General features: G+C 44.6%; 1 protein-coding gene and 2 non-coding genes across 3 annotated transcripts; all 3 read right to left on the reverse strand.

Moving 5' to 3' along the window:
- Positions 1 to 19,395: 19,395 nt before the first annotated feature.
- LOC119161912 (sodium-coupled monocarboxylate transporter 2) lies at positions 19,396 to 100,500 on the reverse strand. The gene is made up of 15 exons (XM_037414413.2): positions 99,845 to 100,500; positions 70,579 to 70,644; positions 70,440 to 70,491; positions 70,278 to 70,345; positions 68,028 to 68,185; positions 67,800 to 67,940; positions 48,016 to 48,145; positions 43,854 to 43,942; positions 35,256 to 35,365; positions 33,572 to 33,639; positions 30,803 to 30,889; positions 29,948 to 30,129; positions 28,933 to 29,051; positions 22,726 to 22,817; positions 19,396 to 21,336 (listed from the first exon to the last, which is right to left on the reverse strand). The coding sequence occupies exons 1-15, from the start codon at positions 100,175 to 100,177 to the stop codon at positions 21,232 to 21,234; spliced, it is 1,800 nt and encodes a 599-aa protein (XP_037270310.2). The 5' UTR covers positions 100,178 to 100,500; the 3' UTR covers positions 19,396 to 21,231.
- On the reverse strand, positions 23,593 to 23,665 carry TRNAT-CGU (transfer RNA threonine (anticodon CGU)). The gene has a single exon. It is a non-coding gene; the product is annotated as a tRNA-Thr (tRNA).
- Positions 24,052 to 24,124, reverse strand: TRNAT-CGU (transfer RNA threonine (anticodon CGU)). The gene has a single exon. It is a non-coding gene; the product is annotated as a tRNA-Thr (tRNA).
- Positions 100,501 to 144,179: the final 43,679 nt, after the last annotated feature.

Consider the following 144,179-nt stretch of genomic DNA (forward strand, 5'->3'; position numbering starts at 1 on the left):
TGCTCGATTAAATACCCTCCGCGCGAGATTCCAGAAAGTTCTCGTCATTTTGTCGGCGCAATACGCAGCGAAGGCTGGGGAGAGGGCGAGACGGCTCGAAGGCCGTCCGCGATGGATGACTCAACCCGGCCTCACCACGCCCCTTTCCATCTAGAAAGTTCGAGTGCTTGCTCGGCCGCCGTTGTGGGGTGAGGAGGTTCGTCGGCGAATCTACGCTTCCGAGGGAGAGAGTCGCGCCCGGGGAGTCTGGATGTTTGTTTTTTTTTTATCGTTGACCTCGCGGCACCACTCCGGCGTTTCGTCGCGAGGAGTTGGCGGCGCGCTCTTTTTGAGCGCTCGTTCTGTGACACCGCCCCCCACTTTAAGAATATTATCTCATAATATTCAAAACCACACAAACGAGCGTGAACAGTCACCACACACTCTCACAGACTGTAACACAATCCGTCACTCATGACACTTCACATTCACAATTGATCACTCAATACAACTGTACCTTGTAATTTAATCTCACAACACATGAAATATAACCACAGGTACGTGACTACAACACTTCATCACATATTGCAAACCATACAAATATACAAAGTTCTGTCTTTACAACAATTATACAATACTATACATCACATCACCGTAACAAACATTTTGACTCGCTCGACATACAGTTGTGACACAGGACAACAACCACATTAACTTAACATATAGCACTGTCAAACACCTTCCGGTTCAACCTCAACTCTTATCCTGTGCATTTCGAACGGCGCTTGCACCCTTTCTTGCGGTTCTCGCTCGATCTCTTTTTATTGTTTTTGCTCGTTTTGTTCCGGCGAGCCCGGAACAAAACGCCCGGAACCACGACTACACGGCGGAATCACGGCGAGCGCGGAACCACGAGTACCCGGCTAGCCCGGAACCACGACTACACGGCGGAATCCCTACGCGCTCTGGCGCTAACTTCCATCTTCTCCTTCGAAGTTTCTCTTCCAGGAAACCTCACGTCTTCTCCTGCTTTGTCCCTACGGACAAAAACTTCGCCGACTACACGGCGGGATACCCTACGCGCTCTGGCACTAACTTCCGTCTTCTCCTGATCTCTCACCTCGGCTGCTCGATTAAATACCCTCCGCGCGAGATTCCAGAAAGTTCTCGTCATTTTGTCGGCGCAATACGCAGCGACGGCTGGGGAGAGGGCGAGACCGCTCGAAGGCCGTCCGCGATGGATGACTCAAGCCGGTCTCAGCACGCCCCTTTCCATCTAGAAAGTTCGAGTGCTTGCTCGGCCGCCGTTGTGGGGTGAGGAGGTTCGACGGCGAATCTACGCTTCCGAGGGAGAGAGTCGCGCCCGGGGAGTCTGGATGTTTGTTTTCTTTTTTTATCGTTGACCTCGCGGCACCACTCCGGCGTTTCGTCGCGAGGAGTTGGCGGCGCGCTCTTTTTGAGCGCTCGTTCTGTGACACCGCCCCCCACTTTAAGAAAATTATCTCATAATATTCAAAACCACACAAACGAGCGCGAATAGTCACCACACACTCTCACAGACTGTAACACAATCCGTCACTCATGACACTTCACATTCACAATTGATCACTCAATACAACTGTACCTTGTAATTCAATCTCACAACACATGAAATATAACCACAGGTACGTGACTACAGCACTTCTTCACATATTCCAAACCATACAAATGTACAAAGTTCTGTCTTTACAACAATTATACAATACTATACATCACATCACCGTAACAAACATTTTGACTCGCTCGACATACAGTTGTGACACAGGACAACAACCACATTAACTTAACATATAGCACTGTCAAACACATTCCGGTTCAACCTCAACACTTATCCTCTGCATTTCGAACGGCGCTTGCACCCTTTCTTGCGGTGCTCGCTCGATCTTTTCTTATTGTTTTTGCTCGTTTTGTTCCGGCGAGCCCCTTCGAACGACGGTATCTGAGGCGGCGTCTCAGCCATCATTGTCACTTCCGACACTGCTAACGGGTCATGACGCTCAACCGATCCTGCCCGGTTATTCACCCGCTTGTTCACGTCCCGACATTTCGCCTGGCTGGCCAACTCCGTCTCCTTTACACTGTCGGTCGGTTGAGGTCGTGCCGACGTAAGTCCAGTTGCTCGGCCCGTGAACTCATTCAACACGATCATCTTCTCATTCGCTGTCTCTTGCGCCGTGGCTTCACCTTGGGCTCTAGTGAAATCCATCACGGGCTGCTCATCCACTGTATCTCGCGGTCGCTGGGTTGGCGAGGGCTCTATCTTAGGGTCTTCTCCCAAACATTCCGGATCATTCAGTCCTCGCGCCCCGTCGATGTTTCCGATGACAAGGTCGTACAGGGGGGTCGTCATGCATAAAACAGTAACCTTCCCGCTGAAGTACGGGGTTTCAACCTCAATTTATGCTTCGGGAAGCATCCGAACTGTACGGTCAATTAGGCAAACCGGTTTAGTTTTGCCTGTTAACTCCCTTTCCCGTACCCAATTTCTCCGCACGATAACAGTGGAGCTGCCGGTATCTCTTAACACCGTAATCTTTTTGTCCGCAACTTTTCCAGGCAGCGTTGGCATTCCCTTCAAAACACCGGTTGGCTGTTTTGTCATTACAGCACCCACAATAGGGATTTTCTCCCCATTTTTCAACTCTACAAATCCGTCAGTGATGGCATCATCATCAGATTTCGGTGCTGCTAGCACACAGGACACCTGGTGAGTTTGACTCGCTCCGTTACGACATGCGTCTGCCTTGTGCCCAGTCTGACCACATTTGAAACATTTTACAACCGTGGGGCTCGTGAAGTTAGTTCGGCAGTTTTTAGCACGGTGACCCACTCGGTTACACAGAAAACATCGCGGAATGCTCTCCGGTGCACGCTTCTTTTTTTCGGGAGCCGATTTCTTGGAATCTTCCGGACACTCCTTCTTCACCCTGGCCAAATTAGTTCCACCTTGCGCTTCCAAGAATTGATCAGCCAATTCGAGCACGCCTTCAAGTGAGTCAGCCTTCCTCTCTATCAAGTACAGCGACAGGCTTGGGTGGCAACTAGTAAGAAATTGTTCTCTAATTAGGAGCTCTCTAAGCTCATCGTACTCCTGCGCTGTCCCTGAAAGTTCAATCCATCTGTCGAAATAATGGCAAAGTCGGGCGGCATACTGCGTAGCCGTCTCACCATCAGCTGGCTTTCCTGTCCGAAATATGACCCGGAATCCTTCTACAGTAAACCTAAATCGCTTCAGTAAAGCAGTTTTCACCTTTGCATAGTTGGCTGCATCAGTCGGCGTCAGCCTACCATACACACTGAGCGCTTCACCACTCAAGCAAGTACTCAAAGCAGTTGCCCATTGATGTTCCGGCCAATTCTGGCTCCTCGCAATCGTCTCAAATCGGTGAAGGTACGCATCAAGGTCGTCCTTCCTTTCATCAAACGCTACGAGCAGCTTGCTTGGGTTCAAGCGGAAGCCATGGTCCTCTCGTTCGCTGCTTTCAACTCTATGTTGGACCGGAGTTTCACTTCGCTGTTGCAAACGGAGCCGCTCGAGTTCTATCTCGTGCTGTCGCTGCCGTTCTCTTTCCTCTCTTTCTTCTTTCGCCCTCTCAGCTGCCAGTCTTTCTTTCTCCAACTCCAACTTCAATTGCTGCTCTCTTTCTTCTCTGAGCTGTCGCTCCTTTGCCTCTCTTTCTTCTCTCGCCCTTTCGGCTGCCAACTTCTCTCTCTCCAGCTCCAACTTCAATTGCTGCTCTCTTTCTTCTTTCGCTCTCTCAGCTGCCAACCTCTCTCGTTCCAACGCAGCTGCTTTTTCTTCCTTGGCTCTTTCAGCTGCCAACCTCTCTCTCTCCACCGCCTCTTTTTCCTTCTGGCTTACCCACTTCCGTGGTTCGGCGCCAGAAAGACCCATCTTCTCACCAAGAGCGACTAACTTTTCGAGATCCATTGTGTCTCGCAAATAAAACCTTGCCGCGTGCAAAAAGTATCTGCCTAAATCAGTCTATCGCAACACTCTCCTGCACTCGTTAACGAGAACACTGAGCAACACACAAAATCGTTCCGATAGCACTATCAACAACTCGAGGCTCTTTCTCACTACTTTGGACACACTGTGCACCAAAAGGTCCTGTCGCGGACGCCAGATTAATTGTCACACAGGTCCCGTTAATTAGGGAGGCGATCGCCGGGCTAATTCTTAGGCCCGAGGTATCGGCCCCCCCTAACCGCACCACGAAAGCGTGGACAATTTAGAAGTGGTCCTATTTGGCGCGCCAGCGGACGCCGGCTGTGGCCCAAAGAACAAGTCAGAGCCGAGAGTTGATAAACAAACGAAATTATATTCTCAATAATTGCAGATCAAAACAACACAAGAGTATGCACACTCCACACTAGTTGAGTACAATATGTCACCAAACAAACAACGTACTACACAGTACAATCAGCCACACTCGAAACAACGGACACAGACAACAATACGCACTACAATGCAGTCGCATGCATTGAACAACCAAGACACTTAAAGACTAAAGAGATAGGAACCCTATTCAGTCCAAAGTTCTTGGAACAAAAGTCTGGATGATACTCTTCCGAGAATCACTCACTCAAAGTCCAGTGTTGTTGTTGTTCCGCTTCCCTCGAAGTTTCTCTTCCAGGTAACCTTGCCGAAGTTTCTCTTCCAGGAAACCTCGCGTCTTCAATTGGCCACTCTCCAAGCTTCAAACTTCTTCGCCGGAAACACGTCGGCTTCACACACGCAGCTGTTGCCACGGGTCTTCGCTCGAGACCGGTAAACACACACTCTTGCCTGTAGGTCGAGTCGTCACCCCTCAGGTGGAAATCATCTTCTTCTCCTGCTTTGTCTCCACGGACAAAACCTTCGCCGACTACACGGCGGAATCCCTACGCGCTCTGGCGCTAACTTCCGTCTTCTCCTTCGAAGTTTCTCTTCCAGGAAACCTCACGTCTTCTCCTGCTTTGTCCCTACGGTCAAAACCTTCGCCGACTACACGGCGGGATACACTACGCGCTCTGGCGCTAACTTTCGTCTTCTCCTGATCTCTCACCTCGGCTGCTCGATTAAATACCCTTCGCGCGAGATTCCAGAAAGTTCTCGTCATTTCGTCGGCGCGATACGCAGCGAAGGCTGGGGAGAGGGCGAGACGGCTCGAAGGCCGTCCGCGATGGATGACTCAACCCGGCCTCACCACGCCCCTTACCAACTAGAAAGTTCGAGTGCTTGCTCGGCCGCAGTTGTGAGGTGAGGAGGTCCGTCGGCGAATCTACGCTTCCGAGGGAGAGAGTCGCACCCAGGGAGTCTGGATGTTTGTTTTCTTTTTTTTATCGTTGACCTCGCGGCGCCACTCCGGCGTTTCGTCGCGAGGAGTTGGCGGCGCGCTCTTCTTTAGCGCTCGTTCTGTGACACAGTCCAAATGGAATTAGAGCTGCCACGATAAAACTATTATTTAAATTATCGCAAGCTGTCCTCCTGAACACTGTAAATTATTTGTTAAGACATGCCTGGATTCCATACGGTTGGAAATTAGCAAAAATAATTCCGAAACAAAAAAAAAACAAGGTGTAGGCAATACATAGAAAACATACGACCAATTTCCCTTACTTCTAATATGGTAAATCTTCTTAACAGGTTGATTCATGAGAAAATGACAAGCTGAATGACAGAAAAGAAGTTATTAAACCCTAATCGAATAGGTTTCCGAGAACACTGTTCGATGTGGTGTGCTCACGCTGATTTAGAAAACCACATTCAACTTGCTCTCAAAAGAAAGCAACATGCTGCTTTAGTGACCTTGGACATAGCCAAAGCATATGACAGTGTGAAACTTTCAGTGATATTGGAGACACTTCTAAGCCAGAATTTCCCAAAGTACATTATTGCGTCGCTGGGAGAGTTTTTGAGGACAAGAGAATTTTATTGCTTTAGGCATGGCTGCGCTTCGTCAAAATTTAAACAAACTCGCGGAGTTCCCCAAGGTGTTGTCTTGTTTCCAATATTATTGAACATCCTAATGAGTTTGTGACGAGCGATAGCAGACGACGCTCGGTGCGTGTCTCGCTCATTGGCGGGAGGAAAACTAAGTAGATTGGCGCCGAGATCATGGGCGCTCGAGGAACGTCATAAGAGCCATGAGATGAGAAGAAGAAGAAGAAGAAGAAGAAGAAGAAGAAGAAGAAGAAGAAGAAGAAGAAGAAGAAGAAGAAGAAGAAGAAGAAGAAGAAGAGGAAGAAGAAGAAGGGGTCCGGCAGTCCTTTCCTGATTCTGAAAGAGTGTGGACGTCCTTCTTAGGCCACCTAGGAACCCAGTATATTCGATGACCACAACGGCGCGTCACAATTGGTGCCGAACGTCGAGGTTAACTTAGAAAAAGTTTACATCTTCTATGTGGGGACGTCGCTCCCTAGGCGCTCCTTTGGCTCAACCACTGACGCTTGGACAGTGTCGGCTCCGTGATCCCAAGATGGCGACGGCCCCGTGTTCTGTCGACGTGTTCAAGCAGCTGGATGACACGCCCGGGTGAAAGCCTACCGGTCAGCCGTGTCCGAAGCCGATGTTCTAAGGACCCAGGTGGGTCAGCTCCGGAGCGAACTGGAAGAACTGAAACTGATTATTCTTAAGGACCACGCCGCCGCCAAAGAAGACGTTGCATCAAAACCGAGTCTTGACTCGCAGATGAAGGCAGGTCACAACCTTTTGTGTAACTTACTTGCTCCACTAGTAGAGCGGATCGAGCGTCTTGAGTTAAAAACGCATGAAAATTCTGATGCTGAATCAAGCACGAGGGCAGAAGAGAGCAGTGCGTCGACGAATCTCAAACGCGGCTCGAGAAAACAACAAAGACATGCCAGAAGCGATACTCTCGTGTCCATGTCTAACAGTGAAGACGCTCGCGACCGATCTTCGAGTTTAGCGGCAAGCTTCTTACGGCATCTCGGTAAAGATCTAAACGTCTGGTTTCACCAAGCTGACTATTGATTTAGAACCTTCAGCGTTCCCGATGAGGTCGCCATACCATTCATTATTTCAAGGCTTCCAACTAAAGACTTTACATGAATGGGTCACCGAACGAAGGTGGCTAGTATCAGTTCTTGGGCTGACATAAAAGCAGCGTTCCGCCGAGGTTATAACATGTACTGCGATGAAACATCTAAGGAGTGAATGTTCGGCGCAACGCAACGCGCAGGCGCGTCATGTACAGACTTCGCATACCGAAAGCTCGACCTGATGGAGCAGTGCATTTATCCTGTACTGCAACGGGAAATGTGCCAAAGTTATCATGGCTACTCTGTTAACCAAGCAAAGCAGCACTTTTTTGATAAAGCATTCAAGCGGCTAGACGATATGATATGCTGTTTTCTGTGTTTTAACCAGATAAGGGATTCGGTGGAAAGCATTCGAATTTTGGCTGCGGAAGAACGCGGAACGCCATCCACAACGCCGTCCGCCGTATGCTGTGTTATAGTAAAGCGTTCGCCTCGGATACCTATGCGCCATGGTCCATGCGGGGACAGCAGAAAGTCTAGTGATTCCTCGGATGATGAAGTAGCTCAGAGAAAGGTGAAAGGGGATAGGAAAGCGAAGCCATAACCATTGTGGCAATCGACTTATTCCTCAACGCGTGTTTTTGAAAGGCCGCAAAAAATGCCTTGAGAGTTCCTAAACTGTGCTTGAACTGCTCCAGAAGTGGCCATTTTGTCGTGCAGTGTCGTCTACCACAAACTGCAGAATTTTGAAGTGGCAGGAAGATTTCGAATCTTCCAGCGTACATCAGCGGGGAAACGAACAGCTGGTGACGCCGATGCCCGCGACCAGTCGCCAGTAATTGAGCAGGTGTCATGTGTCTCCGAAGCGGGTACTTTTTCTGTTCCTGTCGCCATCAACGGACCAATATTTAAAGACATCTTGGACTCTGGAGCGGTCAAAAGCTTGATTACGGCACCAATATATGACAAACTCTAATCAAGCATAAGGACTTCATGTCTACGTTTTTAGGAACAAGCGGCCATCAGCTACAAAATTTAGGTCAAGTCAGTGCTGTTGCGACAGTGAATGACCAAACAATGCAGCATGACTTTGTTGTTGTTCCCCTGTTACCTCTCGAAGGAATACTGCTAGGGGATGACTTCTTGTGGTCTTCAAGAGCCGTCATCGACTGGGGCTCGGAGAGCTTCGCGGTATCGGTCCTCCAAAGGCTACGCAAGGTCTACTTGGTTAGGGAGCAACCACTTCCAGCTTTATCGCGGAAGTTAGTCCCTGTGGCCTGAGATCCCATGTCGCAAGACGAAAATAATGTAATGGTCATCACCGGGACAAAGCTCATGTACGACCGCTAATCAGTCATAGTGGAGCCCATGGTAACAGCTGCATCGGAAAATACAACGAATTTTTTTTTCACGAACTGCTCTTCTCAAGCCGTCTTGCTTCCATATCAGATGACGATTGGCCTCATTGAAGAAGCAAGCGGGATTGAGGACAATGAACTTTCTGGAGAATACTGCCTACAGATCCTCCGAATTTCATGCCTTCCTTCTCCTGAGGACCTCGATGCGCCACCAGCTCATACAGTCGTCGATCCACAGCACCGTTCAATCGTAATAAGAGACGTCAGCTTTAGCATTGGAACAACGTTATCTTCCAATGAGCTCCAGGTCGTGAAGGATTTGTTGGTGCAACGTTTGGTTTTCTTTGCTTTTTTAAGTACAGATGTAGGCTCCTGCACAGTTGAATGACATTGCATTCCAACTGGAAACGCAAAGACAATATCACAACGCCCTCGCAGATTGTCACCAGCACAGCGTGATCTTGTCAAGAGTATAGTCAAGGACCTCATTGATGCCAATATAGCTTGACCTACTCTGAGTCCTTGGGCGTCACCTCTTGTCCCTGTAGCAAAGAAAGACGGGACGACGCGCATGTGCGTTGATTATCGACGTCTGATTATCGAAGAATTGAAGATACGCTGCAGGCCCTCACCGGAAGCAAGTACTTTTCTGTAATGGACTTGGTGTCTGCATTTTATCAGATTGCCATGCATCCAGATGATATACAGAAGACTGCCTTCGTTACGCCAAGGGGTCTTTACAAATTCCTCCGGATGCCATTTGGCCTTAAAGGTGCCCTATTCACATGTCAGCGAGCCGTGGATACGATCATTAACAGTATTGAATACGAAAATGCCCTTGTGTATATGGATGACTGCGTAGTTTTTAGCCGGACGTTCGAAGAACTTGTTTCACACCTTCAAAACCTATTTCATCATCATCATCACCATCATCATAATCATCATCATGACTACGTCCACTGCAGGAGAAAGGCCTCTCCCATGTTTCGCCAGTTAACCCGGTCCTGTGCTTGCTGCTGCCAATTTATACTCGCAAACTTCTTAATCTCATCTGCCCATATAACCTTCTGTCTCCCCCTAACCCGCTTGCCTTCTCTTGGAATCCAGTTAGTTACCCTTAACGACCAGCGGTTATCCGGTCTACGCGCTACATGCCCAGCCCATGTCCATTTCTTCTTCTTGATTTCAGCTATGACATCCTTAACTCCCATTTGTTCTCTAATCCACTCTGCTCTCTTCTTGTCTCTTAAGGTTACACCAACCAATTTTCTTTACATTGCTCGCTGCGTCGTCCTCAATTTAAGCTGAACCCTCTTTGTAAGTCTCCAGGTTTCTGCTCCGTAGCTAAGTACCGGCCAGACACAGCTGTTGTATACCTTCCTCTTGAGGGATAGTGGCAATCTACCTGTCATAATTTGAGAGTGCTTGCCAAATGTGCTCCACCCCATTCTTATTTTTCTAGTTTCTTCAATCTCGTGGTTCGGCTCCGCGGTTATTACCTGCCCTAAGTAAACATAGTCTTTTACAACTTTAAGTGCACTATTACCTATCTCGAAGCGCTGCTTTTTTCCGAGGTTGTTGTACATTACTTTCGTTTTCTGCAGATTCATTTTAAGGCCCATCTTTCTGCTCTCCTTGTCTAACTCCGTAATCATGAGTTGCAATTTGTGCCCCAAGTTACTCAGAACTTATTTACAAGGTTCAAAATAGCAGCCTTGAAGTTCAAGCCACAGATGCGTTTCTTTTTTTTTGTACTGCCATCAATTACCTTGGGCACGTTGTCTCAAAAGACGGTGTATCTCCTGACTCATCGAAACTGGCAGCGATTCGGGTTTTCCAGCCTCCTAAAAATGTACAGGAACTACAATCATTCATCGGGCTCACATCGTACTTCAGGAAGTTTATCGTGAATTACAGCGTTATCGCAGCACCTCTTCGATCACTCCTAAAAGAAAACGCAACTTTTTCTTGGAAAGAAGATCAACAAGTGGCATTTGAGACATTAAAGCGCGCGTTGTGCCAGCCGCCTGTTCTTAAGATATTTTCTGAAAAACCAGAATTTGGTGTCCAAGTACACACAGATGCATCTCGAATCAGATTGGGAGGTATATTGCTGCGATAAGATAAAGAGAGACGATATTGTCCAGTGCTATACTTTAGTCGATCTCTCAAAGCCGCAGAGTTAAATTATTTTTTGATAGAACTGGAAACTCTTGCAGTAAAGTTGGCATTAGAAGAGCTACGGCCTTACCTGATTGGTCGAAAATTTCTAGCTGTCAGTGACCACCATGCACTGTGTTAGGTATTGCGCTACATGGAAGGAGACCAACGCCTTCTTTGTTGGTCACTGATTCTGGAGAAATTTAACTTTAATGTTATCCATTATTCAGGGATGCCGCACAGCGCACCCGATATTCTTTCCAGCAATCCCCCTCATTGTTGATGATGCTTAAGCAATTCTTGCAGTATCTAATCTATCACTGCGATTCTGTTACAATATGGGTGGGGAGCTGCGTCAGAATGTATTTCGCGCTAAAGTACTGGATATGCTTTGGAGGGCGCTTGGCACAAAAAAACAACAAAAACGGGTGCAAAAGAAGTTTTTAACGCATAACGACATGTTTTACAAAAGAGGCCAAGGCCCAGTCAAGAGTCGATTTCTCCTGTGCCTTCCTACACAACGACAAGCTGAGGCGCTCCGCGAAATGCATGAAGGACAATACGGTGGCCACATGGGCATCAGGCAAACATTCGATGCCCTTAGGTCCAAGTATTAATGGCCGAAGCTCTATGCAGTTGTCAGATGGTACGTGCGTCACTGTGAGCTTTGTCAGAGGATGAATATGTCGACATTGGTGTCTTACGGTCTATTACAGCCAATAGAAGTACACAGCACATTTCCCACAGTTGGGAAGAACATAATAGGGTCATTAAAAACTTCATGATGTTACAATTACATCATTGTAGCCATTGATTACCTCACAAAGTTCGTGGAGGCGAAACCACTCCGGAACATAGAGGCCGCAACCGTCGAGAAGCTTGTCGAACGACGGATCTTCTTGAAGCAGAAATGCCCAGCCACAAATATTATAGACCGCGGTACTCAAATGATGGCGCGCTCTACTAGCATACTTCAAACATCGGGACATCAGGCGTGCTGCCACTACCGCATATGACCCCGCAGCAAACGGCTTACGTAAAAAAGCCAATAAAAATCAAACAGATGATTGCCATGACTACCGCCGGGGGAGAAAAATGGGCCGATGTCCTCCCTTATATTGTATTCTGTTACAACACCGGGTACCAAGCCACGGTTCGCCAAACTCCCTCCTTCTTCGTCTACGGTAGGGATCAGGCGCTACCACTAGAAGTTGTGTACAGCCGCCGAGAGCTTGAAGAGCTCAAAGAAGAATCAAACTATTTCACGGTAGTGCGTGAATGACTGCAAAAGCCAGGAAGCTCACAGCGTGGCACATCCAACTGGCTCAAGAAAAACAGAAGCGGCACTTTGACAAGCACCACAAGGACGTCGTGTTTGAAAGAGGACAACTGGTGCTGCTCAAGGCTCCAACGTCCGGAGTGAAATTAACTACATCGTACACCGGTACTCAGAAGATAGTGAACAAACTGTCTCTCGCGAACTACGAGATTGAACTCGCGGAAACATAGGAAGTGACATTGTGCACGTGTAAAAAGTAGGACCATATCTGAGCCCTATTTCTAACAAGGAGCAACCCAATGCTTTGGAACGAGGTGCACATGGATGTCGTGCAGTGTAAATAGTTGTTGGTGCTTGTATATAGTTTTGTGTGCCTGAAAGTGAATAGACAATGTTTTGTTGACTTTTGTAAATAGTTACAAAGAGAACTGCCTAAGTTAGATTAGTTGTGTATCCTTTTCTTCTGTTTTAGTTATTTGTGTTTGAAGCCGGGACGACTAGTTTCCGAACCCGGCCATGTGACGAGCGATAGCAGACGACGCTCGGTGCGTGTTTCGCGCATTTGCTCGAAGACAACAAAGTAGATCGGTGCCATTTTTATTATAAATACTTAGCGACTGCCAGTTTAACCTGGTATTTAAAATTGTTGGTCGTTTCGTTAGGTTAAAACTTAAGTTTTCAAAATTATTTTCGTCAGGTTATTGCGGCAGTCCTGAATACTGGCTCAAAGCATAGTACTTGAAGTCAAATTGAATAATTCACGTATATTTGTCATTTCATTTTTGTTTCTACTTTTAAATTTCATAGCTTATCTAAAATAACATTTACCAAATTCTACGTGTCATTTTTGGCCGATCCTCCAAAGTGGGTACGTACCTTGTATCTAGGATAGCTAAGCAAAAGCAAAGCTGTGCTTGCGGGCGCTCGAGGAACATCGAATAATAATAAAAAAGGGTCTGGCGGTCCCTTCTTGATCCTGAAAGAGTTTTGACGACCTTCTGAGGCCGCCTCGGAACCGAGTATACCCGACGGCCACCATGGCACGTCACAGAGTTCAATCCCACATAGCCAGGATGTGCATGTATACGTGTATGCTGATGACATTGCCTTCTTTGCAGCAGACATTGACATTAATTACTTATATAAAAAACTGCAGAGGTATATAAATTTGCTGGAGGGGTGGCTAGAGACAATATGCATGCAACTAAATGTAAACAAAAGTGCAATGTTGATAATTTCTGTTAACAGCTCATTTCTCAATTAATATTAATTTTAAAGAAGAGATTTTTTTTACCAGTTGAGTCACTTAAATATTGCGGAATGATTTGTAATGGTAAATAAACTGGACTGCTCATATAGAGAGCACGTAAGGCACAAAGTGCCTTAGGCATGATTTGCAGATTGACCAGCAGAAGCAATGGTTTACGCAGGGACACTCTGGCTAAAATTTACAAAATGTATATGCGTCCCAAACTAGAATTTGGATGTGTGTTGTTCTCAGGTGGCCCTGCTTATAAACTTAAACCTTTATCGTTTTGAAGCGTTAAGCCCTGCGACTATGCCTAGGGCTCCCTAAGTTTGTTTTTGTTGCGAACAATCTTTGTATCAGGAGGCGCGCTTACCAACTTTGCCTTGTCGATTACGTATCCTGAGGGTTCAGGCTTATTTAAAATTTTATAGCTATTTGTTAAGACGATCAGAATATGTATTCATCAATGAACCAGATTCATTTTTCTTGTTCATCGGCCGCGTTTTCATACACCACTATTTAGTTTTGTTCAGAACGAACTCGACAGAATTATATAATAAGATGAGATTCTCCCCTATAAGTCTAAATTTCAATCATACAGTTTCCTAAATAGCCACTTGCGAGATTACCTTGCACAGTTAGAAACAAATAATGTAATAGCCACTGATGCTTCAGTTATAGACGAAACGGCAGGAGTAAGTATTTGCTCTGTACATTTGACTGGTCGTTTTCAGTAACACTACCAGACTTCACACTAATTTTTGAAGCTGAACGTTTGGCAATTGTTCTAGCACTACAAAAACTAATTTTGAACACCGACACTGGCATAATAATTCCAGACTCCCTGTCGGTATGTATGTCACTGACAGGTTCTTATTAATGAGATGCCTTAAGGAGATTCCTTACGTTAACTCCTCCACAGCTTAAGCTCTTAAAATTATGACGGGTACCTAGAAATTGCGGGTTAGAATTGAATGAAATGGCGGACTGGGGATCTCGAGTGACTATAAATGGCGCAATACTTTCTGTCTTTCCGGTTCTGGCCAGTATAACGGCGATAAGATATCGAAAACTTTCACTCAGGGCTGATGCCATAGAATCAGTAACACCATGCACTGAATTTAGACATTTGAAATATTGATTGAAAACCGACTGGTATTATACTAAACATCTCGAGGTGGTTCTAACAAGCTTACGATGTCGTGTGCCCTTTTTAAATCTATTTTCAGACAGGGCTGGTCTGGGAATATCTCCCCTATGCAGCTTTTGTACAGGGAATCAATAGAGCATTATTTTTATCATGTCGCTGTCATAGGTTATTAGGAAAACGTCTCCTTGTCACCCCATTCGATAACATTGGGTTGCTCTTCACCATTGAGAAAATACTCTCCATTGGTGGTTCGGTTCTCGGCTACAGGCACAGGAACGCCGTTGATGCCGTTTGCAGTTACGTTCATTAAACAAAGCAAATGCTCCTCTATATTCTTATATGTATAGGTGTTAATATAGTATTATTAAGCAAATTCCAAACATCAATTTCAAATGTGTTCGAAATAACTGCAATTTAAATTCAAGATTTATATATTTTGTCTGGTTGAAATGGCAAAAAGTAATTATTGCACTTGTTCAGTATTTAAATGTGCTTTATCCTCTTTCTGTTAGGATTACGTATCATTTGAAAGGCCTCAAATATCATACCCTCTATTCTTGGTCAATCCCCCTGAGTGGGCTAGCGCCATAGTGGTGGCATCATCATCATCATCTTCACGTTGCAAGTGAACGTCCACTGAGGCTCCCGCCGCTAATTAGTGGCCGTTATCTTGAACGACAGTGTACGCCATGGAGATCGAAAATATGGAACCGCAGCGATGTTCAGATGAAGACGACCTGCCTACGGCTGCCAAACAGGCGAAGATGATCCAGGACAACGAGGGCCACCAGATATCAACTGAGCCTAAAAAACACCACCGTAAGCACTTGAACGAGGTCCAACTTTTCATGGGGAGTTCAGGTGAAAATACCACGGGGGCCAATACGGGATACCCTTCTCACGCGAAGCCACAAAGAGAGCCAGAGTCTTCTGATGCTCCACCAGGGCAGCCAACTCTGAACAACACGTCTACTCCTGAAGACTCTGTATGCTCGCAGGAGAAGTACGCCGCCGAGAACTTTCAACTTGCCGGCTATTGTGACAACACCTTCTACGTCCCGGAAAAGGCGCCAGGGATGAGCGAATTATGGCACACCTAAACAACTGGCAGCGCGGACTCTCGCCGTTACTGAGGAAGTAGAATTTGCCATCCGCTTCTCCAACCCATCGGGTTCTGGTCGCATCATGCAATCCAATAAACTGCAAGAGTTTGTTACCAGCAGACATGCAGGCCGAGTTCTCTTTGTCTGTCACTTTCTCAAGTCTTAATTTTTCTACGCATCGTCCTTTGATTGCGTCATCATCGTACCTAGAAATATGTTTCCATACTCGTGACGTTAGCGCTTATTCATCTTGCACACGCTGATTGAAATCGCTCATAGAGAGAGCTAGTTTTTGTGATAAGCTGAAAAAAAATTGCTCTGGAATAATGTTAATCCTGGTTGAACATATGTTCATGGAGGAATTATCGAAACAGATATATTTGACGAACTGATAACAATCTAAGCAGAGCGTAGCCAATGTCTGCTCTCCCACTTCTCATCAAAACAAAGTTAGTTTTCTGTTGGGGTAGACAGCACCGGTACTTTCATGGCAACAGCAATTTTACGGATAATATAGGTGCATTTTCTTCTGAAATCCGAACACATTACAGACAGAGAATATTTCTTAATTTGCCGCATGTTATAGGTACGAGGGAAGGTACGTGAGGTCAGTCGGCGGTCATGGCTCAAGCTGAGAAGAATTGTCCCACCCGCCATCTATCGCGCGAAAGCCCCATGGAGGGTCCCGAACGGGGGAGAGCAGAGGCTTTGGCTATGGGGATCAGCAGGTGGGACGTCTCTTTGTACACTTTTTGTTCTCACCGCTCAACTTACGGTGAAGCAATAGACAGTGCGAAGACCGTGCTCGCGGGAGCGGCCACGTTCTCTAACGCCAGTGTTTTGTTGATTTACGCTAGGTTGGATGGTAAAGGACTCAGCTGCTAGCCTTACTTCGCATAACATTTCATTTTTTGTCTAAAGAGGCACTGTATAGAGGGAACGCTATCGCATCTGTTCATTTGCAACATTTGAGTTTGAATAATTCGTCTTGGCTTGCCGATTTATTGTTCCTCAGGATGCCGAATACACGCAAAATTGGCGTCAAATGTATTTTCTCGGATATATACCTGTTTTTCTCTACATGCACGCACAAAAAACCATTTAGGTCCTTCTACTATATTGCCGCGCGTATGTGCCAGGGGCGAGAACAAGGAAGCAGCGCGAACTCTTTCGTTCCGGACAAGGACAAAGAAGACGTGGTTGTCTTGTTACACAATGTAATAGAGCCTCTAAATAGTCAGTTACACGAATACTTGACTGATAATTCTATAAACAACATTATTGCAACTGATGCATCTGTAATAAACGAAAAGGCTGGAGTAGGCATATTCTGTAGTTTTCTCAACTGGTATTTTTCAGTTCGATTACCAGACTATACTCCTATATTCATGGCTGAATTATTTGCTGTAGTTCTAGCACTTCGCAAATTTTCTGCAAGCGAATGAGAAGCAGTCAAATGTACTGATTCTCTCGTGGTATGTAATGCACTTTCTGCAGCAAAAAATCAACATTATTAAGTATGATTAGTAGCTTACTACCAGCAAACTTGAGAAAATTTCCACTCGGTATGGGTACCTGGCCACTGTAGGATTTATCTAAATGAGATGGCAGACTTGTTAGTCAAAGAATTTTTAAGCGGACCACTCTTTCCTATTTTTTTATGATTTTGCTCATGTAACAGTATTCAGACATAGAATGCCTGTTTTCACAAGTAAATACGCAAATTATCATTAAATAAATTCAGAGACGTCGTACATCTAAGATTTAGGTGAGATAAACCGTGGTGCGTATCTAGGCAGTTAGAAATTACAATCACGAGATTACGCTGCCGAATTCACCTCCTGAATTATTACTTACATAGAGCTGCACCCACAGCATCTTCATTAAGTTTATTTTGTAAGAAAATAGAAAGAAGAGATCATTTTTTATTATGTTTCCCGATTTTTATATATAAAAAAAGATACTTTATCGACCCAACTGAAAAGCTAGATTTAGAAATAAATATGGCAGTATTTTGATCTTTTGAAGGAATTACGTTAGGTTTTAGCCACAGGGAGGTTTGCTTTGCTGTGTGCGCGTACAGAATGGGAAGAAAAGGATTGCCTTGTTGGTATATTGATACTAATATTTTTTTTGTCTCCTGACCGCTAGCTCGTGTAGGATTTTGATGAAACATTTATGATTTGTTTTGTGTTTTAATGAAACTCCATTGGACACTTTAAAATACATAATCAACTAACCCAAAGGTTCTGCCGCCCGGAATTCGGCCGATCTTCCTGCTGTGAGCGAGTGCCACTAAATGCAAGAGAAACATCATTATCATCATCATCTTTGTCAGTTCTCCGCTTAATCGTCGATCCCGCGTCGTCACACTGGTGGAGGTGTGGAGTAAGCTTCATGCTTTCACTCCTTCGCGGAGTCGACCATCGAGCCTGGAATAAACCCTGCGCGTGGAAACACCGGTACACCGTTTCAGTCGTCGTCTACTAGGCCTGGTACCTGAGCTTAATCTCCTACCGGAAGGTTCCAGCAATCGTTCTCAATGACCATGACCACCGCAGCTCCATCGCACCACTTGACATTGCAGAATCCTGTGATTCTCGGCTGCTTCCATGGTGAAGCCTATGAAGATACGCAAAACTGGCTGGACCAGTTCGAACGATCTGCCAAGTACAACCAGTAGGCCGCCCCAAAAGAGAAGCTTTCGAGTGCCGACTTCTGTCTAAAGGACAACGTCCAGACGTGGTACATAAACCGAGAACGAAGATTGGCTATGTGGGAAGATTTCCGCACGCATCTGCTCAACACATTCACTAGTGTTGCCAGAAAGGAGAATGCGCAATGTCTCCTCGAAGCTTGCATACAAAAAGCAAACGAGATCATTGCTGTGTTCACTGAGGACATGACCTGTCTTTTCCACCTGGCAGATCTCGATATGCCAGAAGACAGGAAGTTACGGCATCTTATGGGAGGAGTGGAGGAGTGACAGTTTGCTGGGCTGGTGAGAAATCCACCGACAACAATGGTCGACTCTACAAAAGAGGTGACTGCTATTGTAAGAGCCCTACAGCAACAATACCGCCAGCATGAAAACATTGTTAAATCCGTCGGCGAACACCTCCGTTATGGCTACGGCATGCCTCTGCAAAAACGACAAGCCTATACGTGAAGTGATCCGACAGATTACGCGAGAGGAGCTTTGTCAGGTGGGTTTCATTTCACCACTAGAACTGAAACCGGCGTTGTCTTTTGTTGCTGATTTTGTCCGAGAAGATGTGCGTCAAGCTCTTTTTTCATTGGGCTATGGAGACGTGCAACGGCACCATACTTATGCTGATGCTGTCCGATGTCCCGTCGTCGCTCCTCTGACGACGACGTCTCCAGTGACTCGTAAACCACCTACCCTTCATACGCAGCCAATTCCATCACCGCCCACCTCATCGCCTCCACCTGTACCCGAACAGCGCACCGTGGTTCAAGGGAGAACTCCTGCGTCAAAAAACTGATTTGTGGTGCACCGCTAACCACTGATTGGTGTGCTTTACAATGTGACGAAGCAGGGCACGTCTACCGAATCTGCCGCAATCTCGACGCCCAACATTCAAAATTTCCTCCTCAGCTGGATTACGCTATGTACGACAGTCGGCGAACATACAACGATGACACTTCGTATGACGATCGGTGTGCATACAACGAAGCTCTTCCGAATCGTTCACCGCAAGACCCAACCACACGTCGTTCACGGTCTCCATTTCCGGCGCTTTGTAGTTTACCGAATCGTTGCAGTTTTGCCGACGTCACTAGGAGCCGGTTCCCTGGCCCACGACGGGGAAACTAAACGCAGTGACCTTCGGGGGGTGGGGTTGCCAATCATCGAAATTACCCACAGCTCCCGTTACAGACGAACGACCAAGCGCAGACGCCGAAGTCGATGATTACAACGACGATCGTGACGACCGTGACGACCGCAGCGTCTGTACTGTTTGACTAGACAATTGTCCACTTTAATAGCAGATAAAGCAGAAGGAAACGGCAGCCGCGTCATTTTCAATATTGGTCTTAAACTAAGAAAAGAAAGAAAAGCCAGGAGCACATTGTAGTGATTATGAAAATTTGCTCATATTCTTTATTAACATCGCCCACCGACAAAACATGCCAAAAGTGGTTTTCTTCAGCAACCATTGCTCCGAACATGCAGACCATTTTGCCCTTGCTCCAGGTACAAGTCGCTTATGCCGGACCAGTCGTGACAGCACCCCCCCTCCCCCCCCCCAAAAAAAACAACACGATAGGCTTTCAATTAGGCTGTTTCTTAAGTGGGATATATACAGTGTAGTGTCGGCGTACAAGAACTAAATATATGCGTAGCTTTGCATATTTACTGCTATTCTGACATGTGTTGCGCTTTCATTTGGTTCGTTTTTTTGTATACATTTATTTAGTCATTTCTCATTGGTGAGTACCACACGTTCGACATCAGTGATATATATGAAATGTTTCAAGCTATTTTTGAAAGTACGAAGTTTCGATTGGTTCTGTTGCTCTGTATAGTGACACTCATATACGATGTCCTGCTTAGTGTTGATTTACATAGTACTTTTTCGTTTTCTGGACAAAATGAGCTAGGTATTGTGAAAGGTATGGTATGCACTATTCACATTGATATTCAAAGCTAGCAAAACGCACTTAAAATTATTTTGAAGGCACGCCATGCCTGTAGTTGAATGACCTGCTTTTGGAATAACCTACCACGTAACCTGAAATGATTATTTAAATTTCGTCTATCTCGACGTCGTTCTGTCACGCTTCTAACACGTGTCTATAGAACGATGTGTTGCTGTCGGCCAATACTGTGCCCAAGCGTCTGTGTGAGCACTAAAACTTTGCGAAGTTGCTGCAAACTGCACAGTGGCGCTGCTCACAATGTGTCTGCATTGTTATTCATTTCTGAAATCAATAAAGCGTGATTGAAGTACGTGACTTTCGAACGAAGTGTGTGCAAATGGGGTTGTTGCATCTGGTGCTGGAATCACGTTTCGGATTGACCCCTACATCAGGAACTGCGAGTCTGTAGCTTCACACCTATAACGATCACAACTGAAGACGTCACAACAGCTATGACGCACATCATGAAGATGAAAATAGGTGAAAATATGGGGAATTGTATTGCACTACAATTATTCGCTGTTGGTGTATAACCGTAGGAAATAGAGAATAAAATATTGATTTTAACAACAACTTTGGCGGCATATGATGCTGGCGAAACAGAAGCAATACACGTAAAAAAACATTTCAAAGAAAAATGCCGTGTTACATTGGGCTGGTTCATTTCTTTAAAGCTTTGGGAAAAGAACACAACTGTAAATAAGTTTTGCACGAATACGAAGACTCAAAACAACAACAGCTTCGTAGGGCCTTCTTTTTTCATTTGATTTTTCAGCGATGGATTACCTTACTGTACAGTAGGAATAGTGACTGTGTTGATACCCCCACTCTCGCATATTTTTTGAACGAGACCGAATATTGCGCACCTCGACACTTTGGAAGCATTGCCGCTATTTTGTGGCCAAACGCTGCAAACGTTGTGCTTAGGATGAAATTCTTTGTTGAGTACATTGGTACATGAGTCGCTCCGGTGTGACCAAGAATGAAAAAGGTATGTTCATTGTATTGTGTACGAACATAATTATCAGCACTCGTACTGCATGAGCGGCCCAACTGCGCCGCGATGAAGCATGTCGCTGCCGATTGTGCGTTACTCTGTGGCTCATACACGGCATTTAGCGAATAACTCTTCGCTGTAAACAAAGCGGCCTAAGCAAGGAGTAACTCGAGGACACGATTGGAAGTGTGCAGTCCTGCGCTGTTCTCCCAGCATGCTCGGTGCACGACAAAAAATACTCTTTCCGGCGAACCACGGGATGAAGCGATCATACATTGCTCTCGTTTGAGTCGAAGGACTCGTCCCGTCTGAATTCGTGGCGGAGGATGTCTTTCTCGTCTTCATCTTCCTTGAATTCGGCTGGAATATTGTCCTGCAAAAAGGCGAAAGAAAGCGAGAGGTCCTTAAACTTTCCGTGCGGGTCGTACAAATCACGGATCTCGTGAGCTCCGGCCACTATATGACTCATCGCAAATCGCCCCTCCTCTTCTTTCTCCTACATTCACGCGAACAAAGCGGTACTTGTCTCTGTATCAAATTAAAGTGTACAAAATGCATTAAATTCAAGTTACAGCGCTAGATGATTCCTTTTTAAAGGAAAGTGTAAATATAGCTAATAAATTTTCATAAAACTGACGCAGTGTGCTCCAGACAATATATAATCAAATCATTCCAACAGACAATTAGGTCTAGCTGTCTGCTGTAATCACTCGGTTGTGTCTAATTCAAATGAAATGCGCCACTCATAGATATTTGTTTCATTAGTTCTGACATTTTTTAAAATTTCGCGTGGTTTCGAGATATTGTTTCGAAGACTCCTGTGTACTGTTATTTTTAAACAAAAAGTACAGTATATCCCCGTACAAACAAGGACAGCTCGGCTTATTATTATTTGTCAGCATCGTGAAGCTCAGCTTATTAATATTTGTCAGCAATCATATGGTGGCCCCAGGACCCCGATACCATTAGAGGAGACGCCCTAATTGGGGGCTCTGGATATTTCGACTACTTGGGCTTGTTTAACGCACGTCTAAAATTAGGCACACTGGTATTTTTCCATTTATTTCCATCAAAATGAGGCAGCCGTGGAGCCCTTGTAGAGTCTCTTCTTTTTAGGGCTCTAGTCTTCTTCCAGTCACATCGCTTGACTTACAAACTCGCTTAGCAGCTCGTCCTTCTATCACGTTAGTAAGCGTAAGAGTTGTGCATGTCTTAACAAAATTGACTTCCTTTTTTTATTTAACAAGGTTGCCCATATATTAGCGCAGTTACTAGATGAACGTTACAAAGTATTTGTTTGCATTGATTCCTGCGTATGACCCAGATTGTTGATGACTGATATGTGGGTTTTAACGCCCCAAAACTGGGACATGATTATTACAGATGTCGTACTGGAGGGCTCCGGAAATTTCGACCTTCCTGGGTTTTTTAACGTGCGCCGAAATCTGAACAAACGAGCCTACAACGTTTTGCTTTTATCGGAAATGCAGCCGCCGCAGCCCGGATTCAATCCTGCGACCTGTTTGTTAGCAGTCGAGTACCTTAGCCACTAGACCACCGCAGTGGGGTTACCCAGAATTTTACCAACTGCATGCATCATGTCTTTTTTGGTTTTCTCGTTTATTTCAGCAAGCGTGGCACATTTATTAGTGAGCGAGCTTCTTGTCAAGGTATGTTTTCGAGAGAAAACAAAAACATTTCCAGCATGGTGAAATGCTTCGTGCGCCACTTCTGTGGAGCAACCATAAGATGTGGCACTTACCTCCGCTTTTGGTAGCAGTCTTAATTTCCTCCATAACCGCAACGCAACTTTGCTTGTGAGTGAAAAGTTCTCGGCACACGTCCTCTTCTCTCCTTCAGTAGAATCAAGGTGGCAGAAAATTATTATAATGACATTTATTGAATGATATGTGGGGTTTAATGTCCCAAAACCACCATATGATTGTGAGAGACACCATAGTGGAGGGCTCAGGAAATTTCGACCACCTGGGGTTCTTTAACGTGCACCCAAATCTGAGCACACGGGCCTACAACATTTCCGCCTCCATCGGAAATGCAGCCGCCGCAGCCGGGAATCGAACCCGCGACCTGCGGGTCAGCAGCCGAGTACCTTAGCCACTACACTACCGCGGCGGGGCTATAATGACATTTATCTTAAGAGCAATTACAGAACTCCAGTTTGTGGCGTCAGTTCTAGCACTGAATTGGTACAAATCACAGAGATAACTTGAGGAACATGAATTAATTAAATAAAAACATGTTTGAAAGTAGCCGCATTAGTGAACGCTGAAAATGTCGGGGATGTTCATAGGAGAAAACAAATGAGTTCGCCAACAGTTATTACCAAGGCCGCAGGTCCTGAGCTTGCGTTCTCATTCGGGTGCTAAATAATTACTTTTACTCCGATTAACAGGTATCCTAAATTGCACGCTCTTGAATATCATAGAATGAATATATATATATATATGAAATAAGGGAAAGAAGTGTATACCTAAGGGCTCGTTTTTCGTGTTTTTAACACAATAATAATGAGATATAACAGACAGTAATGCCAAGGAATGTACAGGGGAAGTTATTAACATTAATGGAATGTAAATAAGAAGAAAGAAAAGTGGATGAAAAAATTACCAACTGTAAGCAGGAATCGAACCTACGACCTTCGAATTACGCGTTCGATGCTCTAACCACTGAGCTATTACAGCGGCACTCCCTCCATCCACTTTTTTGGGTTTATCTGTGAATTTTTTAGAAGTAGGAGCGACAGTCAGCGCCATCTATAAGCCAAACAACGAGTGTGAAAACACTCTTATGCGCATGTTTGGCGTCACGTAGCACGTGAACTTTATTATGAGCGGGCAGCTGATTAATTGTCCCTCTTATACAACCTAAACACACCAAGTCTGCCAGTACGAGACCCTCGTTCAATGAAATAAGGGAAAGAAGTGTATACCTAAGGGCTCGTTTTTCGTGTTTTTAACACAATAATAATGAGATATAACAGACAGTAATGCCAAGGAATGTACAGGGGAAGTTATTAACATTAATGGAATGTAAATAAGAAGAAAGAAAAGTGGATGAAAAAATTACCAACTGTAAGCAGGAATCGAACCTACGACCTTCGAATTACGCGTTCGATGCTCTAACCACTGAGCTATTACAGCGGCACTCCCTCCATCCACTTTTTTGGGTTTATCTGTGAATTTTTTAGAAGTAGGAGCGACAGTCAGCGCCATCTATAAGCCAAACAACGAGTGTGAAAACACTCTTATGCGCATGTTTGGCGTCACGTAGCACGTGAACTTTATTATGAGCGGGCAGCTGATTAATTGTCCCTCTTATACAACCTAAACACACCAAGTCTGCCAGTACGAGACCCTCGTTCAATAAAATAAGGGAAAGAAGTGTATACCTAAGGGCTCGTTTTTCGTGTTTTTAACACAATAATAATGAGATATAACAGACAGTAATGCCAAGGAATGTACAGGGGAAGTTATTAACATTAATGGAATGTAAATAAGAAGAAAGAAAAGTGGATGAAAAAATTACCAACTGTAAGCAGGAATCGAACCTACGACCTTCGAATTATATGAAGGTGGGTAAGATTGTTCCGGTCCCTAAAAAGGGCCCTCCATCCCAGCCTAGCAGCTATCGTCCCATCTCGCTCACTAGCATTTGCTCTAAACTAATGGAACATGTGATCTACTCTAACACCATCAAGTTCTTAAACCGCCACAACTTCTTTCATCATAGTCAACATGGGTTTCGCTCAGGATTATCCTGCGACACACAACTTGCTTCATTCTACAATGACATCAGTTCTAGCGTTGACCTAAATATACCCACCGATGCCCTCTTTTTAGACTTTGAAAAAGCATTTGACAAAGTTCCGCATCAACGGCTACTCCTCAAGCTTTCTTGCTTAAACATTAATACATCGACGTTCAACTGGATTCGTAGTTTTCTGACTAATCGGCAACAATTTGTGTACGCTAACAACCATTCATCTAACCATCTTCTCGTAATCTCTGGTGTCCCACAGGGCACAGTACTCGGACCCCTACTTTTCTTAATTTATATAAATGACCTCCCAGCAAACATTTCATCAAATATTCGCCTGTTTGCAGATGATTGCGTCGTGTACCGTCCAATAAAAAAACCCTACCGATATTGCTATACCTCAAAACGACCTTAACCTTATTGAATCCTGCTGTAGCGACTGGCTAATGTCTTTAAACGTAAATAAGACATCGCTAATATCATTTCACCGTAGGCAACATTATCAGCAAGCGACTTACACCATTTCGGGCTCTACAATCTTAACAGCAGCATCCTATAAATATCTCGGCGTAACATTCTCAAGCAACCTCACCTGGTCCACTCACGTTAACAACATAGCATCCTCCGCTAATCGTGCGCTGGGTTCACTTCGTAGGAATTTAAAACTTGCTCCCTCATCAGGGAAGTTGTTGGCTTACACCCCATTTGTTTGCCCTAAATTGGAGTACGCATGCTCGGTTTGGGACCCTCATCAATCTAATTTATCTAACTTTCTCGAATCTGTACAAAATCGCGCAGCCCGGTTCATCTACTCCGTGTACTCTTATCATTCCAGCGTTTCCGAGCTTAAAACTCGTGGCCACCTCAACAACCTTGAATCACGTGGTCATATATCTCGGCTCTGTCTTTTTCACAAATTTTATCACGCTCCTTTCAACGTTCCAGCCATCTTGCCTGCTCATCGACTATCCAGCCGTACAAACCATCCCCAAGCCGTTTATCCACCGCCAGCCCAAACTACTGCCCACCTTCGCTCTTTTTTTGTTGCAACCGCCCGGGACTGGAACAGCTTGCCTGCCTTCGCCATGCACCACTCCGACCCACATGTATTCAAGACCGTGATTGAATCATTAATATGTTGCTAATTATGCCCATCCCTCATGTAATACCCCGACTGGGGCCTTTGAGGTATACTAAATAAATAAATAAATAAATAAAAATGAATGCAAAACAATGCTACACCCATAACGTGAACTAAGTGTCTCGAGCGGGAAGCGTGTGTCTCTGACACATCTGAACATCGATCGCTTTCACTCAGCCGATCTGCTCTGATGATGTCGACCGTACACAGTCGTCGGTGCTCCCGCTGCCACGTTCGCACGGTTGAGCGCTGCCTGTTCTAAATTGCCGCTTTTCGGTGGCTATGGGTGTACAATCGGCAACTTTCTCCTGTAGGTTCCAAGTGTCTCGAGCGGACATGCGCATGTTCTTCCTTCCTTTCGCGCATGATTTTTCACCTGTCTTTATATCAAGGAATCTTGTCGCTCACTTTAGAAATCAATGAAGGGGGCTCCAATACATGTCTGATAATGAACAGTGTGCTTTCAACTACAGGCCCTTTTCACGAACAAGCATTCTGTCTAATCTCGTGGAACATGTGTTGTACTCGCATATATCTGAATGTTAAGGATTCAAATATTTTTTTCAGTAGGTCAACATAGGTACGTTATAGTACGTTATAGGCGTACGTTATAGGCGTACGTTATTTTGTGAACCAGTTACTTCTATTCACTTCATTTGAACGCTGTTTTCGATACACTGCATTTTTTGGTGACGCGAAGGCCCTTGGGTAGGTTAATCACGTCTTATTTATGGTTATACTCGCCTCGCTCAAATTCGATATTATACAACTTGATTGGCTCCAATATTGTCTAATTAACCACTGTCACTACACCAAAATAATGTTCATAACTCGCCTCAAGTTACCGTATTTACAGAAATACTACAGAGGTAAGGTTTAAATTAAGTTTGGTTTCTAATATATATCAATGGTTTGCATACCTTATATGCGCCTGTATGCCGATGACTGTACTTTAGAGAAAAATACGGAACGATGACAAATAAACCACTTGAAAGACGCACCTAAATAATGTTTAATGCTGGTTTGATGATGGGCTCATGAATTCTAATCTTGAAAAATGTAAACTAATGGAGATTTCTCACACATACGAAAGCTCTTCAACGTCCAAACAGGGTTAATTCGAACTCGAGCATTGTCGCCATATTGGTACTTCCGCGTTACTATTTCCACCAATTTAACATAAAGTACTCGTATTAGCATTATCTGTAACAATGCTAACAAAAATGTTGTAGGCCCTTGTACTCAGATTTGGGTGCACGTTAAAGAATCCCAGGTGGTCAAAATTTCCGGAGCCCTCCACTACGGCGTCTCTCATAATCAAATGGTGGTTTTGGGACGTTAAACCCCAGAAATCAAAACAGTGCTCACAATGTCGGGTGTTTAATTTGTAAGTTTTATTAAAGCCACACTCCCACATCGAATATTTCCGTAAATAAACTCTTGCTTGTTGTTAATAACATTAACACTGCCGCCTTGTTCGTTCTGAGTACGCCGCTGCAACCCGCAATGCTCATCTAGCAGTTGCAGTTAGATCTTCTAAAACAGTTCAAATTACCACCACGTGCTTCATTTTCTTAATGAATATCATGCATCAGCTATAACAGAAAACACATTCAAGGAAAGACGCTCTGGCATAACTATTGATATTATTGCTTCGTAAGTTTTGCCGCCTTAGAATCACTTATTAAGCAATCAGCTGGACTTATGGCAACACCGTACATACCGTTCTTTATCTTTTCTGCATTTGCGTTTTCTTTCTTCCTTTTCAATTATGTGTTGGAAAGACATCAATATTCTGCCTCGGTCTTTTTGGTAAGGTCTTTCACAATTCATTTCTACGTACCGAACGTACCACACCACCAACTCATTAATCTCGAATTGATCATAAACACAAGATTAAACACTTTTCTCCAACACTAACGCTTTCTTTTATTCGCCTATATCGCACAGATGTAACCACTGAAACCACCTATATCCAGCGAAATTGTTTTAATTTTCGCATTTTTTCATTATTTTCTAGGTGCTCGCACCGGGAGTCCATCAAGGCATTGTTGAATTATTTACTCGGCCATGACCAATTAGGTTGACAATACTATTAGTGTGCTTTAGCTTCTTGTTTTTTCTATCCGCTAGTCTTTCCATCTTTCATTACCATTTTTCAAGTATAGGGTAGCAAACAAGGTGTTTCAGTGCCCGTCAAACTCGCTGTAGTTCCCACATTTGTGACCTCTCTCTCAATTTCTCTTTCTCAATCGGCCCATCTTGATTATTGGGATTGCAATGTTGCCTCGTAGAAATGTTACAGCGTTCACGGACGCGGAGAGAAGAAGGAAACACAATACACAGTGCTGACAGCGCGTCACCATTACGCATTTCCGGCTTTTGTCATCGCTGTCATGTTCTGTATATAGTACCCGACTGTATGAAGTACCCCTTGAAGAGCTCAGTTATGTATCAGGATCTCCTCTAGCATGATGGGCCAATAAAGATCTATGATGGTCTCTGTGACCACTGTTCCTCGACACCGCAGGGGAAATAACTGAACAGCTGGCCTTTGTGTTGCAGGCAAATCTGCGGCCTCTAGCCAACAGCTTCAACAAACCGACCAAGTAGTTAAAAGCACGTTCAAGCCCTGTTCTCGGCTTGGGAAAACTTGAAGTCACTTGGTAGGACGCCTACCCTGTAGAAAATTTGTGGAATGGGAACCCCAGGTTTAAACATAGGGTCACATGTCGTTTCTTTTTTGAGAGACCCTTCGACACACTAATGATTGCGAAGTAATTTGTCTTTCTTACAACATAATAATGAGAGTATATTTCGTAACAGCTGGAAAAAATATTTTTATAGCTGGCATGGCTTAGCTCTATTGTTTTTACTAGTACACAATAAGACTGGTACCAGAGTCACTCAATTCTTTTGAGGACTATGACAGTACTAATATGTTCCATTTTTTTGGTAATGCTCTGTGCAATGACGTCTTACAGAGGAAAAAATTAAGAAGCGCCATTCCACTGGTTCCAGTAGGCGGGTAAGTTTTTATATCCTACTAACCTGTTAATAAGCTGACTGCAACGCCGAGAGTGATAGTAAGAAAGGTGGTAAATATTAAGCTCCAGTAGGCTGAAATTTGGTAGAAGCCAAGCAGACTGTTTTCTTGGTGATCCAAAACCCTGAAACAATAAACAAACGACCTCCTAATTAGAGTTTGTAATTATTTGTACTCATACAATAACATCATTTTCATATAGGAGAAAGGAAAATAGGAAAAAAAGAATGGCAGGGAGGTTAACCAGTCGATAGGCAGCTGGTTTGCTACCCTGCGCACGGGAGGGGGATGAGGGAGATGAAAGATAGAAGGGAGAGAAAGAAGAGAGATAAACACAGCACATTAAGGAGCACACGTTCGCACACTCTATTATACTCTATGCAAGAATAACGTAGTTTGTTTCTTTATTGCGGTTTATAATAAAGGCCTGGATATAAGCATACTGAAGCATGGGTAGACGAATATAAGTACATTGTTGGTTGTGGTAGGCCTAAGTGTGCAGCGTCAAAAAACTTCTGCAGTTTGGAAACTGTCTCCATGAAGAGGAGGTTCCTACTTACTAGTTAGTTACGCTGATTACTGCAGTAGTACTTGAGCATATTTCTCTTAGATGATGTTTGAGAAGGAACATGTCAATTCTGGAATCGATGTGATTCGTTTATTAAGAGCGTTGAGTGCTTCGTAGAGCAGCTGCACCACGATTCATTCATTCATTCATTCATTCATTCATTCATTCATTCATTCATTCATTCATTCATTCATTCATTCATTCATTCATTCATTCATTCATTCATTTATTCCTGAAAGTTCTCATGAACCTAGGTCTTGATAACTGTGCACTTTTGTTACTGAAAGAGCAGAAAAACAAAACAAAAGCCTAAATAGCATTTTAAATTTACTAAGGCAGCAAATAGGTCGAAGATGACCGTTGAGTCTTGGCATATTTTTTAATCAGTAGGGATGAAACATGTAGCATGTAGACAGCACAAAGTAGACAATGAAATAATTAGCTCTTTTCACCTTTCTACCGACGATACTTCATCATCAATAAAGGTTGAATTGTAGGTAATGGGAAAAGTGGTGTTGACTGGACAATAGTCGACAGTGACACCCATCCTGGGGGAGTGAATGTCGAGGGCGATCTTTCCAAACATCAGCCACAGCTGCAGAGAGCCAGCCACCAAAGTACCAATAGCAGCGCCCTGCAAAGCGCACACAAGTGAGTATCGTGGTCGGTGAGTCTGGCGGGTCTACTGTAGAAGCCTGGGAATAACTCGTAAGAGCCTCAAATAGAACTTACTAGAGGTGTCAAGTCACAACAAATCTTACTCAACTTATCAATATCTCAGTATCCATAGAGACAATATAGTGATTGTATGACTCATGCCGAGATCTAACTTAGATACGTGCATATATAGAAGCTTTCTCATAAAAAAAGGAAAATAAGTCTAGTAAAAACGAGTTCGATTTGGTTTAGCTTTATTTTTGTGAACCTTATGCATTACATTTAATTTTAAGCCTCAAGAGAACAGTCCGCGCACATGCTGGAAATCACGACGCACGCAACAACCTATACAGTAATCATTCGATATAGGCGCTGTGACTTTGACACTCTTACGTTAATAGGTGTCACGAAAACAAAACAGCAAAAAAAAAAAAACTTTCAATTTATGCTTTTTGTTTTATTGACACAGTTTTATGCCATTTATTGAACATGGAACATTTGCGTTTCAACCATCGTCGATGCTCTGACACCCTTCGCTGATACCTTTCTGGATATCTTTCGCCTGCTTATTAACATGCTTTTTTATTGCTGATCGCACTAAGCAACAAGACCAAGAACAGCAACAGAGTAAGCATACTGAAAATATGTACCTTTGCATTGGCCCACGGAAAAACGAGACCTAAAATGAAGAGTCCAACGAATGGTGCAGTTCCACCACTGTGCAGCACCAAAATAAGCTTGAAGAAAAAAAAGTAGATAAAAGATGTCATTAAAATTTATTACGACACTAGAGGCTGTGAGTGTCATATTGTTAATAGTAGCTTCCTATATGATTTATAATGATTTAACGTTAAGACATTATCCGAGAAGTGTATAAGACATTTGAAAACGTTCGTGCTAAAGAGTGGCTATCATACTCAATGATAATTGATGATCTAAAGCATGTTTCTTAAGCTGCAGGTATTCATTTCATCATATTCTTCGTGCGTCAGGTGACCAAAATTTAAATGTTGGGTCATTCAACGGTCGAAACCGTAGTCCGCGCACAAGGGGCGAACTTTCGGAGTAAAGACGTCTGATTAGTTGCGCATTCGTCTTATAACTTAATAAACGGCCACCCAGTCTCCGCTTTGCCAGATGTCGTGGTAGTTTACGCTTTACGCTTGTTTATATATAGCTCACATCAAAATGGACGCTGTTTGGAGTGTTCGTTGTACGTGCATAAAAATGCGAACAGGCTTTAGCACAACTGCAACAAAAATAAAAAAAGGAATAAACAGGCTTGCAAGTTCTACGTATGGGGGCACAACGTCTGTGTAGCAATGAACACTAGGCGTCCTTAAAAATACAGAATTCGCAAGCATTCTTCTGTGAATTCACTAAGCCATAATTTGAAAAGTGTTCAGCAGGCAGTCAAGTGATGCATCGAAGCAACAAAAACCTATATGATGCGATATACAAGGTGTTTCAAGAAATGTGTCCAATATTAACGGGATAGTGTTAGAGAGCTCGTGTCGCAGAAATTCCGCCGTTGGCGTCAGCACCATTGGTTATGAGCAAAAAATAATCCGTGAGCAAAAATTGAGAAAGAAGCAAATTAAATAAAGAATAGAATTTTCGGTCTTATTGAAGGTCAAACCAGGGCTGTTCGCGTGGCAAGCAGGTGTCCTACCACAAAGCTACGATGTTACTTGCATCTGATTCCGGAGAAAACATTACATAAATGTCATGTAGTGGAATGAGTCTCCTTAACGCATTTTGTTCGACAGGTGTCACGACGAAAACGAGCCCATTCGGCGGTTTGTAGGCGCATTTGGGAGGCCCTGTAACTACATCAAAAAAGGCCGGGATAGTGCAGCCATCGCCGCTAAGAACAGACAGGAACTTTCAAACGGCTCTAAAAATGGACAACTGAGCCCATCTAGCGAAAAACATATCGTGCCTTGACTGAGGTGTTGATAAATCAAACATCAAACGCTAGCTAATGTGCGGCCATCTGTGAGGAATTGTGAGACTCTTTATGGCCTCCCAGATGGTGAGCACGCGGCGTTATCTTGGAGGCCATGCGACTCTTGCTTCAGATAAAAAAAACCTGTAGGTACCATTCGCGCGTGCGTGTGCGTGCGTGTCTGTGTGCCATCTGTGAGACATTGTGGAAAACGTGTCTTGACTACAGCAGAGCGCCGTTCTAGTAGAGGGAAGTGGACTCACTGCACAGTCACTGCATTACTATAGATGCGTCGCGCTTGCACGCGCACGTGTTAGTGAGCGTGTGCGTGTGTGTGGCATGTGCGTGTGTGTGTGTGTGTGTGTGCGTGTGCGTGTAAGAAAACATACTAAGTATGCACTTAGCAGTTGAAGGGCGCAGAGCCGGATTTCGCTATCGCGTTCAACTCTTGAAGGCGAAGTTTAAGGGTCCCCCAATGTTTCTTTAAAAATGAGCAAAGGTCGCTATTTTTTCTTGCTCTTCACGGTTACTTTGTCTGCAGCGACAGAAATCCTACGATGGTTGAAGACATGACTTAGAACAGTAATTACAACACAATTTAATTAATTTTTTAGTTAGGGAGTTTAGGCAGTTAAGTCAATTAAAGAAAGTGAAGACATTCATGTGAAGAGCCAGTTGCCTGTTTGAGATTTCGGAAAAATGGCTTCCAGTAATTACAGTGACATATTGAACTTCTCCTAAATTCTGCGGTGAAACCGAAAGCAAAGTACCGATGAGCGCAACAAGCAGACGACCACAATGACGTCGCTGTTCAAAACAGTATTTACAGGGATACAATTCTTTCCCTTTTGTTAACGATGTGCGTCAAGCGTGCTATAATGGCAAACGCAGCACACACACGCATACTACGAAGTCGTTTGATTGTTCATATTACAGCGCTTCCTCATTTCGGACTTCTCAGACAAATAGGGCAGTTGCGGTCTTTCGCGTTTCGGTTTCAGTTTCACGGCAGAATTTAGAAGAAACTTATTAATTCGCAGTTATCACTAGATGCCACTTTTTTCGAAATCTCAAAGCGACAATGGATTCTTCGCATGAAGGACTTCAATTTTCTTATTGGACCTAACTGCCTCGCTCCACTAACAAAAACGTTAATTAGTATAACTCTGCAATTACTGTTGCCAATGATGTTTTAAACCCTCTTAAAATGCCTTCCGTTACAGCAAAAGCAACACTGAAGACAGCAAGTAAATAGCGCCTTGTGCTGATTTTAAAGACTATTGGACGCATGTCATGAAACAACCTGTATATGCGAAGTTCACCATCATCAGTCACCACTATACACTGGCGTTTTCTTGCCATCTAGTTAAATGATCTAGTCGGGCGTATGTGAGATGTTGACGTGTATGAACAGGTGGATATACAACGCTTCAAATAAAAAAGAAAGCACGCTAGTTTTAAACTTGCTTACCCGAACTGCTGAACCTAGGTGGGGCACTGCTACCGCACAAGCAGTGAGAACACATCCGAAGAACAGGGCTGGAAAGAAAGAGAGATGGACGGAGTGAACACAGATCGGTACGCTGCCACACGAGCAAGCCACGCACGCTCGACTACCTGGTGCTTGAAAGGTAATAGCGACGGAGCATTACCAACCGGTCAGACGTGAGAACAGGACACTACTGCACGCTAGAATGTGCACAGGGACGTTCACTTAATAAGACGAAAGCCTTAGATGCTTAATCAAATGCGATAATTGATGGACGACCAGCGGGTGGCATGAGGAACGCAAAAAGTCATCATCGCGTGATGATGTTGCGATATGACGTATTCATCACGTCACCAATGACAGATTTTGTGACGTGTATAAGGACGTCATGTTGACGTCAAGTTACGTATTCCCATGATGACATGGTGGAAAACCACATTAGGTGCAGAAAGATTTGCAGGGTGGTGGCGCATGAACAATACACCTGTTCAGAAGAAAAAAAAAGAAGGCTTTCACCTTCTATTCGTCTTAGGTGTGTGTGCAAAAGGGACCTTAGAAATTATTTCGAAGAGAACTTATTTGTAGGTTAAAGTAATGTCTACTTCCCGCTGCTACTGAAAGAGGTCACGCAATAGATAATGGCTGGCGACCAGCGAACGACTGACGGTAACTGATGCTCACACAGGCAAGTTCAACCTGCCCCTCACCACAACTCAGGTCTCGCAGCTGATGCCGCTCGTGCCTGCGCGCATTACCAAACAGTAAAGCTGAGCAATGCTCCCGAATTGGGTCACAGAAAGAGCGTATTATTCATAATTCAACTTCATCACCACCTCACTACCGCAGTCATATAAAGTGAGCGTCAGCGTGCATACTGTAATGGCCCTTGCCCTCAACATCTTGCTGATACGTTCAGTGTATGTTTAAAAACGATGTTTCACGAGGAAAATCTGGACCAGTGAACAAACGAACTAATGTAGTCTCTCTTCGACCAGATACTACACTGTCAGAGATGGATTTGTGACTACGTTGGACCAATTACTTCAAGGACACCCTGGTCGTATGACCGTTACAAGTCATCGGTATGAGTTAGCATGTAGTTATAATTTACCCCCTAAATTTGAACCCGCTATAGTTTCCTGATCTTTATAACAGGACTGCCTGAGCTTTAGAGCCTAAAAAAGTGAATATGCATGAGGTGTGGTATTTCTTAATAAATAGTTACATTTAGCACCATGCATTAGGGAAAAAAGTGTATTGCTATAATTTTCAACGCGTGGTAGTTTATTTAGTGCGTTTATCGTTATTGTGTTTATCACTTACGTTATGTCGGCCTAGGTTTACTTTTGCGTGCACTTGGCGGTCTGTGTCACTGAATGTACCATAGGGCAATATTGAATATTAGATATATAAGGGAGTGCTGAGCGATAGTAGAGGGTTCAAGTTTCCCTAACGTTCGTCATTCCAGCAGCTGTGATGCTTGCTGCTTGCGACAGTATGCACGATACCCTTCTTTCTGAAGACAGTTTCAGTCACACATAAAAGTTGCTTGTAGTACTTGTTGACAACATTGTGTACGTCACCACCGGCTTAATAAGAACACAAAAATACCACGCGCTATGAACGTGTTAATTTGACCTGGTCCGTAACGGCTGCAGTTACTTACCGCTCTTCTTTGTAAAGGCTGCTGCTTGCTGTGACGAGAACTTTCTGTACTGTGAAATAACGTCTACATAAAACACGGCAGCTTGGGAATTGATGATGGATGACACAGTGCTGCAGGAAATAAAGAACACATAATGAACAAAGTCAGGCCTACGCTGCTTACTTCAGCTCTACGATTGTTACAGGTTTGCAAAGTTAATATTCTATTCCTTACTGAATGATGCTTTGAAGATTGATTTTTATATAAAATCACACGAATACGAACACACGAAGCATGTGTGTTCGGCCCAAAGGAACGTTACCCGTTTCTTGCGTGCACCTGTGTAGTTTAGTCAGTGGTCGTGAGGATTACCATACTTAACGGTCATTTAACACTGCTCAGCAACAAATCAGTCCACATGTGGCAGAATTAACTGTATAGCTAAGATTCGAGAGTATCGCCTAATTTAAGATACTTGTGTACCGGTGCTGGCGGAACTAGATAAATACACAGCGAGAGTTGGCAACATAGGTTTGTGGAGGAGTTGGTTCATTAGTATTCAGAAGATAAAACCAGCGAAAAAGCATATGGTCAGACAGCGAAGAACAACCCCACAGCGATTGTCCTGTGTGGTTGATATTCTTCGTGTTTCACTGGTTTCATCTTCCGATTACCGATATAGACGGGGATATCGCGTATGTAGTAGTAGTTTTACATTCAGTAAAGTGCCGTTCATTAAAGCGAAATGTAGAGTGCCTCTTGATTGACTCTGATTTCAACTAGCCAAAGAGCTCTAATAACCGGCCTCACTTGATTGTGGCCGAATTGGCCAATTATTTTTTTTCCCATTTCGTAGTGAAAACTGTAAACGCTAAAGAATACCAGTCTAATTCACGAATGGAAGCTCCAATACGACGCTTACCCTACCTCGTTTTGTGAAATGGCTTGAAGTACGCAAACACAGTGTGGGAATTTACAGCTTGCGCGGTGAAAGTGCCTAAATTTATTTGAAGGCATTGTAAATATTCGGCGCAAAAGTTAGGTGTCTATTGAAGAACATTGTGCTATAAACCTGTTTCCTTCTCTTTTTTTTCTGGCGTATTATTACCTACAGTGTGAGAAACAATAATATCGTGTTGAATGCTTAGTTAAAACTGTGTTTAAGTAAACATGTCCTTTGTTTTACCCTTTCAATTGTGAGAAATAAAAAAAATATTGGCGTCATAACTTGACAATCCTCTTCGAAAAGCAACCAATAAGTATTATCTGTTTAAATCATGCCTTGTTCATTTATACCATAGAAGTTTCATACCCACGAATAATATTTTTATAACAGGATGAAACACAGCCTCCAACCAATTGTGTTGGACTGAGTTTCCAACTGCGGAGCAGTTCTTGTTGGTGGCTTGGAATGGGTTGGTGGTACTAGTCACGACTTACAGCACTCCCCACTGAAGCCACTACACTCGCTTCTCCTACTTCATTTATTCAGCTAAGATAATTGGGGAAGAGAATGCTTCTTTGTATGCCAACAGGTTAACTGCTTCATCGTTGTCAGCTACGCATAGCTGTTTCTAAGTCAAGTCAGCACATACTTATAGTTGATATTATTCAGCTAGCCTTAGTCGTTGATTTATTCTCCTAACGTTAAACAGACGGGCATGTACATGTAGATTTAAAGTTTATTCCACAAAGATGTCAGTTTACAGAAAAGTGCGTACAGAAAAGTGCGTACTCACAAGGAGCCCCAAAGTTAGAAACTAGAGACAGAGAGAGAGAAAGATTCAGCATTTAGAAGTGCCAAAATATCGCAATATTCGTTACTTCAACAATGATACTTTCAGGTTTGCGTCCAAAAACCACGGCGCGATTATGAGGAATACCTGTTACGTTTAGCCCGGCAATTCGTCTCAGTAGACGCCATTGTGCGTGAGCTGGTGTGCTAGAATGCTTTCAATCCCATCGGCGCCCCAGAAGCAAAAAGCACGACGCTGTCCTGCAGGAGGGCCAGGTAGTTTGCTGTGGCTGGGTTACGAGGAACTCGACGGAACGATCGCGAAGAACCCTTTCGTTCAACGGAGTCGAACATCGTGAGACGGCGTCACTGTTGCAGTTCTCATGAAGCCAACTTCTCCAGACAGCCATTGTCAACTAAGCGAGGTCATGACAAAGAACCAACAGTACAGAAGTGTGGAAAGGCGTCGCAGTCGCAGTTGTCAGGGAGCGAGCACCTGGCCTGCCGACTCCGAGAAACTTCTGGGAACACTGCAGCAGAACGCAGACATGGACCGCTGCTGATGTTCGCATCAGCGGCCATCTTCCCCCCAGAGGAGCTCGACTTTCCTTCTCCACCGGACTCTACCTCCTCGCCTTGCGATGTATTGAATGCATGGGCCGGGTGAGCCATTGTGTGGTGCGTTCGTGCTAACCATTGGACGTTTTCACCCACGTTCTTCTCACCAGTGGCCCCATTTCTGCACTCTTTCTGGTGGGTAGACCACTGCGACTTCACGTCAGATGATTCGCAACAGTGGTCACCGCCTTCTTCGGACCTCCTTATAGGGAGACAACGGGCTATAAAAGCCGAAGACTTTTTGCACGTTAGCGGAATCTGAGCTGAATCTGAACTGAATCTCCGCTGAAACTCTGTACTGTTTCATCTTTCTCGTCATGTAAATAAACCTTCGTTCTATCTCCAAGAGCGCGTCTCCTCACTGGCGAGCATCGGCTTTGTGGACAACGGCGGGAAGCCAGCTACCGTAAAGATGCCCGCCATAGCTGTCATCGACCTCGAGCCCTTACATGCCATAGTTGAGTGCTCCTGAAATTTCGACCCCTGGTGTTCTTCAAAAACTCAAAAACGAATAGTGTTCTACTTTTCAGTGACTCGTAACACGCAGTCACTCTTTTTTGTGTCCTTGATTGGATGGAGGACATTAACTTCAGAATTTAAAACATACTATACAAGTCTGTGTTCGTGTTTATTGTTTGACAGTGTCACCAGATTTCGTTGCTATATTTGCGTGCATCTGTTCACGTATCTGATGTTCCGCACTGCCGTGAATATCGAACAGCAATAACACACTGTATGCAGAAAACTTAAAACTCTCCAATGCCAGATGTCAGTGATGTGGTCTTGGAAGGGTGTATAGAAAAATACAGCAAGAGGCAAGAGCGAAGGGAATTTAACCAATCGACACTTCACCGTGCCAAACTCTTCAACGCATTCATATTAATTGATGGATATGTGGAGTTTAACGTTCCGAAACCATTCATATGATTATGAGAGACGCCGTAGTGAAGGGCTCCGGAAATTTCGACCACCTGGGGTTCTTCAACGTGCACCCAAATCTGGGCACACGGGCCTACAACATTTCCACCTCCCTTGGAAATGCAGCCGCTGCAGCCGGAATTCGATCCCGCAACCTGCGGGTCAGCAGCCGAGTACCCTAGCTACTAGACGACCGCGGCGGGGCAACGCTTTTGTTCAACGGAGTCGAACAGCGTGAGACGGCGTCACTGTTGCAGTTCTCATGAAGTCAACCTCTCCAGACAGCCATTGTCGCCTACGCGAGGTCGTGACAAAGAACAAACTGTTCGAAAACGTAAGAAGGCGTCGCAGTCGCAATTCTCCGGGAGCGAGCACCTGGCCTGCCCACTTCTACAAACTCTTGGAAACACTGTAGCAGAACGCAGCCATGGACCGCTGCTGATGTTCTTGTCAGCGGCCATATTCTCGCCGGAAGAGCTTGACTTTCCCTCTCCACCGGACTCTACCTAATGAAGATATATGTGCGCATTCAAGGACCCAAAACGGTCGCAATTAATCCTGATACCGCATACTACAGCGTGCCTAAAAATGATATCTTGTTTTACACACGAAAGCCTAGCAATTATCAATGTTGAACATTATTTTAAGCCGACACCGACAAGCGCAAAACTGAAACTGTGTGTTATGTGAACTAGATGACGATTAAAAATCGAAGACATTTAATACTTCTTAGCAAGGCATGAATTGCGATGTTACTATAGCCACGGCTGCCACTGAAAAAGAACCTTAATGCATCGGTTGACAATAAAAGGCTAAGCTTCGAGTAGTCCGCTGCTTTTTTCGTGACAAGGGCCCTCTATTTAGCACAAGTTAAGTTAAACAGAGAGAGAGAGAAAGAGAAGTAACTTTATTGCGTTAAAAATAAAGAAGGGGTTTAGGAGCTACATGGGTGGGGCCCCATGTCGAAGGCTCCACTGGCTAGCGCCACCTGCCGGACGTGGTCCAGGAGTGCTAGTTGCACCCTCAGGTCCGAGCTAGCGAGGAGTGCCTCCCATTGCTCCAAAAAATTTTTCATTCTATACATACGCTCTAAGTGATTGAGTTCATTTGGCCGTTTAGCACAACTCCACGAGATATGGTAAAGGGTCGGTGACGAGTCGTGACGCCATGGACAATCGCGCCCATACAAAGTTGGATGAATTTTGTGCAGTCGTAATAAATTTGGATAAACTCCCGTTTGAATTTTACAGAAGTCTATGACGTCTTCCCCTTTAAGAGATTTGTGGGGGGTGCCATATTTCTGCCACGTGGATCGCTGGTGAGCAAGAAGCTCTCGTGGAGCCACCCGAGTCGGGCCGATTTCCTCCTCCTCGCGAAATCCGTCATTGCTGGGTGGTGGTAACAGCGAGAAAGGCTGCTTCTCCGCTCGGTTCGTGAGCGCTCGAGCTAGAGAGTCCGCCCTCTCGTTACCCTCTAGGCCTGCATGTCCCGGGCACCAGACCATCCTATAAGTGTTGCTCAATTCGCCGCCTAAAAATTTGCAAATGTTTAATGGGAGGCGGCCTTTCGTGAAGAGCCAGCACGCCTCATGCGAATCTAAGAGTATGGTGATGTACGTCTGGCCGTCGTTGCACTCTCGACTTTTCTTCGCCAATGCGATGGCGAAACACTCGGCCTTGGTGATCGATGTAGTGTACAGTGATGCTCTGGACGCTATGCTTCTCGTGTCGCTGCTTACCACTGTGATGACGCAGCGCTTCCAGTTATACCTGGAAGCGTCAACGTATAGCACGTTCTCATTGCCTCTGAATAATTTTCTGATCCATTTTACACGCTCCTCTCACCTTTCGTGATGCCGCTCCTTGGTCATGTTCCTGAGGATAGGGGCGATCGAAATATGTCGTCGGACTGGGTCTGGTACGTCTGTCAGCTCCTCGTCCAAGTTTTGGGGTTGCGGTGGTATATCCGCCTTCATCAGTATCTCTCGTCCCGACTTCGTCTAGCTGAGGTGGTTGTGCTGAGAGATCAATGTTGCTGCTTTCAGTTCAGCGTACGCGTTATGCAGGCTGATCTCTAGAAGCCTCTGTGTCGGAGTGCTTATCGGTAAGCATAATGCTGCCTTGTAAGCCGCTCTGATGACAGGATCTACTTGTTCTTCCTCGCTCTTGTTCAGCGTGTGGAAAGGCAAGCTGTAAGTCCATTTGCTTAATACGAGCGCCTGTACTAAACGGACAGTATCACTTTCTTTCATGCCTTTTTTGTGGAAGGTGATCCTCTGAATCATCCTAGCCACTTGTTTAGTTGCCGATTTAAGAAAACCGATAGTGTGATTTGCCCTACCATTGCTTTGAACCCAGAAACCCAGGATCCGGGCGACAGTGACTTCTTTAATTTTCTGCTTTTCGATTTCAATTTCTATTCTTCCATTACTTTTGTAGGGTTTGCTGTGTATTCTGATCACCTCCAATTTTTCGGGTGCGCAGCTGAGACCACTGGTTCTGGCAAACTTTTCGACAGCCAGTGCCGGCTCTTGCAGAGTCTGCTCTTTGCTGGCCAGGGACCCCCGTGTGGCCCACAGAGTAATGCCGTCTGCGTAGAGGGTATAACCTAGCTGTGGTACACAATATAAGACAAGAGCGAGTAAACGCATGGCGATATTAAGCAACAGAAGAGATATTATGGCTCCTTGAGGCGTTCCCTTGTTTGGCATTCGGAATGGCTCAAACCTGACGCTTGAGATACCAATTGTCGCCTCCCGATCAGTGAGAAAATCTTTTATATAGATATATATCTTTTCCCCGCAACCACTTATATTTAGCTCTGACATTATAGCTTCATGAGATATATTGACAAAAGCTCCCTTTAAGTCTAGAGCAAGCAGCAAATGCTCTCCACCTTTGGGAACGCCTTTGAGGACCTCTTCTTGTATCAGAAGGAAAGCGTCCTGTATTGAGAGACCACTGCGGAAGCCAAGCACGGTGGCCGGAAAGAGCCCCCTGTCCTCTATGAAATTCTGAAGTCTGGTGTGAACGACCCGTTCAAAAAGCTTCCCCATGCATGACGTAAGTGATATAGGTGTGAGCGCCTGCAGGGGGGGATTTTTTCCGGGTTTCGGAAAGGTTATACTTTTGGCGGTTTTCCCTTCTGCAGGGACCTTCCCTTTGAGCCAACAATGTTCATTGAATTGTTTTGTCAGACATTCGATGGCTTTGTCGCAAAGTTTCTTATCATCGCATTCGTAATTTGGTCTTCACCGGGGTCTGTGTTCCTATTGGGTGCCTGGGTTGCCGCAAGGACAAGTTAAACAGAGGCATCTCCGCATCGAGTATTCACCGCGAGACTATCTTTTATAACAGTTCAGAGGCGGAGGTGAAAGTGCCCCCGCACAAATCTCGTGGACAAGGCAGCTTGCGTCGATACGTAACTGTTTACAAATAAATAGAGTAACTCCGTACCGTATCATAAACTTCACGCGATGGCATAAGATGGAGCTCGGTGGTGGTGGTCAGCTGGATGGATGTATGAGAAACTTTGTTGATCTTGAGGTGCAAGACTTCACACTGTTGGGCCGATGGACCCTCATCTGCAGCACGCACGGTGGAAGCAGGGCGAGGAGAGCCCGCGCGCATTGCACATGCGCGGGGCGAGCGTCAACATCCAAAAAATCACAGGGGGCGGAAAAGTGGCGGGGAAGTCAGAAGGGGTGCGCGACGAGCCCGTGGGCTTTTTGGTGGCAGGCGAGCGATGGGATGCGGCGTCAGTCACGCTAGGTGCGAAGGGTGTTTTCTCCGTGCGTGCTACAGAGGCGAAGCCTCACCGGTTTTGGGGGCGTCTGCTATAAGGTGAGTCTATGGCCCGTATTCTACGGCGTGGTACGTGTGAATTTACTTTCCTGTTGTTATGTTGCGCGCTGGGTTTACTGACGTTGTTTCACTGCGTATGTTCCATTGACCGCCAGTCTGCGGGGATTGTTTGTTCCGGGTTTTCGCTTTTCCTGTGTGCGCTAGTGTTGTGTTGTACCAACCGGGAAGGCTTGTTGCGTTATTTTTGAGTCGTAAACTAAAGGTGGCTCTTGTTATCAGCATGGCTGGCTCGTGTCCTGCGGATTTCGGCTGATAGACCCCCCTGAGCGGAGGTAGGGCCTTCAACACTCAGCGGGCCAGATAAAAAATTACATATATGGTATGCTGATTAATACGCTTGTCTTATTTCCGGCAAAACGCCGTTTAAATTTGACTGGATGGCCCTGGTTTCCACTGGTGATCGTCTTCACTATCGTACAAATATAGCAGACACGCGCCATTCGGTTTATCAACCACCCCGACACTACTAGACAGGATAGCAGAACTTTGCTCTCCTGACCGCTTGGATGAAACGCCGCTTCCTCTCTTATTTATATTATTAAGAAGGAAAAATGCAGGCGGATACGTCCTCCTCCATTTCTACATATTGTTGCACTTTTTTACACGGCAGTAGCGCCAGCCCCCTTTGGTTTTGTTACGGTGACGCGCGCCCGCAGCGCCTCCACCAGCCGCCACTCTCGTCTGTGAGAGCAGCTGAGATGTGCGCGCTTTGGTTGCCAGGGCGGCCGTAGAAACTCCAGCGCTGGTTCCATATACCCGCTTTATTCACTCTGATTTACTGGTCCTGCTCTACGCTATCTACAGACGCCGACAACATCTGCCGCAAGTGTACCCCGTCCTCGGACTCCGGTGACCGTTCTTCCATCTTTCCTGTCTCTCCTATCCCCTCAGTTTGTTGTTGCTTCTTCTTCCTCTTTCCTATACCTTTACTTCTACCCTTTTGTCCCTCCTTACCCCCATCCCTTGTGAGCTCTGTTGCGGTGTCGCTCACTGAAGCAGACAATAACGGGGCTCACTTTTCTCTTCCTTTCTCTTAAGAACCACTCCATTCACACTTGAAGGAGTGGAAACTAGAGGAGGAGGCCAGAGCATGCGCAGCGAGATGAGGCGCGAGGATGCAGGAGAAGCGCAAGCAGGTGGTAGGAGAGAAGTGGAGAGAGTAACGCGCAGCTGTTGAAAGGAGGGAAAGAGGAGAGTCGCGCATGCGTAGTGTGAGTGGGGATGCCGAGGCCGAGCCGACGCCGCCGGCCATAGACCCGAGCAAGAGATGATCCGCATCTAAAAACATTTCACGTGTTCATGTAACATAGTCAAAAGATGTCGTTGGCACCCTCACTTCTGCTATCCACGTGTGCGGTTCTCTATATTATTTTGTCCATGGCAATACATCATGGACAATCTAGTATGTTAGCGTGTGAATATTCGTCGAGTTACTAGTCAATAGAATTAAAATATCAAACGTTAGCTTGGCAGATGCGGCAGTACCTTGTGGCAGCGCTGACTACACCTGTGAGGAAAAGTCCCGAGAATCCCGGAAATTCGCCCAGATTTTCCTTCACGTAGAATGGCAGCATCTGGTTACAGGGAGAAAGAATGATGATCGAAACATGCACAACAAACGACATTAAAACATCTTTCAAGTGGGTGACACCAGTAAAAATACTATTCACGGTTCCACCAGGTTTGCCTGCGAACTCTTCGTAATATCATGAAACATGCGATTGAACTGAATAAAAGATGAAGCATCATTCGTCATTTTCCACGAAACAAAACAAAACCTAACTGAAGTACATGAAGTTTACGAACGAATTAGTTCATTGCCCTATAATGTATACGACAAATGATAAAACGACACTGCATCAATGTAGTAGTAGGTTTTTATAAGAACAATAGAAGGTTCCTTGAGTCAGAAGGACTTACTTATGATGCAAATGTCCTTCGTATTAGACATTTTTGTCTTACACAATAGTGTTGTTCGCACATGGGCCCATTGTTGGAATAACAGCTCACTTTTTAATATACCGGTTGCCCTAGCTTGCTCTAGCCTGAGGTTAAAAATATGCCATTGCCGCTATGAAAACGCAACCAAACACATGTTAACGGCTATTTCGTGTTGTAAGTGACACCATATTTTCATCTTTTTTCAAAGGCACCATATACGGTAATTTTATGAAATTGGAAATTCGGTTTTTGGCACGTTTGCAATGACAAGGCCTTTCTTCATAATATCCAGTGCCCCAAACATTTTAGCTCGCTTTGATTGAGCCAGAAAGACAAGGTTTTCACTCAGAAGAAGCCAGGCCCCTTTTTGTGAGACCATGTACAACGTAAGCTTTCTGTCTGACGTAATTTTGTTAATTCAAAACTGGTAGTTTACCCGAGCTAAGCATGTTTTAAAAGAAGCATTCAGGCTACTTAAAATCACATGGCGCGGTTTTTCTAACACGCCTGGCATTGACCAAGTCCACTTACCTTGTGTGTGTGAGAGACGCACATGAAGACGTGGTTCTGTGCATTAATTTTTAGATTGTAAAAGATACTCTCGCGGTGACCAATGAAATAAACTGTTCAGAAAGTGCAGTATATATTAGAAATTGATAAGCTTTGGTTACTAGCATAAACGAGATCGGGAAAACTCGTGCTAGCACTTTAGCAAATAAGCTTTGTCCTCATTACGTGTCTTCGTAAGGACAAAATGTTACCTGTAATCGCAATGGCTATGCTTTGATCGATGTGGAGCATCTCCAAACCGCGATTAGAAGTAGCAGAGTCAGTGCAGATTGCAGAGGAACGAGATACATTAGAGAACACAATAGATTGTATTCTGTGGGAGGGAAACCTTCAGAACTGCCACCTTAGAAACTCTTCTTTTAGGAAGGCCTGTATGGCCCAAGTAGGCGTTGTCAACGCTGTTCGGCTAATCCCAGAAGCGCAACACTGTTATATGGCTAGGTCAGATCTACCACCATCGACAGTATTGGGTCATCAGAGAGACAGAACTCTTGACAAACCAGCCAGGGAGCCAAGAAAAGAAGTAACGAAGAGAAAAGCAGATTCGTGTGATGACGATAAGGCTGCTTGCTAATAATGGGATTGCTAAGTGCACCTGATTTTTGAAGAAAACGTGAAATACACTTGTTTTTCCTCTTTTGGTTCTGGTATCTCAAAATGAATTTTCGTTAGATTTGCCATATTATAAAAGCAAGTTGAATGAACAGGAAACGGACATTTCACCGGAATAAACCAAACATCAGTACGAAGCTACTGAACTAGAATGATGCACATGTGAAAAAAAGTTTCATTATTTTTACTGCTTTTTATAATATCACTCAATAAAATGACTTGCTTTGCTAGCAATTTGTGAATATTTCAATACTAGAAATAGTTATGTATGTAGTTCTTTTACAAGAGAAGACGCGGATGATTGAAATGAAACCAACCCGAAGGCGTTAAGTAGAGTAGTTCTAGAGATTATGGGTCTTAAAGGAATCTTAAAGTACATGGTAAGTATAGGGTCAGCCCAGTACCCCTAAATGCCCAATGAATCATTTGAACTGACTAAATTCTTAAACCATGGGTCTGGGCGAAAACTTTCACCCATTTTCAGATTGGTTTGCTGAGGTTCCGATTAGAAACGTTCTCTCTTTGCATTGAATAAGTATTAGTGTTTTTATGCTTACAACGCATGCCCGCGAAACACACAAGATATGACGTGAGATGCACGATTGCGCGCCTACGTGTGCACTAACTGAAGTGCCTCATACCGTTCTACGTGCGAATCACGTCTGACCTATTGTGCTACCTCAACACAGACAGCAAGGATAGTGGTGGCTGTGCAATGACGCACGCTTTGCTAGCGACGACCCATGCGGTAACCACTGCGACCTATTATCGCTAACATTGAACCGGCGTGAAGGAAATGTATGGCTTATTACCGGAAGGATAGGAAAGATTAGAATCCCCGCGTACACAAGTGGGCCAATGGCAATATTAGGGTGACTTGTTTAGAGGCGAGGCGCCTTATAGGGCCGCATGTCTGACCGTCGTCATAAAAGCTTTCCTCGCCATGGCCCCTAGTCGAAGTGCAGATAAAAAACATATTGCTAAACAAATGAAAGGCTGCAACGCTGCAAAAACACTGACATCTAACTACACATCCAGCAGTGCATATGGCAGAGCAAAAGGCAACAAAATAAAATAAAAGGCTCTTAACCAGAACCAAAAAGGAGGCCACAAAACTATAAAAACGACAAAACAGTAACACTTACGAGACGTGAAGAAATCACAACTGCTGTAGTCAACAAAAACGTTATGGAAACACCGTTAACTAGAACGAACTAAAGGCCACAACGCTGTAAAAAACACTGACATTAAAACCATCAAACAAAGCATATGATAGATCCGAAATATAACAAGAACAAAATAAACAGCTAATAACCAGAGCGAAATAGAAGGCAACAATTCTTGTTACAATATACACTGCTTCGCCCCATTATCAGCATTCACTTCGTGGACTCGCAGCAATTTGTTGGTGTATTTTCCGCCAGAAATGCACTGATGTTTGATAGATATTAGGTTCAAGTTTCGTGCATGATTGTATTCGGCTCATGCTTATTGTTAGTGGACTCGTAGTGAGGGTTTGGCGAGTATGTGCGTTACATTCGTTTATTTTTGTTCACGCACTACAAAAACACAAGAACCCCTAGCAATATACCGTATTGCTGTCAACCGCGTGGTGGTTATTGCCAGAAAGGCGGAAGGAAGAGTGATTCATCGCTAGAATTTTTTAGCAGATGTTTGTGTGTATTGTGTCAGCTGGCATGATCTCTGATAGAAGTTCTGCCTATTAACCAGCAAGATCGTAGTTCACTAAATAGTAGGGCATTAAAAATATTTATATATATGTGCTTGATGTCTATATGTGATATATTGCTATATATTTGTGCCCCGCCACGGTGGTCTAGTGGCTAAGCACTCGGCTGCTGACCCGCAGGTCGCGGGATGGAATCCCGGCTGCGGCCGCTGCATTTTCGATGGAGGCGGAAATGCTGTAGGCCCGTGTGCTCAGATTTGGGTGGTCGTTAAATAACCCCAGTTGGTCGAAATTTCCGGAGCCCTCCACTACGGCGTCTCTCATAATCATATGGTGGTTTTGGGACGCTAAGTATACTATTGTACCTTTTGAGAACTCATGTGCAAAACTCCTTTTTCATGGGCTGACTGCACAGGGTTATGCATCTCGTGTCACGTTACCAATACATTTAGAAACAACTTTTTCTATCGATTTCATGAATTTTGCTTTTTTTGTACTCTAACTTCTTAATTAGGTGACGAGGAGAAGCCGGCAAACACACCAGCATCTTGTTTTCTACTATGTCAAAAGAAATGTCAACATTCAGTTTAAATGGAACCTGAAGGACGAAGAACAAGCGATATCTAACGTGTTAACGTGCCACAATTATTTCATCCATAATTGAAGCTTGAAAACAGTATTGATTGATTGATTTGTGGGGTTTAACGTCCCAAAACCACCATTTGATTATGAGAGACGCCGTAGTGGAGGGCTCCGGAAATTTTGACCACCTGGGGTTCTTTAACGTGCCTTGAAAACAGTATAAGTTGTCATTGTTTGACCATATATATTCACCTGGTCAAGCTTGGTTATGGCACCAGAGAGAAGTGGGTCGCAATCTCTGTACCAGTAGACAAGGGCTACAGCCATGCCGGCCATGATGAAGTTGTACAAGGCGTTCAACGTGACGCCTATGTAGGTGATGCTGTATCAGTGATAGACAAAAAAAAAGGCATAAAACCAAGCGGTTAGAAGAGCATCTCGAGCATATCGCATATTGCATAAGATATCGAAAACTCGCCCAAGGTACATGGCAGTTCTGATGGGCTTAACGTAAAATTCAATATATCAAGATTAGACACTTAGTTTTACTGAAAAGAAACAAATACAACGAGTGATTTACCAAAAATTTTGGTCACAATTTAGAAGTTCATCGTTGCTTTTAGCTTGATCTACAGAAAAATATTAATACAATGCCAAAGCACATATTGTAACCCTGAGATCCTCCTCCCCCCATCTCTATAGGTTCTGAGAGATGCAGAAAATAGCGCCCTTTTTATCTCCTCCCTTTTCGTTAACGAATCTCTCTCCGTCAAACAGGAAAGTGACTAAGACACGAACCTACTCCTCCATGCTTCGCACCACTACGCGTCAGACGTTAAGCTACCGCAGCGAGTGCCATTGCATAGTAGAACATTTATTTACATTTTCTTTATATTGCAATATTTATTTACATTGCTATACCTGTGCAAAGAACGCACTAACCAACTATGCCCAACATTAAGTCAGTGCTTGTCAAAAGCAATCAATGGGCGACACATTACCAATTGCTGAAAATTAAATGAGTATTATAAATACATTAGGCTCAAACGAACTGCAGTTTTTGCCACAATTTATAGCTCATATTTTACCCTGAAGGTAATTTGAATAAATAGCTTAAAGTTCTTACTTTGCATAACTATAGTTTCTTTTTCTAGATTTTATCTTGGTAGTTTTTTTATGCTCACTTGAGTGTGACCGCAAAAATAGTTGGACAAATCTTGTTTTACTGCCATGAAATTATTTGCATTGAAATTACGTGTTATTTAAATTTACGTTATAAAGCACAAGTTCAAAAAAGAAACAAATTTTGTGGCAGCTCTCTTACCACAAAATTTCTGTAAAGCTTTGCTTTGTGTTGATGTGGGAGGTATTTGTCTTTAAATAGGCTTCTTTTGTTTTGCATTGCTGAAGTTTTTCGCGTGGACAAAATTCTAAGTTTTCAATGAATAAAAGGTACACTTTTCATTCATCATCGTTATGATGTATCACTCCCATTTTTTTTAACTGTAGAAAAGTTCGTGGTAAACACCCTATAGTAGGTGGCTTGGTACTTCAGCGCACCAGCTCACATCACACGCTCACAGTAGAACGGCCGCTAGAAAATTGAACTTGGGCCTGAGGACAATAAAGGTCATTTTTCATACTCTGCATCTGTCTTATTTTTGAGGGCTTCAGCCGGACGCTTGGCTCTGAGCTTACATTTGACGCCTGTAACCTATAGGGATGACTGGTAGTGGGGATGACTGGTAGTGGGGATGACTGGTGACGTGGATGACTGGTAGTGGGGACATCAAGGTTTTCTTGTAGCAGGCCTGTCATTTTGTTCGCTAGTCTTCCTTATTTTTATCGTTAGCGCTTGTGGTGCGTTTGAAGGTCTTGTTTGCAGCCTCGTCTAGCGTGATTACGCTTGTTTTTCATGGACACTACCTAGACTCGCCAAGCAGCCTCGAGGACTGAAGCGCGAAACAGACGGTGCGATTTTCGGTGCGATGCGGCGTGCGGTGCGACGATGCGGCAGCCGGGGTGGTCACGTTTTGTGACGTTTCATGACGTGTTATCGCACGGCACTACCGCGTAGCCGGTGCGGCGAGCATCAAACCGGCAGATACTAGGTTAGTTCTATTCACCTGCACTGCCTGAAGTGGTTCACGTAGTGCAAGGCAAATCGAACGGACCTATTTTCGTCGCCGCATCGCACCGCTGCATGGCCACAGCCAATCATAGCGCGAGTAGACGAGTGGCAACACACCACTGGTGGCGCCATCTCTCCGTCGTCACTCCCATCATCCGTGGTCCAGGCCAGTTCAGGCGAGTTGATGGAGTGGCGCGAGCTTGGATTTGTTGACATCGCCGCTGCGGTGGTGTGACAAACGTCGAGTACATTTCCCTTGTGCCATAAAATTATTCCGGATTGAATAAAGTGATGTTTCAAGTGTGCCATTCCTGAAAGACAACGCCCGTTTTGAAACTGATAGCGAAATCGGAGAACGTGAGCAGCGATGCAAGGACATTTCGCAGGTATACCGGCGTCTCTGTGAGCCGGCTCGCTTCGCTTCCACTTCTGCTCTTCACGTCGATGACATCTAGAAAGTAATAGTGTTCGCTAACGCATTGCATACGAGTGTAAAGCTTAAGGTTGTGAAAAACAAGCGCTCGATGATGAGCTCGCCTGTGAATGGCGTAGGCGAAGGCCGGCACCCGCCATGCTAGGCCTACTTGTCGGAGTCGTGAATAATCAGCTGTTACCGCTGTTGCGACGTGCTTGTCATCCACGAAGGTGTTTTATTTATTATTTTTTTATGGAACGAAGTGTGGCTGTCCAATGTTGTTCGTTTTGAGCTTCATTACGAGTTCAAAAAGTCGTCCGACCGCTCATGCCAAGGCGCTGCATGGGGGTGGAGCCAGCCGCTGACAACTCCTTCGCCCCCGTGTGTCCCGAAACGTCGCATGTGGCACGCCGCACCATGCGATACCACCCGCCGCATTGCACGGAAAATCGCACGTCTTTATCGCGCTTGATGCGAACGTGCCTGCAGTCAAGGATGAGGCAGGGGCAGATGATGCAGCAGAAACCGGTGCTCAGCAGCCGCTGTCACATGGCGAGACTACTTCATTGTCATCGTCTCGCGATATACCATTGGTTCCTCTCGGTACCGAGGTTTTTACGACTTGGTTCGTGGACCTTGCCTTCGGGCGTATGCAGCCCCCAAACGTTTATTGGGTAAGCCGCCGAAACATTGGTCATTGATTTTCTTGACGACCATTCCGTTTTCAGGTCTGTTCAAGGCATCTCGGAGCTGCATTTGTTCTAGCGGGTTCTGCTCATTGCCCTGACAGGTACAGTGGAACAATGGTGACGTATCCAGCCCCCGTTCGAATCTTAGGGCCAGTTTGTCACAGCCTTCCGGGCAGAGGTCCTGCGGTAGACTACGAATACTGCATTCAGGGTGAGCTGGACACCCGAATGCAAGATGTTAGGGTCATTCCGTCGGGCTGATCCCACTGCTCCTGAGACCGTTGAGGTATCGCACGTTCTGTGGTGCTACCATTCCCTCTTTAGGCCATACCTTTTTGGCTGTTCGTTTTCCTCCCTTGATGAGCTTGCAGGCTTCGCTTGGCCTATTGCGGAAATGCTCTTTTGGGAGCAGCATTATGCGTCCCCTCCTCCGGCCGACGCTGCTCTCGAGCCAGCCTGTGCCTGGAGAGAGCCAAACACGGGGACAATCCTGTCGCACGGCCCCGAGCCATGACCTTTCGGGGTGAGCCCGGACATAGACCTCAATTCTCGAGGCCCCCCTAGCAGAAACTCTCCGCAGTGGCAGGCTCCCGACTTACGATTCCCTGCCACCAAACCCGTCCTCTCCCTCAGGCCAGCAACGAAATTCTTGGAACGCCAGAGGTCCCTCTAGTGCCGCTTATAGGCCGCTCGCATCGAGATGGTTTCGGGAAGACATGAGCAGACTGACTCTTAATATTTGCTTCAAATGTAGTCAGCCTTGACACTACCGGAATAAGTGGCCTATGCCACCTTCCACCGGGCGTGTTTCCAACCAGAGGAACAGCCACAGCCCGCGGTGATAATAAGCTCCCCCACATCATTCAGGGCCACTGAATTTTTTATCCGTTTACTGATTTTGTATCCTGATTTTGTATCCGTTTGCCGCATCAAACGTGCTGGCTCTTGTCAAGTTCAGGGTACACGCTTTGCGTAAGGAAATACCTGCGCTCTTGGACACTGGTTGCAGCGTCTCTCTCGATAGCGATCGCATTTTTTGTCTGTGCCAGATACGCAAAGTAAAGCTTACCCAATGCAACACGCACTTGGGAACTGCTAAATAAGCATTAATAACAGCGCGGGATAGATTGCGTCTCCAGCTCTATTTTACGAGAATGACCTGCAGACAGCGCTTTGTTTACTGCCCTGGATATGCAGTCACCATGTTACCGGGTCGGGACTTCATCACGCGTGAAAATGTCATTTTGGGCTCAGCAATGGGCGGCTTCCAATTCACCTGCATAGGTGAATTGCATCATTTCGTCCCAGCGTAATTTCCCTTCACCACATGCATACATCGATCGCGTTCCGCGGCAAAACTTCTTTACCGTCTAAGATACTGTAAGCTGTCGGAAAAAAGTCCATTTTAGGATATCCAGAAAAGACAACTCGTGCGCTCTGTGGAGCCGTTCACAGCCGTGTCCACGGAGCAACCTGGCCGCGCTCCTGTTTTGCGTCATCGCATCGACACAGGTGACACGCGCCCTTTGACCCGTCACCCCATGCCGCTGAGCGTCCCCAAGTGGACATTACTGGACGTCGCCCTACAGGAGAGGATCAACACCGGTGTGGTGAGACTGCCACAGAGCCCTTGGGCGTCTCCTATCGTTCTAGTGCCAAAAAAAGATGGCACCACGCTCCTCTGCGTAGACTATCCCCGCTTAAACGAATGCACTGTTCGGGTTGCCTATCCTTTCCCCTCAATTGAGCTAATATAGTCAAGTCTTGGCAGTGCATGAGTGTTTATAACACTCGACTACTCGTGCGGATTCCTCCAAATCAAAATGAAATCTAAACACATCGCTAAGACCGCATTTACTTGCTATAAATGGTTCTTCAAGTCGTTCCGCATGCCATTTGGCATAAACGATTCTAGTAGTTCCTTTCATCATTTCATGCATACTGTTCTCGACGACATGCTGTACAAGTTCGCAATGACAAATATGGAGGACGTTGTCATCTTTTCCCAAAATTTCGTTAGAACATTTCGTTTTATTTTGTTAAAAAAACGAAATTTCGTTAGAATTTCGTTTTCCCGTTAATTTCGTTAGTTAGAACATCTCTCCATGGTTCTTCAGAAGTTGCAAAAAGCAGGACTTAAAATAAATCCTAAAAAGGTTCATTTAGCCTGCTCCAGGGTTGACTTGCTTGGTTTTATTGTTGGCGACGGTAACCTTAGTTCTAATGACGCGAAGCTACGTACCATTGCCAAATACTCGTAGCCTCACGATGTCAAAAGTCGGCAGTGTTTTCTGGGCATGATTGGGTTTTATCGCACTTTAATATCGCGCTGCGTAGAGCTCATTGTTCCGCTGAATTAACTTCTTCCAAAACGTTTCAAGTGGACTTGGGTTGAACCTCAGCAAATTGCATTTAGAGCCTTCACTCGTGCATCTGCGGAGACCGCATCTCTGCTTCAGCTGACCTTTGGCCCTGAGCCTACAACTTTTATGCCTAAAAACGCGTTTCAATTTCCAGAGGTACAAAGGTGCTCTACCGAGTACCTTTCTACCTAAGGATGTCCGCCACTTTCTACGCCTAGCAGCCTTCCCTGCCGATTCTGTGAAGTGTCTGAGGCACTTCTTTCGTTTTGTTGTTAGCGTTGGTTATCGCGTAGAACGTCTCCACAGAGGGCATTTCGCATGACCGCTGAAACACATCTGGTGTTTGGCAAATTTTTTGTAGAGTCCTTGCTTTCCTAATTTGCTACATGCATGATCCCTGTCGGCTGCAGACTTTGTTTTAAAGAGGGCTTTTATTTTACCAACAGTCACACTTTTGCAGCGTATCAAGCATACAAGACAATTTTTAAGCGCATTAAATTGATGCACAATGTCTTGACAGCATTTCATAAATTTTCTGTTGAAGAGCGAATAAAATGTCACAATTCTCTCGACATATTACAAAGCGGCTGTGAGATATAACGAAACATTTTTTTAGTGAGTAGAGCTGACCAACTACCTCACATGTAAAGTGGAATATCCATTTTTCCTAATACGAGAAATTTTATTTAGGTAATCAGAACATACTGATAAATTTTATTAATAAGAACTAACAGGCAATAATGACAAGGAAAGTATAAGGGATGTTATTAGCAGTAAATGTGATATAAATGTGAAGAAAGCAAAGTGGTCGAAAAGGTTACTTGCCGTGGGGAGAGACCGAAGCTGCGACCTTCAAATAGCGCGTCCGCTGCGTTATAACTGAGCTATAGTATACGATGGCGGCCATTTCTCCATCCAATTTATGAGGTATATATGTACATTTAAACTTGGGCGCGCCAGCCAGCGCCGCCAGTAGCCATATGATGGAGACACACACTTTTTTTTCCCACCTGTTGGCGTCAGGTAGCACGAGATTTTATTACGAGCTGGCAGCTGACCAATAATCCCTCGCATACCATCTGAAAATGTCACGTCTGCCCGAACGATACTCTTGCTATGAGTGAAAGGTGGAAGTAAAGATTTCAAGGGCTGTTTTTTGTTAGAGCGAAATTTAACAAAAAAGAGTAATATCAAGGAAAGTATAGGGTAAGGAATTATTTGTAAATGTAATGTAATTGTGAAAAAAGTAAAGTGAACGAACAACTTGCCGCAGACAGGGTCGGAAACTGTGACATTAGAATTACGCGCTAGATGATAATCAATCAATCAATAATTTAACATGCCCTGGAACAATCATGAAGTCTTAGTGAAGGCGCACTCGAAAATATAACAACAAAAATTAACAATACAATACAGAAACTCTGCAGAAAAAGCAAATAAAAAGAGTAAGAACACACAGAAAAAACAAATCAGCGAAAACTGGGAAGAATAAACATACAAAACTAGGATTATGGAAACAAAAGGAAAAAAAAAAGATAAACGAAAATATAGCCCCACCGCGATGGTCTAGTGGCTAAGGTACTTGGCTGCTGACCTGCAGGTCGCGGAATTGAATCCCGGCTGCGGCGGCTGCATTTCCGATGAAGGCGGAAATGTAGACCAGTGTGCTCCGATTTGGGGGCGCGTTAAAGAACCTCAGATGGTTGAAATTTCTGGAGCCATCCACTACGGCGTGTCTCATAATCATATAGTGATTTTCGGCCGTTACACCCCACATATCAATCAATACAGGGAAATATACACAACTATGTAGAAACCTCCCTGAAAGACAGAAAAGGGAAGAATCTGTACATTGTGAAAAACTATGATCAAGATCACGAAAGTTAACACAATATTAGCAATAATAATAATAATAATAAAAATAATATTAATATTAATATTATATTTATTTACACTCTATATACAATTAAGCTTGATCTAAGGTGTGGGACGAAAAGCGAGGAACGCTTGACTTAGGTGTCACACCTTTTACAGTGCTCAACCAACTGAGTTAACATGAACGCCACATAGGAGATCGTTAAATAAACATGAATTTTCTGTTCGAGCTGATACTGCTGTCCATAGATGGCGTCTAACATAAAAAGGACTTCATATTCAAAGCTTTTAATCCGTCATTCGCATTCATTTTCTCACATGGAGCATAGTGCTTTCGAATATTTCGTGAAAAGAAGAAAACAATGCCGAGAAAAAGGGAACAAAAAGTGGATCTTTTAAGTGAGAAACAAACAAACAAAAAAGCGGAGCTTAACTCTGGTCTCGATCGGCTGACTACCCTACTTAAGGGCAGCAGGAAGGAGGGAGAAGGATAGTCAGTAATAACATTGCTACATGCACATTGCCAGGCTCCTCAACCATGCGCGTGTGCACTCGACAAAGAGAACGATCTCCCATTGCTCGCGCTCTCTGATGAATCGATCAGCCGTGCAACCGCTGTTGTAAATACATCTTTTAAAGTCTTTATGGTGCAAGCTACTCGTCATTCACGTAACAATATTGACAATGCATGTGGTTTCACGTTCCAAAGCCATGTTTTGATAGGAAGCTATGTCGTAGTCAGGGAATCCGGATTAATTTTCACGACGTGTGTTTCCTTAGCAGGCGCCTAAACAAACGTTTTATTTCATTTCTACCCCCCCCCCCCTTTTTCGAATAAATGCGGCCGTGGTGACCGGGGGTCCAACCTGCGTCTAGCACTGCGACATCTTTGTTCGCTAAGGTAGCCCGGCGAACTCAAGGCGAGCCTGTACACAACTACGCAGATGAATGTTCATGAAGGTTCACTCGCGTATAGGTACAAACATTTGTATAATCCAGTCACCTTCAAGGAGCGTAACATTGTTATAGCACTGCCCTTACTAGCGTCCATGTGACAAAGTCGGAAGGACCCATATCCGCAACGACACCTCACGTGAGAAGTTTTAATAAGAAACATTTTCATCCATCTATTATTCCGCGCATACCAATGGCGAAGCCTGCCAACCAATGCGAATGAGTTCTCGGAATTTCACCCTGTGCGTGTTTGCTAACCTCAAAAGTCTGCCGTATAAGCAGCTAAGCCTACGTCGTACGGGTATAGTTCTGTGACTAAGCACAGAGTGTGGCACAGGACTCATTTCCAGGAATTTAGGACATCTGAACGTGGCGCCTTCTCTCGGAGGCAGGAATGTAAACCTGCCTTAACTGAAAGGGAAATATATGATAAAAATTATATCTCTAAAAAAGCTAGTTATCAAAAACGACTCTGGGCTATATGTAGCAGATACCCACGGATGCATTTTGGTGAAATTGCAGTATCCCACTACAAAGCGTGCGGCTTCCCAGGAAGATTGAACATCCCCCTTAGAAACACAAGGGTCCCCATTGTTTAATAAACACTCTGAGAAGTCACCCGGTTTGCAGTGCGACTCTACAATTTTTACCAAAACGTACCCGTGAGTCTCTGCAACATATAAAGTGGGGTGAAATGCAACCAAACTTTCAAAAGAGTGCATATTTATTTTTATTTCGCCCCTTTCAATAAAACATCAATACAGGAACTTTCCTTTGGGTACAGTGTGTGCGCTACATAGGTATTGACATGTTGCCACCATTCAAAACGTTCCTTTAAAAATAAATAAAAAATGACCAGATGTCTCATTTTGTCCCAAGCTGCGGGACAAAACAAGGTGCAGCTTGGAGCAAAATCAAACTGTGTGAAAAGAATTTATTCCTCCAGTTTTTGCAGTAAAAAGACAGAGAATTTTCTCTGTGGGCTCTTACTCAGTCTTGAGGAGCCCAGCGTAGGACTCCACGCATCGAATATAGACAGAACAGGGTGTTGTGTTGCTCTGAAACTCTTTGCGGATCAAACACCGCCAATCTTTCTTTGTGCTAATGTTGTGTTTTGTTGAACGCTTGATTTGCTCGCTGGATTTCGTGCCAACCGGTTGTGCCTTCGCGATCGCCGACGACAGCGCAGCTCTGGCCGACTGGGCTGGCCCTACGCCATCTCCTGGCGCCGACAAAAGCTCTCGCCAGTGGTGCCCCGTCCTCGGACTCCTGCGACCGTCTCTGTCTTCCCTATCTTCTCCTTACTTCCGTCGTTCGCTCTCTCTGCGCCTCGTTCTCTCCTTCCTCTCTCTCTCTCCCTATCTCTTTACCTTTTAATCCTATCCTTTTAATCCCTTTTTTACTTCCAGCCCTCATGAGCTACTGTTGAGGTGTCCTCATCCTGAGAGACAGTTACGGGGCTCACTTTTCTCTTCTTTTCATTTAAAATCACTTCCACTCCCACCGCCTTTGTTGAATGCTTAGACCTCATTGGAGTATTCAACAACTGACAGCTAAATATGTTTTGGCGCATCATCTTCATCTAATTTTACCGTTTTGATGTAGAACTGCTCAGTCATTTCATGACTTTCAACTTCGTCCGCAGGGCCTTGTGAGGCAATGAATTTAAAACTGTGCTATATTCATATTTTCTAGCAGTTACTTGTTTATGCGGGTATTAGAGCAACGTCATTAAAAATCAATCCCAAGACATGTTTGTGAACGACTTGGATATTCCGCCATTTTTATGCATCTGTTTGAAGCATTTGTGAGAACGCGGAAAAGCCTCGGTGCAGCAAGAACAGAGGGAGTCATGTCTTGAACGGCAGTCGGTGCTTTTCCATGTCATTTTTCTCCCAGGAAGTTCTCTTTAATGTTATATGGTATGTAAAAACGCTTCGGATCAAGAAAACATAATATAAGATGAGCGTAAGTTAGTGGTTCAATTTATAGGACACTCTCTAAGGCGATTGGATGCATTTTTGTCGCGTTTTGCCCCTCTCACACGCCAGAATAAAAACAAATCCGCTTTTTCCTCGGCCACCGAACAAACTATTTTTTTGTGTAGCTCGTACACTAAAGTAACAACATAAACATTTACGTACTGACGCAGAATTAGCTTCATGCACGGATCCGAAAATTTGGCCGAACAGGATTTCGCCCCTTTTGAACGGTCACAAACACACCGACACCAGCCGCGTAAGTTTGCCTGCGTTAACGCTTTGAACAATCATAAACTTTTACATATTAAAAGTTAGCGCAGTACCAGCACTTATGACAGGTAAAGAGAAACAAAGAAAAGTGCTTTTTTATTTGCTACAGAGGCCGGCAAACTCTAATTGTCGCGTCCTGCCCCGTGCACTATTTTACCCTATATGTATACCCGACCCTACCCCGGAAAAGTTTCTGATTACTATTTTTTTTCAAGAAATTTAATTTGTTCGACTATTTAACATTCTGTTATGGCAGGCCACTGCCGTGGAAGAAGATAATAGTTTGCGCTACGTGCAGATGTCCCGAAATACTGTTGACACTTACTAGACTGGGTCTAGCCGCTTGGTTAGTCCGGGAAGAATTTTCATCGCAAATGACCATATTCTTTGTTCTCTTGAAGCAAATTTAGCTAGTAAGCATTGGGTTTTGACGCGTGATTTCTGGCGCGGTGCTTATTTTTTTTTTTCAAGAGCTACAGATTGCTCATGTTAGCGAATAAATAAATACTACTGCTTGGGTGGAAAATAGAAAAAAAAGTTAAACACAAACTTTACTTTATTACTTCCACTTGTGAAGTAAACGAATAGCAGCTCGGCTAACCGAGCAGATGATGCTTTTTGTCATCAATGGTTGATAGATACACGAGCTCCAGTGCTGGCGTTTTACACTGAATGATTACCCAGCAACGAAAAGTTACCCATTTTCTCACAAAAAGTCACCTACATGCGCCAAACTTTTGAATTGTAGTATCTACATTCATGCTACGGTGATTCTCAAAACTTTGAATTACGTTACGTTAATACGGTAATTATACTTCAGTGCTTTGTCCATGAAGTTGCTTTAACAAAAAGAAATGTTCAGAAAGTATGCAAATTCTATCTTCGCAAGCAGTAGTAATTCAATCTAACTGCAGTGAACCCCGAATCGTAGGTAGCAGCAGCGTAACCAGAAATATTTTCTGGGAGGAGGGTGTGTGTGTGTGTTGATTTAACCATACTTCATGTATGTTCGCAGAATGGCAGATACTTAACCTAGTTGTTTTGCGTTCATAAAAAGTGGACACTGTTAACAATACTTCTGATCAGATACGACGTACTTTCTTGCTGGGCGAGATGGTTCAGCATCATAGTAGGCTTTAGCGCAGGGACAAGGACGAAAAAAGTACCTCACAGACACAGCATAATGTTCGTGTGGTGCTTTTAAAGACAATAGTCATTCTTGGGGTACTTCGACGCAAACATTTTGGTCTGTCTGTCTGTCTGTCTGTCTGTCTGTCTGTCTGTCTGTCTGTCTGTCTGTCTGCCCATTTGTCTGTTTATCCACCGTAACGATACCCCAGACGGCTCCAAACGATACCTCAAACGGCCAAGCCTATCCGCAGTGCCCACCAGTATTGCTCAAGTTTCAGCATTCATACTGGTGTGATTGCCAATTAAAAAGCAATTATTGCGCATATCTGACGCATAATAGCAACACGTCAATATTTTATATGTGTGTCTTTATACTAGAGAAGGCTCACACAAGTAATCCTAAGGACTGTAGGGTTTATCACGCTGCGTTGACAGTGCAACGCGATGCTCAAAAAGGCAAGTGTTTCCAACGCTATGCTAAGACGACATGGTGGTGGCACCTGCCCCTCGCTTTGCGTTCTACACTTTATCGCCTCCGAGACAAGCTCGCATCTTTCTCCGTAGGCGTACACGCCTTGCTTCGTTTTCTAGGATAACTGCTAGATAGCGCTCGTGTCTAACGTGCCTCGATGCGCTCGTTCACCTTCGCTGCATGGATCGAGGCTCTCTAACGCAGCACTTCCAGAATGTAATTCACCAATTTTCTCGCGCAGAACATCAAATATACGTTTTGTTCACCCTCTCCACACGCAAGACTATCCTCTTTCAACTACATTTGCAGTGAAACATGCAGATACGGGGCCAATTTTTTTCCCCGTTTTTTTTGCCCCAAAGTCTACTATGGTAATTTTTATTTCGGCACTAAAGCGACATTAGTCATTCAATGTGGTTTGACGACTGACGAAAGCAATTTCCACATTTTAGGAAATGAACCTTGCGCGCGTCCGAACAATGTGTACACCACGCCTTTGATGCGCTCAGTTTGATGGGATCACATAAAAGAGGCCGGCAACGTCGCACGTTTTACACAAAATCAAGGTGTAACCCATTATGATAACGTCCTGGGTGAATCGGTGGGGTATTTATACATCCAGCGGCATCCTGAAGTGGCTGAGTGATTACGATGATGATTACGATCCTGTAATAAGCTGTTTCGAAGAGACCAAAAGACATTGATCAACTTATATGTTATGGAAGAAGTTGGTGATCTCCGGGAGCCTGATACCTGTATAAGCACTACGAGTTACATGACACGACGTCTGAGGATGAATTTGTCCGACATAAACACTTTAAGTAACCGCATACCGAATGAACAATATGCCTCTCACACGGACGTAGTAGTTATATGTATATATACGAGGCTCGAGGGTCGTGAAGTACGACGCACTTTAATGTCCAAGCTGTTGGAAGCAGGACACGATATATCATCGATGCTTCCCACAACTTTATTGAGAGCTACAGAACAGTCAATTTGTCACAATGGTCTAGTGGGTGTGGTGGGCGGCTGCTGATTCAAAGGACGCGGGACAGAATCCCTGCCACAGCGGCCGCATTTTCGGTGAAGGCGAAAATACTTGACGCCGATGTACTAAGTTTAGGTGCATCCTAAAAACACTAAGGCCGGAAATTTTGGAGCCCTGCAATCTAAATCATATCTTGGTTTTGGGATGTAACACCTCAAGAATTACGATAAACAGCACCGTCACATGCTCAAATGAAATTCAAAGAACTTTTCACGTCCTATCATCGGAGTCCACTGGCTTCGGGCGCATTTCGTCGCACACACTCGAGCGCGTGCCTTATCACTTCGTTATCTGAAGGCCATGAACTGAAAATGTTTTCGGATAGTTTTTACCAACCAATATCGTTTGCGAAGAAGGAGCTCTACACTTTTTAATGAACAGAGGGGCGAGTAATTGTGCACACCAGCCCCACAAGACCCCTTGCGATAAAAAAAAAATGGTGGTTGCGAGCCGCGGTTCATAACTGCGCTTGTTCGAAAAACGGCTTCTAGCTCATTTGTCCTAACACTTGGTCTTTTTTATCATTCGCCTTTAGAAATGTAAGGCTGAGTAATGCTATCTTCAAAGAACAAAGGTGCAAAGCTCCTTTTATCTCCTTTCACGTCGATGAGTGCGTCGGACGAACGAAAACGTCGTTCGTAAAAGACGAGAGTGCTTCTTCTCAGGTTTTTCTATAGTTTTAGCGTTATATCTAGTCTCTTCTGTTTACTTTTGTTCTTCCAAGAGTAAGACACTTCAGTGACAGTTGTCCTTGAGCCAGGTGTTAATTGTCTGTTTCGGTTTGCGCATCGCTCAGCTAGCCACGCCCGAATGAACTTCAACCGCCCGTCGTCTTGGGCCTGTTTACGCATGATGTAAATGCTACGGCCCCCGCACGTAATTATGGGGATGATAAAACGCTGGCTTGCGCACACTACCTCGTCTGCAGCAGTTTCGTTCAGTTATCTATTAGCGTGGAACTTGTCAAGTGAATATTACACGATCCAATACTGACGCACCGGTGCCAAAATGCTTAGTCATGCAAGTGCTCTGATATGTGTAAACGGCAGTGCAGCTGTAGACGACTGCTCCCAGCCAGGTTGTCGAGGAATCGACTGTACTAACGGGGGCGGTGAGGAATAATTAAGTCGACAAAGCTTCGAAGAAACCGGCAACCAGCTTACCTTTGCTTGCATAGCCCCGTATAGTGCTTCCATGGGACAACACGAAAACACTAAAAAGCCTCATCGAAACCAATGCTTCCTGCCTTCGTTCTGATTCTGCGAAACACTAATTTTAGGTGTGTGCAAACCTCGTGGGCTTAGCGAAAATAAAATAAAACTGGTTCAGGTGGTGTCAACGTCACACCAAAATAAACTGGATCCCTTGATTTCTATCAAAGCTAGTTGACCATACACATTACATGGAGAAATAAAATAGCGACTTGAAATGCCATTACTGGTACATGTCGAAGAACACATATCATCTTATTTCGTGTTTTACAGGTGCATGTGGGGCCATGGGGAAAGCGGTAAGGTTTCTTGGTTAATGTTTTTTCATTTCACCCTGATCAAAATTCCGCCACATGACCTGGATTCGAACCCACGCGTGATGTAGATTTTAGCAGCGCAACAGCGCAGCTGCTAAATCACCACGACGGGTATATGTGTACAACGAATGGCAGAATGTACGCCAGCATAGAACAAAGTTGTTTAATCCACGCAGTGAAGTCGGTTGCGCAGCGTAAGTATGGCATCACCTGACTAATGTACCGTCGCCATGAACAATTGAGCAATGCTTTGCAGGAAATGATCAACAATTTCGGAAACTTCTTGACATGGCACTAAAACTGTATACCACCATTCATGCCCTCAGAAGTCCAACAATGCATGGCCTTCTCATGAAGTTATCACCGCAAAAATGAAATCATTTTGTAGTGGGTTCTTCCTTAACATACCAAAGTGTAGGAAAGCTACTCCCTATAGTTCGTATAATACATGTGCCGCTTCCCGACTAGGAACTGCAGTTTATGCAACCACGTAATCTTCACCGGAAAGCCCATGTGAAGATCGCTACATGTGTTTCGCATTGTTCAAATGTGCGTTATCCCCTATTATGTGGTTTGGACAGTTGTTTCATGTGTGTTTAAAAAAAATTCTGAAATAAATATTGAGCATAGGTTGCGTGCGTTAATTGAACGCAGATAGGCACTTTTCGCTTCAATAATTTTCGGGATTTAACTTCCCAAAACTATTATATAATTATGAGGGACACCTTAGTAAACGGCTCCGAAAATTTGTGCATCTGGAGTTCTTTAACATGCACTGACAGCGCACAGTAGGGACAGTACACGAGCCACTACCATTTCGCCTCCATCGAGTGTGATTGCCGGCTCTCGTATCAAATCTAGGATCTTCGGATGAGCAGCCAGGCAGCATAAACTGCTATACCACATGGTGGCCCACTTTCCCCTTCAGTTATGCTTTTCTGCCCACTGGTATGTCGACGGGGACAAAGAAATTCTGCAATTCGTGTCCTGTATAGCTTCTTGTAAGAAAATATAATGATTTTGACTAGAGTATGGTGACCAATGATTCAACAACTTTGAGCTCATCCCGTAATGGAAGGTGTCGATCATGTATTATTTGAGATCAAAAAAGTGACATCTGTCCACTATAAAGTTCACGATGTCCCGCTTTTTTCTCTCCTGCAGAATGATCAAGAAATGAGACAGGCACTGTAGAAACACCCCGAAAAGTTAAGCATCAATTAAAGACAACACGGTGCTCATTTCTTGTCTCTGTCGGTAGAAGAGATTGATCGGTGAATAACGAGAAGTTTGACAGTTATCGACGTTGCACCAAAAAATATATATGTCACAGTGGTCTCGCGTTTTGTCGACATTGTGCACGAAACTTCTGAGGAAAGCTTGAATCGTCTGGCACATACATGATAAATAGCATTGACAGAACAGTTCATTTTGGTGATATAGGGAAATGACTAGAGCGCTGTTTGCAACTAGCACTGCCATGGTGGTACAGGGGTTACGGCGCTGGGTTGCTGACTGAAAGGTCAGGTACTGGACTCGGCCCAGACGATCGCATTTAGACGAATGCGAAATACTAAAGGTTCATTTACTTGTATTTAGATTCTCATAATGGAAGTCCAGGTGGGCGACATTTCTGCAGCCCTCCATGGTGCCCCTAAATAATCGCGGTTATGATGTGTAAAACCTCGGGAATGAATAATAATAATAATAATAATAATATTAACAATAATAATAATAATAATGACTATAACCTTTCTGCAATACGTGTGATAAGCATGCAAGTTGTCTTATATCTTCGAATGCGAAGTTGGTGCCTTGCTCAGAGCAATCTTCAGAATTGATCAAACACTGGCGAAGAAACTTGTGCGTGCTCACCATCCCCCTAAAGTGAGCCTCCTATTAAAAGCCATACATCATAAATTTCATATGTGAAGGGGTAAAAGTGCTTAACTTCTGCTCAAATCCTGAATACCATTGAAGTTCATTAACATAGTTCTATTGACGGAAAAAATAAGAGAAAGAATAGCGGTAGCACACCCACACGTTAAGGGGCAAAGAACATTTTTTATGCCTCGAGGACGTAAGTGCTGTCTCAAACATTATCATGCGTTACTTTGTGTGTACGTTTCTAGCTACTTGACACTGTAGCGCTGTCAATAAATTGAATATTCATATTACGCACACACAGGAAAAGAGGCTAGGCTGAGAAGTTGGACAGGTTGGAACAAATAACTGAGATATTGGACGTGCAATAAAGGGGGAGGGAAAGAGAGAAACTTATGACAGCCGCATGATAATGCTAAAAATAAACTAGCTAAAAATGCTTTGTGAATTCGGCCTTTGCTGTTCAAAAAACTGGCGCATTTACTGAATTGTTCACTTTAACTTTGTACACTGTCGCCTGATATCACACATTCAAAGTATTTTGCCGTGAACACTGTCCAAAATGCTTTTTAAGGCAAGAACTCGGACAAACATTCCTACAAAAGAATGTAAGACTGGGCGAGTAGGTAGAGGTTCATAGCTTGAAAAAGCGCAAATGACAAACACATCAGACACAAGAACACAAGACAAGGCGGTATCTTCTCCTCCATCTTATGTGTCCACTTATTGCGATGTTTTAAGCTTTGAATCATTCCTACTTTGCGTGGGTCATCAACATACACCATATACCGGCAGTCTCACCACATGACGCGATTATCAATGTCTTGATATTAGGTGTACCCTTAACTAATTGCAATTCGGGCAAAGTCGATGGCTTTACGAGCAATGATCTTGCCAGTAGGACTAGCTACAAGCACATGACCATTACGACAAGCTGAGATTTACGTGCCATCGTTGTGTTGCCGTAATTGATAAGCGTAATGCACACACTCCTCACCGGCATGACAACCTCATTATATTGAAGTGCGCTGCAAGTTCTAGGTACCTCGGAGTGGTCCTTGCAAGCATTCATTAAAATCACGGATTGCAGCCTACTTCATCTAAAAAAATAGTCGATGTTAAACCGCACACTGACAGTTCGCCGTTTGAAGCCTTGTGGGTGTGCGTGGTGAGCGATGCTATGCGTTTGAGCGCATTAGTTAATCTCCTTTTCTTTCTCCATCTCCCCATTCATTTTCTTCCGTGCCCTTCCTTTCTAAATGTCTGCGCCTGCATGTGCAATTCGCTTCAGAAGCTTGACGAACATACAGAGACGAGCAATGCTTGAATTAACTCCGATGAAAGTGAATTTGCAGACGTTGCTTTATTTTATTTCCTCTTCTCTCATGGCTTCAAGGCTTACGAGTTCCTGAAGCCAAAAGCTTTCGGCTCGTCTCGTCGCAATTTCGGACGAGCCCTTCGGGAAGGATTTTTGGCACTTGCCCATGTGCTCAAGAAATACTGCCTGTCACTATGAAGGCGTTTCTGTAGAGGCGACGCGATTACAGACTCACGAAGTTCTGCATAGATCGATACCCACAATTTATAGCTGCAATTATAGCCAGAATGCACTGTCGTCTAAAAAAAGAGCTTCGCTCATCTGCAACGAATGAAGGCACATTGGCACCCGAGGCTTGTTGCAACATTTAGCGAATAAAGAGGTAATGTAAAAGAAGCTATAGATGCAATTTATCTTCACTAACATTACTCAGAGATGCCGGTGCCTACAGAGTCTGCCTCGAAACAATGGTCACAACAAAATAGCAATATTCGCAACGAATAAAACAAACCATGATTATATAATTACACACACACAAAATATCCTAGTTTCGTGTAGAAATCACATCTGTCTTGGAGTTCTCATGAAGAAAATGTACCTCAGTAGGTGCACTGCAGGTCTTCTGTGAATTCCCCAATCTGCGCACACTGCTTTGGCCTCTGGGGTTGAATTAGGAAATTTTTTGTGCATAAATGCATTTATTCAGTGGCCAGCCGCTTTCACTGAAAATGTACCGAACGCCTACACTGGCGGATATGAATTATTTGAGCTCTTTCGGCGTATAGCAACGTTTTCTTTTGTGAATGCGGACCATGACAAGAGCACAGGCGTTATGAAGCCGAAAAAATTAGTTGGGTTTGTCCGGCCGAAAATGGTCACATATTGATTGAGAACCATATAATCTAGGCCAGGCTCATGGCCGAAAAATTTGTTCGGGGAAGGGGGGGGGGGCGCATTTGTTCAAGGCCTTGAAAGACACCTATTTTCACTAGTTATTCTCGGCAAAATACCCCGCTTCATCCGAATTCTGCGGGGCGGGGGAGCCATAGTAACTTACTTGCCGGTCCATGGGCCTGACTTAAGCCCAACCTCGCTATCTCAATCTGTTACCAAGGAAGTCGTTTTCTGTTGTTACTAATTTCGCTGGATTAATGCGAATTATATCACTTTTTGTTCCTAATAGAGATAAGCCCGATTTTCTAAGCGAAAAGTATCAATAAAAAGTATCAATAATATTTATTTACTTTATTTATGTATTTAACCCACTCTACTAATTGTTTGGAATACAGAAGTTTTTACAGCAAGTGAAAGAGATAAAAGCAGTTAGCATTTTTAGAGATAGAGGTGGTTGTTTCTGTTTGTCGGCAGTACAGAGATGCCTGATTATACGCAGTTTTCTGAAGGCTTTGCGACGCCGTGAAAATTTCGGTTGCAAACAAGCTAGAAAAGTTACCAATAAAAATGCTCTTAGATGACAGCGTATGATTAAAAAAAACATACACAATGAACTCACTGCTCAACGATGACAGAGTGTTGGCTAAAGCAGTTCGAAATTTTTGGTTGCCTTCAATACATGTATCATAACGGGAAACTGGTTGTATTACATTAATCACCAGATATATATATATATATATATATATATATATATATTTACTGAACAAAATATCTCGCGTCACGTTATTCCAGATTGGCATAAAATGTTGTGTAAGTTATTTCTTACAATCGATTAACGAGCCTGGGTCAATCAACTCTATAACGTCTGGCGTCGTAATTAGGCAGTTAGAAAATGATACGCCCTGAACTATCACCGTCTTCTTATCACGTCAAACGTGCGGAGTGCTTAATTTCTCTCGCAAGGCTGAGTATGTCTGCCTATCGTCATGCCAATGATGTAAATTCTTCTTTAAAATAGGAGCATAGCTAGTCACAACGAAAATAGCTTACTATTCTCAAAATAGCTCACTATATCGCACCTTTGAGCTTCTTTCAACTTCCTGGCAGCAAGGTACCTCTGGACGACTACTTGGTCCATGCCCGAGCGAAACAGGCTGTGGACGAACAGTCCAATCATGCAGGCCCAGACGTTCTCGTCTTTTGTGTAGTCCAGGCTAGCACTGGTAACAAAAATGAACAAACGGAACATTTAACGTCCGTCTTAACTTACTCACCTCTGAATAGTAATCAAGGGGCAAAACGCTTACTCAAATATGTACTCCTTCATATTGAAGTCACTCGCCGGCCGCAGTCGATCACCTTGATAATGAGAGTCGTAGATTACTTTAGTAACGACGGTTATGGGAGCCATCAGTATTAGCAGCGACTGAACGCAGTCGGTCCAAACGACTCCTCGCATTCCTCCCTGCGAAATTGCAGTTGCCAGTGAAAACTACGCAGAATAGCAACGAACAGGTAGTATCAGTGAAAATACAGCGATAGCACATTTTTCAGCGGTGTGTGGACAGTGCCAAATTGAATATAAGTAGAGTAGTGGCAGAATAGAACCTAATATCACATCATTTTAATTTTCTAATACTTTTCGAATATTGGACAGCTGTTTTTGTAGTATATATAAAACGACGATCAATTCCTGAAAATTAAGCTTTAGCGTTAGGACTCCAAATGGAGCGTCAGGCGCCAATAAGGTTATTAGCATGTGCCGGTTATGTAACAAGCTTTAGCATTCTCAGTAGAGATTACGAACGATCATCCTATAGCCGGTATAGTCCAGCTCCCCCTGCAATGTAGCGTGCAGCAATACGTAAATTTTCATGCTCATATTTATCCTCGCAATGAAACTTATACTTTTCTCACCACGTTATCTGTATAAACGTAAATGACATATTGTAGTACGGTAATATTCCTTAAATATAAAAACAATGTTCTAGTTTACAAACGACAGGCATTTCGATCGTATACCTTATCGAATACAACGATATTAGTTTCCACATTTGAATCTTTCCGCCTTTTTCCATGCTCTACTGGACGTTTTTAAAAAGTTTCTGCAACAATTAACACTTATGCTTGTAGTCAGAATGTTATTACCAATACTACGCTTCGCAAGGGTGGTATAGTGGCTAAGGTACTCGGCTGCTGACCCACAGGTCGCGGGATCGAATGCCGGCTACGGTGGCGGCATTTTCGATGGAGGCGAAAATGCTGTAGGCCCATGTGCTCAGATTTGGGTGCACGCCAAGGAACCCCAGGTGGTCGAAATTTCCAGAGCCCTCCACTACGGCGTCTCTCATAATCATATGGTGGTTTTGGGACGTTCAATCTTACATATCAATCATCAATATTCCTAATACTACAGCACGAAGAGCGAAAGATGTATAGTGCACTGCAAACGGGGGTCGGAGCCCTTTAGAACAACATTGTAAAAAGCCATTTAAAAGAAACGTTCTGCCATGACCTACCTAATTTTTCTTTGTAATTTCGGGAAAATTTTCAGGCCAATGTACTACCTAACTGCCGCAGTGTTTTTGAAGCACGCGCTGACAAATTATACTTTTTCAGGATGATAAAGTTAGCTTAAGGGGAGGAAATAGAGAAATCATCATTTGTCCGGAAACTGACACATAAATCTACACATTCAAACTAACTCAGACTCAGATGGAGCCATGAGTCTGAGTCTGAGTGAATTTAGGGAAGTAATGTTTTAGTTAATTTAAGACCGAGTGAGTCCGGCTAAGATTTTAGTGCGTTTAATAAATAAGCGAAGTCGTGTTGACGAATTACTCGTTTCGGTTTTTTCCGCAAGCAATTTTTGTCAGTTACTGATTAGGTTAATGTTCGCTTTGATCTTGTAAAGCGTCAAACCATTATTGACTGCTTCCGAATACTTCGTAGTGTGTTTTTACTTTTTTTCTGAGAACTGTTGATAGCTAGTGCTTTTATATTTGTTAAGCAGCCATGAGTTTTCTCGCTGCTTCGCCTAAATTCGCAGTTGCAACGTGTTCCTAAAGGTTAAAGGTTGGCGATGGTAACTTACGAATATGTTTTTACTGATAAATGTAATCTACGATTTAAAAAAAATCTAGCTAAAAGATGGAAAAAGTACTGAATAACAAGTGATTCAAAACTGTTGAAACAAACAAATAAACAAACAAACATAACAAAAATACATCCAAACAACATGTTTATAAGGCAACATGTAGGCTTACTTTGACGACAAATCGTTGAAAAGAGAGTGTGCCAGAGTGGCATTCTCCGTTCATCGATGTCTGATCAAACATCAAGAAAGCGACAAGTAGTACCGCTAAAAAATAGTGAAACGTGTTCAAGTATTAATCTCATCACAGCACTTTTGCACCATTTGAGGCAGAAGAAAAGGTCCAACTTTTCAAAAGCAGTTTACAATTCAACAAATAATACAGTGGGTTTCGGGCAAACACTTTCAGCGCTCATGGTTGAAAACAAAACGAAGAAAACTTCAAAGAATTGCACTTTCTTACCAGCGAAGTGTAGATGGTGCTGGCGATACCGATGGCAACAGTGCTCCAAGGCAAGGATGCGTTGAAAACTGCGGTTACAAAATTCAAGCCATTATACTAACGGCTGCCTGAGCGCGCAGTTTTTATTGCTCTGATCATGCGGAGAGAAAGTTTCAGACTCACTAGTTGAGACTGCAACAGAGGCGGTGAACAAGGCGACGGCTCCAATTGTTACCTGAAGAAAACATCGAGACAACACAATGAATATCAGCTCCTGCACCGCCACCTTCAAAATCTTGCTTTGTTTCAAAAGTGTACTCACACTTATGAAGAAGTAAATTCCGCACGCTGTCAGACCTATCTTGTTTCCATACCGCATCCTTAGATACTGAAAGGAAAAATAAGAATAACTAAGCGCGCGAAGGTGACACCGGCGCACAGAGAAAGAACTGTTACATTCATACAGGTAAGCTCTCGCTGGAAACAAAATGTTCATTACCCAAAATTCTTTTCACATGCAATAAATATCTGTACGTAGGCGTGAAGCATGTTGCCTCCGTCTAAAAGTGGTCTATTGAGGGTGGGATTCGACTCCACGACCTCCTGGTCAGTGGTCAAGAACCACAAATAGTGGGCCACCACTGCCTTTTTTTTAAATTTTAATATGAAGAAAATGGGGATCTAGTGAAAAATAAGCTCAAGGCCAAAACATAAAGAAATTCGGCAAGTCATAGTATTGAGTGTGGCTGCACTGCTAATTTCAGTCAGATGGCCCTGACGCGGTGGTATAGTAGCTAAGATACTCGGCTGCTGACCCACTCGTCATGGGTTCGAATCTCGGCAGTGGCTTCTGCATTTTCGATGAAGGCGAAAAAGCTGTATGCTCATGTGCACAGATTTGGGTGCACGTTAAAAAACCACAGGTGGTAGAAAATTTCGGAGCCCTCCACTACGACGTCTCTCACAATCATGTGGTGGTTTAGGGACGTTAAGCCCCACATATCAATCAATTTCAATCAGACACGCACCTAGCGCACACAGCGTCACTGACCCACCAGTGAACTGTACGAAACATTTACATTTCATTCCGTTGGGTTATCTTTTCTAGGTACACCATCCAGCGTACTGACCGACAAGGGTTTGAATTATCTTCATACGTGGACAATGCGTATTTAAGCATTACTTCAGAGACATGCCTATAGAGATCTTCTCTCCACCAGTTCCTTTCTTTTCCTGTTGTTTTCATTTCCCAAGAACCTGAATTTGTAGCTACGAAATACGCGTTCGTTTTGTTAGCCAGCGTTAAGTCACGCCAGTCTTTCTTGTTCCATTTGCCCAGGCTTTTTACTGTTGTGAAGCCGGTGTTCATGGAATGAATTATTTACGGGCCATAGTTATAGAAACTATGATACGCAACTTATACGCTTGGGCGTTTGAGAACTCCAAAACCTGGCTAATTATTATACAGCATGAATGTTCTCATGTTGTGAAGTACCTGCCTCATAACATCAGTCCGTACAGCAATCGCTACGGTGATGCAGTAAAATAACAATGTCGTTGCATCCTCTTGTCACTGCTATTTATATTAAGGCGTAACTTGTGAGTGGTGCAGCACATTTATTCCCTGACATTAAAGTTCCTAACAGGAGTGTGAATAAAAACCTGACGAGGTAGCGACAGACGCTTCATTTTAAAAAGTAAAAATAGAGTACATTTTATGAAATTATGCAGCATTCACTCGGCAGTTTCAGTATCATTCGCTTCATATAATTTCAACATGTGCAGTAGATCTTGGTATATGTCCATGTATAGTATATAAGCTTAACAACGAAATCCTAAAACAGTAGATTTAGAAGCACGTCGAATAACCCAACTAAGGAGCTTGAAAAGCATGGATCTCTTTTTCCCCCTCCATCCCTACAGCAGGCCTCCTAATCATCCCGTGGTTTTAACTCAAAAAAAAAAAAACAACAACCATCATTAATAATATTACTAAAATATGGCAAACAGAAACCCATCTACCACCCAGCGCCAACATAAAGCGTGTTCTCATTATGAGAACAAAAAAAGCTCGTGTAACTTGTATAATTTCGACTCACTTTATTACGACCGACAAAGGTCACAAGCATATTTTACACGTAAACTTAGGCGCCGCTTTCCTAATTCTTGATGTTCCTTTCCTAACACTTGATGATCCCGCCACAGCCGGGATCAAATTCCGGCTGAGGCGGCTGCATTTTCGATGTAGGTGGAAATGCTGTAGGCTCGTGTGCCCAGATTTGGGTGCACGTTAAAAAACCCAAGGTGGTCTAAATTTCCGGTGCCCTCCACTACGGCGTTTTTCATAATCATATCGTGGTTTCCGGACGTTAAACCCCACATATCAATCAATAATTATTATGCGCACTCAGGTATCTAGATGAGATGCAAGTATGTTGTATATGTCGCGTAACGACGGGACCACTAACGTTTGCATTACAAGCCCCAGCAGTGACAGGCATGCAAATTACGCCGTACGTGACTTCCATGAAATGATTATCAAGTTTGCACCTGACATTCGTGTTTGCCATCCATTCTTGTCACGTAATACCAAATTTGTTGTATGTGAAGCTAGTGAAATGGCTGCGAGCGCATCATGAGTTTGGTACGTAGTCATGTTCTTACATGACACGCATGTCATTATTATCCTGTTTGCGCTAGTCATCTACCTCCGTCGTCCGTTCGCGTCACGTAATACGACATTCGGTGTATGTGAAGCTAGTGAAACGGCCGCGAACGCATCATGAGAATGACAAGTAGTCATTTTCTTACCTTACACGCATGTCATGATTATTGTGTTTGCACCAGCCATATACTTTCGTCATCCATTCAGGTCACGCAATACCAAACTTAGCATATTTGAAGCTAGCCAAACGACCACGAGCGCACCATGAGCGTAAGGCGTGTAGTCTTGACTTAGACGACGTGCATGTCATGATTCGCACGTTAAAGCTTGTCACTTATGTTCGCCGTGCAATCATGTGATACCATACCAGTTTTGCAATATGTCATGTGAACGAAACCACCGCAAGATCAGCAACACCATGACATGCCAATCATGTCATTCATGGCATAAATGTGATGCTATGCCATACAAATTTTGGTAAAGACATCATCGAAACGGCCAAGAGAGCTAAAAGTCGTAGGTGGCTAGATAAATAGATAGATAGATAGACAGACAGACAGACAGACAGACAGACAGACAGACAGACAGACAGACAGACAGACTCAAAGTCGCCGACGTTCGCTGAGAAATGCTTCACACTTAAAACTGGTGTGCCGTTGCACTCTGTTACGTTGAATGACCCGGGAAGCTTTGTAGCAAATGGCACAGAGGTGGCACATAAATTTACAACAGGTTTGATTGATTTGTGGGGTTTAACGTCCCAAAACCACCATATGATTATGAGAGACGCCGTAGTGGAGGGCTCCGGAAATTTCGACCACCTGGGGTTCTTTAACGTGCGCCCAAATCTGAGCACACGGGCCTACATTATTTCCGCTTCCATCGGAAATGCAGCCGCCGCAGCCGGGATTCGATCCCGCGACCTGCGGGTCAGCAGCCGAGTACCTTAGCCACTAGACCACCGCGGCGGGGCAAATTTACAACAGGTGGAGACACGTTTAAAAGTATTGAGCCGGTGGCGGTGGAGGCGGCCATGGTTATGAAATACATACTCACTATTTTATTCTTAAGTGGTAGTCATTACTTGTTCTGACCTGTGCTTTGCTTCTTAGCAGGGTGTTCACGAGGTCTCCCACAACAATTGAAGTGAAATTCAACGCAGCTACAGAACGGTAGCATGTCTTTTTGTGTTGGATGACTGCACCAAGGACCGAGAGAAAGACGAATGCGAAGAGGAGGAAAGAACAAGGCGCCAAGGGCGTCAACAGAACGAATCGGTCGTCTCTCTCCATAGAAGTACTGCATATGCTACCTAAACTTACTCTACTCTTCCGTCGAGGCAATCCTCGGTGGAGAGGGAAGGTCATTCCGGGCGTGAGGGCGAGGATCATCTCTGAAAGCATCCTCTTCCACGTCACTCTTGCTTTTGTGTTTTATTGCGATAGCAGTTATATGCACACCCTCGGCAAGATTTTGCCGCCGTTGTCGGTGTCACCGTCATTCACTGTATATGTATAAGCATGTATATATACGTAAACGTAAGAAACAAAAATGACCCCAAAAAGACTCCAGCCCGTGGAATCGAGTGCGAGGAGTTAGCCCCTAAGCCACGAAGGAGCACCTCTTTCAGTGCTAAACGGTAAGCTATTTGTATCTACCAATTACCGCTGGTGATGGGAATCTTGTGGGAAACTGTCGTGTTTTCAGCATTACGAGCAAGAAGGCACAATGAGGGCGCAACGCCACATCGTCATGACACGGTGGCGCGCGCTCTCATCTCCCACGCGTACTTTGTCCCGCGGAAAAGGAGTAGGGTTGACGTTCACGCGTGCGCTTGCGAGGACAATCGTGCGCCTTGGCTGGCCTTGGGCTTTCATTAAAACAATTCTGTTGTAGCTACCGGGTGCACAAAAGTCACTGCAATCATTGCATAGTCTCCGTTGGTGAAAAGGGCGCGCTTTTCAGACACAGCGAAGTAACATCTGAGAGGCTTATTCGCGTTCATATGTACATGTCAGTACGTTTCGTGCATAATTTGTGCGTGAGAAATGCGGGGCACATTTCTATCTGTTTGCCATTTTGCCCATGACACACACACACACACACACACATACACACACACACACATATATATATATATATATATATATATATATATATATATATATATATATATATATATATATATATACATATATATATATATTAATATATATATATATATATATATATATATATATATATATATATATATATATATACATATATATATATATATATTAATATATATATATATATATATATAAATATATATATATATATATATATATATATATATATATATATATATATATATATATATATATATATATATATATATATATATATATATATATATATATATATATATATATATATATATATATATATATATATATATATACAGGGTGTTTCAGCTTTCAGCTAAAAAGCACCAAGCAATAAAAAACTAAAAATGAGTGTTACGCGTCTCAAGCTAGCGCAATATTATTCTTAGCTGTATGTAGCACGTCAGAATATTTTTTTATCCGCCAAGCACGGTAATAACAAAGATTGCTTATTAACTTTTTGAATACTGACTCTAGATAGAAATTTCAATACAAGACTTCAGCCTCTTATCCAGAAATAAAAAAAAATCGAGTTACGGTAAGGTAAGAATGCTGGTTTATTTTTTTTCAGGGTTTGTTTAGAGTGTGCGAAATTAACAAAAATACCTTGTGATTGCCGCGTAACGCATCGCGCATTCAGTGCCCTCAAATGTAAGTTGAACGAATTAGCGAAGGCTTCACACGCACAAAGGTCGCTTGAACAAGCTATTGGTGACTACGATGGACATTAAGCGATGGTTGGATGGTACCACCCAACCATCGAAAGAAAGAAACGAAGACTATGAACTTCGACGAAAGAGCAGCTGCCACGTGCATTGCCATACGAGACCGGAGGCAGCATTCGACGCAGCGCAGACATTTTTTTTTCTTTTCGGGCCAATGATAAAAGGATGGTGGGGCAGATGGTGACATTCTGATAAAGGATGGACATCAAAAGCACGACGGGAATATGTGGTGCGCGTTTTTCTTCAACACGCTTCGACAAGGGAAATTCTTAGTCTGGAACAATGCGTTTCACTTATGCAGAACGTGCGAATATAGTTCTCGCCCTCGGTCGAGCGTATAGAAACAGTAGAGTGGCGGCAAGATTTTTTCGCAGATGGCACCTAGGAATTCGAGTAAACAGTTCGACATTGGTGCGAAATTACGAAGCGCTCAAGAAGACAAACACATTCAAAAAGTAGCATCGGTGCACAAAAGGTGTGACTGAGTCTCTTAAAACAGACATTCAGGTTTACATAGCTGCCCATCTCCCGCAAGCGTGCGCGACGTGAATGCTGAGACCGACGTTTCCAGCAGCCGTGTTTGGCGCATACTCAAGAGCGGAGGACTTTGCCCATGCCATGTTCACCTCAACAGCTGGAAGACAGAGATTTGCAAAGCCGTCTTGACTTCGGCAACTGTGTACTCATACAGGAAGAAGGTAATCTCGGCTTCCTGAAAAAAGGAATTTGGTCCGATAAAGCTTGCTTCTCGCACAATGCCCAAGTCAGTGTTCACAATGGTCGTTACTGGAGCGCTACAAATCCTCACTGGTTGTTGCAGCCACAACACCAGGTGCAGCTGTCTTTCAGTGTTTGGTGTGGCCTTGACGACAGCAAAACTATTGGTCCGGTTTTTTTCGATGGAACTCTCACCGCAGAACGCTACATCAGCGAAATATAAATGGCCCACTGAGTGACTTCACCTGCAACTTCCCTCTAGCACAGCTTTGAATATCTGGTTCCAGCAAGACCAAGCTCCTCCGTACAGCTGTGCGTGGACTTGAACGTGGCTTGATCGAGAATTTCCCGAGAAATGAATCGGCCATCTTGGAACTAGAAAGTGTCCCGCAAGATCTCCAGATTTGACTCCGCTAGATTTCTTTCTATGGGGACACATTAAAGACCACGTCTACACCGAAGCGTCGACAACGCCCGAAAGAATAAAGTATAAAATAGCAGATGTGTGCCACTCTATTACTCTACGAATGCTACGAAATGGTACAGAAAATGTGCTGACTCGATGTATATTGTGTATAGGGGCTGCTGGAGGGCTGCTTGAAGTAACGACCCTGAAATATCTAGGCATTGTTTACGAGGACAATATTGGCAGCAACAAATATAATCAAACGCTCGTAAAGCAGAAAGGGCCTTAGGATTGTTACCCCGCTTTTGCAATAAGAGTACAGGATTGCGTAGGGATACATTACTTCTGATGTACAAACTTTACGTAGGCCCTATTCTGGAGTTTGGTTGCGTTCTTTTTTCCGGAAGTACTGAGTAAAAATTAAGACCTCTATAATCGCGAGAAAGGCAAACTCTGCGACTGTGTCTTGGGCTACCTAGGTGTTTTGCGAATAGTGTGCTTTATCTGGAAGCTCGAATCATTCCCCTTGATGCAAGACTTCAACAGCTTATTATGCAAACTTTCTTAAAATTCTGCGTTGGGCCATCTCCCGTTCTCTGACAGTTGTCATCAAATCTCCAGATTCTTTTTTTAAATGTCCGTTTCGAGGTTATCAAAGACCCCAAGTCACTTTCGTGGAGTCTCTGTTATCGAATCTTCACGTTTCTCTTCAAAATACAACTCCCCAAAACCTTTGCGCGATGCCAGTTAACTTAGTTTTCGATAACAGCTTTCCAAAATATGCGAAGTTACTTCCAAAGCACGTTTTGGAGGGCCTCCTTCATGACCATATCAGTCATTTTCCCACTCACGTGTTAATGTCGATGGATGCAACGCAAAATCTTCAAAAGGCCGGAATAGACATTCTATCTCATCAGCCTAATTGGTCCTTCGCGCTGCGATCAGTCATTTTCCCACTCACGTGTTAATGTCGATGGGTGCAACGCAAAATCTTCAAAAGGCCGGAATAGACATTCTATCTCATCAGCCTAATTGGTCCTTCGCGCTGCGACTGCCTGACTACACGTCAATTTAACTCGCTGAATTCCTGGCAATAAAATTGGCTCTTCAAAAGCTAATTTCTGAACAATCAAAAGCTATTATATTTCGGATGCCTTGTCTGTTTGTACAAAATAACGCCCGCCAAGCAGTCTCCTCTCCTCAGAATATTTTGGTCTCTTGTACTACGTAGCCTATCATAAATTTCGTTTCTTTGGGTCCCCGGGCATGCTGTAATTGTACTAAATGAAACTGCTGACTCGCTCGCTTCGGCGTCTTTGAATTTCCCGGTAGTATTCTAGTAGCTCCACAGTTTTTTTATATAGCTGCGAAACGATTCAAACGCCAGTTAGTCTTAATAAATAATAAAACATTGATCCTACAATCTGAAGAGTTTCAGCAGTTGTAGTTTACATGAAACACCACAAAATACATTTCCCGTCACTGTGAGGCGACCTTCACAAGCTTTCACTGTAGAGTTCATGGGTTAAAATATTATCTTCAAAAATCAAGATTTTTATTAACTAACCCATGTGCAGTTTGCAATCAACCGGAAGCAATAGATCACTTCCTTCTCACATGCCGCCGTTTCGCCTCACTCCGCCGTACAATTCTTAAGAGGCCGATTGGTATGCTGGGATTGGCATTTAATACATCCATCCTTTTATTGTTTGGAGCCACTCAGTTGGGTGCGGGCTGCAGTGCTATTCTGTAAGCGCTACATAAATTCATTCAGACAACCGGAAGAATGCGCTGCTAGTGGTACCGCTAGTTAAATTCAATTCTTTGTCTCCCTTCCTCTTTTATTGCTATATTACAAAAAAAGGGTAATTGATTACTTTCGCCCTTTTCATTCTCTTTTTTAAGGGACGTTATAATAATCTTTTTTTTATTTCATTGCTCTCTCTTTTTTACAAGCATTATATAAAAAAATTACTTTATAACATGCTGTGTCGCCAATCCTCCATGTAGGAATGACCCAAGATCTTCTAGGCGACAAAACAAAACAAAAAATGCGTATGGATCAGGCCACGTCTCCCACATCTAGCATCACACAAGCCGACAGGATGAAGACGTGGTAGCGACTTCATCAACCGGCCATCATCATCGAAGATCTCAGCAAGATGCAGCGACCGTATGAGGACCGCAGAAGTGCATCCCCACTTTACATCGTGACCGGCGTCATGACAGAACCATTGGCTGACCTTGACATCCCCAAGTACACCGGATCAATGGACGAGGGAACCGTATAGAACTAGTTTAACCTATTCAAGCTCCACGCTGAAGCTGCATCGTGTTCGAAACAGGAGATAGTCATCAACTTTACCGACTACGTCTCCGGTGAGGCTTTCAAGTTCTACCTCAACCATATATTGGAAAAATATGAATCGTGGCAAAAGATCAAAAAGAAAATGATCATCTGATTTCAAGCAAAAATATTTCAACAAAACAAGATTCGATTATAACCCACCATCTTGATGCATTTGAACTCAGCCATCGCAGTCATAGGCAGCCTTCACGCATTAGAGCACAGAGCACAAGTTTGCAATTCCTGTCAGGCAAAGCAAGCCATCTGCTCACGCGAGGAGATCACGGCTGTTTTCCTACAAGTCTCAACCTACCACCTGGTTTCCCTTATGCGCAAATATTGCAAACGCTTACCTCTTCTCTGCAACGCAAAGATTCAGCCATTATTGAATAATCCAATAGACTTCATTTATTATGTTTACGTAGGCCACCACCTGATTCCGCATCAAGAAGCTCTGCTGTTACTCACCACTCTCCTAGCACGCCTCACGGGACCACCACATACACGACAGGCTGGCCTGAATATTCCGAAGATACCCTCTCAAGCCACACTCCTTCCGTGCTGGTTCATCCATCACCATCCGGTAAACACGCGCACGACAGTCGAAGCAAAATACAAGGCTCACATGCATCTAACATCGCAAGCAGCTGTCTGTCAGAAGCGTCCGTGATCAACCACGCCACCGAAGCCTCTGAAGAGCATTTTAACAAGGATGGCACATGACCAACTGTGCCTGACAAACAAGGCACCAACTCACCATGCTTCAGGTATCTACAGGCCACGTCAACTTGCGAAGGAAATGAACACCCCATTCTAAAATGGGCTCCACTACAGCCATATCCTGAGCAACATCAGCAAAACGAAAAAAGCCAAGTCCACAATTTTATGCGACAAGAAAGACTGCAGCAAAGGCAACGACGAAAGAAAATTTCAACGGAAGCGCTCTCACAGCTTGAAAAACATCAGAAAATAAGATCTTCAACCCAAAGATTATTTCAAGGTGTCAGACATTTTCGCATGCAGAAACATCTGAGAAGCTTTCTGCGCCTGTGATTACACCTTATGCAATACCACAGAAAACGCCGAGAAAAAAGCGGAAGTAGTGCTTGTACACCGCAAGCACACAGGTGTCACTCCACCACAATGTGTCAAAAGCACGCATTCCAGAAGCACCGCGTCTGTTACGGCCGCGACGAATAATGCAACTCATAAGACATCCGACTTTCCAACGCTACAAGGACTACCAAGCTTGCTCATTCCTCACAAAACCTTAAACCATGTCATCATCAGTGCAGATCTGTAGGGCGTGGTTATGCCATCCAGTACGCAACAGCCAGCCTCGTCCACCAGACCTCCGCTATATATATGACGGCACTGCTTTCCTCTGATGTAAATTTTTTGTGCGAGTTAAGGAACTCCTTCCAGAAATGGAGCTACTGCACATTTCGACATTTTTAGCTTACACACTATAAGCTTTTTTTGTTGTTTTGTTGATTGTAACTCGCGCATTCTTTTGGAAAGAGGGGGAATCCTGCGACGTACGAAGGTAGCAATGGTTGGTAGAAGCCCTGTCATACACGAGAGCGACACATGCAAGCTAAGCAAGTCTGGTATAGAGCCACCCTTCAACACATATTGTGGGGATGGTCAATATATCAAGATCGTATGGCGGCCTTTTTGGAAGATCAGCGGGCGCGGTGGTCGGCCGCGCTGCAACGCTCATATCTCACGGACCAACTTTGGGCAGTCTAGTGAGCCTGAAGGCAGCGCGGGAACAACAGCTCCGAGCGGCCATCTAAGCAGCCCAAGGCCCGGGCCTTCCATTCGCCCCATTTTAAATAAAATTATTTCATCAACATCAGGTTGAAACACGGCAGTGAATGAATTATTCACGGCGGCACTTTCTTAACAGCTTAAAAAACTGATGAAGAAATGATTATGGTAGTTTTAAATCGGCATCATCACGAATGTCGTGATCAAGACAGTGAATCGGTGTCTCTGTCTCTTTGGCGAAACTGCGAATTTAGCAAATATCAACTTTATTCTGGTATAAATAAAGCGTCAATAGTGCCGTCAAGCCTTGGGCTACATGCATCTTGGTGCTGGTTCATAATAACATTTGGTAGCGCAGAGCACAGATGATGCTAAAGAAAAATTACACCATCTTCCACTAGGGAGAGTCATGCGTAGCATGCGAAGCAGCGCATGAGTGGACCTAAAGTTCCATTCATCACGGGCACACTACGCGATGTTAACGCGTTCTCGCTAGTGAAGCACACCGCGAGTTTACTGTAGTTTCATTGCTGTTACTCGTCCTGAACTCTTGTTGGAGCATGCCACGTGGGTCCATCTCCGCGTCACATGGGAGCACATGCGTTCACCATGCTTCTGCAGAATCTCGTTCGCCTACGCCATCACGCGGTTGCTGAGCGAGTGGAAGGCGGAGAGGTCACAGCCTCTTACACAACCACATACGCAGGCTCGAACATACTGGCGTGTGCAAGCGCGTTCTGGCCAGGATGATGATGATGATACAGCATTCATTAATTTAAAAAAGTTAAACAAAAGCGAGGGGCAAACGTACGGGGCGTTTTCCCGATTCCGGGATACCAGCGGCCTCCGCTGCTGGCAAGTATCAGATGCGACTGCAGCTCCATAGGCTTGCTGCGGCGTTCCCATGTGACGTGTTGCCACGTCGGTCTCAACTCGCACCACGGGCATTGGTTTACATACACATTGGGGCTTATGCGATGAAAATTTTCTAAATATAGATAGGTATTCACATGAATTTGTCTAATGTGGTGAGCTTCGTCGACCCTAAGTAATTTGTGCGGCGGGGCATACTGCTGTCTTGTCCTACGTTGATGCTCCAGTATATCGCGTGCAGTGTAAGGTTCGTACTCATTATCGGTGTCGTTCTTCAATCGGTTGCTCAAATCACGAGCGAAACATTGCACCAGCTCATTACCCGAGTTACTCTCGTGGCCTGGGCAGCAGACTATGACATGGTTCTGTATCAGTTGTCACGTAGTATTCTCAAGGCGAAATTCAGTAGTACATCACCGAGAAACATTCTCCAAGTTTCCTGGGAATTAGACAGGAGTAATGCATAGGTATTCTCTGCCTCTTTAGTTAGAATAGCCAGTGCAATAACCACTGCTTCCGCCGTCGCTGTGCAGATTGTTTTAATGGATGCTGCGACAGTTTTAACGGCATGCGGCATTGGTTGAACTGCTACGCGACTATTGCTTGATTTAACAGCATCAGTGTAGACCACCTCGTGACTTTCACCGAGCTGTAACTAAAGCTGTCATGCTTTAGCCTGCCTTCTCGCCCCGCGGTACAATATGCTCATGTTTCGCAGAATGGGGCTCATGGTTATGTGTTGGCGTGTTTTCTTAGCCATATTAGTAATGTTCTGCCGACAATATTGTGGTCTAGTAGAGTATCCAAAGCGAGTGAGGGTCTCTTTGCCTAAGTTTGTCAGGCATAGTTGATCCTTCTGCGAAAGAAGCGTTGCATCCGCAAGCTCTTCCGAAGTACACACTAAGCGCTTCCATTTCATCAGTTAATGTATTAAGCGATACAACGCGTTGGTTGATGACGCGTCTGCAGAATCTCGTTCCCCGACGCCATCACATGATGGTTGAGAGAGTGTGAAGAGGAAACGCTACAGCGTCTTACCCAGCCCAATACCACATAGAGGAAGAATTCAGGCCTGCTCAGTATACTCCTGGAATGACCTATGACGTCAATAAGTGTTGACCCTCGTTTACTGCTGAGTAGACGGGCACTTGCATGTTCTCCCCGTTCTAGAGAGCAAGATTTCTAAGTCATGCGAAGCATGTCATGGTGTGCTGGTGTTTCTCTTGGCGAGTGCATGAAGATGACGGCGTTTCTCTGCGTCTGTGAAGTGCTGAGTGGTGATATGACCTGTTACGTCAACTGAGCACCGCCACGGTGGTCTAGTAGCTAAGGTACTCGCCTGCTGATCGGCAGGTCGCGGGATTGAATCCCGGCTGTGCCGGCTGAATTTCCGATGGAGGCGGAAATGCTGTAGGCCCGTGTTCTCAGATTTGGGTGCACGTTAAAGGACCCCAGGTGGCGAAATTTCCGGAGCCCTCCACTACGGTGTCTCTCATAATCGTATGGTGGTTTTGGGACGTTAAACGCCACATATCAATCAATCAATCGTTAACTGAATGTTCGTGCATTGTACGCCCATACAAGCTCTCGCAATGGGGCAGTGCAGCAGCGCCAACTGTCGCCGCTATAGACATTGTACCGGAGGTCTGATAATTTCAATTCCACAGAAACTACCAAAAAGCGAAATTAAAGCGTTCCGTTCATCGGGATGGCATCAACACGCGTTCTGGGCGCGATACGAAGGCATGGTTTTGACTTGCTTTAAAAGCCCCCAGGTGGTCAAAATTTCCGGAGCCCTCCACTACGGCGTCTCTCATAATCATCTGGTGGTTTTGGGACGTTAAACCCCACAAATCAAATGGGACTTGCTTTAAAAGCACGTTCGCTTCCTTCTGTAAAATGATGTCGTGTGCGTTTCTGACTTGTTATCGTAAGTCTTGACATAAGACACCTTTAGATAAGCGTCACTGACGCTCTACCCTGCGATAACGTTGCGTCGATTGATTTATATGGGGGGTTTAACGTCCCAAAACCACCATATGAATATGAGAGACGCCGTAGTGGAGGGCTCAGGAAATTTCGACCACCTGGGGTTCTTTAACGTGTACCGAAATCTGAGCACACGGGCCTACAACATTTCTGCTTCCATCGGAAATGCAGCCGCCGCAGCCGGGAAATAACGTTGCGTCCCGAGACAGCGCTGTAGGAACTGCGTAGGTCTCGCGTATTTTGACGAGCGCGTTTGCCAAGACGCCGTGTGCTTGGCTGCCAAAACGACGGTGAAACAAAGTAGACGCATCTTCACGCTCCACTAAACTGGCTTCGCAAGCGGAAATATATAGAGAGGCGTTTTTGCGTTATCATGCTCGCACCGCTAACACTTCAAAATTAAGCAATAAGCGCGGGCGGCCACATATTCTCAGAGAAGAGGTGAGTCCCCTTCAGGGTCGGTAAACATTTTGCTACTGGAGCCCAGTACCGCAGGCTTATTGTAACACCTCGGAATAGTATAGAGAACAGGGAAGTAGGGCTGGTGAGGGGCGTCGCGCATCTGTAGTGTGATACAGAGTATTTCTTACCACTACTCCGGCATTTTTTTCGGTATTGCAATTATGCACCAGCCTCACCAGCACCTTCGCCTAGTTTATTCCCTTGAAATGTGTACTGCTGCTTTTTAACCGAATGTGGACACCTGCATACACTTCAAAGATTTCCCTATTTTGTACCTTAGTCGATGAGAGGCATGTGGAACAAAAAGCTTGCGATACATCGCTTTATTAATTCGTTTACAAGTGTGTGAGCTCCACTTCAAGCCGGAATACTTAAAAAGCACTCACTCAGCAGAAAAAAACTGCCGAAGTTCCACCGACACAGCGTGTGCACACGCACGCGCGCACGTGTTTGTATGCGTGTATAGATATGTGAGTGCGTGTGTGAGTGTGAAAATAAAGAATAGAGATTGAATAAAGTTTACCCTATTTATTTCGTCGCTGTGTTGGACGATTGAACTTTGCCGTTATATATCGGTCACACATTCGATAGCATACAATCATACATTTGCAATAATAAATATATGACTCACAGATAAGTCACACACACACGCACGCACGCACGCACATACACACACACACACACACACACACACACACACACACACACACACACACACACACACACACACACACACAATTTAATACGTAATGCATTCCTTAAACCAGCAACAATTCCAACACAAAAGGCAAACTATCGCACATGTAAAACTCACTGTGAACGTTTTATATTTTCATGGAAAACGTGGCTTCACAACCTCCTAGGCGCGCTCGCTCAGTCAAGTCACGTGACACCATGGCAGCAGTGAGCAGGTCTGATAATATTTTGCTAGGTGGCGTTGCCGAGCCCCTCGCATATCGGAACGTGTGAGCGCGTGAATGCCTTCTGGCAGGGCTTGCGCTAACTGTTGCCCGTGCGTAGTAAGGGTGGTTACGCACACCGGATCTATTGATTGACTGATATGTGAGGTCTGACGTCCCAAAACCACCATATGATCATGAAAGACGCCGCAGTGGAGATCTCTGGAAATTTCGGCCATCTCGGTTTCTTCAACGTGCACCCAAATCTAAGCACACGGGCCTACAGCATTTTTGCCACCATCGAAAATGCAGCCGTTGCAGCCGGGATTCGATCGCGCGACCAGTGGGTCAGCAGCCGAGTAACTTAGCCACTAGACCACCGCTGCGGGCAGCCCGCACTAGATTGAGCTTCGCCATTAGCTGCTTCGCATCTGAAACTTGACAAGACGACCGCCCGTCTTGTGTATGTTGTGCGTTTTGCACTCTCAACTGCCATCATGGGTCAGTAAAAACTCTCCCAGCTTTCCGTTATTCTAAGCATCGCGGTAATCGATTATTAAAACAAGAAACGTTATACCTCTGAGTTTTAACGTTGCATTCTTTTGCGTTTTTTCTCATTGGTGTTTGTTATTCGAAAAAAAAAATATTCCGTATCTGTTTTACGCACTGTTTTCTTCGAGTAGCGAATCGAATGGAACGCTTCCAATTTGTTATTCGAATCTTTGCATAAATCTCACACCCTTAAGTCGTCACCTGTGTATAACCAAGTAAAGGTAAATGGTAATAAGATTAACTTCTTAGATAGTAAAATATGACTCTACGCCCGAGTTCTTGTCGGTGCAAAATGCAGGCATTTTGACCAGCTGCTCCATCGGCATCAAGGGTTACGCAGCTACAGAACGAATCGCATGTTTAATGTGTTGGCGGCGGCATTGCATACCAGCAATCGCAGCTTATCGACGGTGTCGCAAGCCGGATGTAAAAAAATAAATAGAAAGTTTCAGTGACCTTCTCACAGTGTCAGGTTTGTGTAAGCACTGCGGTGGAAACACAGAACGTCAGTTGTACGGTCGATTCATCAAACCACCACTGTCAGTGTAGCGCAACTATTCTATCCCAGCGTAAAGCTGGGATAGAATATCCGCGTTCATGAGTGGTGAATTCATTTGACGTTATAATCGCCACATCGGCAGTCCGTGAATGAGGAAGCATAAAAACAAACAAATAAAGATGATTAGCGAAAGACCCACCTTGCGGTTTAACAGCTATGGCAAGGCCATGGAATAAAAGGACTACAATTTAAAGTCAACACATCTGTCTAAGGCTCGCATACGCGTTTAGCAACACCAAGCGGTATAAGGTAATTCGTAGTCCGTGACTTCCGTGTTCTTAATAATGATATCGTGATTTAGGCCCGTAAACCACAATAATTTCTCTTTCAATATTAGAATCGCGAGATTGGAATCCTTAAGTTTTAAATTACGCCAGTCGATAAGAACAACCCACAAAGCATTTCATTCGTAACATACCGTTAGTTATTAACTACCAAGGCTATAAATATTTGAAACATCACATTTAAATGGCGTTTCTTTGCGCAATAAATATTGGAAATACACATTGTAGCTTCTTTGTTCAAATTCTTTACGTTTGTCCGCTTCAGACACTCTGGGGAATGCAGATTACAGAACTCCTAAGTCATTTTTAGAAAACAGTTGTTGATCATCAAAGCTTCGTGCGTGTATTTTGAAACTTACTTGATTTCGACCAATTTTAAGAACAACATCAGAAGTTGAAAGTGGAAACATTGCCTCAGGGAGCTGATCAATGTAAACTTTTTCCCGCATATGAAGGTGGAATATAGAGTTCATTCAAATTGGCCTTAGTGGTTTAATAAAATATCAACTTTTTACGTCTATTTCAATGGGAGAATCAGTGCTCACGCCAATCTAGAGCTGCCGTATAAGCACCGAAGCTGGAAAAATTACCGTAGGGACCACTGAAGGCAATTGATTACAGAAGGGATGGTGGGATGAGGAGGAGGGCAGGCGTTCATTTTTTGTGAAAGTATACGTTTTCAGCCACGTCAAGTCTTGCTGAAAGGTCAGCCATTTGGCAAAATAAAGTAATGGAAAAGTACAGACAAACACCATAAAAAAATCTTGCGTTTGAACTTTGCGTTTAAGTATATCACGATAGCATGAAGGGGTGATGATTTGATTGATAAGGGGGATTTAACTTCCGAAATCCACCACATGATTATGAGAGACACCGTGGTAGAGGGCTCCGGAAGTTTAGACCACCTGTGGTTCCTTAACGTGCACCCAAATATGAGCCCACAAGCCTACAACATATCCGCCTCCATCGGAAATGCAGCCGCCGCAGCCGGGATTCGAAACCGTGACTTGCGGGTCAGCAGCCGAGAACCTTAGCCACTAGCCCACCGCGGCGGGGCGTGATGGAGGTACAGTGTGCAACGCCTTCTGAACTGCTGGCCTCGATTCTGGGTGTGTCATCAGGCAACATTGAACACGAGGTCCGGGTCACCATTTCTGATGGTGCACATCTTAAACACAGCATTTATTCTCGTCGAAGAACAATTGATACGGAATCTTATTAGTAAATGTTGTTTCTTCCCTCTGACTAAATTTTAAAGGGGAAAAATCATAAACACGACAAAGCGCACAAAATACCCGTATGTCAGGAATCTATCACTACGAACTGCATAAAGTGGGGGGTTATGAAACTCGGTACGGAATAACTTTGATACTTTGCTTTCATTCCAAGTAACTTTCGTGGTTTTAGCACGGTTAGTTTCACTTCGTTATTATGGTGAATCGGAAGTGGCGTGGCAAAAAAAGGATGTCTGAAAATATCTTACTAAAATGTAGCTTTAATTTTTTAAACCCCCCTGAATGAAGTCAAAAACATCCTTTTCCATTTCGCTTAAGAAAACGACACTGCATTAGTTTTGCCAGTAACTATTTGTAACGCCTCCCATTTGACCAAGTAAGCTTTGCGGCCAGGCCGTTCGGTACGTATTGAAAATCACGTACAAGTTCTTCAAAATAAATGTACACAATGTAATCACAAAAAAAAAGAGCAGTTCTACAACAAACGTGCAGCGTGGTAAAGCAATGTTTGTCGGGCGATCAGCCGCCTGACAGCAGCAACCTCCTTGTGGGTGGAACCGTCTCTGGCCATCTGCCTCAGCCGGCAATACGAGAAAGAGAAAGAGAGAGAGAGAGGTCATTATCCACCCCGCGAGTGCTTTGAAGGCGCCGCTGCTACGTAGTCTCCGCAGTCACCCCCGAGGAAGGAACCAAGTCAGTTTCGAAACGTCGGGTTTCTTCAAAACGTTTGTTTTGTGTTAATCATCTCCTAATGCATACTTTTGTTTGACAGATTGGTAGATGAGGTCTTTGACTTGAATCAGAGGGATTAAAAATTTAAAGTGGCGTTTTCGAGAAAACTATTTACAAAAGTTCGTGTCTTTGCCACGCCACTTGCCTTTCATCACAATTATGAAGTAGTAGGAAGCGTGATAAAACCACGAAAGTTACTTGAAAACAAAGCGAAAGCATAAAGTGAATATTTACGGAGTTTTATTATCCTCAGTTGAAGTTCTCTCTAGCAATAAATACTTGAAATACAAATATTTTGAGCTGTTTGTGATGTGTGACTTTTTTTTGTCTAACATTTTACAACAGGTGAAGAGAACCATTTCACGCACAACATTCTATATTGCTAGTTCTTTCATCAGAATAAATGACATGACTAAGAAGCACACCATTTTTTACTTACGTGCGTTGTAATTTTGGGAACCGCAGAACTGCCAGAAAAGCATATTTGGCCTCCCAAAATTAGTATATTTTATTTCAGCAGAACAATTTTTTTTTCACAGAACTAACTTTGAAACCATTTTTCTGGCTCTAATGCCTAGGCCCACCGCAAATCACAATAAAACTTGGAAGGGTGACATGTAATTCGTGTTCGATCCTTCCGTTCTTGGTCGGTACTTTCACCATGTCGTAAAAAGCGATTGTCTGTGCTGTAACATCGGTTGTTTCAAACTATTTCAAAATTTCTATTGCAGTAGGTACGATTTTCTCATGCATTTTCACGTAAAACATGGCCCTGCGGTAGGCCTGCTTGCCATGCATATTCTCTGAGTTTTGGGTTTCACTCGAACTGTACTTTTTTAAGGGCAAAGCTCTTTGAGTCGTCACCCTATCGTCCTGCCCTCAGTAGTAAGCACTTCTCTCGGGTATGGGCCACAGGGGAGTTTAGTTCTTGGAATGTCCACTAGATGACGTCACTTATATATAATCAATATATGATGAAAAGATGCGAGACGGTGGTACTTGAAGTGTTCACTAGACGGACGGACGGACGGACAGACAGACAGACAGACAGACAGACAGACAGACAGACAGACAGACAGACAGACGCACAGATGCATTGACGGACAGATCGACGCACAGTTGGACGGGCGGATGGACGTTCGAACGGGCGTGCGGACGCATTTGCCCCTTCCCCCCCTCATCATAATTAAGTCCGTCGATATGCTGTGATTTTTAATTATTTATTTAACTGACGTCATCGTTGATTCTGCACTCACGAACAATACAGATTTTTCGCTCACAACCAACGACGCCGACACAGACAACTACGCTGATGTCGAAATGTTTATGAAATCAACGGTTTAACTCCATGGCGAAAATGGGAGTGAGAGACTGAGAAAATGCTAGGCGCATCAGCGTGTTCACGTGCCGCGTTTCACAATCAAGAACTATGCGATTGGATCACTTGACAACCACAGAAGTGTCGTGCATGATGACCCTCAACTCCACAAGTGAAGCAGACGTGCTGTCATCACTTACCTTTTGTCCTTATTTGCGTTCGCCTAAGTGTTTGGCCAGGCGTTGAAGTCTATCGCTTTTTTTTTTCGTTTACGTACGTGCCGTTGATATTCAAGGAATTTATCGCATCGCCTCATACCTGTCGTTTAGTTTTTTTATCGTTTTTGTTTCCTCTTTGCGACATGTTCGCCACTCGGCCATGGCCATATTACAAAAAGGTGTTTTGTGAAAGAAAAAAAGGCAAGCTGCATACAGAACAGCAATGAAGTGACAACTTTGAGAGGGAATGTCAGTGTTACCCCTCGGTGGTTTTCGTATTCTTCGGCACGTTTAAACTACGTGGTGCGGCATTTGAGCTTCAGTGAGCGTGCCAATGCTTCCAGAGGAAAGTGATACACAAAAAAAAAATTTTGTAATGAAAGCACGCACATCCAATATTTCTTTTTATTTTTATACAGTTAGTCACGCTTTCATTCTAACATGTGTCCTTAACAGCAATAGATGTCAATGAAGAATGTTAATAGCAGGATGTCAATGAAAAGCACTCGTCTTCTCCATTGTTCATACTTTTATTGTTCTTGGGAGGCTACTTTGAGAGAAAGTGCCTTGGTTTTAGATTGGAACCAATTTATGTTGAGATACTGAGAACGAAGGTGGAAAAAACGACCTTACTCTGTTTAATAAAAAAAAGTCTATGCGAGAAATATTCTCGACAGCATATTTGTGTATGCTAATGTGTTTACCCTGTTGCTTTGAAAAAAATTTCTTGGACGAGCTATTTATACACTTATATACAAATGGAAACGTGTGGTTTGTAGTCAGCATAACTACGTAACAGATTTTGGGTTTGACCTTCTGAGGTTAAAAAAATTAAAAAAAAAAGCCAATTCACCTTGCTCAGCAGAAAAGGGTTCGGCAATTGTTCTGTATGCAGCTCCTTTGAAATTAAGGCTGACGGTGAACATTCTCTACGGAAATGGGGCACCTGCAACGACTTCCACCATGATGAAACACCGGTGCAAGAGCACACACCAGCGCCATGCTTCGCTCTCGCCAAACTCGCAGTTTCTCGCCGGACGCTTGTTCGCGTGGCATTCGTTTTGATCGTAGCCTTGTGAAGCCCAAGGACGAAAGTGAAACGATTGTCACGAAGTGGGCGAGACGCGAGCATGCCGCTTGGCGTTTACGCAATTGACGCGCCTTGACAGAATCCCCACCTCTCTCGTTCGTCGCTGGCCGAATTGCCCCACGCGTGCTGCTGGCAGACAGAGTAGTTCGATTCTGTTTCCTGCGTCCTTGTATCACAAAAAAAAACACACAGAGAGATACGGAAGCAGAGATTGTTTCTGTTTAGTTTTATTTGTCCAGCGCATGTCGCCTGACCATTCCCGAGTTGTCAGCCTTCACATACAATTTTTTTGCAATGTTTGTTTGTGTGCGTTTGTTCGTTTGCGCGTCGTATTTTAAAGTGTTTTTTTTCTCGTTTTTGTGTGTTAGTAACAGCTCCCCTTCATCCTGTTCATTTTGATGGACAGGCATTTTGGGGCAGCAGCAACGCAGGAAGAAAAACACTTGGTAGGAAAATAAAGTACGATTCGTTGTATCGCTCTTAAAAACAAAGTATACAAAGCGCTCCCAAGGTCGCGCCAGCCACTTTGCGTATTATAAATTTAAAAGATATGCAAAGGTATTCTACCTGCGAAGGCCGGTGAGGAGATCGCGTTCGAGGTATTAATCGAAGTGGGCTCCCCGGTATAACCATTCGATTCATATCGGCAACTTGTATTTAGGATTCAGGAAATCTGACCGGTGGTCGAATAAATGTGGTAGGTTAGCGCGAAGTAGGAATGCTGCCCAAATAACAACAAAACAGACAAGGAAGACCGCTCCTTACACTGTTCCTTGGGGCCCTTCCTTACTTTCGCTAAACTATACCGTATGTGTATATTTAGTAGAGCTCCAGAGATTGAATTTTTAAATAGTTGAGGAATATAGCTGTATAAATAGGGTCGTCAGAGATAGCACGCAATGAAAGATATATGATGCTCGAAGTTCACCTATTATAGGATGCCTTTAAAGCACAACGGGCAACGGGAACCAACACTTAATACGATATCCAGCGCACGTGATCACTTTCAGCCGTGCTCTTATAATACAAATGTTTAAATTGTAACAATATGGTGGTGTTGCAATGTTTTTTTCGACATCTTAATGATATTATGTAGTTATTTTAATAGCGCCATGCTTTCTCAGAACAATCTGTCACCATATCTCTAACTAAATCCATCAGTGTAACGACTTTTATTGGTCAACAGCACGCTACCGATTAAACATGTCTATCTATGCAAGGGAAAAGTGTCATGATCGGCAACGCCAGACGCTAATCATATTTTACATTTAGAGAATTTTCTTATTTCAAAAATATTTCTTCAACACGGGTTGGACGATAATGTTAAAGGGAATGAAGGCATATTGCGGCCAGCTTGGTCGTGCAGGCAGCCACAAGCGTTGCATGCTCATGTCATCGAACAAATGTTGCGGCTGTTGGCGGCAAAACAACGAGAAACAGCAAATAGCCGCAATAAAATAAATGCCGCTTTAACAAGCTCCGCATGTGACAAGTGCCCTGAACTCTTCTCTCCTCGTGCCATAAGCTATGAAGGCAAGTATTAAAAACAAAAAAGAAAGCATAGCGTATTGGCTTCTGGCGTAAGTTTCAGTCAGTATACCAAGATGGTTGGTAAATTGCAATAACGTCTGAATATAGGTGTTATTTCACTTGACTTAGTTCAATACAGTTTTATTCTTCCGTCTTATAAAACAAGCGCAGGGGTTGTAGATAAAAGCTGCCCAAAGCCGCTTCACGAATCTAGAAATTGAATGCTCAGCAGACTGTACTGGGGCTTATAAAATTGATAACAAGTAAGTACACAAGGAATTGCCAAAAATCGCAGGAAGCAGCAGCATGCACATATATAAATAAATTTCTCAAGTGACGTTATTCGAACATAGAGGGGGATTTTATTCACGCAAACAGGAAAACAAATCCGAATGAATGAGAACATAGCTGCTACAAAAAGACTGTAGAGTAAAATGAAGGCGCAATTATGTCAAGTTGTTGGTAGTATACTGATTCTTCGCCATGTCTAGTTGCATAGTCTATTGTATTCTGGTGTACTTTGCTCAATCAAAGGTTGTGTAGTTGAGTCACTGTCGAGTGACTACAAGAAGCTGTAGTCGCATGTCACTTTTATGAATTATGCGCATGCCTTACGTAGATACCTTTCATGGATTAAGCCTATGCACTTAAAGTTTGTGAACGTTTTGTTCATTTAATGTTAGGGAAGTTGCCGTTTAGTACACAGAACACAGCATATCGTTACAAGAAAGCATTCATGATGGTGTAACTGCAGATGGGAAGGACCTTGATGTAAGTTAAGAACACTGGAAAGCGGGTTGGCTTTTTTTAACCAGTGAAGGTAGATATAAAAAGACAGTCGAGTATTCTAGCTTGTTTTCTGCAGCCTTGTCTGCAGTTTATGGCAAAAGATAATGCTTTTTAATTCACACACACCAGCTGCGTATCTCGTGCGCTGGCAAGGTTTTCTGGCACTAGTGTACATTAGGCCATGAACCATTTAGATGGGGCCCCACTGTCTCAGCGACAGGCTCTATCGCGTCCAAAGTTTGCCCTCACGTTCTTTATACGCGCAATAGCGTTGCGTACAAGGTTCACCTTGTATACAGGAGAGTGAGTAAGAGTTGGCGCGAAGTGATATCTGAACAATGAATTCATTCATTTGATCGCTTACTTGTATTTTAATAAAATTTTGTCCACGTGATTCAGGTGGTTGGGTATTATTTAGAATAAGGCGTGAGCAGAAAATTCGCCGGAAATCAGGTCAGCGTAGTGCTCTATCTGACCAATGATCGTAACTTCACCCTAATTGAGTGAACCATGTCCACTTCATCTCAATATCCAAGAATGTGAGCTCTTGCTTCAAGAAAAAAAAAACTGCTTAACAAATTGATGTCAAAATGGAGGCGCCAAAATGGCGAGTACATTTGATGTCCTTATTCCATTGCGCTGTCTCTCGATGCTAGTTGGAATATATATTGAGCTGCTCGATAAATTTCGCCCTTTACAAAGAAAACTAACCTGGAAATCTCTTTTTTTTTGCCAAGACATTCCTTTCATAAAGAAGTGCATGTATTATGAAAAGAGAACAATGTCATTCGCAAGCTTTCCAGAATTGATCGACCTATTTATTTACTCCATAAGAAACGAAACATGAGCTAAGGAAGGTGAGTTTGCCAGAAATTGTTTTAACCTGAGCTCTCTAAAGTTCAGGCGCTCTGTATCTGTATCAATCTGTATAGTCTTACGAAATTTGTTACAGTTGAGCGATGCAGCACAACTCCATGCTGAACTCCACCAAAGAGCTCTTCACACGAAAGAACAATACGCTGTGAAGAAGATAAAGTATGTTGGACGAGGCACTGATGAGATAAATTAGGTAATAATACGAAACACCAAATGTGCAGCCAGAGTTAAGTTCCGGAAAAGCATGAACAGTTTTTGGCATGCGAAGGAATGGCAAAATATTAAAACAGTAATTAAAAGTCGTCATCAACTCAGGACCAATATAACGACATACGCTCTAACGAGGGTGGAGGTGTTGCCGTCGGGGCCGCACTAGCGTTAGTGTAAGCACTAAAACTTTACATAATGTAGGCACGCCAAGGCTCGACTACTAACCGCAGCTATTCGGGAAATCGTCAATCCGTTTTTGCAAGTGACATGCGTAGCGCGTCACCTGTTGACATGCTTGGTGTGTCACTAACCAACGATGAACTTTACTGGCAATAACTATACTATTAATCCGATCCACGGCAGCGGCCGCGTCATGAAATATGAAAATTGGCCTCAGCATCAGATTGTCCGCCAAATACAGTTGCTAGCTGCGTTTGCGAAACAGGCTCGCTGCTGTTTTACCTTCGTATGCAATAGCTCTAGGTCACATGAAAAGGCCGGCTTAAAATAAGCACATGAACCAGACTCTCTGATGTGGTATCATCTAGAAAAATAGTATTACATGTAGAAACTGTCGTGGTCTCCGGATGATGGAACCTGTGGCTTTATAAACAGGATGATAAATGATTAACAAGCAGTCAGCGATATCTTAGACCTATAACCTACTGCTGGAAAGCAGTAAAGCAAAGCGCCATGCTGTTGTGCCGTAGCGCTTGGTGATAGGCTTCCAATACTTTGATAGCGCTGTCAGAATCACTTTTTTCCAGCTGTGCAACGTATGAGTCATGATTACGTTTACTGAAATGTTTCGAGAGAGTTAAAAAAATAAAAACGAAACGCTTCCTTGCACTGATTAGACGCACAACTTGGCCACAACTAGGCTACGAATCAATTAAATGGCGCCCCGCTGTTCCAGCGGCAGTCTCAATCGCGTCACAAGTTTCCTGCATGTGGAGTCCTGCAGTGTCTCTGTGCTTTAGAAAAGTTGTAAATTCAGAAGAAAACCAATCAGCTAATTTATTTACGGTGTATGCAGGGGTTTCAAGAAGCCTGTCTGAGAATCCTTTAAAAAATCTGGTTGATACCTCTTTGTAGAAATCAGTATAAGAAGAAAGTGAAACATGTCCTTGCCGAGGTAGGTGCGAATTAATTGTGCATTGTTTCGCCTTAAGGACGAAAGAGTGAATGGGGCAGAAACAAATTGCAATGTCACGCTAAGAATGGCAAGAAGCGCGAAACTTGCAGCGCAAACCTCAAGCAGAAAGCACACACGAAGTAAGCACACACAAAACGAGCGCAAACAACGGTCGTAATTTTTACTTCTTCACGTGTGAGGAGCATGCTCCTTTCGTAAACGCAGCCGTCGTACTGAGCGATAGGACGTTCTTACTCTCTTGAACATCTGTAACTACAATGTAAACTTGCAGTGGAAGCACAAAAGGGGACTCGCTCGACAAGAGCTCTCGCAAGTGGTGCCCCGTCCTCGGACTCCTGTGACCGTGTTTCCATCTTTCCTATCTCTCCTATCCCCTCAATATGTCGTCGCTCTCTGGCTTACCACCTCACGCCTCTTTCTCTCTCTTTACACTTTTATTCCTATCCTTTATTTCCCTCCTCACCCCCATCTCTTGTGAGCAACTGTTGAGGTGTCGCTCGCTGAAGCAGACAGTTACGGGGCTCACTTTTCTCTTCCTTTCTCTCTTAGAATTACTCTGAAGCACAAAAGGTACTAAGCACCCGGAATCCCGTCATAAGCGAGCGTGTGAGCGAGCCACCACGCTAGAGATCATCTATACACATTTTGACCATGCCATGTGGAGGCACGCGCTCACGGCGACGCCCTGGGTGGCGCGGCACGACGACCTTTAGAGCGCACACGCGTCGGGCCAACTCGCTACTGATGACGGAAATGCACTGAAGTTGCAGAGTTTTCAGGACTAGCAGCGGTACATGGTGTATATAAATGGCTCACCGTTAACATGTTGCAGAAAGGTCGTTTTGTGGCATAGTTAGCGCCACGAGCTGAAGAGCGCAAGGCCACTGGTTCGACACCCCGCTAGCTGCACTTTTTCATCTCATTTATAACTTTGGAATCTCATATTAAATATTTGACAATGTCATATCTGCGACGAAAAGACGTCATGGAGCCATGGTGGATCCCGGTATAAAACACTTTCGTGTTAACATAAAGGAAGTACGATGTTTGCATGCTGAGTTCACAGTTACTCTTGATGTACGGATAAAGATAACAAGATAGCATGACGGGAGACATCGGCCAGGTCAAGTTGTGAAGAAGTCGAGATAACAAACCTTCAATTATTGGAGGAAGGTGGTCCAGTCAAATGGGTGAGTTGGAGTTCTTCCTGCCAGTAAACAGTTGTCGCTTTAAGATTTTGAAAAAAGCGGGCACTGGTAGTCGACCAGTTTCAACTACGAAACCAGAACGGAAGAGCGCTATAGCCAGGCTACTTCAGGGCGTCCAGAATTAGCGAGCATTTTTACACTGCTCTATTTCACTTTATCGGCGTGTGGGCTGGGTCTCTTACCATTAAAGCACGAATGACGCACAAAGGTTGACGAATTAGGAAGAACGAACACCACTTCCGTTATATTCACGAAGAGTGACATCATTAGGGTCGTCGTACAGTTGCTCTCATTGAGTCTTCGTTTTCGATTTGACTGTCAATTTACCAGAAACTACTTTGTGGAAGTCTCGAATTGACAATGGGCACTTCGCAAGGACATTAATTCTTGTATTTGAGCTGACTTCCCACCTCAACTAATCGAAAAGCTAAATCATCTAATTTCTAAACTCTCTGTTGTAACGTCCATAGTATTCTCAAGGTGTATGCCGCCACTGAAACAGTAATCATAAGACATTACGCAAATACGCCATTTCTCCCATTTATTAGGTTTCTCGAGTGCAGTTATTGAAACACTGGGTATATAGAATGAATTTGTGTGTACTCGTGTAATTAAGCTTCAGGAACCGATCAACTTGATCACTGTTGTTTTCGCCGAAAACCAATGACCAATCAATGATGGACGAGTCCTTATATATGCCAGCGCAATCGCTCCACTAAAAATATATATGGACGGGATTTGTTGATGCCGGTGCTAACGAAGAAGTTAAGCTACCTGAGGAAACTGAAAACCAGAAAATCCGATTCAACAGTAGGCCACAGACGCTATTTATGCAATTATCTGGACAAGAAGCCCATATTTGTGTTGTAAGAGATTTTAATAGCAGTAATATTACCAAGAACAACAAATCTGTACGTATTGGAAGATATTACACTATCGGGCAACGCATAGGAAGGCCCAAAGAGCAATTTTTATCACCTCCTTTGGCAATTTTTTTTACTATATAAACCCCAGCATAGCTTTAATGACCCCCCCCCCCCCTTTTGTATCTCATTGAACAGCCGATGGCCATCGGCCTTCGACAGCCTTTTTGTTTAATCAGTTTCGCAGCATTCCCCATTGCTGCCGAAGATTTCGTGTGTTAGAAAAAGGTCAGATGAGGAAACATCATGGTATAGCGAAGTTTCGAATATCACATTAGCATGAAAAGGAGAAAAACTTGGAGGGTGGTTGAGTTTTGCTTTCTAAAGTAGAACGTGATAGCGTTAATGGGTCCCGTTCGCATCGCCTTTGACCGTGCCACAAGGAAAAGAACGTTTGTGCGCATAACACTGGCCGTTTCACACTATGCTAGAATGTCAATTGAAGGTACACTTACGAAGTTCCCACTATGCCACAATACTTCCTTCGGAAATTGTCGAAGTACCCACTAGACATCCGTAAGATGCCACCCACACCTGGGAAGCTTCGTACTTTGTAATGGGTGGGCAGCTTTAATCCACCCCGTTGTTGTGAAATTAACACGTTTCGACGCCTGGTGCTATTCTGCGATACTGCCGCGCAGTTATACATGCGTCAAGGAGGCAGCTGCTGCAACATGGCATTCTTATAGTTTTCTTTTACGAAGCAGGTCGAAGCATCGGCGTGGCCCATTGATAGGCCAACTATTGATTGATTGATTGATTGATTTGTGGGGTTTGACGTCCCAAAACTACGATATGATTATGAGAGACGCTGTAGTGGAGGGATCTGGAAATTTCGACCACCTGTGGTTCGATAGGCCATCTACTGGCCATACAGAAGTGTTAGGTTCGACTCTCACTCTAACCGAAGACATCTTACTTATTTCCGTCTATCTCAAATATTCACTCACAGAAAGCGCTAATTATTCGCTCACAACTAATGACGTCTACGCTGATGCCGTCGCCCGAATTTTTGCGAAATGAGCTCTTTAACGCTTCGAGTTTTTTTTAAAGGAAGCTCTTTAACGCTTCGAGTTTTTTTAAAGGAAGGACAACCAAAGCTTTCTCAACCGAATAAGTCACAATACTACGTGACGCGAACAGCGTGAAACTCATCAATCTGGTGAGTACGTTCATGCAAGATGCAGAATATATGTTGTGTGCAAACTAAATCAGGAAGAAAAGCTTGATTTGGTCATGACGTGTAATCTGGGATATAAGAATGAGAACGGTGCTAAGAATCAACAGTGCATTAATTATTTCTAGACAGCACACTTCAGTCACATTCTTAATCGACGAAGTAACTCATTTTCCAGGAGCAAAAATGTTCGTAGACGTTTTACGAGTACTTTTGCCCCCGGCATCCACTCAGCCACTGATCTTATATTGCATCGATTACAACAGCTGGCGTTCATGAAGCAGGTCGTACGCTAAAATCAGCTCGTAAGAAAGCGACAAATTTCAGCGTCAAATTGATTCTTGAGGAAACTCGACTCACGAATTACACAGAGTTCTTAAAATTTTTTAGCTTTTGATAACTCGGGTACATCAACTCTTCATACAAAAAGTGCTAATTAGTCAATGTTTACGCTGTACACGGACATTCGCGCGGGTAAAAAGACAAATAATATCTTTACCCGATGTAAAAAAAACAAAAGAGCTGCAACTTTCAGACAGATTTTGTGCACATCACCTCGCAATTTTTTATGGACGTTATGTAGTATAGGAACTACAGCACATTCGGGCGGCAGCACACTTTCTTGCAATATGTCAAAACCTGAGGCTCGCTTAATCTAAACAAAATGCCACGACCCATTATAAATGTTGGTGCTGCGCAGATCTTTGATACCAAGTTAACATACTCACCTCGAACACGGATGTAACCTGAAGCTGGTACAGGACAGGTATGACCATTTTGGAAACGATTATGGCGATGAGCGGAGCCGACATGAAGTTCCAGAGATAATGGAAGCCATAGGCGTAGTAATGAGCGCTGAAGCCGATAACACCGATGGCAGAAAGCATTGACGCGAGCACGGAGCCAGCGAGCGGAAGGGTACGGAGGCTCCGGCTGCCCAAGAACATTTCATCGGTGGTGGCCTCCTTGCGCACCCGCCGCGCGCAGGAGAAGTAGAGTCCGAGCCCGAGGTTGGCGCACATGAGCGCTCCAAACACCGCATACTCGACCTCACTGCGCATGGTGCCTGGTGAGAGGTTCGGGATGAAAAGTTTCAGCAAGGAGCCGCCACAATGTCGCAGCCGGCTCAAGGCTGCCTGCCGCGGTCGGCCGACTTCACAGGTGTGCAGAAGAGGCTGTCACTCTCATGTCTCCGGAAAGTCCGGGCAGGATGCTCGCCAGCGACGGGATGACTTCATCACACGCGCCCGACGGAACAGTCGGAGCCAAATGCAGCGCCATCGGGTTATAGCTCGGGCGTATTGGGCGGGCGTCGCGCTTTCTCTTTCTCGTTCCGTCTATAGGCGATCATTCAATGAACCGGTTGGCGCGCAGCAGCTGGTACGGCGGAAATTCATAATGCGCGATTAGCCGCCACCGTTTAATGACTTGCTTCTCGATCCCTCTCTCTTCTCGCTCCATCTGTACTTCTAGGAGGGAGCTGACGGTGGACATTGCCAAGCAACTGAGACGCCAAGAGCACCCGCGTCTGTCGGCGAGAATCATGCGAATGCCTGACATGCAGTGCCACGATAGGTATAGCGCGAGAACAAAAAAACGACAAAGATACAAGAAGTCCGCTAGCTAGAGTAATGACTTCCTGAAGGTTATGTGGCTACGCAAAGACACGTAACCCCTTCCACGCCTCCTGCCACTGGCATGCAGAAAAAAAAATGTTGCTGGCAGTGGAGATGCGGCTACGCCCTAGCGACCTCCTCCTTTTTAAATAGTCTTTTTTGGGGACCTTCGACGCAAAAATTTTGGTCTGTCTGTCTGTCTGTCTGTCAGTACATTTGTCTGCCTGTGTCTGTCTGTCTGTCTGCCTGTCTGTACATTTGTCTGTATGTCTGTCTGTCTGTCTGTATGTCTGTCTGTCTGTACATTTGTCTGTCTGTCTCTCTGTCTGTCTGTACATTTGTCTGTCTGTCTGTCTGTCTGTCTGGCTGTCTGTACATTTGTCTGTCTGTCTGTCTGTCTGTACGTTTGTCTGTCTGTCTGTCTGTCTGTACATTTGTCTGTCTGTCTGTCTGTCTGTCTGTCTGTCTGTACATTTGTCTGTCTGTCTGTACATTTGTCTGTCTGTACATTTGTCTGTCTGTCTGTCTGTCTGTCTGTACATTTGTCTGTCTGTCTGTACATTTGTCTGTCTGTCTGTCTGTACATTTGTCTGTCTGTCTGTACATTTGTCTGTCTGTCTGTACATTTGTCTGTCTGTCTGTCTGTACATTTGTCTGTCTGTCTGTACATTTGTCTGTCTGTCTGTCTGTCTGTCTGTCTGTCTGTCTGTCTGTCTGTCTGTCTGTACATTTGTCTGTCTGTCTGTCTGTACATTTGTCTGTCTGTGTGTCTGTCTGTACATTTGTTTTTCTGTCTGTCTGTCTGTACATTTGTCTGTCTGTCTGTCTGTCTGTACATTTGTCTGTCTGTATGTCTGTCTGTCTGTACATTTGTCTGTCTGTCTGTCTGTCTGTACATTTGTCTGTCTGTGTGCCTGTCTGTACATTTGTCTGTCTGTCTGTCTGTCTGTACATTTGTCTGTCTGTCTGTCTGTCTGTCTGTCTGTACATTTGTCTGTCTGTCTGTCCATTGGTCTGTCTGTCTGTCTGTCTGTACATTTGTCTGTCAGTCTCTCTGTCTGTCTGTACATTTGTCTGTCTGTCTGTCTGTCTGTACATTTGTCTGTCTGTCTGTACATTTGTCTGTCTGTCTGTCTGTCTGTCTGTCTGTACATTTGCCTGTCTGTCTGTCTGTACATTTGTCTGCCTGTCTGTCTGTACATTTGTCTGTCTGTGTGTCTGTACATTTATCTGTCTGTCTGTGTGTACATTTGTCTGTCTGTCTATCTGTGTGTACATTTGTCTGTCTGTCTATCTGTCTCTCTGTCTACATTTGTCTGTCTGTCTGTACATTTGTCTGTCTGTCTATCTGTCTGTCTGTCTGTACATTTGTCTGTCTGTCTGTCTGTCTGTACATTTGTCTGTCTGTCTGTCTGTCTGTCTGTACATTTGTCTGTCTGTCTGTCTGTCTGTCTGTACATTTGTCTGTCTGTCTGTCTGTCTGTACATTTGTCTGTCTGTCTGTTTGTCTGTCTGTACATTTGTCTGTCTGTCTGTCTGTACATTTGTCTGTCTGTCTGTCTGTCTGTACATTTGTCTGTCTGTCTGTACATTTGTCTGTCTGTCTGTACATTTGTCTGTCTGTGTGTCTGTCTGTACATTTGTCTATCTATCTGTCTGTCTGTACATTTGTCTGTCTGCCTATCTGTGTGTACATTTGTCTGTCTGTCTATCTGTCTCTCTGTCTGTACATTTGTCTGTCTGTCTGTTTGTCTGTCTGTACATTTGTCTGTCTGTCTGTCTGTCTGTACATTTGTCTGTCTGTCTGTCTGTCTGTTTGTCTGTACATTTGTCTGTCTGTCTGTCTGTACATTTGTCTGTCTGCCTGTCTGTCTGTCTGTCTGTACATTTGTCTGTCTGTCTGTACATTTGTCTCTCCGTCTGTCTGTACATTTGTCTGTCTGTCTGTCTGTACATTTGTCTGTCAGTCTGTCTGTATGTACATTTGTCTGTCTGTCTGCCTGTCTGTCTGTACATTTGTCTATCTGTCTGTCTGTCTGTACATTTGTCTGTCTGTCTGTCTGTACATTTGTCTGTCTGTCTGTACATTTGTCTGTCTGTCTGTCTGTCTGTACATTTGTCTGTCTGTCTGTCTGTCTGTCTGTCTGTACATTTGTCTGTCTCTCTGTCTGTCGGTGCATTTGTCTGTCTGTCTGTCTGTCTGTCTGTACAGTTGTCTGTCCGTCTGTCTGTACATTTGTCTGTCTGTCTGTCTGTACATTTGTCTGTCTGTCTGTACAATTGTCTGTCTGTCTGTCTGTACATTTATCTGTCTGTCTGTCTGTACATTTGTCTGTCTGTCTGTCTGTCTGTCTTTACATTTGTCTGTCTGTCTGTACATTTGTCTGTCTGTCTGTCTGTCTGTCTGTACATTTGTCTGTCTGTCTGTCTGTCTGTCTGTACATCTGTCTGTACATTTGTCTGTCTGTCTGTCTGTCTGTACATTTATCTGTCTGTCTGTCTGTACATTTGTCCGTCTGTCTGTCTGTACATTTGTCTGTCTGTCTATCTGTCTCTCTGTCTGTACATTTGTCTGACTGTCTGCCTGTCTGTCTGTACATTTGTCTGTCTGTGTGTCTGTCTGTCTGTACATTTGTCTGTCTGTCTGTCTGTACATTTGTCTGTCTGTCTGTCTGTCTGTACATTTGTCTGTCTGTCTGTCTGTCTGTCTGTCTGTGTCTGTCTGTCTGTCTGCCTGTCTGTACATTTGTCTGTATGTCTGTCTGTCTGTCTGTCTGTACATTTGCCTGTCTGTCTGTCTGTCTATACATTTGTTTGTCTGTCTGTCTGTCTGTCTGTACATTTGTCTGTCTGTCTATCTGTCTGTCTGTCTGTACATTTGTCTGTCTGTCTGTTTGTCTGTCTATACATTTGTCTGTCTGTCTGTCTGTACATTTGTCTGTCTGTCTGTCTGTCTGTCTGTCTGTCTGTCTGTACATTTGTCTGTCTGTCTGTCTGTCTGTACATTTGTCTGTCTGTCTGTCTGTACATTTGTCTGTCTGTCTGTCTGTACATTTGTCTGTCTGTACATTTGTCTGTCTGTCTATCTGTCTGTATGTCTGTACATTTGTCTGTCTGTCTGTCTGTCTGTCTGTACATTTGTCTGCCTGTCTGTACATTTGTCTGTCGGTCTGTCTGTCTGTCTGTACATTTGTCTGTCTGTCGGTCTGTCTGTCTGTCTGTACATTTGTCTGTCTGTCTGTCTGTATATTTGTCTGTCTGTCTGTCTGTCTGTCTGTACATTTGTACATTTGTCTGTCTGTCTGTACATTTGTACATTTGTCTGTCTGTGTTATCTGTACATTTGTCTGCCTGTCTGTCTGTCTGTACATTTGTCTGTCTGTCTGTACATTTGTCTGTCTGTCTGTACATTTGTCTGTCTGTCTGTCTGTACATTTGTCTGTCTTTCTGTCTGTACATTTGTCTGTCTGCCTGTCTGTCTGTACATTTGTCTGTCTGTCTGTCTGTTTGTCTGTCTGTCTGTCTGTACATTTGTCTGTCTGTACATTTGTCTGTCTGTCTGTCATTACATTTGTCTGTCTGTCTGTACATTTGTCTGTCTGTTTGTCTGTACATTTGTCTGTCTGTCTGTCTGTACATTTGTCTTTTTGTCCACTCTTACCAGCATCTGGTATTTGAAACGGCCGACCCCATCCGCAGTGACCACCAATGTTGCTCAAGGTTGAGTGTTCATGCTTGTGCTATTGTCAATTAAAAAGTAATTATTGCGCATGTCTGGGGACCAACACGCATATATTCTGCATATGCATACATAGAAAACGCATACATAAGTAATTTTAAGGACTGTAGCGCTTATCACGCTGCGCTTACCATGCAACGCTTGCACGGAACGGGGATTGTTTCCAACGCTTTGCTAAGACGGGCAGGTGGTGGCACCTAACCGTCGCCTCGCGATCTACAGTACAGCTCATCATCTATGAGACGGGCGCGCATGGCCACGCACTTTGTTTTCCAAAAGAAACTGCCAGATGGCACTCATGTCTCACGTGTGACGGGACTTGGTGCGCTCGTTCGCCTCCTCTGCACGCTCGAGGTCTAACACAGCACCTCCGGAATACCATTCACCGATTTTCTTGCGCACAACATCAAATAAATGTTTTGTTCACTCTCTCCACATGCAAGACTATCGTATTTCGACGACATTTGCAGATTACATGCAGATACGGGGCCATTTTTTAAAAAAGTGCGCATTTCAGGGCGCGTTTAATGGAAGGTAGACCATCGAACGAATGCTCGCTGGGGGTATCTGAGCTAAAAAATCACCAAGCAATAAAAAATTTAAAAATGAGTGCTACGCGTCTCCAGCTAGCGCAGTATTGTTCTTTGCTCTATTTAGCACGCCAGAATATTTCTTTTTTTGATCCGCCGAACACGGCAATTAACAGGATCGCCTATTGAACTTTTTTAAATACTGACTCGAGAAAAAGATTTCAATTCAAAACTTGTGGCTCTTATCCAGAAAAAACAAAATTTTCAAGTTACGGTTAGGTAACAATGCTGGTTATTTTTTTTTCAGGGTTTGTTTAAAGTGCGCAAAATTAAAAAAAATACCACGTGATTGCCGCCTATATATAACGCGTGGCGCCTTTAGTGAGTGCCCTCAATTGTTAGTTTAACGAATTAGCGAAGGCTTCTCACGTACGAAGGTCGCTTGAACAGGCTATTGGTGACATTGATGGACATTAGGTGGTGGTTGAATGGTACCATTAAAAAAAGGGAGGGGGGACAGAAGAAAAACGCGATACGAGACCGGAGGCAGCATTCGGCGCCGCGCAGACGTTTATTTTTCTTTTTTTTTCTTTTCGGGCCAACGATTAACATAATGGTGGGGGAGAGGGTGAAATTTTGGTAAAGAAAGGATATAAAAACCTCATAGGTAATTATTCTAAAATTTTTGGCGATATTTTTATTGATTACGTGCGATTGATCTACTGCATACTTGAAAGGAATGTGGCACGATTGGCTGTGGGTTCAAAAGTTTATTGCTCGTACTTAGTATCTCTTTAGAAACTCATGTTTGGTACCCGTATGTATGAGCGCAGTGCGTATAATTAAACAGAAAGAATAAAAAAGTCTTCTGTGCTCTTATAGCAAACTCTTAATTAGTTGGGAAGGTAGGCATTGCAAACAGATCAGCGTAGTTGCAAAGTCCAAAGCGCTTTTATTGAGACGTCATGGGCAGTTACATAGCGTGCTCAAACAGCCCTCCAGCAGCCCCTATACACAATTTACATCGAGTCAGCATATTTTCTGTCGCGTTTTGTAGCATTCGTGGAGTAATAGAGCGGCACACATCTGCTATGTAGACTTTAGTCTTGCGGGCAATGTCGTCTATTCGGTGTAGACTTGGTCTTTAATGTATCCCCATTGTCACAGAACGAGCGCTAAACAAGAGCGCGCCGCCAAATCCTTGCGACAACGGGCGGCAGAAACGCCGCGAGGTAAAAAGAAAAAAAAAAAAAGAAAGCAAACATCCAGGGCTCCCGGGCGCGCGCTCTCCCCGCAGAAGCACGGCTTCGCAGACGATCCTCCTCACCCCACATCTGCGGCCCAGCAAGACCGCGATTTTTCTCGAACGAACGGGGCGGGGTCAGACCGAGCTGAGTCATCCGACGCGGAGGGCAGACAAACCGTCTCGCCTCTCCCCAGCCTTCGCTGCGTATCGCGCCGACGAAATGACGAGAAAGATCTGGAAAGTCGCGCGCAAGGTATTTAACCGAGCAGCCGAGACGAGAAATCAGGAGGTGACGGAAGTTAACGCCAGAGCGCGTAGGAATTCCGCCGTGGAGTCGGCGAAGGTTCTGCCCGTAGTGACAGAACAGGAGGAGACGGAAGTGAGCGCCAGAGTGCGTAGAGAGTCCGCCGTGTAATCGGCGAAGTTTTTGGTCCGTAGGGACGGCTCGAGCTACAGGCAAGAGCGTGGGTTTACCGCTATCGAGCGAAGACGCGGGGCAACAGCTGCGTGTGTGAAGCCGACGGAGTTCCGGCGAAGAAGTTGAAGTTTGAAGAGTGGCCAATTGAAGACGGGAAGTTTCCTGGAAGAGAAACTTCAGAGAGCTGCGGAACGACAACAACGCTGGACTTTGAGTGAGTGATTCTCGGAAGAGTATCATTCAGACTTTTGTTCCAAGGACTTTGGACTGAATAGGTTTTCTATCTCTTTAGTCCTTAAGTGTCTTGGTTGTTCAATGCATGTGACTGCATCGTAGTGCGTATTGTTGTCTGTGTCCGTTGTTTCAAGTGTGGTTGATTGTACTGTGTAGTACATTGTCTGTTTGGTGACGTATTGTATGTAACTATTGTGGAGTGTGCATACGTGTGTATTGTTTTTGATCTGCCGTTAATGAGAATATAATTTTGTTTGTTTATCATCTCTCGGCTCTGTCTTGTCCTTTGGGCCACAGCCGGCGTCCGCTGGCGCACCAATAAGGACCACTTCTAAATTGTCCACGCTTTCGTGGTGCGGTTCGGGGGGCCGATACTTCGGCTCTTGGAATTAGCCCGGCGATCGCCTCCCTAATAAAGGGGACAGGTGTGACACCCATATAAAGAAATCTAGCGGAGTCAAATCTGGGGATCTTGCGGGCCACTCTCTAGGTCCAAGACGACCGATCTATTTCTCGGGAAATTCTCGACCTAGCCACGTTCGAGGCCGTGCGCAGCTGTGCGGAGGAGCTCAATCTTGCTGGAACCAGATATTCTGAAGCTGTGCTAGAGGGACGTTGCAGGTGAAGTCACTCAGTGGGTCATTTAGTATTTCGCTGATGTAGTATTCTGTGGTGAGTGTTCCATCGAAAAAGAGCTGGCCAGTAATTTTGCCGTCGTAAATGCCGCACCAAACACTGAAAGACCGCTGCACCTGGTGTTGTGGCTGCAACAGCCAGTGAGGATTTGTAGCGCTCCAGTAACGACCATTGTGAACATTGACTGGGGCATAGCCCGAGATGCGAACTTTATCGGACGAGATTATGTTCTTCAAAAAGCCGGGATTACCTTCTTGTATGCGTATACAGTTGCTGAAGTCAAGACGGCTTTGCAAATCTCTGTCTTCCAGCTGTTGATGCAGGTGAACATGGCATGGGTGAAGTCCTCCGCTCTTGAGTACGCGCCAAACACGGCTGCTAGAAACGCTGCTCTCAACACTCACGCCGCGCACGCTTGCAGGGGGATGGACTTCTATGTAAACCAGAATGTCTGTTTTATGAGACTCAGTGACGCCTTTTGTGCGCTGACGCTGGTTTTTGAACATGGCTGTCTCCTTGAGCGTTTCGTTATTTCGCAGCAATGTCGAACTATTTACTCGAATTCCTGGGTGCCATCTGCGAAAAAATCTTGCCACCTCTCTCCTGTTTCCGTTCGCTCGGCCGAGGGCGAGAATCGTATTTGCGCGTTCTTCATTAGTGAAACGCATCGTTCCAGACGAAGACTTCCCCTCGTCCCACCGTGGTGGTCTAGTGGCTAAAGTACTCGGCTGCTGACCTGAAGGTTCCGGGATAAAATCCCTGTTGCGGCGGCTGCACTTTTTATGGAGGCGAAAGTGCTGTTGGCCCGAGTGCTCAGATTTGGGTGCCCAGGTAGTCGAAATTTCCGGAGCCCTCCACTACGGCGTCTCTCATTATCATATGGTGGTTCTGGGACGTTAAAGTCCCCATATCAATCACAATATCAATCAGAGGTTTCACAATACTGTTTTTACCATCGCATTTTAGTGGTTGATACACCTGTCGGCGCATTACGTTCACAGCTTTGACGAGGATCTAAAGGAAGTGAAAAGAGCCAAACAGCAGGTGATTTCAGTTCGCTGTGAACTCCACATCACCGATCTTGAATAACTGAGCAACTTTACGAAACTAGAGCCACTCTCGCTTATCACAAGTGTGCAGGTTCAGTGCGAAAATTCAGCGTGGCAGTGCCGTTCAAGACGTGTTATATAATGAACACGTATTCAGTGTGAAACTCTTCGGGACATAAATTACTATATGAGAGAATGCCCCGAATTCGACTAGGCATGCAAATTACTGATGCTTATCTGAAGTAGCGAGTAGGCACCCCGTTCGATGGCAAGAAAAAGCTTGTTTCTGCGATGACAATGGATCTGCCATGGGCCCTGCAGTACTTTGTCAGCATGTTCAGAAAATACTGACGATCGATAGTCGAGGCTCCCAGGAACACGCAAGCCAAATATTGTGGCACAGTGCGCGACCCAAACTTTACAGGTAGTTTTCAAAGCAGCTTGGCATCGTTGCCGCCCTTTTTTCAACAAATAATGCCATGTATAGACAGCCGCGGGATGCCAAGTGCTCGCACTGATGCACTCGATCACACTGAAATAAGTTGTGCGCTGCAAGAAAAAAAAAACGTGCTCGAAGTCACGAAATACACGTCATGTAACTTATTTTCCCCATGACACTCCTTCATGCTTAGCCTCCAGCGCATTTGTCTGGATGACAGAAGAGAGAAAGCAATTAGAGCGTGTGAAAAATCTCCGCAGCTCCACTGGTTGCGAATGTTCCGCAACTCCACTGGTACTAGACAAATTCCAAAATGTTTGCGATAGTCGATCTGCGAGGCATTAAACTTCTTTATTGAAGCCAATCAATGGTTGCCGTAAAACTGCTGCACGGCCCCTTTGAACGAGGGGGTGTTTTTGGACTTCTGTGGCATAGTTTTTCCGTGATATACGACGCTTAAGAAATATGATGACACTCAATCCGACTGAGAATATTCGCTAGCTATGATTTTAAACTTTGTGAAGTATGGTGTCATAAAATAAGTAACACTTAACTTGACAAGTGCAATGTTGAGAACACTTTCAATCCAGGACATTCATTGCTGCTCTAGCACACACCGACACGATGCATCTTGAACATTTATTTATGTTCATCGATTATGTTACATCACTGCGTGTCAAGTTCATGGTGTTTGGACATTTTTGGATTTGTTAGACGCCGCAATCTCATCAACGTAGACGTGAGCGAATTCTCCGCGCATGAGCTTCATTACACATACGCTTAGATCGGCTCCTGATCGAAGCGTATGAGTCTCAGGTCACGGGATCGAATCCCGGCTTCAGCGGCTGCATTTTCGATGGAGGCGAAAATGCTGTAGGCCCGTGTGCTCAGACTTGGGTGCATGGTAAAAAACCCCAGGTGGTCGAAATTTCTGAAGTCTTACACCATGGCGTCCTTCGTAATTGTATGGCGGTTTTGGGACTTTAAAGCCACACATCAATCATGAATCGGCTCCCTTTCCAGAGTCTGCAGAAGGTTCGTAGCCTCGTGCGTCAAGAGAAGTAGCATTCGTATGCGACTGGGAACAGAAGTCTGAGATACAAATTTGTTTTTAACCATTGTTTTCTTCTCTCATTTCCCTCTCTTGCACAAGGCTTCACTTTTGCTTTTTTACCAAGGTGCTAGATTATAAGCAGGTTCCAGAGCTTGGGATCGAGCAATAATTATTCTGAGTGATAAAAAGGTCAGGTGGCACATTGGCACAATATTATTTGCTGCATCGGTGCTGTGGTTCAAAGGTAACAATGCTCCAAAGGCCAGAGCGAACAGGTTTCTTAATACAATTTTCGTTAAGTGATTTTTTTTTGTCTTGCGACGGGCGTTGACCGACTATAAAACGACTACTTAGTTGAACAAATTTATTGTAGCTGTCGTTAAAGAAGGGTTATTATGAAAAAGAAAGCCTGCTATTTCAGCAGCACTGCCGAATAAGCTATGATTTTCTTATTTTATTATATCAAACTAACGTTCAGTCCAATAACGGTGAGCTGTTATTTTTTAATACTGATTGATGACTTTTGATTACGCCATTAGAAATTTTATGCTATGTCGAGGAGAGCTTTATTATTCTATTTGGTTCGCGTGTTGAACTCCTTTAGGGTAATTTATATTAACTCCCCACCACCCTTTACGGCCCATCATTATAGTGTAATTGTATCATTGTCAGTGACAAATCGCACACTAGAGAGCGTTGGACCAAAGCTATTATTTCGAATAATCACAAGCAGACGTTGCCCGAGAAAAGCAGGATCAACAAGGCTACCACACATGACGAAGTCCAGCTAGCTTCAAGGTTAACCCAGGATCAGTGACAATGGATAGAGTGCTTTCTTTGAGCCAATTCCGGATAGCGTGAGTGATGTAAAACGCTGTGGCCTTTGATCAATCATCGTACCTATTCTGACGGTGCTTGCCGAACAACGGTACTAAGTATGGACATTGTACGGAGTGTACCTGGAAAACTAGTAAAGGGCTCCAAAACAACCAACCACTCACTGCATTGCTGTCGCGGCTGGCAGCTGTCTGTATTTTCCCGAGAATTAAGGCCGTACCCGCCTTGCATAAGCTGCGCACGCTAGGAAGCGCACAGGCGCAGCGTAGTGCCTTCAAGGTCGAGTTACTGGAAGCGGATCTTCCGCTTCAGACAATTGAGAAGATTAGAAGAACCAACCGATTGGAAAGCGACTTAGACTTTTTCCATTTTTTGCTTATCTCTGTCTCAAGATGGGCTCGTGAGGTGTCAACACGCGTTGATCGTAAAGTAACTTATGAAAGGTCATTTATAAAACCTTGCATATGGTACACGCGTCGTTTCTCGTCCGGAATACTATTGTGTGCCCCTTCGTACTTTTACTCAGGCGATGTACAGATGCGATGTGCACGTTATGTTTAGAAATATGTGAGTTTGAGCTTGGTTTTCCTATTACATTTAGTTCCTCATGACATGCATGAAGTCTGGTGAGGCAAGCTGTCTGGTGGCTGTTATGTGCTTTCTGGTAGCTGCATGCCGACTCCAGGTGATGTCATTAGTACATGAATGGAAGTGACATCCGTTTAACGTAAGTTTGCAAGCTCCCTGAGCCTACAAGTAGCCTGAAAAATATATACCTGGAGGGTAATCATTTTGCCTAATATGGTGCCATTATATTCATATACATATGGTGGCGTTCTATTTATATAAACTAAAGAGTTCAATTTTCAAAGTGTTACATAATGATTACGTAAATTTAAAAGCACCAGTATTAACTTAATTGAGGACAGTACAAATAAACTTAACTCTACAAAAAAGTGAAATAAGCATTTAGGGAGCTAAATAAGCATTTAGGCAAACGGTAACTAAAGCGATCGGGTGGGCACTTTAGACATATGTGTCTTCGTCTGAACCGTTTTTCGTTATCCATGCACAGGAACGTTGTTCTCAACGTGGCCCTTGCGCCAAGAAACACTATATAACATCATCAGAAACGTTGTTCTCGTCGATTTTCTTGCCACCAACGAAGTGGCGTGAACCGAGGCATGACGATGGTGACACGTGGAGGTTCTTTTAATCTACTGGCGGCACCTACTGCTACCTTAATTCAGGTGACGATGGAAAGCGATGCCGCACGAACATATCACACCGGCACCCATTGCGGGGCGTACTGTGCTGCGAACGACGTTTCACCCAAATTGTTCCTGTTGCGCTGATTGTTCGTGCACCCGTACACAGCCCTGATGGCCAGATAGTCTGTTCTTTAAATACGCACAATTTACTGCAACGACAGCCACTTTATTGAAAAGATGCGCCTATTACATATACTAAACCCAAGCATGCCATGCGTGCAAGTATAGCATGCGCAGCACAATTCACAATGGTTACACTAAGAACATACCTTCGGCCCCTGCAGCTCACTGGTACGAGAGTGCTCCTGTGGAAATTTGTATAGAAACTTCACTCGTAAAAAATATTTTGAACACAAAAAAAACAAGATTTTAAAAAGCGAGTATTCGTAACTCCGAAATTTATACATAGTGTAGTATTACATTATAGAAAATGCATAAAATATTGTGGCGCAATTTCTGGAAGCGCATGTGGCAGAAAAATTGCAGTGATATTATTTAGCTTCCAACGCGTTAATCAAACACCTTTGCCTAATACGTGCACCAAATTTGGTTTTGAAACAACCAACAATATTCGTGGAATAAATTTTTGTTTATGAACGCTTAGACCAAATTCGATAAAATTCTGAAGGCTCCCGCGTGACCAAATTTTTTTTTTCTGTCTCAAGTATTCTGGAAATTCGCAGTTTTCAATGCACTAAGTGAGCCCAATATTTTTCGACTACATTTTGAATGGTCGTCAATATGGCTGAGACGTTTGGCGTGGAATGACCCTGTAATAAATACGCAATAATTAGTGAGCTTTTAAGAAAGCGAAATGGCCGAATCAAAATATTACCAATCACAAAAATAAACATGTCCCTATGCCGTGGAGTGCAGGGGTCAAATTCTCTTCACTTCTGTTTTGTCAGCGCGTTTTTACTTTGGTCCCCAACGATATGTCCCACATCTTGAAATTCAGAGAAAAATTGGGAGGACTCTTGAGTTTTACTTTCTAGAGTAGGACGCGATAGTGAAATCGGACCTTGTGCCGATTGCCCTCGTAATCGCTAGACTGATTTCACTTGTCGTTGGGCACATAAACTCTGGCGTAAATAAATAAACGCCTGTGCGTCGGTAAGTTGGCCATTTCAAATGTTGATGATGATGATGATGATGATGATGATGATTCTGGGAAAAATGACAGAACACAACGCGGGGAATCGGCCACGAATCGTGCTGTAGTATAACATGTAAAATATGAATAAAAAATAGCGAGAGCAAGATTGTAGAGAGGCAAGAATAGTGGTGATAATTTTGGTGTCTTTCAATACAATTATAATAAAGTAATTTTAACCGATACAGTTAATGATAATGTGAATAAAAAACTGAAATATAACACTTTAGATGTACTGATAATTTTATTATGGCAAGCTCTTTGATTATTCTATGTAAATAAATACAACATTATATATGACCCTTGTGGCAGTACTGTAGTGCCGACACCCCCAGAAAGAGCATTGCCGATTTGGAAAGCTCAACGCCACTTTGTTTGAAAAGTTGATTTCAGAAATACTTGCCTCATGTTTTGATATCTTCTGTCCTAGAATGCACTCCTGCAAGTACAGGTATACGAGATGCCCAGTACGACATATTTCATAATTCATGCGTCTGCGAGTTGGCAAGGAATTCTCTACACGTCCGTAAGGCAACGCGAACGCCTGCGCAGCAACACTCATTGTTGATGCTGTTGTTCCATGACAACTAATTGCGCTGTCTGCTTTTTTATTTGTTGAATCATACAATACAAAAGATCATCATTCTGCTTGGACCCGTAGCCAATGGCTAGTCCTGGGTCCAAAAAGAAAATGCATACAGTGATGCAGGCTTACTGTTACATAAAAAAGAAACTAACACTCAGAAAGACAGGGTGTTCTACAGTACGACTACAAGCATTTTTTAGCATGCGATCTTTGTGCCAAACGACAATAAAATCTATAATCGCAATAGTGTCCAAAGGTGCACCAACGCAAGCAAATCACTGAAGTGTACATAATAACATAAACAAGACAACTCAGAGACATATTAAGTAGTCAACAATACCAGTATCCGTATTCCCAAATGCAATACAAATACAACATTCGTTGCTAGGCCACAACAAGATTCACAATCCAGAACAGCGGCACGCATTTTGAAAATTGCACACACCAAATAACAATCCAGCTCGTACGATATGATGATAGGTCGTCCTTTAAACCGACAAATTGCTGCATATTATACATGTTTTGACGCCTGGTGTAATTCTAAGCTTCTTCCACTCAACATTACATTTGTTAAGCACATCCCTCACACTATGATGCTAACACTCATACAGCGTTTTTTACACACTTTTAAAAGAATAGACGTGGCTGTCTGCTGGTACACCTGCTCGCCACGCCGAGACTCTGAGTTCGATTCATGATGAACCTGGAAGTTTTTATTATTTCTTTGTTTGCATCTAACTCTAATTTCTGTTCATGGACTACGTGAATATTTTTTCTCACAGGTGACGACGACGACACTGAAGTTTCTGTGAAACAAACTCTTTAACGCTATTGCGTTAAAGCGTAAGATGATTTCGCCAATACGGGCCTAGAAGCACGCTGTAAGAAATCTTAGGAGGAAAGCAGAAAATGCATGAAAACTTTAGTGACATAACAGTTCTGTCGTTGTCGAGTATCTGTTTTCCATTTGGCAGGAATTTTGCATTCATTGTTTTATTGTTTTTTTTGTTCTACAAAAATTCTTCGTATCTGCATTTTTGCTCAAAACAGGCTTTCTGTTCTTGCATACAACGTTTCTGTTAAAACTTTTTTAGTGGTCCTACAGAAGCTTTCCATTCCTAGAACTCATTTTAAATAACAAAGTAGTACATGCTCTGTTGCCATTCTCGTCAAGCATTCGCTTTGTTTTGCGGCATTCACTGCAACGTTTTTGCAATCAGCCGTACAGTTTTTGTCATGATATTGTTACCGCTTGCTTTCATGCAGAACTACTTAACAGCGTAAACAAAGAGCACTTCCCGCAACCACAAAGCTTTGTTCCGGAGTTTGTTGAGTTTGGCAATAATGTTTTGGCAAAATGTGAGTTTTATTAATTTGCCAGAAAGTAAACGTCAGCTTCGCACTTTGCTCTAAAGATTTAGTTTATTATACCAAATGTAACCTTTGCAGCGGACGAAACATGTAAGAAAACTTCCAGGTGAATTAATTTGATGCCCAGCGTCTTGGCAGCTGTAACATAAGTTTTCTGCTGCAAAACGGGTAAAGTTCAACATGTTCTGTGCATATTACGAAGTGGCTCTGACATATACAGATGTTATTTGTTTAGTGCGTATGAATAACTAATTACATCATTTGGAAAACAAATTATCCATTTCGCCCAATAGAAGAAATTTTATTGAGGTGAAACGTAACATACTCGTAAATTTTATTGAGAAAAGAAAAGTGACCTTAAGGGCTCGTTACATTGCTAGACACAATGATAATGAAATCTAACAGACCATTGTGCCAAGGAGAGCATAGGGGATGCTATTAGAAGCAGTGTTGTATCTGTTATAAAAAAATAAATACGTTAATTGTTGCACCAACAAAAAAGGAATGCCTTATCACCCTACATTACCTACAAAAAAAGTAACGTGTTATCGTTACCGACAAAAAGTAATAGACACCACCTTTGCCGTTACTACATCCTATCATGAAGTATAATCAGTGTCTTTGTTAGAGAGGAACTGCAACTATTAGCTTTTAGATGCAAATAGCTTTTTGACTGGCCTGTGCAGCGTTCTCCCCCTGTCCGCACCATGCTCCCCTGGATACAGGTGTTGGGGCGGTGCCAAGTAGGTCACACTATCGCTCGCAGTGCCCGCGCGCGGGCGTCGTTCTCTCCCTAGCCTGTCACGCTCGTGGCGTGTTTCGTCTTCCTCGCCTCACCCTCTCCACTCTCGCAACATTCAAGCGCACATCGAGCGAACAGTCTTTTTGCGACGAAACTTACAGGAAACGCAACCTGCCTCTCGTGTCTTTGCGTTTCAAACAAACGTTCACTCGAATAAATGTTACATCGAGTTTCACTTCAAACCGTTCTTCTAGCACCCGCGTCGACGCCCGTTGCAACTGGGTCAGCGCCGTGCGCACCACTGCTGTTTCGCATTCTATCAGGCTACCCTTCGGGGAAATGATCAATAATTTTTTATATCTCGAATTTATGTTTCACATTAAACTTTTGTCTCAAATGTGGCTGATATTCAATATGTTCATTCAAAGTGTATTATTTGCCCGAGTGCACCACACCTTAGCCATGCTATAGTGGCTTAAAGTTTCTTGTTACATGTGATGGCTTTTGAATCTTGACACATGGTGACGCCATTTTTTGCTCATTGCGACCTTATCCGCAATATCAGATTCAATCACCCCCCCCCCCTAGCTACAAGAAGAGCCTCACTGAACTCAAAAATAATTTGCTGTAATGGTTTTTTTTTGAGACCGAAAAGCCCCTACAGTAGAAAGTTTTAAATTACAAAGTGTTGGTCCTTGGCAACTAAAATTGCCCACCGTGCGCCAGTCGCGAAGGCCTGCATTGGCGCTTTTTTTTTGGGGGGGGGGGGGGAGAGGAGAATTTGCACGTTTGTCACAACAAGTGTCCCTTGGTCTACTCTTGTCATCTCGTTTGATTGATGACTGATATGTAGAGTTTAACGTCCCAAAACCACCATATAATTATGAGAGACGCCGTAGTGGAAGGCTCTGGAAATTTCGACCTTCGGGGGTTCTTCAACGTGCACCCAAAACTGTGCACATTGGTCTACATCATTTTCGTCTCCATTGAAAATGCTGTCGCCGAAGCTGTGATTCGATCCCGCGACCTGCAGCTCAGCAGCCCAGTACCTTGACCACTAGACCACGGCGACGGGGCTGTCACCTCGTTTGGGCCACCAACACTTATGGCGCGTGTCTTATCGACGCCGGCATGCATGCGTGGACGACCTACTTAGAAAAGGGCTATTTTGACGACGCTCTGAACAAAGTCTTTATGGCTTAATCATGTAACAATGTTTTTGCATTAGCATGGCTCGTTCACTTTAGCCTGTATAATAACCGCAAAGTTTGCGAACGTTATGTGAGCCTGTTCATGAACAGCCTCACTAGCTAAGGAGCTCAATAACTAGAAGCGTAGCTATCATTGCGGATAGAAATAAATAAGGCTTGTTTAATAACAAACTTGATAAATCTGATCAACTTTGTAGCAACTATTTTGTAGCAAGTATGATAAAATCCCCCAAATTTAGACGTTTTGAATAATAGTTTTCTTCGTTCTAAAGTTTTAAACAATGTTCATTCACTCTTGGTTATGCGCGTATCCAATGCTAAAGGTCTTTTCTTTGTAACAGTAATATTTGTGTGTTAAATCATTATGAACTTTCGAGAATGACTGCTGATGAAATTAGTCCCACCGTGTTGAGCATGTCCGATAATTTTTCCCTTGTCAATTATGCAGGTAAAAGAAGACTGAGTTCTTTTTCTGGCTAGTGCTGAATGCATAAAATATAAAATAATCAAACAAATCTGAAATACATTTTTTTTAATTTGTGGCGATTTTCATAGAATTATCCGTCAAAGACAGTGGCCTAGCTAGGGGGTGGCACATCAGGCGCATAACCCCCCCCCCCCCCCTCTGAAATTTTTTCGCCATGGCATACTTTCCGGCCTGGCCCCCCTTCAGCTCAAAGAGGTGCCCCCTATCCCCGAAAAATATCTTCTGTCTAAGCCCCAGCTTTGCGATAACGACGCTGAAGAGACTAGCAGTAGTTATGTCTGCCGTGTAGCTATACCTGCAACTGTTAGCCCTGCTGTTCGTGTGACGGCATTATTAATACGCTGTAGTTGAAACAGAAGGTAGCGAGAAACCGAGCCAGCCAAGGTAGAGAGTACAAAAAAAACTTTTTTCTTTACAAGAAAAAAAAACGACGTTGCGCACCTCATTCGCTTTCTTTCCAGTAGTTTTATTCTTGTTATGGGGTCACACCTATTGTTCATGGTGTACAGAATTCCGTTTAGCCAGGCTTCACCGGTAGCGCAACTTAGACTGGTTAATTGACCAGCTGTCTCCTGGTTGGGCCAGGATTCCACAAAAAGCGCCTATAACTGAGGCTCTAAAGGCACGTTCACACCAAGGTCAGATCCGGAAAGGGGATAGGTGGATCCGGAAAGCGGACGCAGATTATCTGCCAAAGCGTAAAATCCGCGGCCTCTTCTCGGGATCGCTCCCGGGTCGATGTTGTCCGCTGGGAAACGTTGGCCGCTTTGGCCGCAGCCAATCACCGCCCGAAACACGCGTGCGCAGTATCGCGTAGTGCCGCAAGATGGCAACACGCCCACCGTGGATTGGTGGATTGCATTCTGCCCGCGACGGAGCGTGGAGAGGGCAACGCGATCGGACTGAACAGCCGCGCGCGCTCGCTGCGTCACCGCGTGCAGGCACTGCGCCGTGCCTGCACGTGGTGAGACAGGGTTGCAGAAATAAGATGCCTTTTCTCATCTTCTAACCACTACCACCACCACTGCGTGACGTCCTGCTGCAGCTGGGTCTGGTGATCCTGAACACAGGGGCCGTCACCTACCTTCGTCGCGGAGCCAACAGCGCCACCACAGCCATAGACCTCAGCGTGGCCACGGACAGTTGCCAGTACGTCTGGTCGCCGTTTCCGGACACCTGGGGTTCGGGCCACCTGCCCATCCTACTCACCCCTTTCTGAGACAAGGCCCCCAGGGATCGAGAGTACCATGTGGTGGACTGGCGGGTATACCGGCAGCTGTTCAGGCAGAACACGGGTGACAAGGACCTCATGCAGCTGGTGGCTGACAGTGCCCGGGCTGCAACCGTCGCTGTCAAGGCGCAGCAAGGGCAGCCTGTTCCAGACATCCGGGACGTAGCCTTGAAAGCAGCACAGTGGCGGGCAGAACACCAGGATCTGAAGAAGGGACAACCGGAGCTCTGGACAGTGTTCCGGAAGGTCGATGCCGTCTGCAGACGCCACGCCCGAGCACGCAGGAAGCAGGGCTGGGTGGGCGTCTGCGCCTCCATCGACCGATCACGGGACGGCACCAAGGCCTGGCGCTTGCTGAAGTGCCTGCTGATGGTGGCACAGCCCTTCAACCAAGTGATGTCCCTGGCTATCAACCTTTCCATCCAGACAGCGGACCTGGCAGAACAGCTGGCCGACCAGTTTGCTGCTAGGGATATTGCCCATCTGCCTGCTGCACCACCTCTTGCTGCCTTGCAGTACCCTGCCACTTGCCACCATCCTGGGTGGACAGCCGTACAACCACAAGAGCTGTGCTGTGAACCCATCAGGAAGCACGAGTTGGAGGCTGCCCTTGCAGGATCGAAACGAAGAAGGGCCCCGGGAGCTGATGGAGTCACCTTCCAGGTGCTCCATAACCTGGACAGAGCTGGCCGCCAGCACCTGCTCGAGTACTACAACGACGTCTGGAGCAGTGGGGTCCTACCTGAGTCATGGCGCACTGCGGTCTTCACGCCGATCTTGAAGCCCGGAAGAAAGCCATGGCCCTCTCCTCGTACAGGCCAGTCTCTCTCACCTCGGCACCCTGCAAGGTGCTGGAGAAGGTGGCCTTGGAGCGACTCGAATGGATTGCTGGCCAACTCGAGTTCTTCCCGGAACAACTGACTGGCTTCAGACGCCACTGGTGCACAGCCGACTCCATCTCCGACGTCATCGCCACCCTCTAGGATGCGAAGAGCTGTGGTGTTCCTGCTGGACGTGGAGAGTGTCTTTGACAGTCTCCCACACGAGGTCGTCGAGACGGCCCTGGACCGACTTGGCGTTGACGGGTGCCTCCGCAGCTTCGTGACTGCCTTCCTTACAGGCGGGACCTTCCGGGTTCGAGTCGGAAAGGAGACCAGCAAACAGAGGGACATCACCGCAGGTGTACCTCAGGGCTCCGTGCTGAGCCCCTCCCTGTTCAACCTGGCCATGACAGGGATCCCCACTTTTCTTCTGACAGGCATCAGGTTCCCGGCCCGCTGCTGCGTCTACGCCGACGACGTGGCACTCTGGGCCCGGGGATTAAGGCGATCCATTCCCACTATCAGGACGTCACTGCAGGCGGCCTTGGATGCGGTGCCCGCCTACCTGAGTGGCATTGGTCTCAAGGTCTCCGCAACCAAGACCGAGTCCCTGCTGATCCTCCCGCTGGCAGCAGCACGATGCTACGAGAAGCAACTGAGGGTCGGCAACCACAACCTGCCTTGGAAGCTGACAGTGAAGCACCTGGGGCTCACCACCGACCACCATCTCAACTGGATATCAGCTGCCAAGGTCGCCTGCACACAGGTACGACGTGTCCAGGGAGCCATCAGCAAGCCACAGCAGCGTGGACGCGGCTGATCAACCAAGCTGGCGCTTCGACACAACCAGACTTCAGCGTCCTCCGTCCTGCTGTACGCCTTTCCTCTGGTGGCCCTGACGCCTACTAGGTCACTGGACCTGGAGGGAAATCACAGGAGAGCAGTGAGGGCCATCCTGGGGCTCCTCAGGTATTCTCCCGTGGCAGCGAGCCTGGCCGAGGCTGGAGAGTGGCTCCTGTCCCTGTGCGTGCTCCAGCGTGCTCTGGGGCACGTAGACCGCCTTCACCGTGCAGCCGACGGCAGCACCCTCTTGGAGCGACTTCGCAGCCAGCCGAGGTCACGGATGGGTGGTCTCTGTGCACTCTACCAACAGATGATCCCGGACCCGCAAGTCCCAGTGGCCCCTCCACCAGCCGCCTGAGGTTCACCTGTACCTGGACGGGGTAACCAAGCGCTGGACGCCTGCTGCAGCACTGCAACAGGCCGCCGTCTCCAAGCTCCAGCAGCAACTGGCAGGGCGGCTTCAGGTCTTCACTGATGGATCCGTCATGCCAGACGGTAAAGCGGCGGCTGCCTGCGTCATCCCATCCCGGGCCATCAGCAGGCTGTGCCGAATACCATTCCCGTGAGCTCGACGGCTGCAGAGTTGGCATGGCTACACCTGGTGGCGGACTTGCTGGCCGAGGACGTTCCGGCTGAACTGGTCATAGTCCTGTGTGACAGCAAGGCAGCCCTGCAAACGCTTGCCAACCATCGCCGTGCATGGCTCACGGGGAGTCTCCTGGCAACCAAGTACCAGGCCCTTGCGGCAGCCGGGACATCCGTCTCTTCCACTGGCTGCCCTCTCACGTGGGTATAGCTGGCAAGGAGGAGGCGGACACACTGGCCAAGGCAGCACACCAGCCGGGAACCCCCATTAACCAAGCCGTGGCGGTGAGAGACTACACGCAGGCTCATATCAAGAAGCTCCTCGCCTCGGCCCACCCAGACCAGAGGGTGGCCAATGGGCGGGGACTCAGGTGTCTTCCCGAGGCAGGCCTCACCAGGAGAGAACGAGCCGACCTGCTGCGGCTGCACACCGGATGCATGTGGACCACGGCCCGCTGCTACCTCAGGGGACGCTCCGCCTCTCCAGCCTGCAGCCGCTGCGGCAACCTCGCGACCCTCGAGCACCTCCACTGTGCCTGCCCTGCCTTGGCCCAGGAACGCTCGAGGGTCACTTCAGCCTACAGGAGACATGGCCTTCCTGCCACCACCCTAGAGCACCTGCTGTTCCCATCTCGTCCCCATCTACCAGCGCTCCGGAGCCTGGTGGAGCTCCTGGACGAGACGGGAATAGTGGCTTACCACTGAGGACGGGTCCCTTCCCACCCCTATTCTTGCTTCCGGACTGCTGTTCGTGCTGATGACGACCATGCCACTGCTCACTTAATCTTTTTCTCTTCTTTTCCCTTTTTTCCCATTTCCCTTCCCCGCAGGCACTGCACCATGATCCTGACCGGGCTGCAGAAATGAGGTGCCTTTTCTTATCTTCTAACCACTACCACCACCACCACCGCTTCGAAAATCCGCTTGCCCGATTGAGTGCTCCGCGCTCGGTGTGAACACGCCTTAAAGGGTCACTCACCACCAGGCATTTAAAGACGAGGGGATGACTCTGTCTTCTCCTTCATACAAATGATGCATCCTCCTTGCTCCTTTGTTCTTGAATGCCCGTGAAAAGTATCAGCACTAAGCGCTAGAGCCTATCAAGATTTCGTGCTTCTCGGCTGCACGCTGTTATCACCACTTGCGCAGTTTAAACACACACAAAAAAAGAAGTTTGATCGGTTTATTGTGCACGATACTCATGCGAGACAAAAAAGAATATCTTCCTAATGAGTGCTAAACACTTGCCCTCTAATTATTTGATTGACTTATTAGAACAACACCTGTCTCAATTAGGTACTAATATAGTAGTTGCAACGGATGCATCTACGAGTGGCAAGAAGGCATTTGTGGGTATCTTTAATCTCTCACGATTCTGGTCATTTTCATTACGCCTCCCAGATTATACACCAATATTTGAAGCGGAATTAATGGCCGTTATACTAGCTATTCGTAAACTTCCTGCGGTTCATTCGACAGCTGTGATAGTGACTGACTCGTATTCCGTGTGTTCATTTTTATCATCGTCGTCGGCATCAGCAGTAGTAGAAACTTTTAAATCAATAATGCCAGCAAACATTCGTCTAGTACGTATGATATGGGTGCCAGACCATCGTAGTATATTTATAAACGAGATGGCTAACATACTCGCCTGAACATCGCTTGATCTTCCGATTGTGCCAATCATGCCTCTTACAGCTTATGTAACAGCAGCAAGGTTCAAAAAACTTTTCCTTCTTGAAGACTCGTCAAAAATTACAATGCCGAATCCAGATTTCTCGCACTTGCAATTTGTATGGAATAATAAATGGTGTCCCACGCATAAATTTGAAGTCTCTATAACAAAATTACGTTGCCGTGTACCGCCTCCTAATTTCTACTTAAACAAGTCTGGTCTGGTGCTATCCCCTCTGTGCTCAAGCTGTGACGAACCTGAACATATCGACCATTTTCTTATCACATGTCACCGTTTCAAAAATCAAATAAAAAATGGCTTCAAAATTTTATTTAAAAAGTAGGAATATCACTTACTGCTACTGATATTTTGTGTTTTGGGGTCGCTTCATTGGGACACAGCGACAGGAACATCTGCTGGGCTCTCTGCGAATTCCTATGTAACACAAGAAGATTACCTTGCTGAGCCATTGATCAGCTCTCAATTTTTACTAGCCAATGTACCATTTATTATTTAGCTGTTACACTGTAATGATTTAACCTTCAGAAGAATTTCATATAACGATTACACGTCAGATATTCAACAAATTCTAATATTTCTCGCCTTTCCCGCCCCGCTTTTTTTACATTGTGCCAAATTAATTTCACAGTCAAAGTAATCCTATTCCCCTAGTCTGGAAAACCTAAAGGTATTGACTTGCATTAACCACCGGCTTCTTGGCCAATCCTTCTTAGTGGGTGAGAGGCATTAAAAAAAATATCAAGCAAGCAAGCAAGCAAGCAAGCAAAAAGAACGGATGAGCAGCTGCATGGCAAATCAGTGCAGGAGACAAATCACATATGATATTTTGCGTATATCAAAAAATAGAGAGCATATATGCTGTAGACATCACAGGAACTACTGGTTACGTCACAGCAGTGCGCCAAGAAAAGTGAGAAATATCAAGAAACAATATTGCGCTCTTTTTTGTATTTTAGGAGCCTGGTGAGTGGCCCTTTATTTCTATGATGCCAAACATCCAATTTCATGCGGTGGTCGTTCACAACGCTGTGCTCAGCGAGTGTACTCCTTTGTCACGCGAACTTGCATACACCCGTTTTATGCTGCCGTAGGCTGTCGAAGAAGTCTTTGCTTTACCCTTGTACGAAGCGTGACAATCACCACGTGGTATGTATTAAACCAGTCCATGCGCTTTCCCTTCGGGTAACCTGTGTTTGGGCATAGAAAGGTGCAGTGACCAGCCAAACACCTGCTACAATCCAATTCCATGAAAAGCATGTTTCTACACTTTGTCATGGAGGATTCCGCAGCTTTCTTCAAGCTTTGTTTGGTGGCCGACCAAGACTTCGCACATGAAGTAGAAGTGTTTTTGGAAGTTATATACACAATTTATACAAAAAAAGCGATTGACTCTTGCTTTCTTTGGCAAAAACTACAGGTGGAAGGCTTTCCGATGCTGGGACAAAAGGATTGATCGGGGTGAGCTCTGGGGAAATCGCGCCTGCACAATGAGAAAAATAACGAGTAACGTGACACGACAAAACTGTAACTTAAGTACGTTACTCGTTGCAGTTCTAAAATTTTTGAAAGTTGAAATTGCTCCAGCCACAGTTCAAAAAGAGCCCGACGTTTCGAGACCGACTCGGTCCCTTCCTCATGGGGTGACTGTCTTGGTCATGGAAGTGTCGTCGCGTCGTGTTCTCTCACCACGGCTCCGGCTTTCCCTTTCCACGACGTTTCGGAGACCGTGAACGTACACCGAAGGCATTGTTCCCGGCGAGCGGTTCACGTTGGCAGGCGTATGCTGAATGTGCCAAGACTCGAGCAAGAGCCTCTTTCCCAAATTCCGTTCTGTTTCAATAACAGAAGCGCCGTCTAAGTGAATTTTATGGTCGTGCTTCTCGCAGTGCTCCGCCAGAGCGCTACGTTGCACTTCCATCTTCCTGACGTCGTTGAACCGCTCGCTGGGAACAATGCCTTCGGTGTACGTTCACGGTCTCGGAAACGTGGTGGAAAGGGAAAGCCGGAGCCGTGGAGAGAGAACACGACGCGACGACACTTCCATAAAGATGGAAGTGCAACGTAGCGCTCTGGCGGAGCACTGCGAGAAGCACGACCATAAAATTGACTTAGACGGCGCTTCTGTTATTGAAACAGAACGGAATTTGGAAAAGAGGCTCTTGCTCGAGTCTTGGCACATTCAGCATACGCCTGCCAACGTGAACCGCTCGCTGGGAACAATGCCTTCGGTGTACGTTCACGGTCTCCGAAACGTGGTGGAAAGGGAAAGCCGGAGCCGTGGTGAGAGAACACGACGCGACGACACTTCCATGACCAAGACAGTCACCCCCTGAGGAAGGGACCGAGTCGGTCTCGAAACGTCGGGCTCTTTTTGAACTGTGGCTGGAGCAATTTCAACTTTCAAAACTTTTCTACCCAGCCAGACAGATTGCTGTCAAAATGTTTACGTTTAAGTTCTAAAATTGTAATGAGTACATCACTAAGTTATCGAAAAAACTAACGTGTCACCGGTAACCGCGTTACTTGTAGCGCATAACCGTCAGCACTGATTAGAAGTAATTCTAACGTAATTGAAGAAAGAAGAGTGGACGAATAGACAGCTTGCCACCGGCAGGATGTGAACCTGTCACCTAAATACATTGTTTTATAGTATCTATCTATCTATCTATCTATCTATCTATCTATCTATCTATCTATCTATCTATCTATCTATCTATCTATCTATCTATCTATCTATCTATCTATCTATCTATCTATCTATCTATCTATCTATCTATCTATCTATCTATCTATCTATCTATCTATCTATCTATCTATCTATCTATCTATCTATCTATCTATCTATCTATCTATCTATCTATCTATCTATCTATCTATCTATCTATCTATCTATCTATCTATCTATCTATCTATCTATCTATCTATCTATCTATCTATCTATCTATCTATCTATCTATCTATCTATCTATCTATCTATCTATCTATCTATCTATCTATCTATCTATCTATCTATCTATCTATCTATCTATCTATCTATCTATCAGCCTATGTTTGGGTGCTCTGGTGGTCACTTCCTTGATTTGGTATACACGTAAATTGGCATAACCCTGGCTGGCAGGCTACGATATGAATAGCGTGACAATAATAGAACGTACGTGATCACATTATTGCCCCAGTCATGTGTCGTACATTCACACACATGACTTTCGACGTGGTCGATCATCAATCGATAGCGTCATCGCCCTAATCACGTACATTGAACACGAGAAAGGCCATAAGCGTCTTTGCGCCTCTCTGTTCCTTGACGTCAAAGGGCCTATGATAACGTTACACATGAAGCCGTCCTTACCGCACTAGAAGAGATTGGAGTGGGTGGCCGAATGTTTAAGTAGATACGCAGTTATCTCCAAATGCGATCCTATTTTGTGAGTACAGAGACCGGGAACACGTCTACACATTTCAGTTGTCGTGGCGTCCCTCAGGGTGGTGTACTTAGCCCCATGCTATTCAATATAACACTAATCACTCTCAATACGCACCTACCAAACGATATTTATCTATCAACATACGCTGATGACATCTGCATTGGGACATCTGCGGTAACTCGCCTGCAGTTACGAGCGAGAATACAGCGAGCTGCTACTGCAACTACTTTGTATCTACGCAATCGAGGAAAGTGCGCTCCGGAAAGTGCGCTCTTCTGGCATTTACGCGCAAACCCATGTCGAATTACAGAGTATCAATTAACGGTCAAAAGATACCATATCGTCGATCTCACAAATTTCTGGGTGTCATAGTCGACAGAGACGTATCATGGAGCCCTCATGTGTCGTATTTGAAAAAGCGATTGACAGGCATATGCCATCTTTTCAAGTTTCTCGCTGGAAAGACTTGGGGAATGCAGCCTAATGCTATGTTACGACTGTACAGGGTGCTTTTCCTTGGCTTTTTACGATACAGTCTGCCTGCATTATAGAACGCCAGCAAAACAAGTCGACGCATGATACAAAGCGTTCAAGCACAGGCGCTTCGAATATGTCTAGGTCTTCCTCAGGGTGCCTCAACAATGGCGACTATAGCCATTGCCAAAGACCACCTCGTGCAGACCCATATTGAAATTGAAGCTTTGAGGACACACATAAGGCATGTGGGCCGGACTCCCCATCACCACCTAGCCTCTCTACCAGTGGATAGACCTCATACTTCCTTTTGTCGAACAATAACTACACATGGTGACTCCCTACCAACTGGTTTTACGCCCGCGGCGAGACTTTCAATTCCTCCATGGTGCATCAATCAGCCAGTCATCAACCTGACAATACCAGGCATCCAGAAAAAAACGAGATTTCTCAATAGCAGCCCTCAAACAGCTCGCCTTACTTCTGCTGTACGAGAAGTACCAAGACTGCACCCACGTCTACACTGACGGATCCGTCCTGCCAAACAGCTCAACAGCGGCGGTAGTTATCCCAATGCACGCCATAACCATCAAATTCAGCACAGCTCATGCAACCACAACAACGGCAGCAGAGCTTGCAGTGCTTTGCGCTGCACTGCGTTTCATTATTGACCAAAGCACGCAACGGTGGACGATTTTCTGCGACTGCAAGGCGGCACTGCAGTCACTTCTGTCAAATCTACGCCGTGGTCCACACGAGCAGTTGGTATTTGAAACAGCAGAAATGCTACACCATATAACAGAGAAAGGGCACCACGTTATATTTCAGTGGTTGCCAAGCCACTGTGGAATTATCGGTAACGAACGAGCTGATCAAGCTGCCCGATCAGCCCATACAGAAGACAACGACCAGTCAATACCTCTTTCAAGCATGGACGCTGCTAGGAGGCTCCGCATTCTTGCTCGCCAACGCTCCATGGCCCTTTGGAATGAGCCTCTCTTTACGCATGCAAGATTACGATCCCTTGATCCAACGTTAAGCATGCAGCTTCCAACAAAAATTCGACGAGGCGACGCTACTGCTCTGTGCAGACTATGGTTGGTAGTCGCGTTTACCCATGCGTACGCGTTCTGCATAGGTATGGACGACACCGCCGACTGTGCACACTGCGGAGATGAAGAAACAATTCGACATATCCTGTGTTACTGCCCGAAATACAACCTGGAAAAACAACACTTTTCTAATAAACTAAACAGGTTAGATGACCAGCCGCTGTCAGAAGAAAGTATACTGCGCCATCGTCATGGCTCATCGTCACAGAAGAAAGCCGTGCAAGCGCTACTGGGCTTCTTACAAACTACTGGCCGGTCGGAACGCCTCTGAGTAGACTGATTTTGTGTGTGCGTGTGTGTCGGTGTTTTTTTCTTATTGATTTTTTAACTCTCCCTTTCCCTGTCAACCCCCTATTCCCCAACCCCAGTGTAGGGTAGCATACCGGATACTAGCACCTGGTCAACCTCCCTGTCTTCCTTTTTTCTCGTTTCTCTCTCTCTCTCACACACACATCAAGGACCGTGATATGCGTGTATGCGCCAGAGGTGATTAGCAGTTTTTATTAGCAAACAAAGTTGTAACACGACACGGCTAAGGATACCAATTCGCTGAAAAGCCGGTGTCGATGTTGACATCATTGTGGGTTAATGATTTATTCATATGTGGGATTTATTGTCTCAAAAGCACCAGATATTTATGAGAGACGCCTTAGTGAAAAGGCTCCGGAAATTTGGACTACCTGGGTTTCTTTAACGTGCACCCAAATCTGGGCACACGGGCCTCGAGAAGTGCTTTGGTTTGGGCTAGTAGGTTCATAGTGCTCACATAGAAAGGGCAGCGCGAAAACTCGGGAAAAAAGAAGGACAGTAGAGACACTGTCTCTACTGTCCTTATTTTTTCCCGAGTTTTTGCGCTGCCCTTTCTATGTGAGCACACGGGCCTACAGCATTTTCGCCTCCATTGAAAATGCAGCCGCAGTGGCCGGGATTTGATCTCGCGACCTGCGGGTCAGCAGGTCACGAGATTGAATCCTTAGCCTACCTTAGTACCTTAGCCTCTAGACCACCGCAAGGGGGGGGGATATTCTGATGTATGCAAAGAATAAAAATCATGGCTCGGTCTAGAATTGAACCTAGGCATTCAGCATGGCTGTCATGTATCATTTCACAAAGCCACCCTAGATTTTCAAACTGCTTTGGAAAAAGGAGCTGTACAGCAGATATGCAGCCAGAAATTGTTTTCGGGGAGTGGGGGGTGGGGGGTGGAGGCTAGTTTGAGGTTTCTTTTATCAGTCATGGCCAGTAATAAATACCAGTATTTGAGCAGACTGTCTACATGTATATCGAAGTCATAAGACTATCTCCGCCCCCTTACTCTGCCGTGGTGGTCTAGTGTCTAAGGTACTCGGCTGCTGACCCCCAGGTCGCGGGATCCAATCCCGGCTGCGGCGGCTGCATTTCCGATGGAGGCGGAAATGCTGTAGGCCAATGTTCTCAGATTTGGGTGCATGGGAAAGAACCCCAGGTGGTCAAAATTTCCGGAGCCTTTTACTACGGCGTCTCTCATAATCATCTGGTGGTTTTGGGACGTTAAACCCCACACATCAGTCAACTGCGCCCCCCTTCCCCACCCACACATGTTCTTGCGAAAAATTAAGTGAAAAGTGAAGTAAGCATAGGGAAATACATTAAGTACACTCCTAATCAAGTCCTTCATAAAGTGCTGGATATAGTCAGAACATTATACCTTTCTCGTTTAGGTTCCCTGCTATAACTAGCACCTTAGGCGGGACCTAAGATTTTACGACAGGTAGAGTGGACGCTTAAAGCAACAGCCTCTTGCCCGCCAGTGAATAGACTAGGACTAGTCCAGGAAAACTCATCATTGTGGTGACCCACGTGATCGGAGAAGACATCATTAATTGTTATTCTCCTTTAAGCGTTGACGGCACCGTCCTCGTGGGGGCGAAGTGCGTCTCACAAGTCAAGGACGGCTCAGCTAGTGCCATTTCTGATATTTGTTATGATGGCGATGCGAAGGAACTATAACGTAATAATTGATGGTTCTTAACGTCCCAAAGCACGATACGATTGAGAGACGCCGTAATGAATGGCTTCGGAAATTCTGACCACCTGGGGCGCTTTAACGTGCGCCTAAATTTAGGCATCACGGGCTTGAGTCATTTTCACCACTATCAAAAACGAAGCCACCTAAGCAGAGATGCAAGCCCGCACCTTGCGGGTCAGCATTATCATCATTCTCAGCCTGCGTTAGTGCAGTGCAGGACGAAGGCCTCTCGCAATCATCGCCAATGTATTCTATCTTGTGCCGGCTGACTCTTCCATTTTATTCCGGCGAACTTCCTAATTTTTTCACGCCATCAAACGCTATGCCTTCCACGACTGCGTTTTCCATCCATCGGTAACATATATATGTTGTGCTTAGTATCCACGCATCGTCTGTTATACGCGAAGCGTGACTAGCCCAGGTTGACTTCTTTCGCTTGATGTCAGCCAGGATATCTGCAACTGCTGTCGGTTTTTTACCCATTCTGCGGTCCTCCAATCTCTTAATGTTATTGCGGTAATTCTACGTTCCATCGTCTGGTCCTCAGATTTTTCTCTAGCTGTTTATTATTGCTTGTTTCAGCACTTACGTCAAAACTGGCCGTATGCAGTGGTCGTATCGCTCTCGCTTTCATGATTGTGACAGATTTGCTGACGTCGTTTGAGAGTGTCTCGTAAATGCGCTCGAGCCCATTCTTATTCTTCAGGGAATGTCTATTTGTGATTAGGTTTTTCCGTGAGTAGTTGTCCTAGGTATACATATTCTTGTATACACTCCAATGTATAGTTTTCAATCTTATATTATTTCTGTTTCGCCAGACCATTCAATATTATCTTTGTTTTTGCCATTTTTTATTAGACAGCTACCTCAATACTTTCTTTGTTTAATTCCTGAATAACTTTTTAAAATTCGTTGTTATCGTTACTGAAGAGCATGATGGCGTCTGAAAATTGTAGGCTGATAAGCCATTCTCCGTCGTAGTTGATACTGGTTTCCTCCCAGTATAGCTGTTCAAGTACTCTCTTCAAGCATGAGGTGAATTTCGCGGATAAAATCTCTCTTTGTCTTACTCCTTTGTTGATCCCAATTCTGTCACTTTTCTTTTGAAGAATTAAGGTAGCTGTTGAGTCTTTGTAGATGTCGTCTTAGGTATTGATCAAGGTACTCTATGTCGATTAAATGCTTTCAAAGCTACAGATATCTCTACTGAGTCTAATGCCTTTTCGTGGTCTATGAAGGCTAAGAAAGGGGTTGGTTGTGTTGAATAGCTTTCTCAGTTACCTTATTCATCGTATGAACATGATTCATTGTAGAGCACCCTTTCGTGAACTCAGTTTGTTGCCTGGGTTGGTTGAAGTCAAATCTTTTCTTATGCTGTTTGATATTACTTTCGTAAATATTTTGTATATTTCCCAAAGTAAACTGATAGGCCTTTAAGTCTTTGATGTCTTCTTTCCTATGTATTAGCCTAATGTTATTTCTCCAGCTCACTAGAACCGTTTTGGTTTTGAGGCACTCAGTACAAAGCATAGCTAGTTTCTTCTGAGTAAAATTAACCAGGGAAGCCAAGAGTAGTAACCAGGGAAGCCAAGAGATATTAAGAACGTCCGACCAATCGCTCATACCTCATGCTTGGGTAAGCTTTTTGAAAAAAAAATACCAACTAGATTAGCAGACTATGTAGAAAGAGAGGGTCTGCTACCGGTGAATATGTTCGGTCTCTGGCCGCATGTAGCAGCCCGGGATGTTTTCACCATGTTGCTAAATGACGTATTAAACTCGAACAGAGAATTGAGCAACGAATTTGTTCTAGCGTTGGATATCAGGAAAGCATTCGATACAATCTCTGACAAAGTGATAATTCAAGGTCTCGAATCAATCAACTGCGACCAACGAATATTTGATTATGTCCGGTCATTTCTAACAAACAGGAAAGCTACTGGGCTCGGTTACATCTGAAACATTCGACTACCCAAATAGAGACACCCCCCAAGGAGTCATGCTATCCCCTATGCTATTTATTATTGGCTTGAGAAAGCTAGCGTGTGAGCTGGAAAACACAAAATGTATAGGAGCAGCTCTATATGCAGACGACGTCACCTTATGGACAAAAGGTTGGTCATATGCGGAGAAAGAAAACATCCTCCAGGAGGTCGTAAATAAAATACAAGCTTTCGACACCACATCAGGGATGGGATGCTCGCCGGAAAAGACTAAAATGACTAGAATTAGGGCGAGATACGCAAGGGAAAAGGACTAAATACCGATTGAAGTACTGTTATGAATTCGCTCTGTCGCGATGGTAGCGGTGGCGAAGAGCGGCGAGCCGTCGAGCAGACTTCGCTGAAGCCTTAGCCCGAAGGCGAAACAGGGAGGCAATCCGTTTTGAAAACAGCAACAAAAGGAGCGTTTACTGTAGCAGGTTGTCGTTTGTACAGAGCCGGCCAGCACGACAACGTTGGCTGGGGCAAAATCCCTAACATGGGGCTGTTACGGCCTTAAATAGCGTTTTGGGACTCTTCTGCGAGACCAGTTCCCCGGAACGGCACAGTGGCTCGGCTGAGGAGACGCAGCCATACCCGGAACTGCAAAGTGGTTCGGCGGAGGAAGCGACGTTATCCCCGGAACTGCACGGAAGGCGGCGCTGGGAGGAGGGGAGACAGTTCGTCAGAACAGGGCTCGATCTCGTGAGACGTGCTCCCGAACAAGGAACATGTCTGTGGCATAACAGTACTACTGGACGGGAGGCCAATCAGGAAGGCCGAAGTCATACGCGTTCTGGGAATGTGTATACAAGGAAATTCTGGAACGACATACACACTGCAAAGGCTGCGTGTAATCACAGAGAATGTGGCCAGGATGATCAGGCGAATAGCAAATAGCAAAGCGGGGCTAGAAGAGAAAGAAACTATTGCACTTGTTCATGCATTAGTTATTAGAAGAGTTATGTATGCGCTGCCGTACCAGGAAATGACAAACCAGGAGACAAAACAAATCAACACTATCATAAAGGAAGCCTTCAACGCAGTATTGGGGATTCCGGGAAATGCCAAACCCGAAAGGGTAGAAAAGTTGGCCAAATACAACACCTTTGAAGAGTATTCGAATGCGGTGCTGTTATCTCAAAAGAAAAGACTGAATTTAAGTGCTCACGGGAGAAGAATTCTTGAAAAGATAGGATTCACATTGCGCCCGCTATTTTGTGACGAGGAGACTGTGCTAATAGATGCGGAAAAACGCTCACATTTAACTGGGGCGCCTGTCCCCAGAAATATGCAACCGATGTATCACGCAGGAAGGAGAAAGGAAAGAGCAGACTCTTTACGGAAGAAATTTAAACATAGCCTTGAAGCCAGCTTTACAGACGTCAGTAAAGCGAGTGGAGGGACATATGTAGTGGAAATCGTAGCACCAAACTGCGCCACAACGGCGTCGGTAAAAACACGTTTCACGCGAGTGGTAGAGGCAGTGGCAATAGCCATAGCCATATCTAACGCAGAAAGCAGAGGAGAATCAATGGTGGTGCTGTCTGATTCACAGGCGGCTTGTCGAATGTTTCATCGAGGTATGCTACCTAAACTAGTGTGCAACATTTTAAATAAGCCAATAACAGAAGATCATCAGAATATATTGTGTCCTGCTCACGAAGGTCTGGAGGGGAACGTCATGGCAGACCGTATAGGTCGAGGCTACACCAACCTAGCGACGGCAGGTACTGACGTTTAACCCCTTTCTAGTCCACGTGACATCCTTCTCCAACAAAGGAAGCAACAAAGAGAGTATGGCTTTCTACATAAAGACTTAGATAGCCAACAAAGCAGGGATAAGATACGCATACCAACCAATAGATCCCTAAATTTGTATAATCTGAATAGAATGTATCCCACACAATTTAGAGAAACATGTCCATGGTGTTCAGACACACCGACACTCAGCCACATAACACTGGAGTGCCCGAAAAGGCCCACACACCTCGACAGTCTACATGTTACTAACCATCCGCACATGTTGCAAAGGCGGTGGGAGGCATGGCTTGCGGACGAAGCCAAGCAGAGCCAGATAGATTTGCTTGACCAGGCCCAACGAGCCGCTCGTGCCAGCGGAGCCCTGCACTAAGGGCTCGACCACAACTGCCTGCATTCACCTTCTCTTTTTAAAATTTTTCCTGAATATAGTTTCTTCCTCCTCCTCCACATCAGCTTTACCAATCAATAAAGACATGTTGCATAATATGGTTTCACTTGAAGTTACGCCCCGCTAAAAAATGCCGTTGCGCAAGAATAGGCAATTGTAGATAAGATTTCCTGCCCGCTAGCTGGGGAATCCAGGTCTATACTTTGGTTTCTTAAAAGGCAAGGCAGCAATGAAACAGCAGTCGACTGCACTGAGAACGCCAATTTTTAAATGATTTGGTCACGGGAGCAGCCATGACTGCTGGATTACGAGCAAGCAAGCACGCTTAGTCCAGCGTGTTCCGGAGCCAAGAGGGATCGTTCTCGTGTCCTCAGACGGATAGACTGTGATACAGCCGGCTCACACACGGGCATTGTAGCGTAGCCATTTTATCCGCCCTTTGCTCGCGTAGCAGCCACGCGCTGTTAACATTGCAGACGTAGCAGGCACTGTTTGCGCTTTATGTGTGTTCAAAGTTAACGCGAACGAAAGCAGGTCTACAATACGTACTTGCATATAGAAACAAAAGCGTCCCGAGGTGACTGATCTAAGTTGGGCACGGCAGGATTCCAAACGGATGTGCTCGGCTCGTAAACAGAGGCGGTCAGCCAAGGTACCAGATTCGCTCGTTGCAGCTCAAGTTCCCCGAACGCATTCGTCACCCGCACAACAAACACTTCGAGGCATCGGCGTGGTAGTTGAAGTTTGACAGCGTTCTCTCGGTGGGAAGCACCATGAAAACATTTGTTAAGAAGCTGCGAGCGCTCGCTTTCCGCACGCGCATGGAAGCCGCTTTAGCCAGGGAAACTTCACTGCCCGAATCGATCTCAGTGAAAGCCATAAAGGAGGTGCTCCAGGAACCAAATCAAAAGGGAAAAAATGTAAAACTATAGACAACCCAGAGGGCCTGCCCATCTAAGATGGCGGCAGCAGACAACTTGTACTGGCCGTGCGCAATGTCCGCTGCGCACAGTTCATGTGACTCTGATAGTGCTCGCTCTTTGCTCTTCTGCTGTACGTTTCATAAAGGCAAATATAGCTCCTAGCAAAAATATTGTGCAGACTACCATTCGAAGCACACGAAGCTCATTAAAAAAAAAAACTAAATTTTCGCAGTTATCGACTTATTCATCACCACTTGATGGCACAGTGCCTCAATGAACCGCACGCGTGCAACGCAAACTTCTAATCACTCGCTACCATATTCATCACTGCTAATTTACAGCGACCAGACATAACTACTCAATAGAATATCATGCCAAATTGAAAAGCCGTACGTGATCACAAATTTCATACAATCTTCGGACCCACATGTTGTGCTCAGTCTTGCGCGAAGGCCTTATTCGATGCGCCCTCTTCACACCGTAACATAGAATGTTCGCGCTTGCTTGCTCGGTAATTCCGCACTGATGGCCGTTCTCGGGACCAAATCATTTTGAAATGGGCACGTTTCGATATTGACAGCATGAAACATCCATCGTTTAGGCATTTCGGTTTCTCTACCAATTTCAAAGGATGAGTTGCATTACAAGGGATTTTTTGTCAGTGGTGTAGAAATACATTCCTTGACACAATTTAGAAGCGCTCTGATTTATGCCACAATCATTCATTTATTGAAATTGAAATTTTGTTTTCGTTAGATAGACGAATAGCGATCCTCACTCATCATTTAAGGACTACACTGCGTATACAAAACGTTTTTTTTACAGAATGAGCCGTACTGAAACTTCCGAAGTTGACAGTGAATTTGAGTAAAAATGTGTATGAATCCTCCTTATAGATTGCCCACATCAGGACACGCAAAAATAATGACTCGAAATCAAAGCCGAAGACATTAGACCGCGGACCACAGAGTGTAAAGGCTGGTGCACACCGGAGACTATCAGTGGTCGGGCGACCATTTGCGACTGGCGACCAAGATGCGGCTGATGTTCAAACCGGCAGAGGCTGCATGCGAGTGACCGGAAGTCGCAAAGCCGGAGAGTCACATCCCGATCTCGCTATTAGCGAGAACTCTGGAGACCGGCGCCGATCCGCTGGTCGCCGCTAGCTGAGTGAGCGGAGCGAACCGAGCGCGCCACATTTATTGATTTCGTCCGTTCTCGAACAGCGTTCTCAGCAGCGTCAAGGAGTTCGATTCAAGCGAACAACAAGAGATTGCCATGGCGCTGATGCGCTATGCCACGATGTCAGCTCTGGCAGCACAGAAGCCTCCAAAAAAAAAAAAAAAAAAGCCGGTGGTGGGTGTGACCATGCCTTCGTTCGCGAGCATTGGCCTGCTATGCCAGTCACCTACCTCCCGAGCTGCGCTGAGACGACGAGAAGTATTTCCGAGAGTGGTACGTATTCAGAAATGGTCCTTGAATTTAACTTGACGTGCCACAGCCTACAATGCAGCAGAAACGCGTCTCGAACGTGGTCTCTTGAGTCGTTGCCAAGGCATGAAGCACTAACGCGTTCCAAACGTGCTGCATTGAAAGCAGTCACAAGTCAAGTTCAAGACAAAAAATGATTCTGAATACGGGGGAAAGATAGTGCATAATCTTGTGAATGCCTCCACGTAAATTCCACACTTTGCTCAAGCTGCTGCGCCCCGCCATCTCCAAGCCAAGTACTCCGTGGTGGCAATGGTGCCACAGACCCAGAGAAACGCCCTCCTTTGTATCTGGCGGCAGGAAGCGCGCAATGAAAAAACAAAACAAAAACTGGGCATCGCTGATTGGTTTCAGCAGATTTGCGACTGCAGTCGCGTGACTGAAAAATCACTCGGGAAGCGACTAGCCAAAGCAGCTACTTTGTGACCATTTGCGACCGTTTGCGACGGTTGGCGACCAGTTGCAAATGGTCGCGCGACCACTGCTGGTCACCGGTGTGCACCAAGCTTTAGGTTAAGTTTTGGGCTGGTGGCCAAGGAAAGCCTTACAAAATTATGCTTTCAAAACCACTAAAATGCTTCCTTCTAGACAGGAACATTGCTGACCTTAATGAGGCATTTCATGTTTATTTTTTTATGGAGAACTAATAGGCAATGATGCCAAGGAAATTAAAGGGGATATTATCGGTGGTGATCACAATGTAAATGTGAAAATGTGAAAATGTGCATGAAAAAATAACTGGCGTCTGGCAGCAACTGAACCAGCGACCTTCGAATAACGCGTCCGAAGCTCTACCAACTAAGCTACAGCGCTTGTCATTCCATCGTCCTTTTGATAGGGAAAATATGTTCTTGTAAACCTGGGAGTGTATGCGAGTATGTATATAGAAATGAATAAATAATAAATAGGTAATATATATATATAAACAAATAAATAATATATATATATATATATATATATATATATATATATATATATATATATATATATATATATATATATATATATATATAAACTTCGAAGCCTCAAACTTTTGTAGTTTTTGTCAATGTGAAACAAGAAACATAACAGAAAGCTCCTAGACACGTGAGTTGAAAGGACGTCATGCGGTAAGCTACCTCGAACCGGATCTACATTAGCATACGTGATAAAGGGACCAAGACAATTATTGCGATTTGGTAAGCATTGCAAACAAAGATAAAGATGGCAAATGCGTCCTCGCTATACTAGATACTTCGCCTTCAACGTGCCCGCTCATTGCTATTGTGGGTAGCTAAAGAGAACCAGTCATTCAGACAGAGAATCCTTTTCTTACAGCCCTTAATTTTTCAACGACCAATTGGCTCGATACGCTTTGTTTCAGGCGTTCCCGCGTTAGCATCGCTTCACGTGTGCAGCTTTGGAGTGCACATGAACATTTATAATATTTTGGATTTCACGTAGGAAAACCGCGACATAATTATGAGGGTCGCCGTTGGGGAGGGCTCCAGAAATTTTGACCGTCTGGTGTACGTGAGCGTATAGGAAGCGAAAAACAAAACTCTTTGAAGCAATGGGAATGAATACATGGGGAGCGTGGTCGCGTAACAATCGAGCAAATGATAGTACGCGGCCGAAGGCACAAGCAGACATTACGACGCGTTAACTTGGACGCGTACGAAACTACTTAAAAAAGCGCGTCCCACTCACGCGTGAAACTTCCTTTGCATAGGTTCCTGCCAAGGACAGTTTATACGCTGGCAGGCGTGACTTTATGTAAAACGCGCGAGGCTACTCAATAGAGACGCGCGAAATGCCGACGTTGTTGGCAGCACATTGCTTGTAGCGGCGGCTGGGCGAGAGCTGTGTGATTTATACACGAGGATCGGCATCCCCGTTTATAAAAACCGCGAGGCCGAGATCAAGAGTGAAGTGGACCTTCGCTTTTTGCTGTTATTAAGTCATCACGAGGCGTAGCTTTCGGGTGAAACGGCGCGGCTACCACTGCTTTTAGCCCGTCGATAATGGTCGGCAAGGTCGCGTGGCTCGCCCGAGGGACGCGATACACGTGCGCCCAGCCATTGCTCGCGACGAGGTCACGTGCGCGTTTCCGCGCGCATTTGCCTCGGGGCAGACCAGCGCCACGTCTGTAATCGACGGGCAGCGCTGAGTGAACGCTGTCGTAACGTGTTTCTGCGGTTTCGGGCAGAGATCGACAACCTTGAACACGATCGTGTCATTACATATACTCGCGATGGTTTCACCAAGTATAGCCTGTCGCTTATCGGCTTTATGCTCGGGTGATAAAAGTTGCGCAGAGTAGCCAGCGAGGAGGTGCGTGCATACTTTATGAAGGCCCGGCTGAAGGTCACGCATCGCACTTGAGGTCCACTTTCGGACGTTGCTATTGGTTTTGGTTTTCGGTGTTTCAGTTTACATAAAAAAAAGACAGGTATGGAGGAGGGAGAGGACGTTGTATTTACGGAATGTGCATTTCTCTGACAACTTTGCAGCCACCAGAACGCGCAAGGTATGCAGTATCTACTATTTTGAAAGAATGCGACAGGAAGAAGAGACCCTCGAAAAATACCCATCGCGCAGTGTTTCCAACGGACTCTAGCCATAAGTGTGGAAGAAGGAAAATACAATACACTTCAGCTGTTTCGTTCCTTTTGAGGTCTGAGTCAGCAAAAGTTTTGGATCTGTGAAGATTACAACACTGCAACTGGCCCCCGATCTTTTGCTGGCAACTCTCTACCGAGCTTCCGCTATATCGGCGTTGCGTACCTGGCATTTACGGCGTGGCGGCATCTTTTATGAAACTGATTAGTTAAAGACCTTGCACTCTTTATTCATTGTAAGCCTTTTTGAAGGCCCCGGCTGGGGATCCTATCTCAAATGATAAGTGCCCCACCTCCATGAAGCCACACTCCTCCACTTGGCATGTTTCCTGCGTCTGCACGCCCCCTTCATGTCACGTGAAGAATGGTGCAGTGTGATGTGCTAGATAAGACGAAAGAAAATAAATGTCCTTAATGTATCTCCAATATTTATATGCATATTATCTTAACGGTTTCCGCGCATTGCGCGTCGTTGAATGCATATGCAAAGTTATCGTGTCACGTCCCTCAGGCGCTGTTTTGAGTTGAAACACAGGGAATGCTCGAGACGTATACTCCAACCTTGTTCGCTGCCTATCGTAATTGTTTTCACCAAGGATCGCTTCAAGTAGTTAAGCCATATTTGTGCACATGACGATTTGTTCTGCCCCACAAAAAACACTGTTTAGTTGCCATATTTGAGGCCTTTATATTATTGTCATGGAAATGATCGCTGCCTTTCCGACCGCGGTTCCCTCTGGCATTCACGATCGCCTCACTGATGAGTTTCGAGCAAACAAATCGCAATCTTGCAACAGTTTTATGCAATCCACAAAATGTAATCCTCGTCCCCTGCAGCTTGGCTTTTTCCGACATCCTACATACATGTAAGGACTTATCTGCATTCACAAGAAGTTTGAAGTATGAGAGGCTTGCACCAAAAAGAGCGCGTATACTATTAGCGCCATATTCTCAGTAGACAGGTTGATTGGCTCCGCAAACAGCCTCTTGGTGATCGGCATGAGTTCAGCGCCAGTGGAGGCAAAACAAAATTTGAGGTCTATGAACTCTAGACCATGACTCATTCAAAAATGTTCTCGGTTCTCAAATGAATACGAACTGTGAACGTCTAATTGAAGAAGCGTAAATTTCCAAATGTGCTCTAGCATTCGGAATCTACAAACTAGGGTGGGGATTCGGGCTTCTTGATATAACACACTGTTCGCCGTAAATTTCGGAACTCCAGACAACTTCAAAGGGCCTCTCGTTCTAAGATAACGAGGGGATCAATCTTATATGCTGGCCCCCCAGAATATAAAACGCAACCACATTCTATAATTTGGTGAACATACATACGGTAAATCATAATTAGACAGTCCTTGCGTAGGCCACTGGTGCGTCGACCAAGTTTCCGAATTTTTCCAATAGCACGAGTTGCCTTAGGCTTAATATGTTCAATGTGGTTTCGCCAAGTCAGTTTTTCATCACAGAACACTCCTAAATACTTAACACAATCATTTTGTGGTATCACCTAGTGGCGATATTCAAGGGAAATGCTAAATGTAGAATTCAATGTAAAAACAGTCACTGAACTTTTGCTAACATTAACCCACGTATTCTAGAACGCCCCTTCACTCAACGCTCTACCTTCACTTGAGAAATCCGATGGGAGCGCCATCTCTATCAGGGCAAGTCACTGCATAACAGTGATAATTTGCTGTTATTCTTGAGTAGCGCAGCGTCATTTTCAGCTGAGCAGCGGCGCAGTGCTCAACTCTGTCAAGTGAAGGGTGAAAGTCGAGTCGAGGAGCGTTTGTGAGTACGGGGGTTAGAGTCATTCGAATCGGTTGAAACCAAACTTCTATTGTTGCAAAATTGGATAGTAATGTAGGGTGCAAAGAAAGTATATTAGACGCAGCAGCGAAGAAGGCAATATAATTTACATATACATAAACATGAACGTTATTGTGGGGTGGAATTGAATTTAATAAGATATTAAATAAAACGGGCACGACGACAGAACCTGACTGACTATATTTTTAGAAGATAAACCTCTTTGTGAACAATAAAACTTTCTATTCTTTAGAAATTTGTAAACCCAAATAATAATATACAGAAAGAAGTTCAACCGCTCTAATGTGCTGAGCAGGGTGGCATATTCTACACTGTCGTATGCCTTAGCCAAATCTAGACCTACTAATGCTGAAAAGGGACGCCTATGGCGAGCAAGCTTAACGCGTCCCTCTTAATCGATATGTGCAATCCAAATACAACATCTTGGTTTAATTTCTATCTGACAAGCACTTGGTACTGAGTTTTCTGTCATGAATTTGATGATTCTAAGGTATAATATTCTTTAAATTAATTTTTATACATGCGAAGTCAATGTGATAGGTCTTATGTTATCAATATGTGCACCTGCACCTTGTTTCTTAAGCAAGGGGATTATTTTTGCAATTTCCGAATCTGGATGAATCCAGCCATTCCTAAGTGAATGGTTAACAAGATTAAGGAGGTCCCGACGAGACTCTTCGAATCGCGTTTTTAACATGTATGTCGTATGGCCATCTGGACCTGGAGCTGAATTGGGGAGAGACCGGACAACATGATAAAGTTCGTCTATAGATACTCGCGAAATCATCCACACAGGAAGGTTTGCAAAAGAATACTTGTTTTGGAGATGTAAAGTGGTTTTGTAAACCCTCTGCAATACCATTTAATAAACCAGCCAATTCTTCATAGGTCAGGACAACGGACTGTATGGTGATGTATGAAGGAATAGTTTTATTAGATCTAGGAAATCTATAGAGAGATTTTTTGTTTCTACTTTTAGAAAAAAATGCATACCGGTTTTCCTCATTTTGAGATTTCGCCATAGAAACATTTCTTTTAAACATAGCGTTGGCGTACTTATAATTGCTCCAATTAGTAGGGCACTGGTTAATAAGAAGTTTTTTCCATGCAGCTTTTCTGCGCCTGTACTCTCAATCACAATCGGAATTCCACCAGACACTTACAGGTTTCCCTTGTACTGAGTCCATGGTGAGCTGTGAGTTTTTCATACCGTGTTTTAGCACCGAACACAGACTAATGACTTCAATGTTGGTTTCAGAATTATTACAAGAGTCCAAAGCTAAATGTTAACTTTTTTAAAAAACTTGAGTAGTTTACAAAAGATTGAGTCTGATGATCTAATGTGACTAAGGAGTATTTGACGTCAGTTCTTATTGGGTAGTGATCACTATTAGTAATGGTGTGAACCACTGCCCCGGAAGAAATCGGAAGGCTAGAGTTAGCAAACGACAAGTCCAACACAGATCTGGCATCACCTCGAATAAATGTGGATTCCTTAAAATTTATACTTGTATAGCCATTTTCGCTAATCCAGTTACACAGAATTTTGCCTGATGCGTCCGTATGGAATCCCCATGTTACATGATGGGAATTAAAATGACCCATGATTATTGTGACAAGTCTGCAGAAACTCTGAATGAAGTCCAGAATACTTTCCTCTTTTACTCCAGTCGGAAAGTAGCTGTTCACGAAAGTAAGTGGCGCGCAGCCTGGAAGTGCAAGTTCCACTACTAGAACTTCGTAATCAGATGATACTGCCTGGAAATTAAGGTTCACTTTATGACAAAATTTCGACGATATACAAAATGCTACTCCTTCCCCTCGTGTATTCCTATCCAAACGAAAACATTTATAATTTTGTAAATGAAAACTTTTTTCAGATGATAACCAAGTTTCTTTTTATACTACAACATCTGGAGATTGTTGACAGATGAGGTATAATAGATCTGTTATCGCGGCAAGTAAGGAACGGCAGTTTCTTTGAAGGACTCAAGGTACCCTATTTTGATCATAGGCAAGCAGCCGCAACTGCTTGGTCCAAAATACTATTCTTTAAGAAATTATTCTTTGTCCCGCACACTTTGTTTTGGAATTATAATTCTGATTCTTGCTCTTCGGGGATCTAGTACGTTTAAGGATTCGAGCATCCATCTCGACATCTTGAATATCTTGTGATCCGGAATCAGACAGATAGTCCTGCTCAGTTATATGTGAGTTAGTAGGTCGAATCTCCTTATCACTATGAGCATCCGATTGAGATCCAGGTGATGAATCATTTAGATGGATAGGGTTTTGCAAGCTTTTGGATAGCTGCTCAGATATACCAGATATCTGTGAAGAAATACCTTGAGCCTAGGTCTCAGATATGTTAAGAAGCAGTGTTTCAAGGGACTTTTCTACCGCTTTCTCCACGAGTGAAGAAATTGACTGAGCCGTAGACGCATCCACAGCGAGAGGCAGTCGGGCTATAATTCCTGCATATCCTGGAGCCCTGCTCTGTACTTCTGCTAGAGCTTCTCTGCAGGAGCAACGCCTTCTTTCAATTACATCAATAACTTGCATTTCCTTGGATCTTGCAGGACAGTCAGAGTGGTCGGCTTTGTGATTGGCTTGACATAAGCAGCACGACTTCCTATTAGACTTGCAGTCGTTAGCCCTATGATCGGCCCCGCAGATGCGACATCGGACATTAGAGCGACAATCGTTCATGCTATGTCCATACCTCCAGCATTTTCCGCATGAAGAGGCCGCGGGGCAAATGGTTCAACTCCATAGATTAAAGGTCAGGCCATGATCTCAGAAGGACGCGATGTCCAGGCAAATGTGGTGCTAACCATCTCGAAAGCAACCCTCACGTTATTGACAAGCCTGTTGCAACGATAGAAAGATACAGCACCTGCCTCTGAGAAAATATCCAAGATTTCCACTGGAGTTAAGCTGACGTCTACTCCACGAACTAGACCTTTACAACAAGCAAGGTGAGGGGGAATGAAACAGCTTACTGAAGATGAGGCAAGTCTGCTACACTTTAGAAGGTCCTTTATACATGCCTGGTCGGGAGAGCAGCACAGGATGCCGCCACGTCTAAACTGATGAACCTCAATTATCTGTAGATAATTAGGAGTCACCATTCGTAGCTAAGACTGGATGACCTTGTGGTTCTTCATCCGAATAACTCCTCCATTATTTGGCACCGCAGCCACAGGAAGGCTGTTGATTCAGTTCTGCAGATAGAAATGCAGTGAAATATCCCGTGAAGGTGTGGAAG

This window comes from Rhipicephalus microplus, chromosome X (assembly GCF_043290135.1).
Source record: "Rhipicephalus microplus isolate Deutch F79 chromosome X, USDA_Rmic, whole genome shotgun sequence".
Lineage (NCBI taxonomy): Eukaryota > Metazoa > Arthropoda > Arachnida > Ixodida > Ixodidae > Rhipicephalus > Rhipicephalus microplus.

Excerpts from the sequence above, each read along its gene's own strand:
- LOC119161912 (XM_037414413.2), bottom strand. The coding sequence starts at position 100,177 with ATGCGCAGTGAGGTCGAGTATGCGGTGTTTGGAGCGCTCATGTGCGCC. Across the intron at positions 35,366-43,853 it reads GTAGTCAGCGCTGCCACAAG|CACTGTGTCATCCATCATCA; the intron begins GTACTGCCGCAT and ends TATTTCCTGCAG. Across the intron at positions 21,337-22,725 it reads GACTGCTACCAAAAGCGGAG|GACAATATTCCAGCCGAATT; the intron begins GTAAGTGCCACA and ends GCCTTTTTGCAG.